Here is a 143732-nt window from a genome sequence, read left to right on the forward strand (position 1 = left end):
AGAGTGTGTGTGTGTGTGTGTGTGTGTGTGTGTGTAAATATGGTGGATGTCTTCAGGGTATGTAGATGGTACAGTGGGATAGAGTGCCAGACCTGGAGTCAGGAAGATGAATTCAAATACTGCTTCAGATTTACTAGCCTGTATGACCTCAGGTAATTCATTTATCCTCTCTCAGCCTCAGTTTCCCCATCTCTAAAATGGGGATAATAAGAGTACTTACTACCTCCCTCATGGCTCTTGTGAGGATCAAATCAAATTCAATAATATATACAGAGCACTTTGCCAACCTTAAAGTAATATATAAATGTTAAATTGCTATTAGGCGGGGCCGGCTAGGTGGCACAGTGGATAAAGCACCAGCCCTGGATTCAGGAGTTCCTGAGTTCAAATCCGGCCTCAGACACTTAACACTTACTGGCTGTGTGACCCTGGGCAAGTCACTTAACCCCCATTGCCCCGCAAAAAAAAAAAAAAAAATTGCTATTAGGCAACTAGGTGTCTCAATGGATAGAGTGTTGGACCTGGAGCCAGGAAAACTTGAATTTAAATCCCACTTTAAACTTTCAGTAACTGTTTGATCCTGGGAAAGTCATGTAACCTCTCTCAACCTCAGTTTCCTCATCTGTAAAATGAGGAGGCCAGGTCTCTATCTGTGATCTCCTAATACATGTTTGAGAGGCTAGAAGAGGAATTAGATTTTCCTATTTATTCCTAGAAGGCCAAGCCAGAAGCAATGGGTAGAAGTGGGGGGGAAAAAAAAGTCAATTTGGGCTTTAACATGAGAAAAGCTTCCCAACAATGGGAGCCCTCCAGCAATGGAATGGGTTGTCTTCATAGCGGTCTCAGCTGAAGTTGAATAGCCATTGATCCGGTGTGATAGCTGGGATTCCTATATGGACACAGGTTAGACCAGATGGTTAGTGAAATCCCCTCCTAAAATCCTGTGATTCTGTTAGTGATTCAGCCCAGGTCATATATAGAGTAAGTAAAAGAGCCTGGATCTGATGCCTCATCCAATGATTTAAGAGCCAGCATTTTTTTTTTCCATTAAGTCACAGGAAACAGGGATCTGGGAGGGCAGAGGGGAGGGGAGGCACTGCATCATTGCAAGGAAGGACAGATTCAGGGGGGTGTGGGAGCCACTCATCCAGGCTCCGGAGAGGCAATTGCTAAATAGTGCAATTTAAAGTGTTGTTAAATTCTCACCTCAGAAATCTGGCAAATGCTATAAATCAGGGCTCCGCTTATTGTTTTGTAAACTCGCTTAAGAAAGTGATGGAGAAAATGTTAATTATGCAGTCTCAATCGGAGAGTCAGTTGTCAAACATTTACTGGCACACCCCGGTAAAAGGCTGGGCTGCAGGCAGGGTGGGAGTTGGGCAGGAATAGGAAGGATGATGAAATGAGGCAGCAGGTAGAGCCTTTAGGGATGGGAAGCACTGAATCATGCAGACCTTTCTATGGAATGGGACAGACAGAAGAGAGAGAGCAGTTTTCTCAGTGGTCTACCAAAGTGGATGGTTTCAGTGAGCCCACAAGGACCTCCCGGCTTGTTGATATAGCAGCCTGGCTAATCGACCAGATCTCCTGGGTCCCCAAGTAAGAGAGCTTTTTATAGCTCAGTCCCCAAAGGGGGTTTGAATAATTAAACGAGAGGGACAGAAATAGCAGCTGGACGGGAGTGGGTGGGTTATTTTGGGGTTTTCTGGAACACAGAGTCCTCGTTTACGTCACCCTACTCCCACCCCTAGAGGGAGCAGGGCCAGTTTTGGGGGTTGATGGGAGATTCCCACGGTGGGAATCTTTATCCCCTCCTTGTGAAAACCCTTAGTACAATTGTCCAGGAACCCAGCCAATCCAATGGGATCTGGGCTAGGTGATCCCAAAGCCCTGATGGACTAAAATTCAACTACATTGCCAATTCTCAGAGGCACAACGGCATAGTGGAAATAGTGCTGACTTTGCAGTCAGGGGACATGGATTCAAATACTGTCTCTGTTAGTGTCCTGACTGTGTGACCTCTCTGTAAAATGAAGTTAGACTTTTTTTTTCTCCTTTGCTGGGCAATGAGGGTTAAGTGACTTGCCCAGGGTAACACAGCTAGTGTGTGTCAAGTGTTTGAGGCTGGATTTGAACTCAGGTCCTCCTGGATTCAGGGCCTGTGCTTTATCCACTGTGCCACCTAGCTGCTCCCAACTAAATGGACTTTAAAGTGCTTTCCAGAGTAAGGGAGCAAGCATTTGGCACTGTACTCAGCACTTTAAACAAATATCTCATTTGATCCTCACAGCTACCAAAAAAACAGGTGAAAGTCATTATTCCCATTTTACAGCTGAGGACACTGAGACAGAGGGACTTTAAGTGATTTGCCCTGGATCACTCAGCTAGTAAGTAGCTCGGGCTGGATTTTATCTCAGGTCTTCTGAAATCCAAGCCTAGCCTTCTAGTTCTGATCCATCACCCTTTGATCCTCCTGAGCTCTTATCTTGTCCACTCCCTTTTTCAGCAGAGACCCCTGTACCTCTTCCAGATCTCTGATGCAGAAGATAGTTCTTTCCTGCTCCCTTTTCTAATAGGAATCCTGCTCTCTAGCTGCAAGGTTGGGGAGAGGGGTGGAAGAGTAACAGAAGAAAAGATAAGCGGCACAAAGGCAGAAATAGGAATCATGAAGAGGTTGTTTGTCCTTCGTTTTTCAAAGAGGACCAACGGCATCCCAGGGTGGCCTTGACTCATGTGTGAATTGGATTTAAGTGAGGCAGGGCTGCACAAAGTCAGCAGCCTCACTCTCTCATCCAGAGTCATCAGAGTCTAGTGGCAGGACAAAAGACAAGGTGACTGGTGATGGCCCAGGATGCAGTAGATGAACTTGGCATCCTGGATGTCTGACCAAGCTCTGAGCACTCCACAGTGCCTGCTTCAGTCACTTTTATGGCCATTGGAACAGACTGTTCTCATCTGCCCATTCCACTGGGGGAGGTCTTCACATGCCTGGGGTAGATACTCCCCCCCCCCCAGACACACACACACAAACAATTTACCTATGGGTTTGAGGCCTACTGGTTACCCTCAACCTGGTTTAGCCCGTCTGCCCAGACCGTTTGTCAGAGTGTGGGCTGTGCACATACTACAGCTTCTCGGAGCCCCAGGTGGACAGCAAAGTTGGATGAGCAGCCCTGCAAAGGGATTAGCCAGCCCTCTCACCAGAGGACCTAGTCCTTCCTGAACACTCCATACAGCCCCAGGAAGAAGTAAGGTTATAATCTCACCTGCCCCACTCCCAGAGGAGGAAATCAAGGCCTTGAGAGGGAAGGTAGCCTGTCCGCAGTCATATACTCCTGTAGTAAGTGGCAGAGGCAAGGGGGTGCTGGTAATACTGGCTCCCTGAAGAAGAAAAAAAAAAAGCATGGAAAACACGCTTTCAAGTTTCATTCATATTATTAACATTTTCTTTATCACTTTTTTCAGTCCAGACAATCAGCAAACACTAAACCAAGCCCTGATGTGTGGCACTTGCCAATTCTTGATGTGTAAATGCTCATACTGAACATTCAGCAATCAGCTGGAAAGTTGGTATGAGCGGGCTCCAGCATGTGCCTGGATGCCGGCGTGGGGGTCCTTGAAGAGATGATAAGGAGCTCAGTGGGAGGTGAAGAGCTGGCAATGGGGAGAGAAGGGAAAAGGAGATGGGACACCAATTCATCAACGCTCATAATAGCTCACTTTTTATAGAGCTTTAAGATTACACAGCTTATTTCTCATAAGAAACCTATGAAGTCTGTAGTACAAGTATTATTAACCCCAGGGTAACTAGCTAGCTTACTGGTGAAGTGGATACAGCACTGGCCCAGAAGTTGGGAAGACCTGAATTCAAATCTCACCTCAGACACTTGCTCCTGTGTGATCCTGGGCAAGTCACAACCCCAGTTGCCTTAAACATCCAGGGTCATCTCCAGTCGCCACTGGACCCAGATGGCTCTGAAAGAGAGAGTGAGGTTGGCGACCTTGTACAGTCCTCCCCCTCACTTAAATCCAATTCGGTGCAAGTCAAGACATCTGCCATGGTCCTCTTTGACAAGTTGTCTTAGGAGAATAGCTGCTTTATCCCCACTTTTGTTTATTTCACAGATGGGAAAACTGAGGCAAAGCACAAAGAAATGACTTACCCAGTGTAACAACACAGCTAGGATGTGTTAAAGCCAAGACTCAAACCTAGGGTCCTGCCTCTTATACTGGGTATCTCTGCACTACATTGTGTCGTCTGGTGGGTACTGGGGAGAAAGGGAGGGAGAAGTTATTTAAGACTGAAACTCGGAAGGTGGAGCCTTAGGAAAGGAGGGCTTGAATGGTACTGTTGCTCCTGACTCCAACTCCACCCTGTCTTCTGGTCTTCTTCCCAACAACCCTTCCTCCCCTGGCAAACTCTGAGGCTTCTGTCTCCAGGGTCAGTAAAGACATCAACAAAGCAGTAGAGCAAAGGGTGGGCAAGGCCTGGAGCAACTCTCAGGTCTTCGGGTCTGGGAGGAGGGCAAACTGACCAATCAGGCCAGAGAGGGTGGCCCCTCACCAACCCCCCCCACCCCACCCCCAGTCCTACCTACTCGGAAAGAAACCTTAGAGATCATCTTCTCCAGCCCCTTTCTATTTCAGAAAAGAAACTGAGTCCCAGAGAGTGACTTGCCCAAAGTTATGCAGAAAATAACGGAGCTGAAGATTCCTTCCCAGGTCTTTTGACTCTTTAAGTTTGGGGTTTTTAAATTTTTTTTCCTTTCCATTAAAATGTTCCCTGTCTTTTCAATGTTCTGATTCTCTTTTCTCACCTTTCATTCTGTGTTCTGGGCCATTCTCCTTCCTGTTGAGCAACTAAAAATCACAGACTAGGGGAACTGAAAGACCCTAAGAAGTCATAATAATACGGGTCTAGTTTTACCACAGTCTTTCCAAACATCGATAGCTCAGAGTCAGGGGGAGGGGAAGGGGGTCTAATCTGGGGGGGGGGGGTAAGGGGGGAGTCTAATCCTGGAAGGGGAGAAAACATTTCCTGTGCCCCAGCAAGGGAGGGGAAGGCACATAGATGCTGAAAAGGGGGGGGGGGAGCTGGGGAACGGTTGGACGGGGACTAAGAATACAATCGTGAGGAAACAAAAGTGCTTTGCAAATCTTAAACACCTATAGAAATGTGAGCTAGGGCGAGTTCTCCAAGGAGATGGTGCCCCAACTCTTCCCTCTTCTTCCAGGTCTTTCTTCATCTATCTCTTCCACCCTTATGGTTCACAACTTCAGTAGCTTCTTCGCTGTTATCCCATTTTCACTATTCCATATCCCCCTGTCCACCCCATCCCCCCACTCCCCTCCCCTTTCGTCCAGGTGTCTTGACAAGGATGGGGGTGGACTGGTGAAATAGTATGCGTTTAGACTCGATCTAGAATAGGCTGTATATAGTGAGCGCCATCCGAGTGGTTCGGCCAAATTGTCGAGGAGCTCAGAGGGAGGGAACGGTCCCTTCTGATTTTGACAGAAAAAGATGGAGCGTAGGTTTTACATTAAGATAGGAACCGGGGGGCAGCTAGATGGCGCAGTGGATAGAGCACCGGCCCTGGAATCAGGAGTACCTGAGTTCAAATCCGGCCTCAGACACTTAACACTTAACTAGCTGTGTGACCCTGGGCAAGTCACTTAACCCCAATTGCCTCCCTAAAAAAAAAAAAAAAAAAGAGATAGGAACTGGAAAGGTCATTTTTTCAGATGAGGAAACGGAGATCCAGACATTTGCCTAAGGACATAGAGGGAGCAGAACATTTTTTTTTTAAGGGTAGCTCTGTGGACCTCAAATTCAGGGCTTTTTACACTGAACAACAAAACCCTCCCTCCTAGGAAATTCACCAGCAGAAGCAACGAGGGTGAGTTAAATACAAGGTATTTAACAGGTAAAGTGGCCAAATCTACCGATGGTCACTATTATTTTTTCTACCCTAGACTCTGTCTGGCCCACTCAGGGCTTACTATATGCTTGGATCTGCAATTTACTTCTAGTTGTTTTTTGTTTTTTGTTTTTTTTATTTAAACACCCCCACCCCGCCCCACCAAATACAGAGAGCCCTAATTTGGCTAGAGTAGGTAGGGGGTGTAGTCGGAGATAAGGCAGACAATATAAGTAGGGACCAAACTGTAGAGGGCTTTGATTGGCACTCTTCTCATTCCCCTCTCCCCTCCCACCACCACACCCCACTTATGCTGGCTCCCTTCCCCAGTCACTCCTTTTGGGAAGTGTACAATCCTAAAAACAGGACCTCCCCACTAGTGCTTCCCACTTCACATCGACCCTCCATACTAATTGCTGGAGCTCCAGTTTCCTCGGGACAATTTTTTTTTCATCCCACAACCATACCCACGCCCCACTTCTTCCTCTTCGCCTTTCTTCTTCTTTCCCTCCCACACTCCCTCTTCCCTAGGTCAGGGACAGAAGCAGCTGTCTTGAAGGCCTTCCTAGCCTGGCCCTTTAAGGCCACCTTCTTCCCCCACGTGCTGTCTGGTTGGGCTGGAGACGGTGACGCACGCGTGACGTCAATGGCAGCTGGCGGAGACTGGGCACGAGGGGGAACGGGGGGGGGGGGGAAAGGAGGGGGAGAAGGTAGTTCATTTGCATTTAAAGGGGTAGTTCCTTCTTCGCGTTAAGAAGTCTAAGAGGGAAGGGATGGGCTTTGGACTTTTCTTCCAGGACAGTGGAGAGAAAAAAGTCTCGTGCGGAGTTGGAAAAGGTCTAGATACAGTCCAGAACAAGTTCGAATGCCTGCGTAGTGTCCCTCCGAGGGAAAAGGAAAATAGTCCCTCGCTGTTGGGGTTGGGACCATGTGACTAGGAGGAGGAGGAGGAGGAGGAGGAGGAGGAGGAGGAGGAGGAGGAGGAGGGAGCGGAGAGAAGGAAAGAGGGAGGAGTCGAGGAGAAGGCTCTTCTTGCAGGCTGTGCTGCAGCTGCCCCCACCCCCACATCCTGCCCACCCTCTGAGCAGCTGCCACCACATCCTGCCCAGGCAGGGGGGGGACAGGGTGTGCTCGGGGGGATGCACTGACCGAGGACCCAGGATTCGCCCCCACCACATATACACCACCCAGCCACCCCACCCCCACCACAGCCTCTGGTCTAGGGCGTGGTACCTGCCCTTTGCCTCCGTGCTCTGGCCTCTGGCACCAGCCTGGGCACCAAGCAGGGATCTTCTACCCGCCCAGTCTTGGACATCGAAATGCCTAACTTGGCCACTCGGGTCAAAGCACCCTTCCAAGTCCTCTCCCCTCCCCTCCCCTTCCCCCCCCCCCCCGCCCAAGGCAAAGGGCAGGAGAAGAGAGAAATGGACACGCCTAGACCGTGCTATACACTTGGGCATATACCAATATCCACACCGGGATATAGGTACATATACATACAGGCAAGTCTACCCGGGGTAGTTACACATGTAATAAGCAGCTGACATTTACATAGCAGTTTAGCGTTTGCAAAGCTCTTAGCCCAGTGCCTGCCACAATGAGTGCTTTATCTAGCTGTGCCTTACCAGTATTATTTCATTTGACGCTCACAAGAAGCTTGGAATGTAGCTGCTGTGGCAGGGGTTAACCTGGTGTACATGGACGTCTCCTCCCCCCCCCTTCCCCCCAATGGAGTCTGGGAACTCGGATAAGAAAAAAAATGCACCTTTATTTTCACTAATCCTTAAAATTTAGCATTTCCTTCCATTATGAGTTTTTAAGAAATATATTCTGAGTAGGGCTCCATAGGCTTCAGAAGACTGCCTAGGGGATCCAGGACACAAAAATAGTTACTGTACACCAAGTACCCTGTATTCCTTAGTACTGTATCCAAGTACCCTTAGAGTTACTGTACTCAAAGTATTATCCTCATCTTACAGATCAGGCAACTGAAGCCCAGAAAGGAGAAGGGTCACAATCCCTTAAGTGGCAGAGTTAGGACTTCAACCCAAGCCTTCTCACTCCTGGTCCAATGTTCTTTCCTCAAAAGGACACTGCCTATGAAGATGCACAGCCATGCATACATATAGACGTATACACAGACAGACACAGGAACACAACACACCTCCTCTTCTTCCAAAGCAGACAGATGGGATGGGGGTGGGGGACTGGAGAGCTGGAGGTGGCCTCTGCTAGGACAATGGGGGAGGGGAGGAGGGAGAAGAGTCTCCTGTATGCAGAGCAGCAAGAGGGAGAGTGCCAGGCAGGGCAGATCCAGGGAGGAAAAAGGATATACAGTATTCTCCAGAAGGTAGTGAGGAAGGAGTAGGAGGCAGAAGGCTAAGTGTGAGCCATTGCCACAGCAAAAGAAAGGGCTTTCCTACAGGCTTGACACCAAGGAAGGGAAAGTAAACTTCTCCTGGACTATGTTGATATAGATGTTAATCTAGCCTGTCAAATTCGAAAGGCAAGTGTATTTTGATGGAAATAATGATGTGTATAAAGTCAGAGGGCTTAGGTGTGAATCCTTGGTCTATCACCTACCAGCTACCTTGGGCAAGTAATAACCTCCCTGGATTTGGTTTTCTCCCCTGTAAAATGGGGGAGGGGGTGTAGTATGGGGAGAAGAGACTACATAGCTTCTACATTTTCTTCCAGCTCTGTCTCTGATCCTATAATCCTAGTTATAGGTCTTTGACTATGCTAGATTTTTTTTTTAAAGCCTTTGCTTTAGTACTGGGGTATTTCTCTCTAATAAGCAGGGTATGCTAGGCAGCTTTTTTGGAAGGAGATATTACCTTGTTTAACCACAATAGAAATTTCTTTTTTTTTTTTAAGTGAGGCAGTTGGGGTTAAGTGACTTGCCCAGGGTCACACAGCTAGTAAACGTTAAGTGTCTGAGGTCGGGTTTGAACTCAGGTACTCCTGAATCCAGGGCCAGTGCTTTATCCACTTTGCCACCTAGCTGCCCCCACAATAGAAATTTCTAAGGATTTAATCTCCCAGGGGCCTTGGAAATATCCTTGAGAGGTTAGGCTGCTCTTTCTCAAAGGTATGGAGGGGAAAACTGAGTACTAAGTCTCCCAGGGTTTCAGCACTAATTTGATAATTAAGTCACACACACACAGACACAAAATCATCTTGTCCAACATCATTTTACAGAAAAAGAAATGGAGGCCCAGAAAAGCACTCCAGTATAGTAGAAAGAGTAATGGATTTGGAATCAGAGAACCTGGATTCAAATATCAGCTCTGTACTTTCTAAAATTTAGGAGATTAAATTACTCTCTCAGGGCCTCAGTTTCTTCATCTGAAAACAAACAAACAAACAAAAAAAAAAACCAAGGGGGTTGAGCTGGGTCTTTAAAATCTCCTTTAGCTTTAAATCCTGTGATCCTTTAAGCTCCATAAGTGAGAGGCAGTGTTAGAGAGTTGGCTTTAGATTCTGGAAAACATGAGTTCAAGTCCCTACTCTGACACACATATATATGTACTATGTAACCCCAGGCAATTGTCCAGGGCCATAAATCACAGAGAAGATGCTGACTTGCATTAGTAGACTAATTTCCTTGTCCTAATCTTATACTAATAAAATCACAGGTCTAGTCCCTATCTCCCTATGGAAACAAGACCCTAGTGTCAGAGTTTCCAGGAATGTTTTGAACTTGAAGAGTGGTAGGGCTGTTGTGAGCCTTTGGGGAGGAAGATGGTTGGAAGTCCAGTCTTGCATTTTGAGTTTAGTGGGGACACTGTCAAGATGTCCTCCCTGCTGCTTAATCTGAATCCTTTCTACTATAATATCACCCCTTACTCTTTTTTTTTTTAAATGGAGATGAAGTCCAGAAGAAGACATATGCTACTACTTGTTCCTCTTCCATAAAGTCTCAGTGCTGTATACCTTTCCTTCCTGCTCCAGTTTTGTCTGCCCCTCCTCAATATGCCCTCCATGGAGCTCAGTGGGGGCCTGAATCTCCCTTCAGAATTTCATCTTCCAAAATCAAGTGCTTTCTCAGCTGTTTCTTCAATTCTGGACCCCAGAGGATTATATCCCTCCCCTCCTGTGACATCATCAGTCATCCTCTGTCCCCTGGCCCTTTAATAGCCAGCCCAGGTGACTCACCTTCCTTCCTCATTCCTTTGTTCTGGGCCCAACATTCCAAACTGGGGAGGACCCAACAGCCAATAACATCCTTGGAGGGGTACCAGCCTGGCTCAGGATTGGTCAGATCTCTAGTTAGCGGGATGCTCACCCAGCAGGTCTTTTAAAGGGCGGGGCTTGGAGTTGGGGGTCGAAGTGAAGATAAGATACCTGGGTCTTTTGGTTTCAAGACTGAATTGGCCTTGTAGGCTATTTCTATACCTTAAGAAGAATCATTCAATTCAGGCTGAGCATGAGGGGAGGCTGCACTGCTTGGAGAGCTTCAAAATAGGATTATAAAGAGAATGGCCAAGAGGGAGGGCATCTATACTTCTAATTCCCTGCTGGGCTTCCCTATCCTCTTTCCTTATTTATTTTCAGCTGCAGTGTCCTGTCCAGGTTAGTTTTCCCAGGCCCCTTCCTGTAGAGCCTTTTCCAGCAACCGCTGATCTCTCCAGTCTCAACATTCTGCTTTCCCGACGGAAACAGCCGGAAAATAAACACCCTGATGACTAAACGGTTTCTCCAACTAGAGCCTAAGGAAGTCCTAAAAATAGAGTCCATCAAATGAGGGGAGGTTTCCCACTGCTGGGTCGGGGGAGAGGGGAGGTCATTTCATCCGTCCTCCTACCTCCACAAAGGGCAGTCCTTCCTAATAGCCAAAGTGAAGCAGTTTGAACTAAACCCTGAGAATCCCCAGGGAAAATGCAGCTTAGACTTCTCCCCTTGCACTGAGGAAGTCTTTCCTGCAGTCTAGCTTCTATTCCTCAAGGCTTTTGCAGGGTGCACTCACAATCTGCTAACTGTGTAGAGCCCAGACCTATTGGGGAGCTGACAAGCTCCCACCATGTGGGACATTGCTTAATCCTGGAGGGTTTCCTAGAGGAGGGCCCAGGAGGGAGGGTTTGGAGAAAGAGGTCAAGGAAATAAGAGCCTGTTGGCTTTGGATTACTTGATATACAGTACTACAAGATGAGCCACCAAACCTAATTTCAAAGCAGTCTTTCTGATGTCTCCTGTTTGGGTTGGGAAAGACCTGGAAAGATTAATCAGTTCCTTTTCCTGCCTCCAGACTCCACAATCTGGTTCAAGTTCTTCTCCAAGAAATGGAGAAATGGACTTTATCTGGGCCCAATCAGGAGAAATCAAGACCCCATCGTTTAATTTCAGTTCTGCCACTTACTAGATGTGTGACCCTGGACAAGTGACTTAAGCTTTTAGTGTCTCAGTTTCCTCATCTGTAAAAAGAGGATAATAATAACCTCTCTTACCTCACCAGGTTTTAGTGAATATCAAATGAGATAGTGAGTGTAAAGTCAAGTTAAAAAGCATTTATTATGAGCCTACAACGTGCCCTATTAAGCCCCACTAAGCGCTTATTGTGTGCCCTATTAATAACCTACTATGTGCCCACAGACACTGTCCTAAGGGTTGGAGATACAAACAAATGGGTAAAAAAAAAAAAAAAGGTGCCTGCCCTCGAGGAGCTCAGAATCTAATGAGGGAGAAGATGCAGACAACTAATAAGATATTGACGGGATAAACCAGAGATAATACACAGAAGCAAGGCATTAAAGGGGGACGGGGAAAGAGCGTTGTAAAGACCTGAACCACTATCAGTTACTCTTTTTCTACAGGATGGTGCTTTGGGATCTGTTCCCGTGAAGTTAGGTCTGATGGACAGCATCCGGGAGGCTGAGGATCCCCGTTGTTTTGGGGGAATTGGGGGAGACTGATGCCTCCTTCGGGAGTCCTCGAAGACTTGACTGGGGCAGCCGGATTTAAAACAAAACAAAACAAAACAAAAAGGGTCAGTCCTCCTTTAATAAGATGTTTTCAAGGGTGTTTCCTGTGCTGGGGGAAATTAGGGTGCCCGCCCCTTTAAATTGCCCCTTTGGCTGCGCTCCGTGGGCTGCAGGCTCCGGGGATGAGGTCACCCAAGAACTATGAGCCTGTAGCTTTAAATTGCTAGGCGTCTACGGAGCCGGGCGGGGGAGGGGCGCTGAGCCGCCTGTCACAGGTAGCCTGGGGAGCCGCTCAGCTCCCTCCCTTCTACAGAAAGCCTGTCCCTTTAAGTCGCGCTGCCTTCTTCCATGCCTTCGCGAGGCAAGGGTTGGGTGGGGGACCCATGCACCCCAGGAAGGAGGCGCCTGGAGCTTTAAATACCGCCCCCTCAAGGCACCCCTCTCCCCAAGTTTCTCTAACTCTCCTCCCGGAGGGAAGGGGATGGCATCGAGACCACCCCACCCCGGGCCGAGTGACCCCAGCCTCCGGGGGCAGCGCGAACAATCAGCTCCGAGTGCCGTTTTCCCCGCAAGGGGCTCGGGGAGGTGGGAGGTGTGTATTAATTTGGGGTGTGGGGAGGGTACTGTCTCTTTAATAGAGCCTCCGCCCGGCTTCATCTCTCCACATCCCTCCCAGCGGCCGCGGCAGTAGCGGCGGAGGGATCCGCGGCTCTTGCTTGCGCTGCAGCCTAGCTTGGGGTGGGGAGGAGGGAGCCGGGAGGGCGGTAGGCGCGCAGGCGGGGAGGGAAGGGAAAGGGAGGGGGGGGGGAAACCGTGCTGGGCCGGAGAGGGGGTGGAGGAGGCGGAGGAGGGAGGAGGCGGGCCCCGGCTCCCGGGCCCACCCCTCCCCTGGCCCCGCCCCACGGCCCCCATGGGGCCTTCCCATTGGCCCCCCCGGCTGCCCGTCACCCCGCCACCTCCTCTCCCTCCCCCCCCCCCAAGCTAGGCTGAGCTGTGCCTACGTTGGCTTCGGCTCCCAGGGACTGGAAGAGTTACCTTTGGAGCCCAAAAGGAGGAAGGAAGAAAATATATCAACAACAGCGGCGGCTCGGGAGCCCCAGCCCCAGATCCTCCCTCCCCTCTACCCCGGCCCCAGGACAGGGGCCCGGGACCTCCTGGCTCCACCCAGGGCCCGGGCAGACGCCTGTCTTGTTAGTTATTTTTCGATATCCCCTCCCCCCTAAAAAGAAAAAACCCATCACCTTCCTGCGCTTGGAGTTCTGAGAGGAGAGAGGACCACCACTCTTCCTCCTACCCCCTTCTGCGACACCCCCTTCCCCCAACAGGGGTTGGTGAGTAGAAAAGAAATAACGCGCCTATCACTTTAAGAGACCCGCCTCCCCCCTCCTTTCCTTGTCTCCCCCCCTCCCCGTTGGGGTGTCCGGGGTGGAGGGGGCGCCCAGGCCATTCCCGCGTCGTGTGGGTTGGGGTTGGCCGGCTGTGTCCCGGAGGGACAGGCGAGCAGTCTGGGGAGGGGGGAGGTGTAGGGAAGGCAGAAGCGGGGTGTCCGTGGGGGTTACAGGCTAACCAGGTGTGTTGGGGGGGGCTATGGGAGCGCCAAGGGGCATATACCCCGGGAGGAAGGGGGTGTCCGGGTGGAGTGTGGTGGGTGCTGGCACCTTGGATTCAGAGAGGGTCAGAGGGCCTGAGGTTGTGGGCCTGGAGGGAGAGCAACCCCCCCTCCAACTCCACTTACACCAAGGGGAGGGGGGGGTACCAGGGTGACAGCCTGGAGCGACTGACATTTTAACAGCCGGCCCTCCCTTCCCTTGCCGCCTGTTCCCTCCTCCTTGGCCCAAAATGGTGCAGAAGGGGGCCTGGGAGGGTGATTGGAGGGTGGGGGTGGGGTGGGGGAGCTGCAGCTGTTTGGGAGGGAAAGGGGGAGGGAGGGGGGAATGTTGTTCAGATGACACCCGGGCTGGGTGGGTGGGTTGCTCTGTCTCTCTGTGTTGGGGCCCAGTTTGGCTTCTGTGACAGCTGAGAGCTGGAGATGACAAACAAGCGGAGGGGAGGAGAGTCGGTCTCTCAGGGCCTGACCTCCCACCCTGGGTCTCTCTCTCCAGACCCGGACCTTATCCCCAATGCCAGCTTCCAGGTTGAAGCCTAGTTAGAGCCCCCCATCCCAGCTGTCCACAGCCCCGCCCTTCGATGGATAACTAACTCCTAGCCAGAGTTTGCATCTGCACAACATCTGGGGAGTGGGGGTGGGGGGCTACAGGAGAGATCTCTCTGCCCCCCCCTTTCTGTCTCTCTCACCCAGCATGATTAGGGCTGGAATAGGGAGGGGCAAAAATAGGTCTTCTTGGGGCTCCTCAGCCTCCTTGCTTTAGGGACTCCAGGGGAAAGAGAAAGGAGGGACCCCCAACTTAACACTTCCTTCTCAATGTCTTTGGGGTCTTTCAGGTCAGGGGGGCAACACATACATACCTGGCCCATTGCCTAAGTTCTCTGCAGGTTCTTCTCATTCCAGAAGTAGGTTCACCTGGATCTTTCTAGCTACAACATGGTGGGGGGGCGGGAGCGGGGTATGTTGAGGGTAGGAGATGAAACTTCTCTAGGGTGGTGGTGGTATCCCTGGGGAAGGGGGTGGAACCTCCTTAGGACTTAGAAGTGATGGGAAGTTCACCGTCTGGGGCAGTGACCTTGGGCCTCTGGAGGCTGGCTATGGGTAGGGTAGATTGGAGAGGAATGAACTTGGAAGTTCAGGAGCAAGGAAACCGGCCACTCCTTCCTTTCCCTTCTCCACCCCCAACTCATGTTCAGAGGTTTTTCTCCCTCTCTCCCCCCTTTTTTTTGGTGGGGGGTAGGGTGGTGCACATGCTACTGTATACAGATTATCCATGTATGTCATGGGCCTTGTTGCTAAGGGGAGCCAGGTTCTAATTGGTAGTTGATGGGCAGATTGTGAGGCTGGGATAGGGGACCCCCCCCCCACACACACACACATACCCTCCTTCCTCCTTTCTCTCTCCTCTCTTCCCCCTCTACCCCTAGAGACAGGCTGCTTTAGGCCCCAGTGATTCCAATCAGGAATGAACTTCCTTCCTGTTTGCCTTCTAAGCCTGGGAAAAAAAATGTTTGGGGGCAGGAAGTGGAGAGGTGGCTTGGGATCTGGGTGTTGGTATCTGAGGGCCCTCTCAGACCTGCTCTGTGTGGGTAGGATCATGTGGGCCTGTTTGTCCTGGACACCCACGATCCCATTTAGGCTATGGTGTGCGTTTGTCCTCCCCAAAGAGAGAGAGAGAGGTCAGGGGAGGGACCACTTCAGACTTTTCTGGGGAAGGGAGGGACCATTAATGGACTCTCCACTTTCCTGGGAGCCCAGAATAGTTTAGTTTTTGACCCAAAGTCCTACTGAAGACCTAGGGACAGAACTGTCATGCAGCTGCTTCTTCCAACAGAGCCTTGTCCTGGATGCTGAGGGCGCTAGAAGGGGGTGGAAATGAGGTCCCTGCCTTTCTGGGGATAGGAAAAGAGGAACCCTCCCCTAGGCAGAGATGCTGAGACAAAGGCAGATGATCCAGGTAGACAACTCCCGACTTAGGGGGAGCAGAGCTGAAGGTAGGTTGGGATGGACCTCATCTAATTTACCTCTAGCTCTATTGTAGCCACAATCCTTGAACAGCAGTTTCTTCCTGAGATCGGTAGCTCTACCCTCTCTTCCCTCTCTTCAGACTGGGGGTTAGAGGCATGATGGGCCAGACTCCCCTGCTCAGCCCCTCTTGCAGCTCATAGGCAGGGAGGTACGGTAGACTCCCCAGCTGCTGTTATATAATCTCTCCTGCAGGGTTTTTTGGTTGGTTTTTTTTTTTTTATCCACCACAAGCTTTGCCTGAGCGTGAGGGGGGAGGAAGAGGAGCAGGATTGACAGAGCCCCCAGGTGTGTTGGCCAGCACCGATACATGGGGACAAGGACAGACTGGCCTCTGGAGCCCTAAGCCCCAGGGGATTTGAGATCAGCCGCCAAGAGAGGGTATGGGACTTCTGAGGTAGCAGGGACTTGGGGCAAGACCGTTGTGTCAATTCCTCCCTCCTCCTGGCTCCTTGAAGGGCAGCCCTTCCTTGGCCTATATTGTTGGGCCATTGCCTTCTTCCTATTCCTGTCCACAAGGAAGTTTGCTTTAAGTCTAACCTCCTTCCCTCCTGCTGCAGGGTCAGTCCTGCTCATTTTACCCTCTGAAGAGGTAGACCTCAGTGGATACCCCAGAGAAATGCTCTTCACAATCTAGAATTTGACTCGTACACACCCTTCTCAGAGCCTCTGGATCTTCTCTTCCCCCTACACATTCAAGACTTCCGGAGCACCTGATTGGACCCTCCTGGTTGCTTTGTTCCAAATCAGGCCTTAGGAGATCAAAGGCCAATCAACTCCTAGGTCTTCTCCCTGGACTCCATAACTACCAAGAGAGACCATACCAATTCATCTCAAATGCTTTAGAGGTTGATGCCCTGCTGCGTTGTTGTGGAGATAGCTAACCATTTTTAGAAGTAAATGTGGTAGGAGGGCATATGCGTGTGGGGCAGTGATGAGGCTTCCTAGAGAGACCTCAATTTCTATTATTCCAGGGTCTTTGAGCACTTCCTGACTTGTCAGTGATCACTAAGCGAATTTTTGTTTTGTTTTGTTTTTGATGGGGCAATGAGGGTTAAGTGACTTGCCCAAGGTCACACAGCTAGTTAAGTGTCAAGTGTCTAAGGCCAGATTTGAACTCAGGTCCTCCTGAATCCAAGGCCGGTGCTTTATCCACTGCACCACCTAGCTGCCCCCTTTTTGTTTTTGTTTTGGTTTGGTTTTGATGGGGCAATGAGGGTTAAGTCACTAAGTGCATTTTTAAGAAGTCCCACAATATCATGGAAAGAACACTGGCTTTAAGAAATCTGGATTTAAATCTTAGTTGTGCCACCTGCTCCCTGTGTGACCTTGGACAAGTCTCTTGCCCTCTTGGAGGCTTTCTGTTTGATCATCTGCAAAATAAGAAGGTTAGGCTAGGTGATCTCTCAGGTTCCCTTCTAGTGCCAGATCCACTGGTCTATGATCTCTCTTGCAGGGGCCACAGCTCCCTCACTACTTCCTGACTGTTGAGAGATCTTGAAGCACTTTATGGCTAGAGAATGGCAAAATGCTTTTTGGCAAAGTGCCCTGGGTTATTATCCCCTTTTATAGGGAAGGGAGGGAGGGGATGGAGATGGCTGTGGGGCTCAGGAGCTGGCTGCCCAGGGCCTGTGGCAGAGCCTCAGCGTCACTGTAATTGCTGGTAGCTTTTACAAGCCCCTGCTTTGCTCAGGGCCAGAGTCAGTCCTCCCATGATTTAGTGGCTTACTCACTAGGCCTGGCTTATGGCAGTTCAGGTTGCCCCCAGTGGCTGAGTTCTGGCCTGGGAGTCCAGAGATTACTGACTGGGTGGAGGTTGATGCTCTTCTCCTGTCTGTGGACCACAGCTGCAGCAGGAGAGATGTAGGTGAGATTGCAGGAAGACTTCCTTTACTTTTTTTTTTTTTCCTGGTGTGATGAGGGACACAGCTCTGACTTGGGAATTGAAGGAGAGGCTGGAGGATTTCAAAGCCCTTTTCTTTTCGAGTTTTCCTAAGGAGGGGAAATGGGAGAGGAAAGCCAGGCAATGTCCCTTGGAAGACCTTGACCTTTGCCCGTGGAGGCGCTGTATTGTTTGATCCTTGATAAATTTATTTTTTTTTTAGTGGATATATTTATTTTTACCACCCCCACCCCACCTCTGTCCAGGGCTAGAAGCTCACTGGGAACTCGGTGGAGATAGGGGTGGGGGAAGGGAGAAGAATACATGCACACAATGCCATCTAACTGGTGGATGCCTGCTGGTCTTCACTGCATGTTGGCAACTCTGTCCCCAAGATCAGGACCTGGTAGAAACGTGTACATGCACAGGCCTGCTTGTTTTCACTTGGGTCCGGAACATGCCATATGCAAGCAGGGGGTTGTAGACAAAGGAATAGTGGCTGACCTCATCTCAGGATGGAGCTGGTTGTTTGCAGGCACAACCGTAAAGATGATTATAGGATTGGAGCTGCTGTGAGGGGGGAGGGCTGGGGTCAGGGAAGACTGGGCTTTCAACAAAGAATCACCAATCACCCTTGGCTAGTGGGTTCCCCCTGTGACAGGATGATGGAAATTAGACAATAGATGGGACTTCCTAGTGGCTAGGGGATGGGCAGTGACCTTTCATTCCCAGAAGCAAGATAGGATTGACCTTGCCCTTCTGGTAGGGCTGAGAGTATGTGTAAGAAAGATCCTTTCTCCACCCTACTAGCCAAGCAGTTACATGGTCTTTGGACAAGTCTGTATCCTCCATTTTCATATATAAAGTGCAGGGGTTGAACTTGACTGATCTCAAAGGTCCCTTCCATACCTATGGCAGTCTGTGGTTCTGTAACAGGTGGGCCAGGTTGGCCTTCCTGCATCCCTTCCACCTCAGGGAAAGGCTTTGTCCCTCCAGCTTCCGTCTGTCCTGGGTCACACTCAGGCAGCCACCATATTTACCAGTTTAGAGTTGCCCTCCTGGGGACCTTGGGTGCCAGATCCTATCACTGGCCTTGGGCCCATTCTTGGCCAGAGGGCTTCCCCTCCTCCCCAAACTGGCACTGTGGAGTGTCTGTTATGCCAGTGAAGAAGATAATAGTCTTCACAAACCCCAACCCCCTAGAGACCTAGGAGTATCTGTGAGGCAGCTCAGACTGAAGCCTGTATACTGGCCCAAGGCTGACCCAGAGAGTTACTGGACATTAGTGCCAGAAGGGACCTTGAAGGGTATTTAGTCGAACCCCTAGATTTCACAGTTGAAGAAACTGAAGACTTTTCCAGACTTAGTAGAATATCACTCCCCTTCATGCACTCAGTGTTCCAGCTAAACTGGTCTGCTAGCTACTACAAGAAATGCCATCTCCAGCCTCCATCCCTTTGCACAGGCTGTCCCCTGTGCCCAGAACGTACTCTCTCATCTCCACCTGTTATCATCTCTTGCTTTCTTCAAGGCTGTGATCCTACCTCCTTAGTGAAGCCTGTCTTGATGTCTTCCCTTCTGCCCTGTTGCACTCTCTTACTATGCTGTTAGTGAAATTATTTTCTATTTACTTCTCTGTATAAATGTTTATCTACTAGCAGAATGTAAGTTCCCTGAAGGCAGGTACGGGTTTGCTTTGGTATTTGCATCTTGCTCTGCCTGGCACAGTGTCTTGGCATAGTAGGCCTTAATCAATGTTTGCTAAATAGGCTTGAGGAGAGAGCCCTTGTCCAAGGTCACACAGTAAATAGCAAAGTCACCATTCAAACCCAGGTCTTCCTCTGTTCTTTCTCTGTGAATCCCACAGATCTAGGTGAATAGAAAGATGTACTTTTGAATTTCCTGGGTGTTAAGGGTCTCTAAGGCCCAATATGACCCTTTGTCCCTTCAGAGCTGGATAGGGTGGGAGTGTACCATTTCCCCTTTGCCCTTGCAGAATGGGAAGGGGATGAGCCCACAGAAGAAGGAATCAAGGGCGTGATGGTAACAGGGGTTTGATTGTGTTCTAAAGGTGATTCTTGGCTCCCCATTTGAGTTTCTCTGAGCGAAAGGGGTGGGGGAGATTGAGAAGGGACCCTTAGGATGAAATATCAGCTCCTCTGTTGGGCGTTTGAAGCTCTGGCTCTGACCTACTTTCCTAGGCTTATTATATGTTATTCCCCTTCACGAACTCCATGGTCTAGCCCAACTGGCCTTCTGGCTGCTTCTCTTCACACATGACATTCCACCTTCTATGTCCATGTCTTTGCACAGGCGGTCCCTCCCCCCTACCCCCATGCCTGGAATGTCCTTCCAGGCACGGCTCAAACACCATCTCTGAAACCTTCCTGATCTCCCCCAGCAAACATGCTTTCTCCCAGAGAGTGTCTTAGATTGACTTGGTGTATGTTTTACATGTGATACAGTGGTGAGAGGGCTGGGTCCTGGGTTCAAGTTCAGCCTCTAACACATGCTGGATGTGGGACCTTAGGCAAATCATTTCACTTCTCAGTTCTCTAGACCAGTGGTTCTCAAAGTGTAGTCTGGGGATCCCTGAATCTCTTTTAGGGGTCCTTCAAAGTTAAAACTTTTTATAATCTGGCAATGTGATTTGCCTATTAAAATGCTCCCTCTTCCAACTACCCAACTGTGTGGGGCCAGATTTTCTTCATGTACTTCAAAATACCATATCACAACAAATCGAATGCAGAAGCAGATAGGAGAATCCAGCTGTCTTCTCTTAAGTCAGACATTTGCAAAAATATGTACAACTGGACCACTTACTTAATTCTTTTGTTTTGGAAAACGAAGGTATTTTTCATTAAAATGTCATTTGTATGAACATGGAATGGGTTTATTGTTATTGCAAATAAGTGAGTTTTTTAGAAATTTGTCAGTTCTAATTTGGAATATGGTCAGTATTGATAGATAATCCCCATGAAGCAGAGCTCTCTGGGGTCTTCAGTAGTGTTGAAGAAAGTAAGGCTTGAGAAGCCCTGTTCTGTGTAACTCTTCAAGCTCACAGATTGCAGAGAAATCGCTGCCTTCATTAAAGGTTCCCTAGACTAATGAAGTCAAAGGTCAGTTCCTATCCTGTGCTATGTTTTGTATGTGCTTATTGTGCCACCCCTTCTGGGAAGGAGGTCAGACTCATTTTTGCATCCCTGGCACGTTGTGAGGTACCTGGCACATTGGAGGCATTTAATGAGTGTTTGTTGATCGGTTGTTTGATTGACACTGTAGTAGTGGGGATTAGCCAGCAGGAGGGAGGATTTGTTTTTGTTTTACGGTGGCCAGAAGGGGCTGCCTTCGAGTCCCAGGGGATGGGAAAGATGGCCAGCTGAACTGTCCAGGTCAGGAAAGGGGTCTGGAGGTAGGGGGAGGACACAGTGACCTCTCAAGGGCTACTGGTCCTTATCCTGCCATAGGCTCAGGAGTAGGACTCTCTAAATTGAATGAGAGAACGGGCTACAGTGGGTTGGGTTGAAGCTAGACTAAAGGAAGGACTTCCCCACAGAGTTTTGACATGGGGGACAGTGACTTCTTTTCATCTAGAAAGGTGAAGTACAGGCATGGAGGATTTGGGCCTTTCTGAACTGAGAATCTAAGGAATATGAGTATTAAGGAGAGCCACCTTCTTCTGAATCTCTCCTGAGCCAGGAATAGGAAGGAACGGGTTTCAAGAACATTGGGAACTGGGAGGAAACAGTGATCATTAAGCCCAGTCTCACTTTCCACCTGAGGAAATTGAGGCCCAGAAAATGGGAATCACTTGCTCATAGTCACCTAGGGATTAAAAGGACTGCTAAGTGTTGAAAACACCGTCGCTGCCAGATGTGTCTAGTTGTACACTGAGAGAGACCAAGTCTAGGCCGAGGTAGGGTGGAAGTATCTGGCGCTTACGGAGGGGACTCAGCCAGACCCCCAGATCAGACACTTGAGAGGGATGGGACATTTGTCCCACCTCTCCATTTGGGCTCCTTCAGGGCCCATAGTTCCCCCTCTTCAGATTCCTGCTGGTAGCCATTCCTTCTGTTCACTGCTTAACAGCTCTTAGACCCATTTTCTTTTTTGTTGTTGTTGTTTTTTTTTTTAGTGAGGCAATTGGGGTTAAGTGACTTGCCCAGGGTCACACAGCTAGTAAGTGTCAAGTGTCTGAGGTCAGATTTGAACTCAGGTACTCCTGAATCCAGGGCCGGTGCTTTAACCACTGCGCCATCTAGCTGCCCCTAGACCCATTTTCATCATCTGTAAATGAACGTGTTGAAGAAGATGACTTCCAAGGTCCATTCTAGCTCCAACATTCTTTGTTGTAGGGCCTCTTCCAGCTCAACAGTTTATAGCTATTGGAAAGTCCTAGATTTCATCTCATATAAAGGACCCAAACCCCACCCCTACCCCGTAATATGCAGTTCAATTTATTAAGCATCTACTATATGCAAGGCATTGACTGTGGGAAGTACTTGGGGTGCAAATATGAATAAAATCTATGCTTTTCCCTGATGAGCTTATGATCTAGGTAGGGGATTGAAGCCTGAACACAAATAACCCATTCCATGGAAAATGAGATAAGCACATAGGAGAGAGGTCAAGCAGAGGGGGAAGAGAGACTGGGGAGATGGGGCTCCCAACATCACGATGGGGCAATGGGACCTGAGTTGAGCTTTGAAGGACAGGAAGCATTTCATCAAGAAACAAACTCACTGCAACCAGAGGGATTTAGGTTAATTGCAGTGTGGACTTCCCAACCTCCAGGTTGTCAGGAGATGTGCTAGAGTGGTAATCAAGGGAGGGGGTGGATTTATCTTCTGGGATGGCCTTTGTAGAAGATAAATCCACCCCCTCCTTTGATCACCTATCAGGCTGGAAAGAATACTGTGAAAGCCTGGGGATGGAGGTAAGGATCTAACCCTTTGGCCGGTGTGGAGAACAACGGCCCTGGACACCTCTAGGATGCTTGAGACCCTTTCAGAGGGTCCATGAGCTCAAAACTTTTCATAATACTACTAAGGCACTTTAATTTCTAATATGTTAAATATCACTGGAAATAATCCATGTAAACAAAAGCTCTTTGGAGGAGCTTCAGTAAATTTTTTTTTTCGTGAGGCAATTGGGGTTAAGTGACTTGCCCAGGGTCACACAGCTAGTAAGTGTCAAGTGTCCGAGGTCGGACTTGAACTCAGGTCCTCCTGACTCCAGGGCCAGTGCTCTGTCCACTGTGCCACCTAGCTGCCTCTCAGTAATTTTTCTTCTTCTTTTTTTTTTTTCTGGAGGGCAATGAGGATTAAGTGACTTGCCCAGGGTCACACAGCTAGTAACTGTCAAGTGTCTGAGGCTGGATTTGAACTCAGGTACTCCTGAATCCAAGGCCAGTGCTTTATCCACTGCGCCACCTAGCTGCTCCCTCAGTAATTTTTAAGAGTAAAAAGGAGACTTTTTTTGAGACCACAAAGTTTGAGAATTGCTCCAGGGTCTGTAGGGGGAAGCAACCAGATCCTAGATTCACAGGATGTCATTTTATAGATGAGGAAACTGAGGCCTCCATAGACCATATGACTTGCCCAAGGCCATATGGATGGGGACATGGCTGGAACTGGATCCCAAGTTTGACAGCGAATGCACGGTTCTTTCCACTCTGCCAAAACAAGAGAGTGTTGGAGAGTTTCCAGTCATCTCTTTTCAAAGAGCTCTAACTCCCCTTCCCTCCTCCCTTTTGGCCCCCAGGCCCTTTATACTTTGGGGGGCAGAGGGACCCATAAAGAGATGATGTGGCTTACAGCTGCCTATGTGATGAGGGAGAGGGTCGGTCTGACCAGTAGAGGACAGGTGTCTGTCCCAGCTGGTAACTCTTGTCTCTTCCACCTGTCAGCTTCAGAGATTGTGGAGGGGGGGAAGGGGGAGGGGGAGGGGGAGAGACCTAGCTACCCTCTGCCCCTTCTCCTTTGGATAGTACTTTGGCAACACTCAGTTCAATGCAAGCACTTAAGGAGTTGTCATCTATGTGCCACACACTCTACTAGATGTTGAGGGTGCAAAGACAAAATGGAGACAGACCTTGTCCCCAAGGAGCTTAGGGGCCGGGTGGGGGTGGGGTGTACAACCCAGACGCAGTTTAGAAAATACAAAATACTGAAAAGAGGCAGCACTAAACACTGGAAGGACTAGGACTGGAGTCGAGGGCTACGTTCCAGATGAAAGGGACCAACTCTGCAAAAGCGTAGAGGCGAGGAGTGCCTCCAAGCTGAAGAAGAGAGGCCATGGGACAGAAGGAACTAGAGAAGGCTTGGGAAGCTAGATGAGGCGACTGGACGGGAGGGGGGGGCGGGGCGGGCAAGAGGAACCTCCTCCTTATCTCAGGGCTGTGTCCCCAAGAAAAAGGGGAGGACTGGATTCCTGTCTGCTGTACCATCCCATCCCCAGCCCTTCCCCAGCCTCCCTCTTCCCCTCCCCCATCCAATGGCACCCTTAGTTTCCCCCAAAGCATCATGCTAATCCTGTACAAACTGGGCTCCCCAACTGACCCTGGCAAGGTCCTGCTGGCTGTATCTCTGATCCCTGCCAGACTTAGTGTGTGGAACTAGACCCAGGGAGCTGTGCGCACAAGAACTGGGTTTGACCAGCAACTGGCCCTTTAAATCCTCCTTGACTCCCCACCAGGTCACCCTGTCTCTGGGAGGATTTGCTTCTTCCTGATTGGATTGGCCTCCTTTGAGCCCTTACCATAATTTCATGTATATAGCCTGCTCCGTATAATCCATGCTCTTCTAAGCCCTCACCACTCTCCAGCCCCTCTCCCCAAACACCATTCGATCTTTCAACCGACAATCATTTATTGTTTACTGTGTGATATGCACTGTGTTAAGTGCAGGGGGTTAAAAAAATGTTTAAATAAACAAACAGCTCCTGCCCTCATTGAGTTTACATTTTATCTAGGAAGGCACCATGTACTGTCTGAGACTGTTTCCATGTCCTCACCATCCAGAGTCACTGTGACCAGCTCTCTGCTTCCTGGCCACCCAGCTCCCAGCCAGGCTTGAATTTCCCCCCAATCTTCCAGGAGAAAAGGCACTTCAGTTGCTACCCAGTCCCCCCTGCTACTGCCTCGTGCTTCCCCATCATCACCTTCTGCCTTGGCTTGACCCTGCTAGCGTTTTGTTTTTTTTGTGGGGCAATGGGGGTTAAGTGACTTGCCCAGGGTCACACAGCTAGTAAATGTCAAGTGTCTGAGGCCGAATTTGAACTCAGGTCCTCCTGAATCCAGGGCCGGTGCTTTATCCACTTCACCACCTAGCTGCCCTTCCCCCCCCCTCCCCAGTGCTTTTGACCCCGTTTGAGCCCTGTATCTGTCCTTCCCTTTTCCCTCCTCCCAAGCCCTCATGGCATCTCCTACTGCTGGGCTAGTGCTTTCCTCCTCCTCAATTCAATAACATTTATTAAATATCTACCATGTGCAAGGTGCTTGGGATACAAAGAAGAGAGACATGCACAACCATTGTTGCTTTTGAGGAGTCTGGAGTATAATTGTGGGGGGATTACATATGCACAGATAACTGGTAAGATAAGGGGAGGGATGAAATACATGTGAGGGGGAGGAGGAGGGGGAGGCAGAATGCTATGAGAAACTCAGGGGAGAGAAATTGCTTTTTGTTTTGTTTTGTTTTGGTTTTTTTCTGCGGGGCAATAGGGGTTAAGTGACTTGCCCAGGATCACACATCTAGTAAGTGTCAAGTGTCTGAGGCCAGATTTGAACTCAGGTACTCCTGAATCCAGGGCTGGTGCTTTATCCACTGCGCCACCTAGTCGCCCCCCAGAAATTGCTTTTGCTCTGGGGGTAGATGGGATGTTGGCACTCTCGCTGGCACTCCTGAAGGCTTCCTGGTGGAAGTGGGCCTTGAAGGGAGGGAAGGACAGACTTGAAGCCAAGGAGAAGGGGCAGAGTTGTTGAGAGTGCCTTTCTAGTTGGAGGGCAGGGTTGAGCCAAGGCACAGAGAGGAAAGAGAACAGAACGATTAGGGGAGATTTGGAATAGTCCAGTCTGGCTGGGATGAAGTATAGCTAAAGAGTAGTGTGAGATCAGAATGGCCAGCTATTACAGGGCTGTGATTGTCACGCCAAGCAGTTTATAGGGGAGACAATAGGGAGCCACTGAATATTTTTGAACAGGTAGTGAAAAGGTCAGAGGCGTGTTAGGAAGGTTATTCTGGAGCTAAATGAAGGATGAACCAAAGAAGAGACTAGAGGTAAGGCAATGTGGAAGGATGTTATCATAGCAGTCCAGAGAAATGATGGTAATAGTGAGATGTAAGGAATGGGTTTGAAAAACTGGAGGTAGAATTGGCAGAACTTGGCCACTGAGTGGATATGAGGAGAAAGGGAGTCTTCTACTTTCCCCTCCCTCCTCCCTTCCCCTCCCTTTATTCCTGGGCTGGGCTGAGCCAAAGCCTGACCCCTTCCCACATCAACGGCTCTTGGGCTCCTTTAGGCCCAGCTGGGACTTTCACTTCTGCCTTGGGACCCTGGAGGGAAGTCGAGCAGGGAGATGAGGGTGATGAGGCTAACTGTCCCAACGGCCCCCACCTTTTTTCTCAGAATGGGAGGAAATAAACTAAGCTTTACAGTTGGAGGGATGGAAGTTAGATGGAAGAAAGGACTTCCCGGGTTCTGGGACTGAGAATGAAGGAGAGAAGAAGGCCCTGCCTTGTCTCTCTAGAGGGCTGAGGCCCTGACACCTCAGTGGGAGAGAAGGAGGGAATAGGGCAGCAGGGAGCAGTGATTAGGGGGAGGGCTGTGAGGTCGGACCCCTATTTCAAAGATCCAGTAAAGGTTCTGTGGAGAGTGGATTTGGAGTCAGTGGCTGGGGATGTGAAGCCCAGCTGTTTCATCCCACCTCTGTGACCTGGGACCAATCATTGAGCCTCTTTGGGCATCAGTTTCTGCATTGGTAAAATGAGGTTTTGGGGGTCCCCAAAGTGTCTGAGTCAGGAGCACCGAACTACTTTCCCACTAGTACTAATACATTTTCATTTCTTTCTTTCTTTCTTCCTTTTTTTTTTTTTGCGGGGCTAATGGGGTTAAGTGACTTGCCCAGGGTCACACAGCTAGCATGTATCAAGTGTCTGAGGTCAGATTTGAACTCAGGTCTCCCTGAATCTGGGGCCAGTGCTTTATCCACTGCACCACCTAGCTGCCCCCTACATTCTCATTTCTAATACAGTCAGCATCGATTGATAGAACTGAGATAAATAAAAGCTTTGGGGCGGCTCCTCAATCATTTTAAAGAACATAATGGTATTCTGAGATCAGAAAGTTTGAGAACTGCTGGGTTAGGTGATCCCTAAGTCTTTTTTTCTAGTCCTAAATCTAATGGTGTCTGATTAGATCCAATAGGGACCATTCCATCTAGTCCAACTCCTTCATTTTAGATTTAAATAAGCTGAGGCAAAGAGAGGGGAAGTGACTTCAGCAAGGTCAGACAGTGGAGACACTTCTAATATCAGATGAGATGACATTCGAAGGGAGAGGACCCAAAATCATTTCTCTGGGAGACCCCAGAGACCCGGGTCCCAGAGGCCCTGACCAGCATGGCAGGAGCCAATAAGACTATGGAAAGAACCAATCAGCTGAGTCGTCAGCAGGGCTTCCTTTAAGCCAAAAGGGAGAGGGGGCCAGAGGGCCACAGACTTGGACTTCCTCTCCTGCCTCTTACTTGCCGTTCTACCTTAGGGAAGTCTGGGGTCAGAGTTTCCTCCTGCATTAAATGAGGGCTTTGGACAAGGTGGTGTCTAAGGGTCCCCCCAGTTCTGATCTTGTGTGAAGCTGAGTTAAGGGCAGTAGGGCAGGCTTGGCAATCCTTGGTGCCGAGGGCTCCCAGCTTTTCTACCTCTGAGACCTTGTGCAAATTGTCCTTTCCCTTGGGGCCTCAGTTCCCTCCTTTGTAAATAAGGGGATTGGACTGTATGACCTCCAAGGTCCCTTCCAGCTCTAAATCTCTGATCCTGTAACACTCTGATCTCCATTCTGCTCCCAGCCTCCAGCCCTCGTGGGAGGCCCTTCTTCACTTCTGTTTCCTTCTGCCTTTCTGCCTTGGGTTGGTGCCTCCCCGGCTAGCTTCTTGGGGGCACCTCTACCTATTGGGTAGAGGGGTTCTCTTTTATATGGGTAATTCCCCTTGCCCACCTTCCCAGCTCCCAGCCCCCCTACAGTAAACATCTCTTCTCTCTACAGGACAGGTCTCCTGCTAAGGAGAGGCCTGCATCTTCTCATCTTTCCACTGTTAAGCTCTCCCTTAGGAAGTTCCTTCTGGAATCTAATCTCCATCCTTCCCACTGCAACATTGGCCCCACCTTATCCTCCAACTGCCTTAGCTTCATGGATACTGCTCCCTAAGCCTACCCCAGCCCTTGGAGACCCTGGAAATCCCCAATCAGATTTCTCTTCTACTAGACTTCATCTTTCCCCCTTTTCCCCTCCCCTTCTCAGAAAGAGAGTCAGTACCCAAACTACACAGAATCTTAGAGACTGGCTGGGCCAGCCCTCTCATTTTCAAGATACAGCAACATGTAGAGTCTCACACACCAGATGGACAATGGTCTCCCAGTGCTGGGGGCCCCTGGGTTCTGTCCCCTGTGGCACCGAGGGCCCAGAAGAGCAGCGGGAGGGGGTGGAGGTTGGAGAGGAAGGGGGATGAGATTGTCCGGCTCCAGACGTGAAGATGTCTGGTTGAGGGAAAGAAAGACTGGCAAGAGTTGGGGGGGGCGGGGGTATGGATCCACCCTGTTTGGTAGAACCCCCAGGAACTCCTGGGCTCAGAGTCTGGGGGATGATTGCAATGACCCTTCTCTCCCTTTTCCCCAGGAATCAGATTTCAAACCAAGTGGGAGAGGAGGTGGGGCTAGCTGATCTGTGGGTGGGAAGGCACCACGAGTGTCTGTCAGTCCAACTTCTCCCTGTGCCCTCCCCCAGCTCCCTGCCCCATCCCTCTCACATCTGTTCCTGTCCCTTAAGCCACAGTCGTGGTGACTCCCCAGAACCCCGTACTCCCTCTGGCTTTGTCCCCCTGACGCCTGGGACCCTCGACTCCGGCCCAGGCCTCCCCTGGAGCTAGCTTCCCTCACCCTGCCCTCCCTCCTGGGGCCTCCTTGGTGAGTTAAAATTAGCCCAGCCTGGGGCATAAAAATAGCCCTGGGCTGCCTGAGAGCGGCCAGGAAGGCCTGGGGGCCCTGGCTGGGGTTGGGGGTGGGAACCTCCAGGTCTTTGAGCCCTTGGAGGCTAGTGGGAAAGTGGTCAGTACCTTCCCGAATCCCTGGGGTTTTTTGGGGAGGGGGATGATAATCAGGGGTGGAGGAGGAATCTGGCCTGGCTAACCCGAAGAGTCCTTGAGAAAAGTGGGGCTGGGAGGGTCAAGGTGTCCTGGCCCCCTGCTCTGAGAAGGACTGGATGAGAGGTTTAACCTAGAACCTTTGCTCGAGAAGCAGCTAGAGCACCCCCCATTCCCCAAATTCAGTGCCTTTCCTCACCTTCTAGCTCTGGGTCTAAATCACTCCCCAAATGTCTACAACACTTCAGCTCTGCTCTCTCGCCTTCTGTTCTGCCCTTCCTGGCCACCATTGTAAGACCTTGGGGGCGAAGGGGGAAGACTTGGGGACCGCTTCCCTGATGGGAGAAGTCTGCTGCCCCTCCCCCTACCCAGTAGTTCTCCTGCTCTCCCTCCAAGACTCTGTAGTGGGGGGTGGGGCGGGGTTGTGACAGGTGTGGGGAGCCAGACGAAGGCATTTAATTCCTTGTGCCTTCCAAGTATCTGTTGGAAGAGGGAGAACCCCTTTGGGGTCCCAGGCGATAGAGGGACAGAGATGAGGTTTACAGGGGAGGGATGGGAGTTGGGAAAAACAAATTACTTTAGTGCTGCGCACGTTTTGAGAAAATAGGAATCTTATAGGGAAAAGACTTAGAGAACTAATTAGCATGCTCATTGCCCAATGCCAGACTTCTTTTAGTCTGTCAATAAATATCTGTTCATCTCTTTGGAGCCATAGGCCCCCTTCAGTCTTTCTGTTCTCCGTTTAATTGCTGGACTTAGGACTGGGAATGAGGCTGGGAGGAGAGGACTCTTGGGCCCCAGAAGAGAAGCTAGGGAGACACCCTGCCCTTTTAGGGAGGGATGGGTTTGTAGTCTCTGGAAGAAGTTGGTGGGGGATGGGAACACTGCCACAAGATCATACATGGAGACCAGGAAGGGTCTTAGAAGGGATCCAGTGACCTGCCAAAGGTCACTCAGATGGTAAATTTGAGAACTGGGATTTGAACCCAGGTCCTCTCCCTCCAAATCCAGGGCTTCTGCACTGCACTACAATGCCATACCAATCGCATCTTGGCAGTCTGTCTAAGTGTGTGGGTCGATCTCTGTCTTTGTCTTTCCCCGTGTGTCTCTGGATTTGCTTCTCTCTTTCATTGTATCTTGCCTTCTTTCTTTTTCTCCATGTCTTACTCTGTTTTTCAGCTCCTTTAAAAAATGAGGGCTCTCCCTAAACTGCTCCCCCCTTCCTCATTAGCTGCTAACAAGGCCCAGCCTGGCAGGGGGTGACAGGTGGATCTGACCGGGATTTTCTCTCCCCTCCCTCCTTACTTCATGCCCTGCAGCCCAGCCAAGGGGAATAGGTAGGCAGGAAAGGGGGTAATAGATTCTGCCTCCCTCTGCAATGGAGCTCAGGCTTGAAGAGAGCAGTCATCCTTTCTCTTCATCCCAAAGGGTTGGGTTTGAATCCCATTGCTGGGGGACTTTGAGTCACTCAGCCTGTGACTCAATTCCACTTCTCCTCCTCCTCCCTTCTGCCCTAGAATTGGGAGGGAGGATGCTCTTCCCTTCCTGAGCCCAGGATGTGTCCTTATCACTTGGCCCCCGGAGCTCCTGAGGCTTGGAGAAAAGCCACCTCCCTATACAACACAACACGAGGTGCTTTGAGATCTCATCACTTAATTCAACAAACATTCATTAACACCTACTATGCACAAGTCAGGGGATGTGGATACACTCTGGGGTGCAGAGATAGCCAATTAATTTCTGCCATCTGCAACTGCAGGAAGAGATGGGAGTTAGCCAGGAGGAAGAACTCCCTAGTTTCCCTAATTTTCTGGAGAGGTGGGGGGTGGGGGAGAAGAAATCCTGCTTGTGGTCTGACTATCCTGTCTCAGCCTTGAGGAGCTCATCCAATGATGGAGGAAGCTTTGGCCAGCAGAGCCGTGTCTCTGTCTACCTCCTTTTCCGCCCCCTCCTCCCCAGGAACCAAGATATCATCAGTGATCATTCTGAAAGTGGAGGTTTGAATATTGCTTAGGTACCAGGAGGTGTTAAACTGGGCTGCGGAGGGGGGGGGGGCTGTTTCTCCTTATCACACCATCTGCCTGGAGCCCCTCCCACCAAGACCCTTTGAACAAAATTTGCACATTCTTCCCATCCCTCAAAAAAAAAAAAAGAAAAGAAAAGAAAATACAAACCCAACCCCCAACACTGGTTGTGTTTTAGTTGAGGAAGAACCAAGGGTCCCCCCTCACCATCTCAGCATCTTCTACCTGTGTCTGTGTTTCTTTGGGTCTTCTAGATTTCAGCTTTAGCTCAGCGACTTGCTGGCTGTGTAATCTTGGGCAAGTCACCTTACTTCTCTGGTCCTTACTTTTACCCAGCTGTAAAGTGTGTGTGTGTGTGTGTGTGTGTGTGAGAGAGAGAGAGAGAGACAGACAGACAGACACACACACACACACACAAGATGATTTCTAAGGTCCCTTTTCACTCTGACATTCCTGTGGATCGTCCACATTTTGAAAGCCCTTCCAGCTTTAACGGTCTATGAATCTCATTGTCTGAGCCCCTTTCCTCCCTCCCTCCCTCCCCAGGTTATATATGATAAACTTGCTGCTGGTGGCCCTCTGGGCTTGCTCTGAGGCTCATCTCCGGGGATTATACCAAGCTTCCCTATTGACCAGTCTCCCTGGGTGGTTTTATAATCTATCCTTGGACCCTCTGCTGATTAACATCAGCCCTATATACAGGTTACACCTTGTGCTTTTGTCCAGTCCCATGTAAAATTCCTTCCAAGCCTTTTTTCTTGCCCCCCCCAAAAAACCCCAAACCCCAACCCCACCGGTGCCCTCCCTCCCCAGGAGTGAATGAATCAGCAGTTGCAACCTCTGAGGCGTGACTCTTAGGTGGCATCGAGAGTCACAGCTGTGGCTGAGGAACCAGGGTCACAGCACTGAGATGGGTGAGAGGAAGGAAGAGAGATCCTGGCAGGAAGGGGGAGGTGAAACTTGGCATGGTCCTCCAGTGGGTTCCTCCATCACCATGTGGGGATGGATCCTCCTTGCAGCCATGGGATGGGTGACTGGGTCAGGGAGAGCTCTAGATAGTATGTCAGGGAGCAGAGAGCCAGGGCTAGAGATGGAAGGTGGGGGGCCTGCTGTCTGGGTGGAAAGGCCAGGGAGGAGGGGACAGAGGGGTTCACATCTGGAGCTCACGTGTCAGCCTCTGGCTTCTGGCACTTGATTAGCTAATTAAACAGAGGGCTAATTAAGCAAGCACAGGTGTTCATTAAGGTCTCTCTCTAATTGGGTGGGAGGGGGCTTTGGAAAGACTGGCCTCTTTACAGAAGGACTATGTTAGGGACCCTCCTCACCTCCTTCCTGGTCTGGTGAGCCCTTCCTCCAACCTCCCCAAGCATCAATAAAATGTCCTGACTCCCACCACTGACATTAAAGATGCAGAAACAAGTAGGATGGGGGGGTGAACTTTCCAGCAAGAAAACAGGAGCCCATGTAGCTGTGCCTGATCTGGGGGTAGGGGGGAGGGCTGACAGAAGAGAACAGGGCACTTCAGATTTTGTTCTGCAACAGGCCAGAGAGGCTAGACAGCAGAAAGGCCCAGGAGGTCCTGAGGGAAGAAGAGCTGGGTCTATACAAGTACTTTGAGATCTAAGGGATGGGGGTGGGAACCAGTCACTTTAACCCTTTCTTTTTAGGTATGTGCAGGTCTCTATTTCCCTATCTGGCCCCCACACCACCCCCGTACTCCCCTTTCCTTTCCCAATACTGATCCCTCACCCATCCCAGCTCCCCCTGACAGGAGGCGGGGGTGGGGGTTGGGGGGGTGGTGTTGTAGGAGACCAGCCAGGGAGCTAGTTGCCAGGCAACTGTTACCACGGCAACCCCATCCTTTCTATCTCCATGTGCCAGGGGCTGCTCCTTAGATGGCTTTAGATCCCTATCCACCCTGGGAGCAGGGAGGAGAGCAGGGCCCTGGGGCCAGAGAAGAGAAGACTAAGAGGGGATTCATTGGCCCACCAAAGGGAAATTCCCTGGGGAAGTGGGGGGGTGGGAAGCACCCACTCTGCAGTGGGAGGAATGAAGGTTAGATTTTAGGAGGGACTCACCTTGAGGAGTACAGGAGGTTGAGGTAAGAGAATTGGGGAAGGGGGAATGGGCTCTCTCCATTGCGGGTAGGGGCATTGTGGATGGAGGTTAGACTACTGGGAACAATTTTTAGGGCAATATGATAGTGGAAGCAAGACAGTGGGATAGTGAAAGGAATACCTAGCCTTGGATTCTGAAGACTGGATTTGAATCTGTAAGTCACTGAGCCTCAGTTTCCCTGTATGTAAAATGAGAGCAGTAATATTTGTACTACCCACCTTATCGGAGCTTTTGTAAACCTTGAAGCGCTTTAGAAATGTAAGTCATTAACACTAGAGTGGGCTGGTGTGTGTGTGTGTGTATCTGTATGATAATTACTTCATTTACTCATCTCATTTTATGCTTCTGGTTGCCTCAGTGAGGGAGTCTCACTTAAAGCAGTTACTCTTGGATCTATCCCATCCTCCACCTAATAAATTCCTTCCTTTATCCCAGTCCTAGCCCTCTGGGCCCTCTATGTACCAGACTGATTATTGCATTAAAAAGTCAGGCATTTCTCTTACCCTCAGTCCAGGCCTACAGGCTTTGGAGCTGACTGGGCCATGGAACCAAGAGACCTGGATTTGAATCCCCCCTCAGACGCATGCTACTTTTGAGACCGTAGGCAAATCACACCTCACAGAACCTCAGTTTCCTCATCTGTAAAATGGGACCCTATGACTTGTACTAGCCATCTCCCCCTGTTGCTGGGAGCACTTTGTCAGTTTTAAATGTCACACAGATGCTAATTGTTTACGATCATTATCCTCATCGTCCTAGCATCCAGCCCTATGGTTAACTCACAGACAGATTTGGAAGGGAGCTCAAAGGCCTTTGAGTTCGACATGTTCCCCCTCACGTTCGCTTAATGCGTGTTCATCTCCTCTTTGCTTAGATGAGTCCCGGGGTGGGAGACTCGCTACTTGTGGGGGCAGTCCACTCCACTTTTGAATAGTTTTCATTTGGGAGATTTTTCCTTCTAGTGAATGAACTCTGCCATTCAGGAACTTCTGCCCATTTCTTTTAATTCTGACCAACTTGGGACCAAGTAGAACAGATTTAATCCTCCTTTTAAAAGACAACCCTTCAGATTTTTGATGACAGCTGTCATGGTGCCCTAAGTCTTCTCTTCTCCGGAATAAACACTCCCCGTGTCTTCAAGAAATCCTCATTTCTATGGCATGGTTGGCGGTCCTGCAGGAACAGGGCTCACCACCACCTTAAATTGGGCTCAGTTGGTCGGGTCTCAGATCCCTGTCTCCCCTTTTGAAAGATCTGGGGCACTCTAACTTGAGCAGATGTTTTCCAGGATAATACTGGAGGTCGTAAAGTTTAGTCAGGAGTGCCCTTAGAGATCATCTGATGAGCCACTTCGTTTTATAGCTAAAAGAAAACTTAGGTCCTAAAAGAGGAATTGACTTGCCCAGGGTCACCCAGGTGATAAGTTCCAGATGTAAGATTCTAGCACAGGTTGTGTGACTCATATTTCAGCACTCTTTTCCTTTTTCCTCTTTTACATGATGGTGATGGAGGAGAGGCTGGGAGAAGAGAGGATAAAACAGTTGTGGTGGCTGGGGTGTGGTTGGGAGATTCCTCTGATTGCTGGAGTTGTTGGGTTATAGCAGAGTGAAGGGAGAGGGGCTGGAAGCTGAGACCAAAGAAGAGTAGGCTGACAAGGGGGATTCTCAAGGGCAGTAGTGGAAGGACCCCCAACCTGTAGGAGTGGTTTCCCTGGGAGTCAAAGCACTGGAATGAGGGAGGAGGGGCCCAGGCTGATTTCAGCTGGGCACTGTGGAGGAGGAGATGGTATCAGTAGCAGATAGGTAGATGGGGCTGAAAGCCAAGACTTACTGGCCCTAATAACAACTCCAGCCACCACCCCCCAGCTCAGCCACCCCTGCTTCTCCTGACTCACTCAGTCTTGAGACACCATCTTATTAGACGGTTTCTCGAGAGCTGAGACTGTCTTTTGCCTTTCTTGGTATCCCCTGTGCTTAGCACTGGCACACGGTAGGCACTTCACAAATGTTTGTGGACTTGGCCCTTCTCTAAACTCAAATTCTGTGCCATGTGTAAAGGTGGGGACCCAGGAGAGCTGACAGCATATCAGGAAGGATGGAGATTAGTCCACAGTAGAGACTTTTAGGGTAGCCGGAGAGGGGCTGTGCTGTAGCCCAAGGAGAAGCTCCTAGTGATGTAGCCTGGGGGATGCTGGGTACTGACCTTAGCCAGACTCCCTCCAGGGCCTCCAGCTCCCTTTAATCCCTCTCTACCCCTAGTGGCCAGGATTCAAATTTTAGCTCTTTGCATCTGTTTGAGGGCTAGGGTAGCTGAGTCAGAAGTGGAGTGAGATGCCGAGCAGAAAGACACATTAACTGTTTGAAGCCTGGAGGCGAGGGAGGTTACCCTATTTACAGGCAGGGATCTGTCCCTGTGCATCAGCGGTTATGGCCTCCTCTCACTTATGGGCAAGTGTGTTCCCCATGACTCTAGGTGTTCAGACAGAGGTTTTTGAAGGACTGTCTTGTGAGAGGGGGTTAGACTCATTTAGCTAGGCCTCAGAGGGCAGAACCAGGAGCAGAAGTGGATGATTGTTGCCAAAAGGTTCCCATCAGAGCTCTTCACCAGTGGAGTGAGCCGTGTAGGTATGGTAGGGAGTTGCCTGTCCCTTGAAGTATGTAGGTGGAGGCTGGGTGGCTTCTTGTCAGGCTTGTAGTAGGGATCATTTCTTCCCACTTAGCAGCTTGGTCTGACCCCTGATGTTCCTTCCAGCTCCAAGTCTGGCATTCCAAGCTTTGGTTCTAGACCTGGGATCCATTCAGCCATCTTCACCTTTGTGTGACTTGGAGCCCATCAATGCCCAAGGCTTGTGGCTCAGTGTCCAAACAAAGTGATTCTGGGCTGCTCTAGTCTGGGCTCTGGAAAAGAGCAGAAGCCTGGCAGTGTTGGAATGTTGCAGATCCCATTCAGGAGCAGGATTCATGGAGCAATCTAGGCTACTGGGAAGAGAGCTCACCATGGGCTTGAGTCTGACCTCGGCTGGACACCAGCCTCTCTGAGCCTCAGTTTCCTCATGGTCAAATGAGGGTATTTGAAGCACCTGCCTCCCTGGGTTCTCATGAGCTTTGTAGAGCTCTTTGTCGACCTTGACTTGCAGTGTAAATGCTGCTGTTGCAGTGGGTTATCTCCGAGGTCCCTTCCAACTCAGATTCTGTGACTATGTAAAACTGTCCAGAGAAACGTAGGTCCAGGAAATTTTTGAGCAAAGCGGAGGAATTTAAGCCTATTTTCCTACAGAACGTTTCCTGCATGTAAGAAGTAGTTTTGTTGCATAATTGCCAGCTAGGCTGGTTGCTTGCTCCCAGCCCTGGTGCCATTGTTCTCTTTTCTATCCTTCTGCCTACCCAGGTGGCCGGTGCTGGAACTGCCCTTGAGGACCATGAACTAATCTCCTTCGAGGACGAGCCTTTTCATGAGCACACTCTAACACACCCGCCGGCCGGTCGAGGACCCCCCTCCCAGCAAGGCCTTCCCCTCCCCACCTCACCCCAGGGCTGAGGATCTCTGGAGAAGATGGGGCGGAAAAAGATCCAGATTCAGCGGATCACAGATGAGCGGAACCGACAGGTGAGGGCCAGGGTGGGGTACAGCTTGGACCAGGCCATTGACTGCAGTGGGGAAAGGTTCAGTGGAAAGGGGGGTTCATCTAGAGAGGGTGCATGTGGTCACTATTTCCCCTCACCCTCAATCCTATGATGCTCTGGGTCTCCATCTTCTCCCCAACTCCCACCCCCAAGCTTTCATGTCAGGGTAGGCCAGAGTCTTATGGCCATGTGGGAAAAAGGCTGGCTTGGGAGGGAATGGGCTATAGGTTGGCCCATTCCTCCCCCCTCTCACTCCAGGAAAGCTACCGAAGAGATCATTGTGAGATTGAGCTGTAATGATGGGGGACAGAAGGGGCCCTTGCTAGGTTCTTTCCCCCCACCCCACATTCTCCACATATTGTTCACAGGGTTCCCCAGGCTTACCTTCTGTTTTAGGCACACATGCCTGTCCTTCCCCCTATTCCCTTGTCACTTAGGTCCTGTCTTTTCCATCTGAACCAGTAGTCACTGGAATCATCCGATTTAGACCTGGGGAGGGATGTTCCAAGTCAGAGCCATCAGCTTTACCGATAGGAAGGTGAGACCATCAAAGGTTAGCTGAGGTTTGACCCTGGTCCTCTGACTCACAGTCTCTCCTTCAGGAAGCCTTCCCAGCCTGATTGCCTGGTAGGAGGGCACAACAGCAAAAGACAAAACAACTTTTAAAAAACACCTTAGGGTTTTAGTGAACTGGAGCTCCCTGTGGGCCTATGGTGTGACATGGTAGCCAGTCACCAATGGCATCGTTGGTCTAGAGCCAGAGGGGAACCGCTAAGATGAGGAAACTGAGTCCTCAGGAGGTTAAGAATCAGAGATAGGCTTTGACCTTGAGTTCTCTGACTCCAGTGTCTCCTTGAGCCAGATGAGTAGAAATCTGGTGTCCCAAGCCAGGAAAGTGACAGTTCCCCCGAGCTTTGCTTCATTCAGACCACATCCAGACTCTTGTGGTCAGTTCTGGTGCCATATTTAAAAAAAAAAAACATGATGAAGGAATGTTTGACCTGGAGAAGAACAGGTTTATTGGGGGAGGGGGGAAATGTGCTGTTGTCTTCAAGTCTTTAGAGGACCATCAAGATTGAAGAGTGAAGCCCATCCACTACCTCAGAAGAATTCCCTTCCTCTGCAGCCGTCCCAAGAAGGAGCCTCCTTTTTCTGGGACTCTGTCCTTCCCAACATCATCCCCATTTTCTCCCTCTCTCCATTTCTGTGACTGTGTCCTCAGGAAAAGACCTGCAGGAGGGGGTTCTCCCTGGGCCAAGACAGTTAAATTAGGAGCAATGGGGTAAAGGTTTTGGAGATGCAGGCAAAGACTTCATGTAAAGAGAAGTTTGGTGTAGCACTGCTCCAAAGTGGGATGGGAGGCAGAGGAGGAGAGTGGGTGACTGCCATTGGGGACACCAAAGGAGTTTCTACTCAGGCTGAACTAACTTCTCTCATTTTATTGTTCTGTGATTCCATAAAAACATCCAGCATTGGGCCTTAAGCCTTGCTGCCCCTGTCATCTTCCTGGGGATTCCAGGCTACCTTTGCCTTTGGCCCCAGAGCTCCCACCTTTATCCTTTTCTTAACCTCCATGGCTCTCTGAACCCTAGCAGAGACTTCAGCTTCTCTCACTTGCTTCTGTGATGGATTGGGTCTTTGTGGCCCAGTGGTAAGAGTAGAGGCTTTGGGGTCAGGAGAGACATGGTGTATGTCAGAGGTAGGTTTCCAGCCAGGTCTCTCTAGCTTTTCTGGACTCCAGAGCTGGCCCTTTGTCCACTATGATACACCGCCTCTCCCTGTGTGCTGATCTAGGCGTTACCACTTTACATGGCTAGACAGAACTGTCCTGTAGAGGGAAACCAAGAAGAGGGACAGGCAGTAAAGGTAAAGTAAGTCAAACAAACGACAGACCACCCCTGCAGCGCACTTCTGCTCTAGGAGCGACCCTTCCTTGGCTCTTCTCCAGGACCTTCGTGGCTTTTCCCATTACTCAGAGTTCCTCTTCCTTTTAGTACCCCATGTGGTATTTCCTTTGAGCCTCCTTATAGCCCCAAGAGGTCAGTAGGACAGTCTTCATATCCCCATTTTATAGATGCAGAAACTTGGAGGCCAGAGAGGTTTGGTGACGTGCCCCAAGGTCAGATAGCGACCAAATGGCTCTGACCGTCTGCTGCTTTTCCTTTCCTCTCTCTCTCCTCCAGGTGACATTCACCAAACGGAAGTTTGGGTTAATGAAGAAAGCCTATGAGCTGAGTGTGTTGTGTGACTGTGAAATTGCCCTCATCATCTTCAACCACTCCAACAAGCTGTTCCAATATGCCAGCACTGACATGGACAAAGTCCTCCTCAAGTACACGGAGTACAATGAGCCCCACGAGAGCCGCACCAATGCAGACATCATTGAGGTGAGCCCAGGACCACACAGCAGTAGCACGGTGGGGCCAGGGGACTTGGGACATGGGGTGTTAGTGTCTCCTCCTTCTGGATCCCTCTGAGCCCCACTTTGAGTGCCCACCCCCTTTCCTCTCTCCTCTCTGTCTCTCCCCTCTCTGTCTCTCTTCTCTCTTTTCTCCTTCTCTCTCTTTCTCCCCTCTGTCTCTGCTCTTTCTCTCTTCTCTTTGTGTCTCTTCTCTTCCTCTCTCTCCTTTCTCTCTCCCCTCTGTCTCTCTTCTCTCTCTCTCCTCTTTTTCTTCTTTTTCCTTTCTGTGTCTCTTTTCTCTCTCTCGCTCTTCTCCCTCTCCTCTCTCTCTCCCCTGTCTCTCTCTCCTCTTTCTCTCCTCTCTGTCTCTTTTCTCTCTCTCTTCTCTCTCCCCCTCTCCCTCTCTTCTCTTTCCTTTCTCTCCTTTTTCTCTCCTCTCTCTCCTCTTTCTTCTCTCTCTTTCCTCTCTCTCTGCTCTTTCTCTCTTCTCTCTTTTCTGTGTCTCTTCTCTCCCTCTCTCTCCTCTCTCCCATGTCTCTCCTCTTTCTCTCTCCTCTCTCCTCTCTCTGTGTCTCTTCTCTCTTTCTCTCTCCCTCTCCCTCTCTCTCCTCTTTCTCTCTTCTCTCTCCTCTCTCTGTGTCTCTTCTCTCTCTCTCTCTCTCTCTCTCTCTCTCTCTCTCTCTCTCTCTCTCTCTCTCTCTCCCTCTCCCTCTCTCTCTCCCTCCCCCCTCTTCCCCCTCTTCCCCCTCTCCCCCTCTCATCTCTATCGCTGCCTTTGTAACCATCTCTCTGCACAGTCATCTTCCACCTTTGTCTTCCCCTTCTTTGTGCCTGTTTCTCCATCTCTCTCTGTCTTTCTCCTTCCTCTGGTTTCTCCAGTAGCCGTCCCTGGGGCTCTTCTGCCTCTCTTTGTCTCTGTCTTTCAGTGACTCAGCGCCTCATGGAGCTGTTTTTCTACCATCTCCCTCTCTGTGACTGTGTCCATTCCTCTGGCTCACAGTGCACAAGTCTCCCTTTCTGTCTTTTTCTCACTGTGCCTCTCTCCAGATTCCCCCTCCCTTTACTGGGCTGGCCCCCAGACCCATATGCCTCAGGGAGGTCCCCAAACTCCTGAGTAGAGCCTCAAAGCCAAGATAAAGAATGTGAACCAATCTCATCCTAATGACCTTCCCCCAGAGATCTCTGGACCTCTTTGGACCCCAGGAGAGATGGGGCCTGGCCCAGGTGTTAGGGCCCCCGGCGTCCCCCTGGCCCCAAGGTGCTTGCCTCCCCTTTGGCCTCTGGAGCCCAGAGCTGTGTGGGCTGAGTGGGTGTGGCTGGGTAGGGTATCCTGTGGCAAGGCCGGAGGCCCATTCTTCACACCTGGGGGGCCCTGGCTGGGCCGGGGAGGGGCGCTGGGGCCTCCCCCTGGGCCTCCCTGAGCACTGCCTGTTGCAGACCCTGAGGAAGAAAGGCTTCAATGGCTGTGACAGCCCCGAGCCCGATGGGGAGGACTCCCTGGAACAGAGCCCCCTGCTGGAGGACAAGTACCGGCCGGCCAGCGAGGAGCTGGACGGGCTCTTCCGGCGCTACGGGGTGAGCCCAGCCCACTCACTGCTCTCTCTCTTTGCTCCCAATCCTCTCCCCTCCTCCCCATCCTTTCCCCCTCTTTGCCCTCTTGTCTGTCCTCTCACTTTCCTCTCCTCCCTCCCTTCTTCCCTCCCTGGCCTCCCCTGTTCTTCCTCCTCAAACCTGGCTCCTCAATCCTTTCCTTTGGTCTGCCTTTCAAACCCTCCCCTTCCCCGAACTTCTCCCTCCTCCCTGTCCTCTCTCTTCCCCCTGCCCTCTCCTCTTTATCCTCACTTCTTCCCTGTCTTCCCTCTTTCTTGGCTTTCTTCTCCTCTTGCCCCTCCTCCCCCACCTCTCCTTCTATTGCCCCCCTCCCCCATCTCTCCTTCTCTTGCCCCCCACCTCTCCTTCTCTTGTCCCCCCTCCCCCTCCTCTCCTTCTCTTGCCCCTCCTCCCCCTCCTCTCCTTCTCTTGCCCTTCCTACCCCTCCTCTCCCCTCCTCTCCTTTCCCTGCCTCCCCTCGCCCCCAGGCGCTGCACAAGAAGCACAGGGAGTGTGAGAGCCCCGAGGTGGACGAGGCGTTTGCCCTGACCCCCCAGACGGAGGAGAAATATAAAAAAATAGACGAGGAGTTTGATAAAATGATGCAGAGTTATAGACTGGCCGTGAGTAGCCGCATGGAGAGCTGGGGGAGCCTTTCCCCCATGCATGGTGTGGCTTCGCAGCCCCCAACCCCTCCCGCAGACAGCCATGAGAAGCAGTCACCCCAGTTCTTAGCATAGCTGGAACAGAGAGGGAAGCTAGACCTGTGGTAGAAAGAGCTTCCTTGGTTCTGGCTCAGAACTCTCCACTAACTCACAGTGTGACCTTGGGCGAGTCACTTGCGCTTTGGGAGTCTCAGTTTCCTCATGTCTGCAATGAAGAGAGTGGGCTGCATACCCCTTGAAGGCCTCTCTCTCCAGCTCACAGGTTCTGTGATTGTACAAAACTGAGGCCCGGAGTGGTCACATGGCTTGGCCAGGGTCACACAGGGAGTTAGCAGAAGAGCCAAGATGGTAACCATCCTCCCCTCTAGCTCCTGCCCTTCTGAGAGGGAGCATTGTCAGAAGCTGTTGTCTCTGCTCTCGAATGATGACTCGTTTTTTACTGGCTGTGACTGATAGCAAGTCACCCACCTTAGGCAGAGTTGGGTGGGAGCAGTTTGTCCCTGTGGCATGAAGGATGGAATTCAGACCCTGAGGAGAGAGAACTCTTTGTCCCCAGCTCCCTGGATAAGGAGATGCTGAACTCTTCCAGTGGGATCCCACAGCTGTAAGCTCAGTGTCTGTGGGGGCCTAGAGTGGGAGCTGGAGGGATGGAGGGAAGTCTGGTGATGAGCTGACTGTGTGGCAGCAGGGAGAAGGCCAGGAGAAATGCTTCCCCTTCCACCGCCCAGCCCCAGTCAGTAACAGCTCTGCGTGTGTGAGTTTGGATCTCGACTTGGGATTCCTAACCAGCTTCCTGTGTGTCCTGCCTGGCTGGGGACCTCAGCCGCCTCAGCTTCTGGGCCCCCTGAGCTCAGGGAGGATCAGAAGACCACCAAGTGACAGTTTCCTGCCCCGTTAGAAGTCCTTTCCCCTGGCTAGGCCCTAGGGCTCAGACACAGGAGTTCTTCCTTATAGCCCTGCTGCTCTGTTGGATTGAGCCAGGGCTACCTTCCGCAGCACCGCTGTCCTGTCGGTCCTCAGAGGGGCGCTCTGAGGAGATGGGGCTGTGAGAAGGGCCACTCTTCCTAACCCCCGCCTCCCCTTCCTCTTTCTGTCCAGTCTGCAGTCCCAGCCCCGAATTTCGCCATGCCGGTCACGGTGCCTGTGTCCAACCAGAACTCACTTCAGTTCAGCAATCCTGGTGGTTCCCTGGTGACCCCATCGCTGGTTACGTCGTCTCTCACAGACCCGAGGCTCCTGTCCCCCCAGCAGCCAGCCCTGCAGAGGAACAGCGTATCACCAGGGCTGCCCCAGCGGCCAGCCAGCGCTGGTGGGTGGAGGAGTGCTTTGGGGTTGGTTTTTCTGCAGCCTGGGCCACTCCTCAGACACAGAGCATCCACTCTGTGCCATTTCATCGGCTCCTGGGCCCCTTTCCCCAGCTCAGATTCATTGCTGGCGAGGGACAAGCATGGCTTCATCCCCCACCTATGCCCCTTTACATGTGTCATTCCTTCTCTCTCCCCCCGCCCCTTCCTGACCCTCCTCCCCTTCTCAGGCCCATTTCATATTTGTGTGCTCTGAGGAGACTTCTTGAGCCAGGGCGTCATTGGTCCTCCAAGCCCCCCAAACCCCATCCCTTCTAGGGTCTCTTCCTTCTCACCTTCCCAGCATTGCTGCTCAGAATCCTGACCAACTGCAGCACCTGCCCAGCTTCTCCGTTGCTGTTCATCCTGGATTTTTGTCTTCTGGCTGGGGTAGGGGGTGGGGAGTGGGAGAAGTCAGTCCCATTAGATAGGGTGGAGTTGAAGTTTCCTAAGAGTTTGTCCCAGCTCCTCCTGCCTCTGGGTCCCTCCCCCAGCCAACCAGCACACACACACACTAGAAAGGCCCACAGGCCCAAGACTTTCCAGTTCCCTTATATTTTGGTTCCTTCCCTAGGGGCCATGCTGGGAGGAGACCTTAATAGTGCTAATGGAGCCTGTCCCAGCCCTGTTGGTGAGTCTCTCTGTCCAGAATTAGGTGTGTGGGGTTCAGAAAGATAGAAATGAAGGGGAGGAACAAGTACCTACAAGATGGGAGAAGGAGCCGAGGGCTGAGCTGGACAGCCGGGATCCTGGGAGTCTGAGGAGCTGGGGGGGGGGGGCTATCCTTAGAGCCTCAGCCATGGTCTCTAGGCAGCTTCTGAGTCTGATCAGCCCTCTCATTTCCTGGAGTCAGGGGAGGCTTGGGTTCAGATCCCACCTCTGACACTTAACGCAGTGTGATTTGGGCAAATCACAACTTGTAACCTTGTTTTCCATATCTGTAAAATGGGCAGATAATCCCAATGGTTCCTCATGGAGTTAATACAGAAGGCAAAAGAGCTAATGTCAGTAAAAGAGCTTTGTGGCTCTAAGGTACTACATAAATGTCCCCTAGCATCAGCATCATCACTACTACTGCCACTACTACTTAGGGGATTGGATTAGATGATGTCTGAGGTCCTGTCCAACTTTAAAATCCTATGTTCTGTGTGCAGAGAATTTGGGGGAAGCAGGTGGGAAAAGGAGTAAAGAGGAAAATAGTATCATCACACACATACCCCAAACACACACACATTTCTCCCCTATTGAGATTAGGGAGGAGGCCTAAGGAAAGCATGGGGTCACTGGAGGGGTTCACTGAAAAAGGATTGGGGGGGCAGGAGGTAGATATGCACAAGTAAACATTCTCTCTTTCTCTCTCACACACACAGATATACACACAGGTCACACTGACAGACACAGGCAAGCAGGTACCTATTAAGACACAAACTCAAGGAAAGAAAGAGAGATGGGGGGGCAGCTAGGTGGCACAATGGATAAAGCACTAGCTCTGGATTCAGGAGGACCTGAGTTCAAATCCAGCCTCACACTTGCCATTTACTAGCTGTATGACCCTGGGCAAGTCATTTAACCTTCACTGCCCCACAAAAAAATGGGGAAAAAAAGAAAGAGAGATGGAAGGATGCACATACCCTCTCCCAGACAGACACATGTACCTTCTCACAAACACAGAGGTGTCTCCAGCTACACTCACAGGTATATCCCAGTGCTCGGCTCTGCTGAACACAAGAATACATGTTGGAAGACACAGAGGGAGGTTTTACCCTCCCCCAACCCCATCTCCATCAGCTGTCAGCCCTGGCTGGGTCCATCCCCTCCTCTGGCTCTGTGACTGTGGCTACGAATGTCACCATTGACGTCACCTCTACATTCCTGTCATTCCCAGAGCCTCTCTGAGAATTGGGCTAGAGGCAGCTGGAGAGACCCAGGGCTTGGCAGGGAGATAGTGTTCCCCAGGGCAGGACTGATGGCTGCCTCTGCTGTTATCCCAGAATCCTCAGTTAGCCATGAGACCCCACCCCCCAGGCCTAGCCTGGGATGCCCTACAGCACCTGGGGGCTGAAGATCATACTCAAGCCCATGGGGACTGTTTGGCTTCCAGCCTGAGCGCAGTCGCCACGCTAAGGGAGGCCTCAGAACAGTGTCTGTCCCCCATATGTTGGTGGCGCTGATCTTCAGTGTCACAAAAACCCAAGCTGCTCTGCTACAAGGCCCATATCCCTGATGAACATGGATGACTGTGGTCTTCCCTGCTCGTAGATAAAGGAAAGGAAGGACCAGTGCTGGTTGGCGATTATCAGGAATGATAAAGAATGACCCCTCAGTGACCAAAGCATAATGATCTCCCTCCTCTGAACCTTAGCTTCCTCTACTGTAAAATGAGAGCATGGGAGAGTAAGGTCCCTTCAAGCACTGACATTGTGTGATCCTCAGTGACACCAGGTAATGCCTGAGGCCTGGCCCTGCCCAGTAACCACCCTCTGCCCGAGCCTGTTCTCCTTCCCCCACCATGATTGGGGGGGGACACTGATGTGGAGGGCAGCTGGCAGGTGGAAGGCTGGGCTCTTGGCTCCATCTGCCTGAGGCCAGGCTATAGCGGGGAAGGGGATGGAGCCTCTCTTATTATGGATGGGCACCAAGGCTGACCTGAGGACTGAGATGGTAGCAGGAAAGAAGCAGTAGCCTCATTCCCTCCCCCCTGCCTTGGCCCAGCAGATTTCATTCTCCCCACCCATTGTGGTGGGGGCATGAATAATCTAATAATAGCTGAGGTTTATACAGCTTTTAAACATATAGCTTTTAAAAACAGTTTACAAAGCCCTTTACATACATTAACTCCTTTGATCCTCATAACATATCTATGAGGTATGTTTTATTATCCCCATTCTACAAATGAAGACACTGAGTTCCAATGAGGTTACTTGCCCAAGGTCATCATACACCTTAATGAGTAGCAGACCAAGCTGATCTGAACCCAGGTCTCCTGGCTCCAAACCCAGGATTCTTTGCACTCCTTCACAGATTTGTCTCATGGGAGGCATGGTGTTAGAGAAATGGAAATGGGCTTGCTCTTCCCCTCTTCCCTCAGCCTTTCTTCCCAAGGCTAAGAAAGTTCCAGGAAAAAGTTCTGAGCCTTTAGGATAGATGCCCTTTCCTGAACCCAGAGGAGCTGGCATTAGTTGGGGGGAGGGAGCAAGTTGGCCAGTGTGTGGACATAAGGGATGCTGTGGGGCTGGTGGCAGAGGGGAGCATCCATACTCCTCTCATCCTTTGAATCTTCCCCTTCTCCAGGGAATGGCTATGTCAGTGCCCGGGCCTCCCCTGGCCTCCTGCCTGTGGCCAATGGCAACAGCCTGAGCAAAGTCATCCCGGCCAAGTCTCCACCCCCACCTACCCACAGTGCCCAGCTTGGGGCCCCCAGCAGAAAGCCGGACCTTCGAGTCATCACGTCCCAGGGTGGGAAGGGGTTAATGCACCACTTGGTGAGTCGGCCCTTGCAGCCTGGGGTGGGGGGTGACAAGGGGATGAGAGGGAGGGTACAGAGGGCAGTGCCACACTTGAGCAGGAGGGAGGAAGGTCAGATGGGAGCAAGGATTTCTGAGGGAGAAGTTAGAGAAGTGGGACTTCCCCTCCCTCCTTCCACCCCAGAGGGGGTGGAGGCAAGGACCTGAGCTAAGGACTGATAGAACAAACGGGGGATGTTACAGGTGGAGGCCAGAGCCTAGACCAGCTTCCTGACAGGCGGGAGTAGAATCAAGAATGATGGTGGGGAAGGCAGGTACCAAAGGGAGGGGGACAGGGAGAAGAGACTGCTTTGCCCTGAGGCAGACCAGTTATCTTATGATCTGAGGAAGAGGGGGTAGGAAAGGGGCCACCATCAGATTCTGAACTAGCCCTGTTGGTTTTATTTCTGCTCCCAGACTGAGGACCATTTAGATCTGGTAAGTGCTGGCCGTGTCTGGGCCCTGGATGGTGCCTGTGACTTTAGGACCCCCCCACCCCCATTCTGACTTGGTGCATACTGACACCTGAATCTCAAGCATGGAGTGTCTGTGCATGTGCACCCTGGGGCGTGTGTGTGTGTGTGTGTGTGTGTGTGTGTGCGCGCGCGCGCGCGCATGTGCATGAGGGGGTGGTAGTGAACTATGCATACATATGGACATTCCTTCATTGGACAGACACTGATTACGCTCTGTGTAGAACTTTGGTGCACCAAACAGAGCTAGTTAAGATATTGGCCTTGCCCTTTGGGAGCACTGTAATCTCATAGCAAGGGCCAGGTGTGCATGCATCTGTGTGCATGTGTGTACATGTGTTTCAGTGGGAGGGAGGGCTGTGTTTGTGTGTCCATGTTTGCCTTTGTGCACATGCTTCTCTAGTGTTAGGACATGTGTCTGTCTCCGTGGATTTCCCTGTGGGTTGTCTGTGGAAGCCCTGCTGCTCAGCAGCCTTGGGCATCCTTGAGTTGTGTCCTGGAGCACCTGTAGTAGACCATAGACTCTATGCCCCACTCACCTTTGACCCTATCTCCAGCAAAAAAGCATGTCCTCATGGGGACCTTGGGGAGGGAGCCAGAGGAAATGGGGACCAAAGCCAGAGGCAGATTCTCCCCTTCCCAGGGGAGCACAGCTGTCTAAGCCCTCATCCCCAGTTTTGGGCACACACACATGCGTACGTGCATACACACAGCCAGTCACATACATGTCCACAGACACACACACAGATTCTGTCACAGCCAGGAGTAGGGCAGGGGCTACTGACTCCTCCCTCCTTTCCTTCCTCCTTCCTCCTTCCTCCTTCCTTCCTCCCTCCCTCCCTCCCTCCCTCCTTCCCTCACTCCCTCCCTCCCTCCCTAGCTCCTGACTCGGGGCCAGAGGAGGCTGGAAAAGGCAGGCAGGCTTTGGCGGCGACACGGCGGCAGTTTCGGCCTCAGCATGGAGTTGGAATAAACAAGTGACTCAGCGGCAGATGGAGCTGACAGCCCCATACTCGGGGACACACATACACACCACACACACACGCGTATGCACACATAACCACACATACCAACAGCATTGTTCTACACCCTCTTCCCTCACAAAACTAGCATCCTTCTGTCAAGGTGTAAGTGGCAGTGTGAAGGATGAAGGATAGATTCAAGGAAGACTGGACAAGACGAAGGGAACAAGATGCTCACTCCTCCAGTCTGATTTACCCCTTCCCTTTGCCTGGGGTGCAGAGGAGAGAGATAGTGTCAGGCTGGTGATCCTCTGGCCAGGAGGCCCACGTTGTAACTTCAAGTCTTTGTCTCTGAGTGTGGATGTGTCTCTGTTTCTGTGTGTGAGACATGCTATGTTTGGCCTTCCCTTTACCCCTGCTGATGCCTCTCCACCACGTGGGCAACCCTGCCCATGTGGACCTGAATGGCTCTGGGCGTTTCAGGCAGAATGGGGCAGTAGAAAGAACCCAAGATTTGGAGTCAGACAAGCTGAATTTGAATCCCTGTAATTCTGACACTTAGCATCTCTGGGACCAGGGCCTTAGTTTTCTTCCTCTGTAAAATGGGGGGGGGGAGGGGGCCTAGAGGATTTCTATGGTTCCTTTCATTACTAAACCTTAAAATAGAGAGCCTGGTCTCCACACACCTCCTGTTACTATGTGGGGGGTATGGCTTGAGTAGGAGACCAGTTCCCATCATCCTATCTTCCTTCTGAAAGTCCTCTTCTGTCCACAGAACAATGCCCAGCGTCTTGGGGTCTCCCAGTCCACCCATTCACTCACCACCCCTGTGGTCTCTGTGGCAACACCCAGTTTACTCAGCCAAGGGCTTCCCTTCTCCTCCATGCCCACCGCCTACAACACAGGTGAGTGTGCATCTAAGCCCTGACCCAGCACAGATACTCCCTCATCTGGCAGGGCCTAGAAGCGGGGGCAGGGCTGGGTGCCGGAAGCCTTGAAGAAAGAGGGGAAAAGGAATTCGGGCCCTGGCCTGTGCTCAGGGAGTTTTTGGCCTCTGGGGGAAAATGAAGCACAAACAAAGATGGACGATCCAAGGGAACAGAGAGCCCTGGCCATGGAGGCTGAGAAGTTGAGGCCAGCATTGAGTGAGCAAAGGAAGACAGTAGACCAAAGGAGCTTCCTGAAGGAGTGTAGAGAAGGGCTGGAGCAGAGCAATGGGGAGGGCTGGGGGCAGGTTTAGCCGGTTTCCTTGGGAAGTGTGGGCCAGGGGGTTAGGGAAGATGATGGGAGTGAGATTGGAAGGGAGGGGTGCCCAGAGGCCCCAAGGATGTTGCTAGAGGCCTCTGCAGGGAATTAGGAATGAGGCAGACCCGCCCTGCCTCCAGGACTGTGCTGGTCCCAGCTGTCCTGGTGCCCACGTTTGAGAGTAGATTATGAAATCCAGCTAGCATCCTCTCACTGAGGGTTTGTTGTTGTTTCTCCCTCTGTTGCATGAGTAAGCGAGGCTTCCTAGTAAGGAAAGGGTCTAGATTTTACTCCAGGGGCCTGAAGGTAGCTAATAAACTTGGGGAAATTAGAAGAGGCCCATACCCACGAGGGGCTGTCCAGGCTCTGCTTGTGATGGAGGTCTGGGCCAGATGGCCCATAACCCTCTCCTCTGGAGTTTACTAATCCCCTCTGTGACACAGCCCGCCAGAGGCCGTTTATCCTCTGCAACAGCACTGAGATGGAGCTGCTCCCTTCTGAGGCAGCCCCTTCCAATGGACTCCAGCCAGAAGGGATCTGCTTTTCCTCCACTTAGCCCCATTGCTGTGCCCTCTGGCACCAATCCCTCCCTCCAGAGCCTTCAGATACTAGAAGACAGTTATCAGGGCCCCTCTAAGTCTTCTCATCTCAAGGCTGCTTCATGTGAGCTTCATTTGGCAGAATCTCAAGGTGCTTAACTTTTCTGGTCGCCTCCTCTAGACACTTGACTTTCTCAGTGTTAGTGAGGCATGGAGGTGCTACAGGGGAGAGGGAGAGCACTGGGCCTGGTGTGAGGAAGACCTGAATTCGGATCTGGCCCAGTGACTGGCCCAAGTTACTTTGCCTCTATCTCAGCTTCCTCATTTGTAAAATGGGATAATAACAGCACCCACCTCATAAGAGTTTTTGTGAGAAATCGAGTGAGATCAGATTTGTAAAGCTCTTGGCACAGGGCCCGGCCCCCAGGAGGCATGATGTCAATCCTCCCCTTTCCTGGAATGTCCTGCCTAGGACTGAGCACTGTATTCCAGAAGTAGTCTTGACCCAGTTAGAGGAAAATGGGACCACTGCTGCTTTCAAGCCAGACATCATCCTTCTTGCAATCAAGCCTCAGGTTCTGTTGGCTTCCTTGCCTACCATAACTGTTGTCTATTCATGCTTCCCTCCTCTTGTACTTCTAGAGTTGATTTTCTTGAATCCAATACTAGATTTGACTTCTATCCCTACTATTTTTATGGGGGTGGGGTTTGCAGGGCAGTGAGGGTTAAGTGACTTGCCCAGGGTCACACAGCTAGTAAGTGCCAAGTGTCTGAAGCTGGATTTGAACTCAGATCCTCCTGAATCCAGAGCTGGTACTTTATCCACTACACCACCTAGCTGTCCCTATTCCTACTATTTTATGAGATTCAGCCCAGTGCTCAAGTTGGGGTGGGGTGTCAACCAACACCAGCCTAGCCCACTGCTTGTTTTTGGTTTTTTATATCTGGGGTCCTTCAAAAACAAAAACAGGGCAGCTAGGTGGTGCAGTGGATAGAGCACCAGCCCTGGAGTCAGGAGGACCTGAGTTCAAATCTTGCCTCAGACACTTAACACTTACTAGCTGTGTGACCCTAGGCAAATCACTTAACCCCAGTTGCCTCACTAAAAACCACACACACACACACACACACACACACACACACACAAACAAAAACAAGAAGTAAATAAAGACTGGTGGCAGGCTGAATTCAGTTTGCTGAGCCTAACTCTAGCCTGTCAGGATCCCAGGAAGCACTAGGTACCCTGTCCAGTTTAAAAAAACAAAAAAGGACTTAATAATAATAATAAAGACCCAGGAAGCATTAAATAACAGTGCCCTTCCTCTAGTGCAAACACTCTGTCTAAGGTTCCTCCACATAAGCCAGTCTGGCCCCATGTCCAGATTCAGACTGAAACCCATGGAAGAGAGAGGGCCCAGAGGCAAAGATTTTAATGAGAGTCTGAGATCAAATCCTCTTATTGTCCTCTAGAGTCTCTTCAGCTCATTGGTGCCCTTCCTAAAATGCGATGTCTGATGCTACCCCAACAGCAAATGTTTATACTTTGAAAGCCCTCCTCATGAAGTGAAGGTGGGCCTTTGTTTTTCCAGTGGGCATATTGCCAAAATCTTAAAAGGACTAGAGGATTGGGCAGAATGAAGGGACCCAAAGAGTCACAGGCAAGGATGCTGGAGCTTGGGGGGAGGGGTCCCTCATTTTGCAGATGAAGCCACTGATGCAGAAAAGCACAGTTTAGTGTAAAAGGCCTGACACCTGAGGTCACTTTCCGGTCTTGGCCTTCACTACCCACTCCCTATATGCCACCACCTCTCTGGGCCTCAGTCTCCTCCTTTGTCAAATGAAGGGAGTGGGTTAGTTGACCTTTAAGGACTCTCGAAGAACTTGTGTTCTTCGATTCACCCCAGCTGGGGAGTGTGAGAGCTGGTTTTGACCTAGTCTGGGACTTTTCTGCACTCTAACAGGCTTGGGAACACTAACGATCGGCCCTTATTTCTTTATTCTGTCATTCTAAATTTTTATCTGTAGGGGTTTTACTTCAGAATAAGGGATGGGGATAGGGACTGGACCTGTGATTGCATCAGTGTAGAAACTCCTCAAGAAGGAAATTCTCTCCACTAATGCAGATCGGGACCTTGTCTGTAACTTACAGTCTTAGAGAGTTGCCTGGACTAGCACTGATCAGTTTTGTGACTTGCCCAAGGTCATATAGGTAGTTTGCTTTGGAGGTAGATCTTGAACCCAGGTCTTCCTGGCTTTCTCCACTGAGACACTGGGCTTATATCTGGACCCTAGATACAAGACCTCTCTTTTTCTCTTAGTCTTAGTCCTATTTTGCTCCATGTAAGATGGGGCTAAATATTAACTAGTATCAACAAACAGGAAAGGTTTTTAGCAAATTCTTCAACTCTTGTCTCTCATTCTATTCTGAAGAAGAATAATGTGTAGACATAAGTAATAAGAGCCCAGGCCCCTGCTAGGAGATGAAAAATTTCACATGTATGTAAATGGGAAAGGAAGTGATTGTGATATAGTTAAGATGACTGCAGTTAAACAATAGGTATAACTAATTGACAGCAGAGTGTAAACAAGACTCCACTGAATTTGTTAATAGTTGTTCCCTGTTTGTAGACATTGGCCCAAATTCAAGTTCTAGCCTCAGGTCATTCCTAAATTCTGGTCTCTATCAATATTAGTCAACAGAACTCAGCATTAGCCAAATAGATCTTCTGGGAGGAACAGACAAAAACTAACTAGAGCATTTTGCTTTCTGGGCCACTTTGAAAGGAGGGCATTGCTCCCAGTTTGCCTATGAAACAAACCATGTGGATGACCCTTTGAAGCCTAGAACTTCCTAGAATGGCTGCCGTCCATTTAGAAGACATTTATTAAGAGTCTTCATTATACCTGACACAGTGCTAAGGATACAAAGGCAATGTGAAAACTGCCCATGCCCTCAGGGATCTTACTTGGGGGCAGGGGGGAAGCAGAGGACAATGGTCCAAAACAAAAACTCAATCAATCTATACATGAGCACCAGTGATCAGGAGGTGTTGGTGAGGAAGCTGAGCATGATGAAGAAGGTGTGTATTGCATGCCAAGTAGGAGGCTTTGGCAGTTGTTCAGGTGAGGTGGTTGTAGTGTTATAGGAGAGAAGGGGGCTGATAGAAGAGGTATTGTGGAGGTAGAATAGAGGAAGTGGCAACTGGCTGGATAATATGAGGTTGGGGAAGAAGAAAGAGTCAAGGATGACTCCAAGATGGTGAATCTAGATGGGAGGGCAATGATGCCCTCAATAGAAATAGTAAAGATTAAATGAGGGATGAGTTTAGGGGGAGAGATAGTGGATTCTGTTTCCCACATGTTGAGTTTGATCTATCTAAAGGACATCCTGGTGGAGATAACATATCTTATTAAGTAATTACTCTGTCTTTTGTTATGTGTAAGAGTGAACAAAGTGGAAACCTTCTGGCTAATGTGAAGATTTGTCTGGACACCAATCATCAATTTAGTATAATGCAAAACTGCGTTTCTCAAACTTGGTGGCCTCAGGATCGCTTTACATTTTTTTTTTTGAGGGGCAATGAGGGTTAAGTGACCTGCCAAGGGTCACACAGCTAGTAAGTGTCAAGTATCTGAGGCTGAATTTGAACTCAAGTCTGACTGAATCCAGGGCTGGTGCTTTACCCACTGTACCACCTAGCTGCCCAGGATCAATTTACATTCTCAAATATTATTAAGGATCTCCACCCCCACCCCTTTCATCAAAGGACTTTTGTTTATATGAGAACAAATTTTGAAAACCCCTGGTGTTTAGAATGCTGCGTTTGGCAATCAGGAGACTTTTTTTTTTTAAGTGAGGCAGTTGGGGTTAAGTGACTTGCCCAGGGTCACACAGCTAGTAAGTGTTAAGTGTCTGAGGCCGGATTTGAACTCAGGTCCTCCTGAATCCAGGGCCGGTGCTCTATCCACTGCACCACCTAGCTTCCCCAATCAGGAGACTTTTGTTGACCCTTCCCATAGCCCTGAGTGTGGGGGCGAGCTCATGCACACACACTGGCTCTCCAACCTTGGACAACATCCTTAGCTCAGACAGGCTTTCATTACCTCATTTGATTCCATTCAATTCAACAAGCATTTACCAAGTACCTCCTGGGCAAAGGCAGGGTGCTCGATGACAGTGAACCTCTCTTGCTTTCACAGAGATCTAGTCTGCTCATCTGTAGGTGAGGGGCTGGGCCCCAGATGATGATGGTGGTAACTCACATTTCCATAGTGTTTTCATAGTTGTAAGTAAGCTTCCTCTAACAGTCCTGTGGGGTGGGTAGAAATGAAATCTTCACTCTTACTAAACCAGCTGTGCGATGATGGTAGTAACCGCTCTGAATCTCGGTTTCTGCGGCTGTAAGATGGGAGAGAACGATATTTGCACTGCCTACTCTTCGGGGTTGTTAGGAGGGAAACAGTGAATCAGAACCACATATTCGTTCCACTTTATAAGCCTTTGAGCGCTATAGAAATGTTAGTCGCTGCTACTACAACCGCTATTGGGATCCCATCCATTTCTTAAGTTGAGTGTGTTTGCACGGACAGGTTGGGGAGAGGGGAGGTGCCCCGCCTTCCTCCTTAGGTGCTGCAGAAGCACCTTTTAGGAGATTTAGGGATGTTGCAACAGGAAGGATGGTGGGCTATGAAGTCCTCATTCAGCCATTATAGCTTTTATTGTGGACACCTTCCTTCTCCTCCAAAGCTCCTGGGAAGATGGCAGCTACCCAAAGGGGAGCTTTTTGTGGGTTTATTGCCTTCTCTTGGCATGGCACTCATTACCCAGGCGGGACCCATCCCCACACTTCCTGCAGGTTCCTCCTCCGGCCCTTTGTCCCCTCGCCTTCTCTTCTCTGGCCGACGGCCCTGCCAGGCTCCCTGCTTGCTTCTTCCCTTTGGCCACCAGGCTTGGCCCTCACTACTCTTTCCTCCTCTACAGATTATCAGTTGACCAGCGCAGAGCTCTCTTCCCTCCCGGCTTTCAGCTCAACTGGGGGACTGTCGCTAGGCAATGTCACTGCCTGGCAACAGCAACAACAGCCACAGCCACCCCAGCAACAGCCCCAGCCACCACAACAGCCACCACCACAACCACAGCCACAGCCCCAGCAGCAACAGCCGCCGCCACAGCAGCAGCAGCAACAATCCCACCTGGTCCCCGTGTCTCTCAGCAACCTAATGTGAGTATCGTTCTTTGTGGATCTTGGTAGGGGAGGGGACAGCCCAGAGGGCCCTGTCCTCAAAGCCAGACCCCCCCAGCTACAAAGAAAGAGACCTGACTGGAAAGAAAACTAATCTTTGTTTACTTTTTCTCCCTACCTGACCCTTCTCCCAACTCTGTCTCTCCCTCCTCTTCCCTCTGTGTCTCATCCTCCTCATGTCTCATTCTTTCCTGACTCTATTCCCTTGACCTCTCCTCTTCATCTTTCTCTGTTCCTCATCCCTCTGTGTCTCTCCCTTCCCTGCCTCCCCCCAACCCCAACCCCCAGCCCGGGCAGTCCCTTGCCTCATGTTGCTGCAGCCCTCACCGTCACCACCCACCCCCACATCAGCATCAAGTCAGAGCCGGTGTCCCCAAGCAGAGAGCGCAGCCCAGCACCACCAGCCCCTGCCCCCTTCCCAGCCCCTGCTCGGCCTGAGCCTGGGGATGGCCTCAGCAGCCCTGCCAGTGCATCCTATGAAGCTGGGGAGCGGGATGACGGGAGGGGTGACTTCGGGCCTACTTTGGGGCTGCTCCGCCCGGCCCCAGAGCCTGACACTGAGAGCTCGGCAGTGAAGCGGATGCGGCTGGACACCTGGGTAACGTGACCTCTTCCCCTTCATCTGGGCAGTCCTCCCAACATTCTAACCTCCCCCCTCCCCCCATTGCAGTGTTAGCCCATTCCCTCCTGTCACACCAGGGACCTCATTGGTTTGGCATCTCTGTCCCTGTCTTACCTCCCTTCCAAAGTTCTTCTTGAGATCTAGCTTCCACCTGTTCCTCTCATTGAAGCATTAGCTCCTTCCCAATCATCTTGCTTGCCCTACCTATCCCCCACGTGTGTTAAATTCATCTCCCTCCCCTCCTCCCCAGAAAGCTCTTGTTGTCTGATCTCCATCCCTTCAGAGCTGACCTCTCCATATGAGGCACAGTCACATCCAGAAGTAAGGGTGGGGACTCGGGAAGGGGCACTCCCAGACCCAGCACTCCCTTATACCTTCCTTCTACATCTCCTCTCTCTACAGACATTAAAGTGATGAATCTCCCCCTCCTCTATCAACCTCCCTCTTGAAGAGTTGACAATCTCACCGCCCCTCCCATCCCGGGCTCCTCCCCGCTCGACCCCTAGTCCCTTTCTCGTGCTCCGTGTCCTGTTGACGGTTACATTTGTGTATAATTATTATTATTATTATTATTATTATATTATTATTATTTTTTTAATTTGAACTCTCGCTTCTGAGAGGGGGAAGCATCCCCTTCTCTTTCTTCTCCCCCCCGTTTTCATGGGGGGGACACTCTTTTTTGGGGGGATAATTTGCACGTTGTACACATATGCTGCAGGGGGGAGGGGGGACCCCAAAAAGACTTTGGGATGGGGCAGAAGCCGAGCCCTGCATGTGGTAACCTCCCTTCACCCCCATCCCCAAGAGAGAGGAAGTAACCAAAAAAACCCATAAAATGGACTTTGAAACCCCAGAATCTAGTTTGGACCTGGGGGGGTGTGGGCTAGATGCCTGGGTCAACACTGTTCTGCTTGTGCTGCAGGGCCTTATGAGGGCCTCTGCCTTTCCAGGGCTGTTCCTAAGTACCTAGGCTGCTTAGGTATGGGGTGAGTGCTCAGGCCTGGAACTCCAAAATAATCCCCATCCTTCACTGATTCACATGTAAACTGCAATCTCCAAAGCCAAGGGGCAGGGGGCAGAGTTGCAATTGTAGTGTGAGGGAAGCAGGCCTTGGGAAGGTGGGGGGCAGGGAGAGACCGCCCTCTTCCCTGGGCCTGGAGGAATGTCGGAGTCTCTCCCTCTCTACAGATGGAAGGAGATGGGGATGGACTAAGGGGCCACCTCACAGCACAGTGTGGGGGGCACCCCCTGCTTAGGCATTAGAGGGGGATCCTGGTGGTGGAGAGAGAAGAGGCCTCCTTTTCCCTCCTCTGGGGTTTTCTTCTAAAATATACAGTGCAATAGCATCCCTTCCCTCACCCACCCCTTTCACTCTGGCTCCCTAATGCCCAGCCCCATCCTGATGCCCTTGGTGCTGGCCTTTCAAAATAAGCCTCGGTGGAGGGAGGGGGCAGAGCCAGTCTTAATTATGCTGGCAGGACCTGGGAAAGGAACTGAGGATGGGGAGCACCTGCTGCGCCTTCTCCTCCACCTGGACCCTCACCCTAGCAGACCTGGACTGGCTTCACAAAAGGCTGCACTAGGATTTGGGGGAGGACCTGGGCACCATTGCCAACAGAAAGCGGTCCACGAGGGTCAGGGAGGATCAGAATATCCTTTTATCAGAGAGGTCATGGAAGGGGGAGGAACAGATGCCCACTCCCTCATTCACATGTGATTGTATACCAGAGGCATGGGCCCCAGGGGAGCCCACAGTTTCCCCGAGCCAGGGCATGGGGTGGGATGGAGTGAAGCTGCCACACCTCACTTCCAGCGCTAGTTGTGTCCTAGGGTGGCCCACTTTTTTAGCTTTGCTCCACCCCGGCCCACCCCTCTCTCCCTAGGCCTGCCTCCCCTTCTCTTGATCCTCCCCATCCCCACCAGCTTGCTACCTCCTGCTCCTCACCACCCTCACCACCATCTCTCCCCTCAATCCCCCACCACCACACCCCATCTTTCCCTCGGCTACTGTAATTGTAAATAGCAACTTTGGAAATGTTGGCTATGTAACAGTCCAGGAAACTGTTTTTTTGTTGTATTGATATGAAATGAAATTCTATTTTTGTCAAAGTATATTGTAATAATAATGACTCTGAAACGGCCCGTAGTGTACAGATGAGATTGTTCTTCTACTGTTGTTCTTGCCCTCCCCTCGCCCCAATTTTGCCCCTTTCATTTTCTCCCCAGATATGTGCAGCTGGGGGGAGGGGGGAAGAGAGGGAGCCAAAGCCTGAGGCCCTTGGATCTTTGGCTGTATCTAAGATGATTAGGGAGCTGGGAGGAGTACCCTAGCATCCCCCACTTCCATACCTACTCACAGAGGTGAGTTGGGGCAGTGGGGAGGGTTGGGTTGTCTTCCCCCATTCTTTCAGACATTGATGCTTGGCTTGGGCCCCCCAGTGCCCAAGGGTTAGGGGCTTTGTCTTAGGTCTCTCATCACAGTTGAAACATAGAGGTAGCAAAGGCCTAGTTCTGTAAGTGACTGTATTTACCCACCTCAGAGACCTAGCCATTTGCAGTATTCTGAAACTTATCATGAGGGAGGAACCTGAAGCAGAGAGAGAAAGAGAGAGGTGTGTGTGGGGGTGTGGGTATGTGTGCACATGTGTATGCATGCTCACACCTGTCTTCGTGTGTTTATAAAGTGACCAGCTGTCCAGCATTTCAGCTTCCTGATCTTCCCAACTGTTCTCCCAAAAGTCCATCATGGACAGATTTTCTCTTGCTGCATCCTACTCCCTTCTTTGTTCACTCATTCATTAATTCAATAAGCATTTATTAAGCACTTACAGTATACCAGATGCTGGGAGAGATACAAAGTTTAGATAAGGCAAGATCCCTGTCTTTATGGACCTCACATTCTCTCTACACTCAGAGAGTCACATTTACTTGCTAAATTAAAACACTGATTATTTTTATATGTCCATTTTTAAGGGGGATTTTGCGGCTGGTCCCGCCTGGCTCTCCCATTTGGTCCTGTCTTTCCAACCTTGCCCCCTAAAGGAATTGTCTTGCTCCAGCTAGACTGGGCTCTTTCTTGTCTCCCAGCATGCCTTGGCCTTTCCTACCTCTCTCCCTGTGTTCATCCTTGGAATGTGCTGTCTTCCCCCTAAGTCCCACCTTTGCTCTGAAGCCCAGATCTTTGCAATCCTACCTCCTGAATAAGCCCCATGCCTCAGTGATTGTTCCTTCTTCATTCCTCTAGAGCAGTGGTTCTCAAACTTTTTGGTCTCAGGACTCTTTAAAATTACTGAGGACTTAAAAGAACTTTTGTTTATGTGGTTTATATCAACCCATATTTACCATATTAGAAATTAACACATCTTAGAATTATGATGAAAATGGCTTTGACCTCCTGATGTCTCATGAGATAGTCTTAGGGGCCCCAGAGGTCCCCAGACCACACTTGGAGAACTGCTAGCCTAGAGCATATTGGCCCTCCAACATGCCCATCCTCCCAACTAAGGGCAGCAACTGTGTCTTTTTCATCTTCATCTCCAACCCTGCCCCTCCCTGCCCCTTACTTATAGCACAGTACCTAGCACACAGTAGTAGGTAGTCAAGAAACACTTGCAGGTGATTGATTCTCCTCTTTCCGGGCCAGACTTACCTCATGCCTGGCTCTATCCAGCTTTCCTCAGCTGAGCTACCCTACCATTTAGTCCCCCAGGGGAATCCTTCCCTTACCCTCCCCTCCATTTTTATGTCTGTGTGCTCCTGAGTGTGGATAGTATCCATCAGGTTTGCCTTCTGTGCTACAGTGGCATTTCTGATGTTGGGTAACTCTGGGTGTGTGTATGAGTACACTCACACATGCCTCAGTGCATTATCTAGGGGTGTGTGTGGGTAAGGCAGTTAACGTGTGTTTGGAGAATTTTTTTCAAGGGGGGCAGGGTAGAATGCTATATGAATGTGTGTCTGTTACATTTCTGCAGTTCAGTATCCCAAGGTTTATCACAGGGCTTTCCAACCAGATAAGCAGTCCTCCTTGGAGCCTGGTCCTTCTTGGTGACCTGGTGACTACCCTTCCTATTTACTAGCCAAATCCACACCTCCTCCCAGCCCCTCCCCGTAGAACTGGGCATTTGCCAAAGCAACCACTGGAGACAGCCAACATCCCTCACCTCCACCCTCCGATTTTTAGACAACTATCAGGGATGATGGGTGAGAGGAACCCCTCCCCCCCCCAAGCAAAACACCACCCCCCCTTACAACAGTGCACTAACTACAGCGGCGAGACCCAGTCCCCAGTCCTAATCCTCCCCACCTTGGACAGAAAGGAAGCAATGCACTTCTCTTACTGTTTATTTATTTGTTTGGAAAGACAGAGATGATGTAAAAGTGTATCTAGAAATATCTATATCACTATATATTTTTAACTGACTCTTCAGGATCCCTTGAGGGAGGTAGGGGGTGAGTTTAGGGTTCCATAAGTGGGGATGGAACCTGGGAACTCCTAGCTTTCCCTTCTGCCCCCCTCCCCTTGAAACATTGGAAGGAGGGATGGGATTGGGTGGGGCTGGATTATTTTTGATGGAGAATCTGGATTCTCTTGTCTCCCCAGCCCAGGTCTGAGGAAGGGGAGTGGAAAACTTAAAGAGGTATTCCATCCTCTCCCCAACCCTACCCCCCCAAACCTGACAATCACCCACTCCCCTATGGCTCTGACTGGGTCCTGGGGGCAGGGGGGAGTCGAAAGTGTGTGGCTGTTGATTTGTTTTCGATATTTCTTTCCGTGCTGTATGGTGATGCTTTCTTGGTATTCTACACAATAAGAAAAGACAAAAAAGTCCTCAAGTTCTTATGAGTTTTGTTTGAAAACTCTTTCACTATATTTGTTGTAAAGAGGTTTACTATTAAAAGAAAAAATACACGTTTCTGATAACTTTGGTTTGGTTCATTGACTTATTTGGTTCCGTCGGATGCTGGTCTTCTCTTCCAAAGCTGCTGAGGGTAACTCCTTCTGGCCTGTTAGACAGGAGGGCCCAAGCCCTCTGGCCTTCACCCTACCATAGAGAGTGGTACAGTTGTAGCAGGAAAGACAGCAGGTAGATAGTAAGAAAACATTCAGGTTGTCCAAAATGGGAGCCCCTGGACCAGAAGACCTGGGTTCAAATCCTGCTGCTGTCACTGTGTGGGTGACCTGCGGTAAGTCATTTCTTCTTTTGGCACCTCAATTATTTCATCTATAAATGACAGGGGAGGGGATAGGATGGTTGGACTTTGAGATCTCTTCTTTTTATCTCTAATATTTTGGGCTTTTCCAGCAGCTACAAGAGGAACTAGATCACACAGGAATATAAGAAATACTTGCTCGGATCAGAGGCCAGCTCAAGATTTTACTTTGGGTTTAGGAAATTACAGTAGGTCCTTCAACTACCTGATGCATCCTGGTGTCCCCTTGGTAGATGGTTCAGCTCTGATGAGTGGCGGGTAGGGCTGTGGGATTCTCTTTACAGGAATACAAAGGAGATTGAGGACGTGGCAATAGCACCTGGCTAGAGCAAAGAATCTTAAGTAGGGTTGTTAAGGGAGACTAGCGTGAGTTTGTGATTTTGAATTGCACCAAAGGGGCAACTGGAGACATTGGTGGAAAGGAGTCAGAAGGAAAGGATAAGGCAGTTACTAGGGAAGGTAGGGGAAGATGGGTAGCTCCCCTGTAATAAGACCTGGTGGTATTAGGATAGACTTAGATCTCAAACCCTACAGTGAGAGAAAACACCTAACAAAACAGGCATCTTCTTTTCTATAGGGACTGAAGATTACCCTGTTGATTCAATCAGAACCCACTCTGGTGGCTCATTGCTTGTGTTCTTTTTTAAATTTTATTTCTGCATTAGTCATGTTATAAGAGAAGAATCAGAGAAAAAAGGAAAAACCTCAAAAAAGAAAAACAACTACACCAAAATCAAAAGAAATAGTATGGTTCAATCTGCATCCATATTCCACAGTTCTCTTTTTTTTCCCTGGATTTGGAGGGCCTTTTTCATCATGAGTCCTTTGGAACTATCTTGTACCGTTGTATTGCTGAGAAGAATCAAGTCTATCACAGTTGACCAACACATAATGTTGATGATACTATGTACAATGTTCTCCTGGTTCTGTTCATCTCACTCATCATCAGTTCATGCAAGTCCTTCCAGGTTTCTCTGAAATCTTCCTGCTCATTGTATCTTACAGAACAATAGAATTCCATTACATTCATATACCACATCTTGTTTAGGCATTCCCCAATTGATGGGCAGCCCCTCAGTTTCTAATTCCTTGCCACCACAAAAATAGCAGCTATAAATATTTTTGTACATGTGGGTTCTTTTCCCTTTTCTATGATCTCTTTGGGGAAAAGACCCAAAAGTGGTATTGCTGGGTCAAAGGGTATGCACAGCTTTATAGCCCTTTGGGCATAATTCCAAATTGCTCTCCAGAATGGTTGGATCAATTCACAGCTCCACCAACAATGCATTAGTGTTCTGGTTTTTCCACAGCTTCTCCTTCAACATCATTGCTTGTGTTCTAAAGAGTGTTAGTTGGTCTCCAGTCTCTGTGGGGGAGTTGCTATCTGTTTTGTTATATACTGATGAAAGAGCCTCCAAAAGATGGAGAAAGGCAATAGAGAGGCTGTTAAAAAAATGAGGAGTTTGTTGAAGATCATGGAATCATAGAATTTAACATCTAGGACCTGAGACAGCATCCAATCTAACTTATACATATGAGCCTTTTTCTTCTCTCTTTCATCTCTTTAAGGAGTAAGCTTAGTAATAGTATCAATGGCTCAAAGCGTACAGTTTAGTAATGGGGGGAAGGGGGCATAGTTCCCAATTACTTTCCAGATTGGCTAGACCAATTCACAGTTCAACTGACAGTGTATTAATGCACTTGGTTTTCCTTACTCCTTCCAACATTTGTCATTTTCCCTGTCATCTTTGCCAATCTGATAGGTGGGAAGTGGAACCTTTGAGTTGTCTTAATTTGTATTTCTCTAATGATTAGTGATTTAAAATATTTTTCATATGGCTATTGATAGGTGGATTTTTTCTTTTGAAAACTACTTATTCATATATATCCATCCTGACCAGACATCTCCCCTACCATATCTCTGGCATTTGGTCATCTAGTCTTTGCTGTAATTAGAGACCCACCACTAGAAATACATGATTATTCTGTTTTTGGACAGATCTGTAAAGAAACGTTTTCTAATATCAAATCAAAATTTGTCTCATTAACTTTTATCCATTGGTCATCTCTCTGGATCCAAGCAAAAACAAGTCTAATTCCTCTTCCATATGGCAGCCCTTCAAAAACTTAAAGACAGCTATTATAATCTCCTCTAGGCATCTCTTCTCCAAGCCAAACATCTCCCAGTTCTTTCAGATGATCCTTGTATGTTGTGGTTTTGAATCCTTTCATCATAGTGGTCACCATCTTGTAGACATAGTCCAGTTTGTCAGTGTCCTGCCTAATAAGCAATACCCAGAATTGAGTACAGTACTCCATTTTTAGTCTGAGTTTGCCAGAACACAATGGGACTATCAATTGCAGATCTCAACCCATCCATGCCTTATCATGCAGTACAATTCACTGTGTTCCTATTAATATGGTCTAAAACCACATTAGCTTTTTTGGAAGGTTCCATATCACAATTTGGACTCATGTTGAAGTGGGGGTTTTTTGGTTGTTGATCAACTCTTATCACCCCCATCCTGGATCTGTGCATAGTGGTGGACTTGACACTTCTATTAAATATCATCTTACTCAGTGTAGCCCGTTGTTTTAGTTTGTCATGATGGTCTTTGTGGATCATAGTTCTGCCATCCAGCATGTTGAGCTATCCTTACTAATGCCTTATCATCTGAAAACTTGAGAAGCATGTTCGGTCTACCTTAAAACACAATAGGCCAAGGGTTAAAGCCCTTTGACAGGCCAGTAGAGATTTCTTCAAGTTTGACAAAGATCAACTAATAGCTACATTCTTTTTTTTTCTGAATCCACCTAACTTAAAATATTTTAAGACTATCATTCAATTACATCTTTCTATCTTTCTCAGAGGATATTCTAAGACTCAAATGCCTTGGTGAAATATGGGATAGGAATAGGACCTGTAGTTTCATTGTTATGGGGGAACTCCTGAGTAAGGGAAATTCTCTATTAATTCCAGTTGGTACCTTCTCAGAAACTTAGTCTTAAAGAATAGCCTGGAGCACTGAGTAGTTAAGTTACTTGCCCAGAGTCAACACAACCAGAGGAAGGACTTGAACAGTCTTCCCACCTGCTACAGAATGCTGAAATATTGTAGTAGTAATTAACAGTAATCATAATTGAAATTTATATTGCATTCTGAGATTTGCAAAGTGCTTTCCATATGTTATCGAATTTGATCATTACAGCAACCCCTTGAAATAGGTGCAGTTATTCCATTTTACAGATGAGGAAACAGCTGTGAGCTAAGTGACTTGCCCACAGTCACACGGCTAGTAAAGTATGTGAGGAAGAATTTAAACCCAGATCCTTCTGACTCCAGGTCCAATACAATACTCTATTTATCCTGTATACTGAAATCCAGGTATACTGTGTCTACAACATTCCTCTGTGATCTATCAGGCTTGAAATTCTATCAAAGAAAGAAATGAAGTTAGTCTGGCATGACCTGTTCTTGATGAGCCAATGCAGCCTTTTGTCATCATTATTTTCTAAATGTTCACAAATCATCTTTTTAATAATGCCAAGAATTAATCAAGCTCAACAGCTCATAGTTTAAAAAAAAATCTACCTTCTGCCACTTTGAAAACTGGGTAACATTTGGCCAACTCCAGTCCCATGGCACCTCTTCCATTATCCCTGATTTTTCAAAGATCTATGACAGTAGCTTAACAATCACATCCAAAATTTTTTTCAGCACCCTGGCCTATAGTTCCTTTTGGCTTAGTGACTTGTATTTGTTGAAGTTAACTAAGTGCTTTTCTTCTCATTTCCTCATTTAGCTTGGCTTTTTAATTCCCTGCTAAACATTTTTGTTCTGTATTTCCTAGTCTTGGCAAAGAAAGCCAAACCAAAGTAAAAAAGGAGTAGAGTTCTGCTTTCTTTCTGTCACTCATTATAATATCATCTAACCCCAAGTAGTGGTTTTATCTTTTTTATCTTCCTTTTGCCCCCAATATATCTTTTTTTTTTTTTTTGCAGGGCAATGGGGGTTAAGTGACTGCCCAGGGTCACAAAGCTAGTAAGTGTCAAGTATCTGAGGCCGGATTTGAACTCAGGTACTCCTGAATCCAGGGCCAATGCTTTATCCACTTCGACACCTAGCTGCCCCCCCAATATATCTTTAAAAGCCCTTTTGTGTTGTCATCAGCATTCATTACAAGGTTCAGTTCTTTTCTGGGCTTTACAAGTTAGTGGTAATATTCTTATAGAATTGGGGCAGCTAGATGGCACAGTGGATAGAGCACCGGCCCTGGAGTCAGGAGGACCTGAGTTCAAATCCGGCCTCAGACACTTAACACTTACTGGCTGTGTGACCCTGGGTAAGTCACTTAACCCCAATTGCCTCACTAAAAAAAAAATTTTTTTTAATAAAAAAATATTCTTATAGAATTGTGCCAGTCATTTGTCTTTATCCTCAATTACCTGCCCTTTTTTCCCCCATCTTCAGAGTACATCTTTTTAAAGTTTGTCAGTCCGGGCAGCTAGGTGGTACAGTGGATAGAGTAATGGCTCTGGATTCAGGAGGACCTGAGTTCAGATCCGACCTCAGACACTTAACACTTACTAGCTGTGTGACCCTGGGCAAGTCACTTAACCCCCATTGCCTTTAAAAAAAACAAAACACAGAAATAAAGTTTGTCAGTGATTTACCAGTGCATTTACACTAGTCTCTTTAGGTTCCTCCTTTTCTTTCTCATCAAATTTATTTTTGTTTCATCAATTTGTTTTTAAGAATATTCTCAGGGAGCAGCTAGGTGGCGCAGTGGATAAAGCACTGGCCCTGGATTCAGGAGTACCTGAGTTCAAATCCGGCCTCAGACACTTAACACTTACTAGCTGTGTGACCCTGGGCAAGTCACTTAACCCCCATTGTCCCCCCAAAAAAAACCAAAAAGAATGTTCTCAACCCTATCAAGCTGACTTCCTCTGTGGAATCTTAGGCCATAGGAATCCTATCTATCCTTTCTCAGAATAACAATCAACTCTTCTTAAATCTAGGGTGTTCATCAGACTAGGTCTGGCTTTTCCCTCCCTAAGATATGCTTGTTTTTTTTGTTTGTTTTTTTGTTTTTAGTGAGGCAATGGGGGTTAAGTGACTTGCCCAGGGTCACACAGCTAGTAAGTGTCAAGTGTCTGAGGCCGGATTTGAACTCAGGTACTCCTGAATCCAGGGCCAGTGCTTTATCCACTGCGCCACCTAGCTGCCCCAAGATGTGCTTGTAAAAGAGTTTCCTTCCTAGGGTTCAAATCACTTCTTCCTTGGCACTCCTGGATCAGAATGAGTTCCCTTTATCACTTCCTCCACCTTTTAATGAATTTAATTATCAAGACAAGTGCAGAATTCATCGAGACTTTAGAAGGAGCTCTAACAGATGCATGTATAGTTGAAGCCCACTATTACCACTCCTGTGCCAGCTTTATAAGCTGCTTCTGGAACTCATCACCCATTCCCTTCTTGTGTCTTATTGGCACCTAATGCATTCCCACCACAAAACAGCTTTTTTTTCTCCCTCACCTAGATGCTTGCAACCACACTTCTTCCCTTTCCCTTTTCCCTAAAATTCATTAATCTCACAAGAGTGTATTTTGATATATAATTCTACTGTACTTCTTTTTGAATAAGAGCTATGCTTTTCTTGCCATTAACATCCATTTTCCACTCATGAGTGACACCACAACCCTCAGTAGTAGAATTTTACCTCCTTGAGTTGACCTCTGGGTCACTTTATTACCTATTATCTGAACATTTGTGTATAGACATCTGAAGCCACGAGTATTGTTATTGTTCCCTCTTTTCAGATATTATTTCCTTGAATTACTGGGCTCTCCTCTGCCCTTCTTCATGTCTCCCATACTATTTTCTGTGCTCTTTCCCCTTCTATCTCTAATATACTGTTTGTAAACTGGAAAGAAACATGGGAGGGACAGAGATGTTCACCACATACTTAGGTTTCCATAGCCATTTAGGCCTATGGTATTTCCCCATTCTTGTGTCCCTGTTTGTCTATACTTTCCCCTCCCTTACTAAACTTAATAAATCCCCACATAAATATCTTGAATTTGCCCACCAGGACTAGACTGAATACTCCATACCAGTGGGAGGAAAGGATTTCATAAAAGGAACATAGCCAGGGGCAGCTAGGTGGTGCAGTGGATAAAGCACCAGCCCTGGATTCAGGTGGACTTGGGTTCAAATCCAGCCTCAGACACTTGACACTTACTAGCTGTGTGACCCTGGACAAGTCACTTAACCCTCATTGCCCTGCCAAAAAAAAAAAAAGGAACAAAACCTGTGGAACACCTCCCATTATCAATCCAGAGGCTAAAGAGGATGCAAGGGTTAGGAGTGGAGCTGGGTCTCTTCTTCCTTCTTTGTCGTTCTTAAATCATAGACTGTTAAGAGTCCCTCCTGGTTATATAGAGTGAAATAGAGTATGCCTTCTTTTAGCCATAAATCTCAACAGTTCCTAGGACTTTAAAAATGAGGTTTGACCATTAAAAAGACTTCAGAGAGGGCAGCTAGGTGGTACAGTGGATAGAGCACTAGCCCTGGAGTCAGGAGTACCTGGGTTCAAATCCGGCCTCAGACACTTAACACTTACTAGCTGTGTGACCCTAGGCAAGTCACTTAACCTCAATTGCCTCACTAAAAAAAAAAAAGACTTCAGAACACATATGAAAGAATCAGTAAGTGAATGAATGAATCACATGTTAAGTGCTTAGTGTATGCTAAACATTAGGGATACAAAGAAAAACAAAACTAGTTCCCCTTAAGGAGCACATTCTAATGGGGGAGACAACACATATACAGAGTTTGAGTTGTAAATCAAATGGAAAAATCCTATGGTCCTTAGAATATAGTGACCAAACAGATAACCAACGCTGCTTCTTTATATAATTTCCATTGATAAAATCATTTTTCATAAATCATTTTCTGATGTTGAAACACTTGATAGTGCCAAAAACTTTCTGGGTCTTAAGTAGCTGTGGCAGAAATACCTGCAGGAGCAATTGCCAGCCTGCCTCTACATAAAGAATTGCTTCCCAGCAATATCCAATGTCTGTGGACATTGGTTTTTAAACATTGCCATTCCCAGGGCTCTTGGGTTCAAGATCCTGGCCTATCTCCATTAGGGACTAAGGGGAAATGATGGTCAAGGTGGTGGTGGTGGTTTCACTTGCCAGACACAGGCTGCCTCCTATGTCCCTTAGGGTACAGTGCTGCTCCAGGTAGGCTAGTGTGAGGCAGCCTTGTGTGAGGCAGGTGATTAGCAGTAGAAATGGCTGTTCCCTTGCCCACTGGAATTGTTTCCATGGATGATGGCCAATAATGCTGGGCTGGAAGCAGGACTGGTGGTCTGGGAAGTGCTGCCAACTCCAATAATCCAGTGCCTAACTCTTGGTGGCAGTTGGTTAGCAATTGTTGCTGGTGTTGATGAGGAAGGTGGGTCCACTCTCCAAAATGATTTTTCCCTTTAATGATAGCTGAGTTCTGGGTTGGAAGTGGATCTGGTGGTTTGTGGGGCAATGTTATTCCTAAGGCTCTTGGGTTGAGGGTCATAAGCTGTCTTCCATCAGTCTGAGGGAAAATTGTGGTCAGAGTGGTAATGGTAATTTCAGTTGCCTGACATATGCTGCCTCCTATTTCCTCCTTAGAGTTCCTAGCTGCTTCATGCAGTGATCAGTGGTGACTTTAGAGGACTGAGTGAAACATATCTCCCTGCCACTTGGCTAGGAGGTGGTAGACTATAGAAGAGAAATGAGGACTATAGTTTCAAATATGACCAATATGTTAAAGTTTATTTTTCTTGACTGTACTTCTTTGTTTAAAGGGATACTTTTTATTTAGTGATGGTAGAGGAGGGAGTCATTGGGAAGTGACAGTGATGTAAAAAGGTGTATGTGTGTGTGTGGGGGGGAGCATTAATAAAGCATTTTAAAAGAAAAAAAAAATCAAGTTTGACATCTGTCTACCAATCCCTCTGTATTTCTTTTACTAGTCCAATCTTCTTCTGACCCAGCCCAGCTCAGAATAGCCATGCTCTTCAAACATGCAGACTATTCTGTGCCACAGACATAATTATCCCTAACCTATTCACTACCATAAGCACTCTTGCTAGGGAGTGCTGAGAGAACAAATCATCTTACTCCACCTTGCACTATCAGCCTCACAGACTGTTGTACTCAACCTTAGGGTTGACAGCAACTCTACATACACTCCTTCACAGCTCTCCAAAAACCTGAGCCTCCTTTATGCCCATTTAACCCCCATTTAAAATTTCTTTTATGGTTAATTACTCTCTTATATATTATTTTTCAGAATAGATTCTTACTGATGCTTTTAAGTTTCCTAGAATTTTCTTCAGAAAGCTGTCCCTTAAAAGTTTTTTTCAACAGAAAAAAATTCAGTAAAACCAGTCAATATTCAGACCTGGTGCTTAATACAATGCTAATGCTCCCCACCAGAAAGACCCCTCTACCTCTGCAAAGGAGGGAGGAGAGATGTCACATATCTTCTTTGGGACCCAGCTTATTATTTATAATGTCTTTATAATTTCAGTGTTTTGTGGCAGTTTTATTTACATTGTTATAGTGATTGTATATATTATTTTTCTTGCTATACTTTCTTTTCAGAGATTCCAACTTCAAGGTCAGATGCTAGTGTTAGGGTACCCTGGAAGCTGTAAGGGTATGAGAGACATGGTATTCTCCAGTCAGAGCTTACCTCACCTACACAGTGACCTGAACACACCCCTGAATATTTCTCTTCAAGTTTTGTCTTTGAGTCTATTGATGCTGGCAGTCTGGTTGGAGGAAGGACATGCAATTAAGGCCTGGGTACCCGGTGGCCCAACAATTTTTCCATGGTGTCTGATGATAGAATCTCAGTTCAGATACAGTACGTGTATAAGCAAAGCCGGGATAAATTGTCCCTCCCGAGTTTTGAAAATTGTTCTCTCCCTGAATCATCCACCTGAGGCTTTTAGCCTTCATTGTGTGATACACATGACTAATCAGAAAATAAATACTGAGAGCCATGGAGATGGGGTTCATGCTGTGTAAAAACATTATTATCCCTATCTCGCATCACTCCCATATGGCACCCTAGGCAGCTGTGTACCATTAATCCCAGTTGTGTGGGAAGGGACGCAGTAACCAGTGCAACTGAGCAGGGAGCCTCTGGGCCTCTAGTTGAAAAGCATTTTTCTTCTGAAGCTGAGGCAGACAGTGCAAGTATCATCATGCCCACTTTACAGATGATCAAATTGAGGCTATAAGTTTGGTAACTTTCCCAGCCTCGCAGCTGTTACTAAGTGCCCTGTTCTCAGAGCCTGGTCCCAGATGTTCCGACTACAAAGCCAAGGTTTTTCTCAAGGCACCCAAGAGGCCTCCATTGTCCGGCTGGCACAGGCCCCACAGCCCCCGCCCGGAGCCTCTGCGTTCAGCTTTGCTCCCGAATTGGCCGGCACTTCGTTGGATGTTTGCTTAGCTTTGTAGTTAGCCCCACTTGTTTAGCACTCGATTAGGGCCGCTCTGACTGTTTACTTTGTGTCTTTTGCACGTCTCACCTCTGCCTCGTAATCTCCCACGGTCGCGGCGGTTAACTGTGTCACGGACAACAACGTTCTCCCCCAGCTTGGGCTAGGCCAAGCTGCCCTCGTCTCACAGGCGCCTTTGTGCTGACGCGCCATGCACGTGCTCCAGACGAGCCCGCCCCGAGGCCACGTGAGCAGGCCACGCCAGCCAGAGGTTCGGGAGGGTGGGGGCTGTGTGGCTCGAGGGTAATTTCTCTCACTTAAAACCGCGCCCAGCTGGAAGCTCCATCGGGCTGCTCCCCTATCATACCGCACCCCAGCCCCAGGGACTAAGAGGGGGCGTTTAGCTCGTGCTGCGCCCCGCCCTCTTCTCGGGGACCGAGGACGGAAGTGACGCAGGACTGGGGGAAGGCCGACAGGTTTTTTTTAAGCTATCGCAGTAGGCAGAGGCGGCAGAGTGACGAGCCTCCTGGCGAAAATGTCCCCGAGCTCCCGTTTCCCCACTAACAAACCCTTTTTCTGGCGTGCCGAGGCCACAAGTTTCCCTGGGTGGGGCCGGGCTTCCGCCAGGGCGCAGCAGAGCACCCAGGAAGTCCAACCAACCACCACAGGTACGGTTTCCGGGCGAGCACGCGGACGCAGGGGCACGTTCGCCTCACTCCATTGGCTTCTCCGGTAAGGGGAGGGGTTCGCCTACCAACCCGTGCCGAATCAAGGCGCATGCGTAATCACGAATCCTCACTTGTAACCACAACGTCGACCTTTTCTAAAGCGTTTTAAGGTTATTAAAACCCCTTTCCCACCCGACCCAGCCTCTTGTGGTCAATAGTCTTATCTTTATCCCAGTTTTAGGGATGAGCGAAGGAAGGCCAAGAGAGGTAAAGTGGTTTCCCCAGCTCACACAGCTGATCAGCAGGGAAGAAGTGATGTGGTGATATGGATGCCGGAGAGGTGATGGAAGATTCAGATGGGCCTTCTTGCTCTCCACACGTGACACTCCCATTTCCTGTCTAGGCACCTTTGCCCGGGCTGTGCCTGTACCCGCCCCAGGTATACAGTCCTGCCTCCCCTCCATCTCTTAGAATTCCTTGTTTCCTTCAGAATTTTGCTCTAGGCACCTTCTTCCCAGCTGCTAATGTGACCTCCTCTACTTTAAAAGGGGGGAGGGGGGAAGGCTAGTGGTACATATTGCAAATATCAAATATATGCACAAAACATCAAATATTTATAACGTATACACACATGTATGCCCGTGTTTTGTGTTGAGATAGAATATAAGATCCTCGAAGGCAGGAACTGTTAAATTTTTTTCCTTTACCTGGCAGATAGTAGGAGACCTCAGGGTTAAAAAATGTTAAATTGATTGGTTAGGAACAAGCTCTAGAAAAACTGAACTTTTCTTACTTACAATTTAGGGAGACCATTAGTAACCATTTGGTTACTACATCCTTTTTTTTTTTTTTTAGTGAGGCAATTGGGGTTAAGTGACTTGCGCAGGGTCATACAACTAGTAAGTGTTAAGTGTCTGAGGCTGGATTTGAACTGAGGTCCTCCTGACTCCAGGGCTGGTGCTCTATCCACTGTGCCACCTAGCTGCCCCACTACATCCTTTTGATGTCACCTTGATGTGGAGGATGGGTTTAATTGATCAGATTGATCGTGAGGTGTCCCAAAGAATTACTGGACTCAGTGACTCAGTTTCCCAAGTTTTATTGCAATACTGTCAGTGACCATAGGAAGACAGCCAGGGAGGTGTCTGCAATAGAAAAGGAAAGACGGTTATATTTATAATCAGAAAATAATTGACCATCTCCTCATTATCCTAATCTCCACTTTAGGGAGGTACAGGGGAAGGCCTATCCTAATTTGGAGTTCCTGGGGGCTTAAGCCAACCCACAAGGTGGGTACTTTTTTCCTTGGAGGTGTGTTTTGGGTGTTTGTTTACATGTCATAAAGTGAATCTAAGGACAAATTTGGCCCTTTCTGCACATGTTCCTAAAGACATACTTAAACTTGTCAGACCCAGAGGGTCTCTCTTTTTATAATATCTCTTAAGATCTGGTTTCTAGGTGTCCTGTCATCTAGGAATTTTAATGGCTATTAATGGTTAATAATGGTCCCTGGTTACTGCCTGTTGATGGTGAGGGTTGATAGGGACAAACTCTCTTGGATACAGTAAGAACACAAACCTTGGTTTCTCTGTTAACCCTTTTAGGTACTATTAATAGCTACTATTGATAGGTTATCTGTTAACCCTTTTAGCTTCCTCCATCAACCTCATTTGAAAATGGAGTCTGACTATATCAAAAAACACAATCACAGAACCTCAGAGTTGGAAGGAACCAAAAAGAACATCTAGTCCACCCCAAACCTAAATAAGAATCCTCTCCATAATATATGTTCAGGAAAGAAGTTCTCAGACCTTTCCTTTTTTAAAAATTATCAACTTACCAATTATCAACAAACATTTCAATATATAAAGAACAAAAATGAGGTTAGTATATTAAATTGTGGACTACTGATATGTGATTTTTTAAATGTGTACATTAATGAATATATTATATGTGTGTTAAAATTTTTTAAAGTAACAACATTGCCCTTATACATTTTTCTGTTTTCTTCTGTATACTTTGAATGTTTTCTTGATACTTTTTTCATTTGTCACTACCCACTAATTCAACCCTCCTTCCCAAATAAAAGTCCTCCCTTGTAACACATATAATCAAGAAAAACAAGGTAACATCTTGGCTTCATCTGAAAACATTTCTCATATTCTTCTAGTCGATGATCTCTATGTCAAGAGGTAAGATGTATGCTTCACTACAGGTCTTTTAAAATCACTCTTGGTTACTTTTAAAAATTAAAGTTCTGAAGTTTTTCAAACTTGTTATCTTTTGAAATATTTTGTAAATTGTTCTAAATTGTTTTACTGGTTCTGGTCATTTTATTCTGCATCAGTTCACATAAGTCTTCCCAAGTTTCTTTAGAGTCCATCATATTTATTCTCTCCTACAGCACTATCATATCCCATTACATTCACATTGAGCACTTCGGAGTGACGTAACTAATAAGAAGTCAGATTAGAAGCCTTCTCCGGACTCCTTTAACGCTCAGCCTGCCAAAAAAGGGTGGTTATGTGCCTGATTTAAGGCAATTATAGCTGAATCCACTGGACAAAAACAGATAAAGCATTTCTTAAGTTCTTAATATGTTCCAGACACTGATAAGTGCTTGGGATACAGTACTTGCAAGCAAGACCATCCTAGCCCTCGAGTAGCTTACATTCCAACTGGGAAGAAAACACATAAAGGGAAGCTGGAGAGAAGGAGGTACAGTATAGGTTTAGAACTAGTGTCCAGGAAGTTGGGTGGGCACCTGTTTCTTGATATGGGAGGAAATTCACCTGTTAGAACCCACAGTAATTTCAGGGTGGGGAAGTGTGAATATCAATATAATAAAGTCCTTATGAATTAATATTGAATTCTAATCCTTGAAAGTACTCAGCACCTTTCTTCTACCAGCTTCCACACTACTGGGTTAGTGATATGAGCTGACTCAAAGGTTTGTGCCTGGGGCCCATCATGTGACATCTCCTTACTGCAGAGACTCAACTAATACATCCCCAACCTCCCCACCACCCTGAAACAAGTGGTAGACAGTGATTCTGCCCAATGGTAGCTGGGCTGGGTTTGAAAACTTGCCACCTTCTGACTGGGGCCATGACCTAGAGTGGGACACTCAAGGTTGCAGGCACTCTGCCAGAAACATCTTGCCTACCCTCACTCTATTTGAGGGGCCAGGGGTGAGTACTGATTCAGCCTAGCCACAAGAAGGAAAAGAGGAGAGGCAAGAGATTAACTGAGTTGTGAGGGACGTCACTGGACCTGAAGGAAAGGGGACTGAAACGTAGCTGGAGTTAGCCCTGTCCTCTCAGAGGGTACTCATGGCAAGAACCCATGTTAGTAAATTTTATATCCCTGAAATTGCAAGGAGTCTGCCTAGCCAAAGGAGTATACCCAGCAGCAAAAGGAGATGAGCTAGAAAGTGAATGATGTACTTTTTAAAAATAAAACATTAAAGACTTCAAAGGAAAAACAGTCCTCTATAAAAAAAACAAAATTCAAATCCATAGCACAAGCAGAATAAAGAAGATCCCAAAATCTAGAAAGAAAGATAAATACTAAATCCTCAAAAAAAATATTACAGAGTTCTCAGAACATATTACAAACTAAAAGTAGGGGCAGCTAGGTGGCACAGTGGATAGAGCACTGGCCCTGGAGTGAGGAGTACCTGAGTTCAAATCCACCCTCAGACACTTAACACTTACTAGCTGTGTGACCCTGGGCAAGTCACTTAACCCCATTGCCTCACTAAAAAAAAAAAAACTAAAAGTAAAGGAATAAATTCTTAATAAAATACAGAAATCCACACACTCCCAAGAGGGCATAGAATGATGTGGAACTCCAGATTGGTACAAAGGGGAAATGAAATCCATAAAAGAAGGAATTGAGAATAAATATGTCAAAATTTAGAATTCCAAATCCAGAATTGAAAAGTTCAATTAGCATCCCTTCTAATTTTGGATGCATTGCTTCTGTTTGTATAAAAACACCCTCTGTGGCAGCCAGGTGGTGAAGTGGATAGAGCACTGGCCCTGGAGTCAGGAGGACCCGAGTTCAAATCTGGTCTCAAGACACTTGACACTTACCAGATGTGTGACCCTGGGCAAGTCACTTAACCCTCATTGCCCCGCAAAAAAAAAAAGAAACCAATTAGAATAAAATAATATTTTATTTAGGCATTAGGGAAAGGAAGCCAAGAGAGAAGTCCTTGGGAGCTGCTAGATGGCGCAGTGGATAGAGCACCGGCCCTGGAGTCAGGAGTACCTGAGTCCAAATCTGGCCTCAGACACTTAACACTTATTAGCTGTGTGACCCCAGGCAAGTCACTTAACCCCAATTGCCTCACTTAATAAATAAATAAATAAGAAGTCCTTGGACTTTTTCTCTTGGGGTGAAGGCATGGCATAGAGGCGTGGCTTTCTGAGATACCTACCTCCCTAAGCAGGAGACAGGCAAATAATTTTTTTTTTTTTGGCAGGGCAATGAAGGTTAAGTGACTTGCCCAGGGTCACACAGTTATCCTCTGTGCCACCTAGCTGCCCCCAGGGCAAATACTTTTATAGAGGACTGATGGTCCGATAGGGTGATCATCTGACTGTGGAAAGTTCACTTGTTGGGAGAGGACCATCCCCCACTGATGGTAGCTGTGGAGGTAGCTCCGATCTCTAGAGCCATCTTTATCCCCCTCATGCCACAAAGGCAGCAGCCACACCCAATAGGCCTGTCTCTTTAGGTGTGTCCTTTGGTTTGGCTTCTCAAGGAGAAGGTTCCTTTATTTTCCCCAGAAAACTTCTGAGGTACCCCAGGTCCATAACAGTAGGTTTACAAGGGGTGAGGCACAGGAAGAGATTGAGATGGATAGGAGATTACAGTCAAAAAAAGGGATTTCAGAATCCAACTGGAATTCTGTGTACGATCATGGCCATACCTATATGTAATTGAGTTGAGTGAAGGTGTGGGCCATAAGAATTAAAGAGGTTAAATAAACTAGGAAGCCTGTGTAATGATAGCAAACAAGTGGCCTCCTCCCTTCTCTGTACATTATCTGTTGGACCTTGGGCTGTTGTTATTCCCAGAGGGCTTCATTTGTTGACCCCCATGATACCAGGGTGTTTGAGGGGACATTGAATATTGAAGTCCTCTAGAACAAGGGTAGATGTACATATTTAACATGATTGCTTACCTATGCATACCTTCTAGGAGTTCATACCACTTTACACCAATTAACCCCTTTATCATTTGGGAAGGTTTTCTAGCTTCTTTGCTAACCTCCATACTTTGTATGCTATGTCAGTCTATTTCCCCACACTCTGCTCTTTTCAGAAAGGGACAGCTCTAGGCTCTCCACTCCTAGCAGAGCCTCTTCAAAGCCTTTCTTTTCCCTTCAGTAGCCTTCCCCAGTCTCTTCCCCTATTCCTTTTCTTCCTTGGTTCTTCTACCCTCTTGTCCTTTCTTCTCCCTCCTGCTGAAAAAGCAAACAAACAAACTCAAAAATCAAAAACTGTACAGCAACTGAATGAGTGAATTGAGACAAAAAAATGTATATGTCCTGACTTTTGGTTCAACGCTATTTCCATTGCCCCACATTGCCATGGTCTTTTTAAAAGGAAAAAAATAAAGATAAAAGAAACAAAAAAGAAAACCTGTACATATTGCCATGGCACCCTGTAGCCACAAGAGGGAGCATGGTTGCCACAGAAGACAGCATTTGATGGTTGGGTTCATAGGACTATGAAAAGCACCATCCAGAAAAAAAACATCTAATCTGATGACTTCGTTTTACCAAAGAGGGAACTGAGACCCAGAGAGGCAACTTGTCAAAGGTCACATGGCTAGTATCAGCACCTTGGGATTTAACCTGCAAACCTTAGAGCCATAGGTGCTTCAGGGTAAAGGTCCTCTCTTTTGTACCACATTTCCATGCAGAATCCCTTCTAACTTAAAACCAGACCTCAGGGGGAGACCCTGAATTTATTTGAGAAGGGACCATGCAACAGTTAGTCTTTGGCTCTACTTTCAAGAAGGAATGACTTTCAAATGAAGTCAGATGAATTAGAATTAGACTGACTTGGAGTTTTGGAAGGTGAGAAGGACCAGGGTAAGGAAAGACCAAGGGATTTAAGATTTGTCTGAAGAGACCTACATGGATGTACAGGGAGCTTACTAACCAACTAAGATTTTTTTTTTTTCAGTGAGGCAATTGGGGTTAAGTGACTTGCCCAGGGTCACACAGCTAGTAAGTGTTAAGTGTCAGAGGCCGGATTTGAACTCAGGTACTCCTGACTCCAGGGCTGGTGCTCTATCCATTGTGCCACCTAGCTGCCCCCAACTAAGATTTAAAAAAAAAAACTCAAAAAATATAGAAGTAAGGCCAAGTAACAGAAGGACAAACATAAGAGAGTGGCACAGCCCTGTAAAAATGGTGTCAGGAATGCTAATGCTCAAAAAAAGGCAAGGCAGGTAAGGGAAACTAAGAACAACAAAAAAGAGTTTGGGTTTTTTTAAAAGCCATATTGGGAGGAAAAGGAGAATCAAAGAAGAAATGGCAATTTTGCTTGGGATAGATGGGATGATGACAACTAACCTCAGAGATAAAACAGAGCTGCTCCAATCTTCTTTTTGTTTTTATTTTCTTTACAAAAGAGAATGAACTTTGTGTTGAGAATAACCATTAGGAGAGCTGATACCCAAAATAAGCAAGGATATAGTAAGAGCACCTAGCAGCCCTTGATAAAGTTAAGTCACTTGGACTAGATGAAACTCATTCTTGACTCCTGAAATGGGCAAGATGTGATTGCTGAGCCTGCTGAGTCAGACATATTTAAAAGGTCTTAGAAAATGAGAGAGGTACTCCAACATAGTATCTGGTGGAGTATGCAACATTCCATACCCATGGTTTCTCCCCTATCTAAGGAAAGGGGAAGGTGTAGTCCAGGTCTTTTAACTCTGAACCCACTGCTCTTTCCACTACTACTTTACTGCCTCTTTTCCTTTGAGACTCTTCTGTTTAAATATGACGGTCTCCAGAGAAGAAGATGGTGGTATAGACAAAAAATATCGAGAAGAGCAAATCTTGTCCTACAAAGTCTACAAACTATAGGCCAGTTGGACTTCAAATCCTGGGAAAATCCTAGGACTAACTTTAAAGAGATGTTTGGAAAAGATTAGAAAGGGAAGTAATGATGACCAAGTGCCAGCATGGCTTCTGCAAGAATAGGTTATACCAGATTAACCCCATTTCTATTTTTGACAAGATGTTGATATAGCTTATCTGGATTTTACCAAACTTTTGATAAAGTTTCTCCTATCAATCTTGTAGAGAAGATGGAGAGATATAAATTAGGTGATAATATAATCAGGGTCAGAACTGGTTGGATAGCCTGACTCAAAGAATAGTTATAATAACTCAATATTAAGATCTCTAAGGAATCAGTGCTTGGGACTGTGTTTTTTAACATTTTGTTAATCAATGACTTGGATAGGGGCATAGATTAAAATGCAGATGGCACAAAGCTGGCAGACATAGTACCCAGTGGATGACAGAGAAAGGATCCAAAACCTAGACAGGTGAGAACCCTGGGCTGCATATAATAAGATGAAATTAAATAGGGATAATTGTAAAGTAGCAATGTATGGCTGTGAGAGTTGGACCATAAGGAAAGCTGAGCACTGCAGAATCTACACTTTTGAATTTTAGTGTAGGAGAAGACTTTTTGAGAGTCCCTTGGACAGCAAGGAGATCAAATCAGTCAATACTTAAATAAATCAATTCAAGCTATTCATTGGAAGGTCAAATACTGAAGCTAGCGCTTAAATATTTTGTTCACATCATGAAAACATGAGATGCACTGAAAAAGACCCCAATGTTAGGAAAGATTGAAGTCAAAAGGAAAAAAAAGGATAGTAGAGGATAAAATGGATAGATTTGCTCTTGTTCAATCATTTCCTACTCCTAACCCCATTTGGGGTTTTCTTGGCAGAGATATGGAGTGATTTGCTATTTTCTTCTCTAGCTCATTTTATATCAGAAACTGAGGCAAACAGGGTTAAGTGACTTGCCCAGGGTCAGACAGCTAATAAGTGTCAGAGATCAGATATGAACTCAGGTCCTCCTGACTCCAGGCTGCCTCTCTATCCACTGTACCACTTAGCTGCCCACAATGGAAAGATACTATAATGGAAACAACTAACATGAACTTAGACATCAAGAGATAGTGAAGGATAGAAAGTGTGCTGTGATCCATGGGGTCACAAAGAATCCTACATGATGGAATTACTGAACAACAAAATGTAAAGTCTTGCATTTAGGTACAAAAAATCAATTTCAAAAGCATAAGATACAGCTTGGATAGACAACAGTTATTCTAAAAAAGGTCTGGATCTTTAGTGGACTGTGAGCTTAATATCATTCAGCAGTGTGATGAGGCAGCCAAAAAAGCTTATGCAATCTGGGTTATGCTAGAAGAGGGTATGGCTTCCAGGAATAGGGAGATGATGCTCCCACTATACTTCATCTGGTATATTGTGCTCAGTTCTGTATACCACCATTAAAAAAAACGATATTGATGGGGCAGCTAGGTGGCACAGTGGACAGAGCACCGGCCCTGGAGTCAGGAGGACCTGAGTTCAAATCCGGCCTCAGACACTTAACACTTACTAGCTATGTGACCCTAGGCAAGTCACTTAACCCCAATTGCCTCACCCCCCAAAAAAAAAAAGATATTGTTAAGTTAGAGAATGTCCATAAATAGGTTACCATGATAGGGAAGGGCCCTGAGACCATAATGTATGAGGATTAGTTGAAAGAAGTCACTTAGCACAGTACTTTGCACATAGTAGGTGCTTAATACACATTTACTGATTGAAGATTCAAGGAAACATTTCTGCTGCTGTCAAGTATTTAGGACTGTCCTGTCAGAGAGTTTAATCCCAGAGAAGGCAGAACCAAGAACAATAGGTAAAAGTTGCAAAGAGGAAAATTCAAGCTTAATACTCAGAAAACTCCCCCACCCCAACAATTACAGATGTCCAAAATTGGAATGGGCAGCCTTAAGAAGTGGTGGGTTTCCCCTCCTTCTAGTTCTTGAGGCAGAGGCTGGATAACCACTTATCAGGTAAGTATGTTATAGTGAGGGATTCCTATTGTGTAAACATTGTATACTAAGTCCTCTCCCAGCTCTCAATTCTCTGATTCTGTGATTTTGGGAGAAGAAACCATACAACCTTTCCCTGGGTCTTGAGGATTCTGGGAGGCATAGTCATTCTCTGTAGGACAGGTCGACAGTAGTCCTGAGACACTAGGGGGCAGTCCAGAGCTGCAAACTACAAAGCATAAGGAGCTGGCTCCCTGAAGAATAAAGCCTTCATCCATCCATCTCCTTGTCTTTGGGAAAAAACTCCCAGACTGATAGTAATCCATTCCAGACAGATGAGAATATTGCCAGAGGGGAAGATAAAAAATAGTGAAATCTCAGAGTTGGAAGGGACCTCAGAGGCCATCTAGATCAACCCATACCCAGAAAGAAATCCTCTCTGTGACATTACAACAAGCACTCATTCGACTACCGATAAAAGACTCTCCTCCAACACCCCATCACCACCAGTAATGGAGAACTCACTACCTTATGAGACAGCTTCCATTTTGGAGCTAGCTCTGATTGTTAGGAACTGTTTTGCTTACATTGAGCAAAGATCTGCCTCTCTGCAGTTTTCTCATAAGCAGGCAAGATAGAGATTAGATTTTCAAAACAAGCTAGGCTAAATCCACTTTAGAACTCAAGAGTTTGGGTGAAAACTGTGGAAATAAAAGGAATTCTCATCTCTCTCCTGTCTCAAGGTAGAGTTATTCCTGCCTCTCAACATAGCTTGCAATCTCTCACATCCTCTCTCCTCAGCAAAGCATGGATTGGGCAAAACAAAACCCAGATAGTTGGGTTAATGATAATCAGTTCATCTCCTCCCCAATATCTGTTAGCTTCATGCTGATAGAGAGGGAGGCCTTTCCAGAAGACTGATTTTTTCCCTACCACTGAGGAAACACTTGGGCTTTGAATGAAGGAGGCATGGAGGGATGTCTCTTTTTCCTTGTTATACCATGTGATTCCAGGTAAGGCCTTATAATACTAATACCAATATTTAATAATAAGAATAAGTTGTTCCTCTCAAAGAATACAGACCTGGAAAGGAGGTTTTCTTTGGGTGAGATGGGAAACCCATCCTGAACCTAGGGTTCATAGAATTTTAGAGTTAGAAGACACTTTTGAGATCATTTTTGAGTCTTTTTAAAAATACTAAAATAACTTTTTATTAATATCTGTTTTTATATCACCATAATTTTCCCTGACATCCCTTTTCACTCCCAAAAAGCCATCCCATATAACAGGTAATATTTTCAAAGAAAAAGGAAAAGAAAAAAATCAGCATAATTGATCAATACATCAAAAAAAAAATCTGCACTTTTGAGCCTCACACTTCTGCAAACAGGTGGGGAGTAGTATCTTTACCTAGCTCTTCTTTTGTACCATGCTTGTTCTTTGTAATTTTGCATCATTCACTTTTGATTTTTTGTTCTTTCCATTTACATTGTTATAGATACTGTGTATATTGTTTTCTTGCTTCTGCTTACTTCACTTTGCATCAATTTATGTAAATCTCCCCACGATTCTCTGTATTTATCATATTCATCACTTTTTACAGCACAGTAATACTGTTACATTCACATACCACAATTTATTTAGTCTTTCCCCAATTTATGAACATCTACTTGGTTTCCACTTTGAGGTCATTTAATCCAACTTTCTCATTTTATAGAGAGAAAACTGAGTCCCAGCGAGGTTACACTTGCCCAAGGTCATCCATGTAATAATAGAAGGGCTTGCACTAAAATTCAGGTCCACTACTTTCCTGAAGAATCTACCAAGTTTCTTGTCCCAGGGTTCTACTCTTCTTCCTACTAGGAGGCAGCATCTACCAAATCCTGCACTCTTTCCACTAAACCAATGCTGCTTCCTACCAAATAATTTCCAAAAAGTTCAAAAGAATAAAGAACAAACTTGGGGGGCTATGTGCTCAGGGAGCTTTCAGTCAAGACTGGGCAGGGTTAATCAGGGAAGACATCCTGAGGTCAGGGGGATTGGCCAGGTTTTAAAGGAGGAAGAGATGAATACGGATGCCATGAGAGAGAAAACAGCCAGTGTTAAAAATGGTTTCTTATTGTACCAACCTCCTAAATTCCTTCTTAACATAGAATTTTAGAACTAGAGGAAATCTTCAAAGTTACCTAATCCAACTGCTCACCTGGTGTTGGAATATTGCCTTTGCATGAATACCTCCAGTGTTGGAGGGGCTCACTCCCTCAGGGGCAGACTATCCTAGTACAGTATCAGATAGCTCTGGCTCATAGAATTTAGAAGTGAACATTATCTTTGAGATAAGCCCACAGAAAGGAAGTGACTTGTTCAAGGTCTTGCAGGGAGCAAGTTCTTAATATTAAGCCTGTCTCCCTTCTTGGTGACTTACCCTTCTTTCACATAGCCACATCAGAGAGGCAGGTCTCTGTTCTGCCTTCCAGAGCAATACAGAATGAATCTAACTTTTCTTTTATAATGCTTCATAAACTCCGAGGCAATTACTGTGTGCCCTCTGAATCTTTTTTCCTTTAGGCTAAAAACACACCTGTCTTCTTCAGCTAATCCTGGGATAAAGGTTGAGATGTCCTCTCTTCATGCTGATCTCCTCCTTCCTCTCAATGCTTTTCTGCTTGTCAGTTTTCCTCTTGTGGGAAGGGAAAGGGAACAAACACTTATTAAGTGCCTACTATATGTCCTCTAGGACACTTGGGTGATGCCATAGTGCACAGAGCTCCAGGCCTGGAGTCAGGAACACTCATCTTCCTGAGTTTAAATCTGGCTTCAGACACTTACTAGCTGTGTGACCTTGGGAAAGTCACTTAACCCTCGGTTTGCCTCAGTTTCCCCAACTGTAAAATGAGCTGGAGAAGGAAATGTCAAACCACTCCAGGATCTTAAAAAAAAACAAAACAAAGTGGGTCACGAAGAGTTGGATGTGAGTAAAAATGACTGAACAAGATGTGCCAGGCCCTGTGCTGTTCTCTCATTGGATCTTAAAGGATAATGTCAAAAGCTAAACATAATCCTGCAGGTGTGGCTTGAGCAGGCAGAGACTGCTGAGTGTCACTTCTCCTGATCTGGATACCATCTTTTTACTACAAGCAATTTAGGATTGAAAAAACATTTTTAGCAGCTTCATCAAAATGATGTCTCACATTAATTTTGAGATCAACTCAAATCCAAGGATCCTATTTTTCAATGCCATTCCTTCATAGTATGAATCAGGAGATTTAGATATTGGTCCAGCTCTGAAACTGTCACCGTGGTGGGCCTCAGTTTTCTCATCCGCAAAATAAAAGAATTGCAGAGGGGCAACTAGGTGGCGCAGTGGATAGAGTACAGGCCCTGAATTCAGGAGAATCTGGCCTCAGACACTTGACACTTACTAGCTATGTGACCCTGGGCAAGTCACTTAACCCCAATTGCCTCACCAAAAAAAAAAATTTTTTTAAATAAAAATAAAGGAATTGAAGAGATCTCTAAGATATATTCTGTGATTCCATTTAGTATCATTCTGTTCTTTTTTTTACAGATGGGACTTTATCTGTGTGAACTTTCTGTGTGGAAATTCTATTTATTAAAGCACTAAGAGGTTAAGTGAGTTCTTCGTGGCTTCATAGCCACAGCAAATGTAGGACTTGAATCTGGATTTTCCTGACTCCAAAATTCACCTTCTCTCCACAATCCTGTAGAACCTATGGAGCCATAGAACAAATTACCTCAAACTGGAACCAAAATGGTGGGCATCAAGTGTGGTGAAAAGGGTCATAGATTCAGAGCCCAAGGACTCAGAGTTGAACCCCAGCTTTTCCACCCACAACCTGGTGTGACCTGGAAAGTAATTTAATCTCTCTGGGCCTTAGCTTCTTTTCTAAAATGAGGGTTAATAAAGTAATAACTAGCTCTGTGACCCAGGGCAAGTCACTTAACCCTCATTGCCCCGCAAAAAAAAAAATTGGAACTCAAAACGTTAAATAAAAATGTTTATTAAAAAAAAAGGCGGGGGAGGTGCAGCTAGGTGGTGCAGTGGATAGAGCACCGGCCCTGGAGTCAGGAGTACCTGAGTTCAAATCCGGCCTCAGACAGTTAACACTTACTAGCTGTGTGACCCTGGGCAAGTCACTTAACCCCAATTGCCTCACCAAAAATAAACAAACGAATGAATGAATAAATAAATAAATAATAAAATAAGGGTTTAGATGATGGCTAAGGACTATTCCAGCTTATATACTATGATCCTTTGGTCTCTGTGTAGATACACATTTTGCTTTCCTTATAAATCCTGTACAATTCTTCATTCACACCCATACTCTTTCTCCTAATGGAGAAATGGAGGTTAGACCAGAAAGAAATTTCCCACATTTAAGGCTGGGAAACACTGAAAAGGTTTGGGAGCAAGGTAGAGAGGACCCAGGATAGGGCTGGGGGGAAAGGGAGCCCCAGATCAGAGGCAGGCGAATGGCAGAACCTTGCTTCATCTCATAAACAGTCCTGCCCTTTGCCTCGGCAGGGGACTGAGCCCTAGAGACCCCCAAAGCCCTTTGGTCTGCCCCTCTCCCCATTCCCATCATCTCTGCTCTGGAGAAGAATGTGGGTCAGGGGCATAAGTGACCTTTCACACCTCCAACTAGCTAAGTGTGTTTTCTCCCTTTCTGTCCAGCCCCCAGCAGGAGGGAGGGGGAAATGGGTAGGGCCTTGTCGAACTTTCTCCCTGACAATACCCCAGAGGAGCTGAAGTGGAGAGAGTAAAGGATCTATTTATTTTGGCTCGGGAGGGACAATGTAAGCAGATGGTCTTTGATGGGATTAGCGGCGTAATCTCTAAGACTCTGGTAAATTGAAAATGATCCATTATATTCCAGGAACCTTTGGACGCTTCAGCTCCTGAGGAAGGAGGGGCAGGGCTGAAGGGGTGGGGGGAGGCACCTTGTTATAAAAGACCCCCCTCTGGGACAGGCCAAATCCAACTTGGAGAATTTGGGAGGAAGTTTGTTAGCTGAGTGATGCTGGCCCCTCTCCCCATGAGAGAGTGAAGAAGTAAAAATGCTCTCCCTGTACCACCTGACCCCCCCTTCCCCCATACTCTCACAAATACGGTGCTATGTGTGCATCATCAAAGCCATCCCTCTGCCTCTGCACTGGGACTATCCCTTTCACCTGTCCCATTCCCTTTCCTGGAAAAGGGAAGAGGGCTGTCCCTGATGCCTTCATTTCCCTGGAGCTGGGACATCTTTTCAATCCATCTCCATCTCACTCTCCCCCAGCCCCACCCCACCCATCTCCCACAAAATGTTCTTGGAGTCTAAATCTCATTTCTCCTGAGGCAATTTCAACCCATTTCTTTCTCATTCTGTGGAGATAGAGAGCACAGTAAGGCCTATCCAAGAGGAAAGAAACTCTCCAGAAACTTGAAGTCCAGATGGATCGGGGAGGGGGCTATTAAAAAGGTAGGTAGAGGGACAGCATATATGTGGGGGCAGGGAGAAAACAGGGAGGCAGAGACCCCAAAGGTGGGCAGTGAGCCTCCCAGATCCTAGTTTCCCAAGCCTGGGATAGCCCCACTTTCTAATGCCGCAGAGGTGCTCCGACTGGGAAATCCAGACTTTGGAATTATGGCAACCCTTTCACAGTAATATGCCTATCCTGAGGGTGGGTATGATGTGGTAAATAAAAGTATCCTGCAGTAGGGGAAGTATCACTAGCCTGACAATCAGAAAGGGGGGGTGGTCCTGCCATTTGGTAGTTATGTCTCTATGGTCCCCACTCTCTTTGCCTCAACTTCTTTGTCTGTTGGGAAAAAAAAGTGTATAATAAACTCAATTTATTTTCAAAGTTGTCCTGCTTGTCTGTTTCCCTCTGAACTTCCTTCTCTTTCTTTTTCTGAATTTTTCAGATTCCTCAATGAATCCCTTTTACTCTTCTTTTTTTTTTTGGTGACGTTATCACTAGCTCTCTTCCATATCAAATCCCCCCATTTATGATTTCTTATCAGTGACTTGGATAATGGCAAAGATGGCATACTTGTTAAATTTGAAGATAACAGAAAGCTAAGAAAAATTACTAACACACTAGATGACATAACCGGGATCCAAAGATATTTTGGCAAACTAGAACATTGGGTTAGATCTAATAAAATGAAATGTAATAAAGATAAATGTAAAGTCATAAGAAAAAATAACTTCACAACTATAAGACTGGGGGTTGTGTGGGGAGGTGGCTTACCAATTTGAAAAAGATCCGGAGGTCTTAGGGACCTGCAAACTCAATGAGTCAAAAGTGTGATATGTTGTTATTTTAGGTTGAATTATGAGACACATAGTGGCCAGGGAGGTAATTCTCTCCTCTGGCATTCTGCCCTTGTCAGAACATATTTGAAATATTAAATTTACTTTTGGTTGCTATATTTTGGAAAGGACATTGATAAGCTAGAAAATGTTCAAAGAAGGGCAACCAGGATACTAAAACACTTCTAGATGGTCCTGTGAGTTTTAACTGAAGGACCTAGGAATGTTTAGCTTGGATAAGAGAAATCTTATAAAGATAGAATATAGCTGTTTTATAGTACTTGAAGGGTCTCAGGAAGCCTGCAGCTTTGACTGACCTTCCTTCCTTTTCCTTCTACACCCAAAACATGAAATTATTTTTTTCATTATCCAGTCTCATCTCCTTCATGAAGCCTTAGTTGATTCCCACAGCTAAAAATAACCTCTCCACCCTCAAATTTTCTGAGTGTGTTGTCTATAGCTTTCTTTTACTGCTTTCAAACTCTTAAGTTATTTCAAAGTTATAGTTTAGATGCATAAATGTTACATGTAAATATTGTGACCTCCTTCCCCTAGTAATGTTGAAACAGTACTTTAAAAAAAATAGTTATTTTACTTTCCCCAATTACATGTAAAGATAGTTGTAAGATTTTGAGTTCCAAATTTTTCTCTCTTCCTCCTTTCCCTCCCCCCTCCACAAGACAGCAAGCAATCTGATATAGGTTATACAATACAATCATATTGAACATATTTACACATTAGTCATGTTGTGAGAGAAGAATCAGAACAAAAGATTTAACACAAGAAAGGGAAAAAAACAACAAAAAAGTTAAAATAGTATGCTTTGATCTGCATTCAGGACAAAACCCTGGATGTGGAGAGTATTTTCAGTCATGCGTCTTTTGGAATTGTCTCAGATCATTGTATTGCAGTCTGTCACAGTTGATTGTCACACAGTGTTTCTGTTACTGTGTACAGTGTTCTCTCGGTTCTGCTCACTTCAGTCAGCATTAGTTCATGTAAGTCTTTCCAGGTTTTTTAAAAAATTTATTTAATTGTCATGACCTATCCCAGCATTCCATTTCAACTAATACACAGATATTATTATTATTATTATTATTTGCGGCAATGAGGGTTAAGTGACTTGCCTGGGGTCACCCAGCTAGTAAGTGTCAAATGTCTGAGGTCAGATTTGAACTCAGGTCCTCCTGAATCCAGGGCTGGTGCTTTATCCACTGCGCCACCTAGCTGCCCCCCAGGTTTTTCTGAAATCTGCCTGCTCATCATTTTTATAGCATAATACTATTCATATATATATGTATGTATGTATATATACACACACTAGCTGTGTATATATACATACACAACTTGTTCATCCATTCGCTAATTGATGGGCATCCCCTCAATTTCCAATTCTTTGCCACCACAAAAAGGGCAACTATAAATATTTTTGTGCATATGGAACCTTTTCCCTTGACAAAATATTAGGAGACCCCTTGTTTTCCAGACCTAAAGCCTGGCAAGCAAGTTGTGCCCTGAGCTTGGCATGACAACAATCTTTTGCGATCACCCTTTGGATGATCTCACCCTCTGGCAAAATCACATAATTTACCAGGCGTTCTATGAGCTATACAAGCACAGGACAAACTCAGAAAGTCCTGCAATAAATCAAACTTGTCATATTCTTGTTATTACCCCTCATTGTCAGGGCTACAGCTCACTGGGCAGCCCCTAGTATAAGAATTGAGATCTCCCCACACTGCCTCAGGCCTCCACACTAAGGGTAGGACCCCAGCATATGTGTCTATAGGTCCTCTTTGCTTGTAAATTGATTCCTCACTCTGAAAGTAAAACTTCTCTTTAATTCCTGACTCACCTGTCTCTAGCCTGTTCCGTTCAGCTCCAGCCATTCACAGGTTAGAGGCCAGTTCTGGTCTTTTATGGTCTCTTTGGGATATGGACCTAGTAGTGGTATTGCTGGGTCAAAGGGTCTATACAGTTTTATAGCCCTTTGGGCATAGAAACTTAGTACTTTTCACATTTGTATTGCTAGTTCCAAACACAATTCCTTGTACACAGTAGACTTTTAATTAATATCAAATTGAATTGCTAAAATTTACATAGTCGTCAAGCATTTGAACCATGACAAAACCCCAGTCTCTTAAATTCCAACCAAGGCCTCCTTCTACCATGCCAGTCTATCATTGTACACACTTTGGGGTTGGTACTGAGGAAAGTGGACGTAAGGAAAATAGAGAGCCTGATAAATGGTGTTCCTTTGTTCCTGCTGTCTGCATCATTCCAGAACTACAGGCCAATTCATCCTGGAACTGTAGAAAACTTTGAACTTCCAGTCAGAAAGCCTAAATTAGTTATGAAAATATGAGTAGGTCACTTTCTTTGCTCAAACCTCAATTTCTGCATCTGTAAAATGGGAATGTTAATCCTCTTATTATACCTACTTCACAGGATTCTTATGAGGAAAACATTTGACCATTTTCAAAGCACTGTAAAAAAAGTATTTTATTTTAAAATAAATTTTAATGAATAATTTCTGTTTCTTGCATCATCATAGTCCCAACTCTTGCTACCCTGTACCTCCCTAAAGAGTCATGCCAGAGGCAGTTAGGTGGCGCAGTGGATAGAGCACTGGCCCTGGATTCAGGAGGACCTGAGTTCGAATCTGGCCTCAGACACTTGACACTTACTAGCTATGTGACCCTGGGCAAGTCACTTAACCCTCATTGATCCACCAAAAAAAAAAAGTCATGCCATAGGACAAATAGTATTTGTTAGAAAGGTAAAGAAGTCAACACAACACAACTAATTAAATTAAAAAGTCTGAAAATATGTACAGTGTATAACTCCTGGGGCCCTCAATGAGGATAAACTAGAAGCCTTCCCAGTAAGGTCAGAGCTGAAACAAGGATATCCATTATTCCTATTATCATTCAAAATTTGCTAGCTGTAGTGATAAGAAAAGAAAGAGAAATTTAAGGAATAAGAATAAACTGTTGTTATTTGTCCTTCAGGGGTGATGTCATGACTTGCAATGAATTGGATTTAAGTGAGGGAGGGCTGTGCAAGGTCACCAACTTCATTCTTTCTTCCAGAGCCATATGGATCCACTGGCAAGATATATATCGGGATGACTGGAGATGGCCCTGCCCCAGATGTTTAAGGCAATTGGGGTAAAGTGACTTGCCAGTGTCACACAGCTAGTAAGTGTGTGAGGTGAGATTTGAACTTAGGTCCTCATGACTCTGGGGCCAGTGGTTTATCCACTGTACCACCTAGCTGCCCTAATAAGAAGAAGCAATGAGGAAACAAAACTATCACTTTTCGAAGATGATATGATGGTATATATTTAGGAAACTCTAAAGAATCAATAACAACAACAAAACAATTAACAATTTTAGCAAAGTTGTAGGATATAAAATAAGTCCATGTAAATCATCAGCATTTCTATATATTATCAACAAAACCCATCAGAAGAGATAAAGAAAAATCCCATTTAAAATAACTGTAGGCAGTATAAAATATTTGGGAGTCTATCTGTCAAAACACAACCAGGAACTCTAAGAACACAATGACAAAACCTTTTCACGGAAATAAAGACAGGTCTAAATAATTGGAGAAATAGTCATTGTTCATGGTTAAGCTGAGTCAATATAATAAAACTGACAATTCTACTGAAATTAATTTACTTATTCAGTGCCATGCCAACGAAACTATTAAAGAATTATTTTATAGAGCTAGAAAAAAAATAAAATTCATCTGGAAGAATAAGAGGTCAAGAATATTAAGGAATCAGCAGATGGGAAAAGTGAAGGAAGGTAGCCTAGCAGTGCCAGATTTCAAACTATATATATTGGGGGGGGGGGGTTAAGTGACTTGCCCAGGATCACACAGCTAGTAAATGTCAAGTGTCTGAGGCTGGATTTGAACTCAGGTCCTCCTGAATCCAGGGCCAGTGCTTTATCTGCCACCTAGCTGCCCCCTCGAACTATATTTTAAAGCAGTAATCATCAAAGTAAACTGGTACTAGCTAAGAAATAGGTTGGTGGATTGGTGGAATAGAATATGTAGATAATATACAGAAGTACATGACCACAGTAATCTAGCATTTGATAAACCCAAAGATCTAACTAAGTTTTCAGGACAAGAACTATTCTATAAAATTCTACAAAAACTGCTGGAAAAGCTAGAAAGCAGTCTGGCAGAAACTAGGCATAGACCAACATTCTATAACCATGTACCAAGACAAGATCAAAATGAGTACATAATTTAGATTAAAAAGATGATATAATAAATTAGAGGAACATGGTAAAAATTACCTGTCAGATCTGTGGATAAGGGAAAAGTTTATAATCAAACAAGTGTTAGAGGGGATCCTGGGTGTAAAATGGATAATTTTGATTCAATGAAATTAAAATGGTTTTGTACAAACAAAACCAATGTGGCCAAAACAGAAGGAAAACATTAAACTGGGGGGAGGGGATTATAGCAAGTTTCTCTAATAAATTTCTCAAATATATAGGCGACTGAGCCAAATTTATAAAAATAAAAGCCATTCCCCAATTGATAACGAGTCAAAAGGTATGAACAGGCAGTTTTCCTTCTTATCGATGGTTTCCTAGTGGTATAATCCCAGTAATAGAGTCTCTAGTTCAAAGGGTATGGACATTTTAGTCATTTTATTTGCATAATTCCAAATTGCTTTCCAAAATGGTTGTACCATTTCATAGCTTCTCCAGCAGTAGTGTGACTGTCCTTTTACAACCCCTCTAACATTGCTATTATAATTTAAAGGGTTTTTTTTTTTGCCAATTTTCAAGGTGTAAGGTCAAATCTCAGTCTTGTTTTTATTTGCATTTCTCTTAGTATTAATTATTTGGAGCATTCTTTCATGTTGTGAATACTTCATAATTCTTTTGAGAACTGTTCATATCCTTTGACCATTTATCTATTAAGAAATGGATATGAGTCTTATGTATAATATACTACATACATATATTATAAATGTATGTGTATACATATAGACTTATATGTATATATCATGTATACAAGCATACATATACACATATCTATACACACATATATACATACATATCTATATCTATATATCTTTCTTTCTTTCTATCTATCTTGGATATCAAATCCTTATCAGAGTACTGTGATACAAAGTGGTCACCCATTTGACCACTTTTCTTCTTTTCCTACTTGCATTGATTTCATCTGTTCAAAAGCTTTTCCGTTTTGGTTTTTTTTTTTTTAGCTTTTCAGTTTTAAGTAATCAAAATTATCTATTTTATCTTTTCTAATTGCTTCTATTTCTTGTTTAGTTAAAATATATCTCCTATCCATTGTTATGAGAGGTATATGATCTGTTTTTCTTCTAATTTTCTTTAGTAGTATGATTTTTTTTTTTAGTGAGGCAATTGGGGTTAAGTGACTTGCCCAGGGTCACACAGCTAGTGTTAAGTGTCTGAGGCCCGATTTGAGCTCAGATACTCCTGATTCCAGGGCCCGTGCTCTATCCACTGCGCCACCTAGCTGCCCCAGTAGTATGATTTTTAATATTAAAATTACATATCCACTTAGAATGTATTGTGTGGGGATAGACTTGGCTCTTCTCAGCAGTGCAAGGATCCAAAACAGTTTCAAAGAACTCATGATAGAAAATGTTCTCAACATCCAGAAAAAAAAAAAGAACTGTTAATTATGAATGCGGATTGAACCATACTGTTTCTACTTTTGGACTGTTTTTTTTCCTCCTTCCTTTTTGAGGTTTTTCCCTTGCACTCAGATTCTTCTTCCATAAGATGACTAATGTAGAAATGTGTTTAATGTGATTGTACATATATAACCTATATCAGACTGCTTTCCATCTTGGGGAGGAGGGAGAGAAGGGAGGGTGGGAGAAAAAAAAATTGGAACTAAAAATCCTGTGAAAACAAATGTTGAAAACTATCCTTATATGTAACTGGAAAATAATAAAATACTTTAAAAAAGAGAATGTATTGTGGAAGGTGGTATAAGTGTTAGTATAAACCTAATTTCTTCAAGAAGGCTTTCCAGTGTTTCTGGCACTTTTTATCAAATAAGGAGATTTTTTTTCCTATGGAATTTATGTTTTTCACTTTATCAGACACTGGGTTATTGAATCCTATTATTTCTGATGCTCTCTTGTCTATTCTGTTCCATTTACCTACCTCTTTATTCTTTAATTAGTATCAGATGGTTTCGATGATTACTGCTTTATAATACAGTTTATGGTCTGAAAGTACTATTCTCCCTTCATCCCTACTTCTTTATATAATTTCCCTTGATATTCTAGATTCTTTGTTTTTCCAAATGAATTTTGTTATCATTTTATTAACTTCTGTAAATATTCCCTTGGTAATTTGATTGTGTGGTGTTGTCATTTTGATTATATTGGCACAGCCTAACCATGATCACTAAATATTTTTCCAGCTATTTAAATTGTTCTTTATTTCTCTAAAGAGAACTTTGTAGTTCAATCTGTATAACTCTTTTGTGTACTTTGACAAATTGATCCCCAGATATTTTATGCATTCTGTAGTTATCTGGAATGGGATTTCCCTTTTTAATTATTGCATCTTGTATTTTGTTATTATATAGAAATATTGTTGATTTTTGAGGATTTATTTTGTAGCTTTTAACTTCACTAAACCATTGTCTTAATTAATGTTGTTGCTGATTCACTAGGATTTTCCAAGTAAATCATCATATCATCAGCAAACTGGTATAGTTTTATCCCTTCTTTGCCTATCCTTATTCCTCTAACTTCTTTCTCTGTCTTATTGCTGTTGCCAGCATTTCCAGGACTATATCAAATAGTGGGGAGAGTGGGCATCCTTGCTTTATTTTCATATTTATTGCTTTCAGTTTTAGATAAATGCTTTTTATTATATTTTTAAAGGTTCCTCTATACCTACACTTCGTAGGGTTCTTAACATAAAAGAGTGTTGTGCTTTGCCAAAGGTTTTTTCTGCATATATTGAGATGATCATATGGTTTGGGGTGTTTTGTTTTTTAATTATTACTAATGTTGAACCATCCTTATATCCTTGGTATAAATTCCACTTGTTCATAAAGAATGATTTATTGGATAAATCACTGTAGCCTGATAGGATTTTGTTTAAAATGTATAAAAAGTATTTTGAATTATTAATCTTATTAATAACACTCTGGCCCTCAGTTCAGCATGGGTTCAAATGAATCATTGTCCCCCCTGGCCTGTCCTCTTCTTTACTTCCTCCTTCATCCCTTTCTCTCTCCCTTGGCAACAGTTTCTCATTCTACCACTTCCCCAAGTACAGACCTACTTTCACTATCCCAAGGCCCAAGGCAGGTGTCACAGGAAAAGAAAAGGGGGTGGGGAGAGAAGTACCTTTGAAAAGACGGGAAACACCTTTAAAGGGAAAAATGCATGCAAAGAAATGGCTTTCCCAATGGTAGTAATGGCCTTATTGCATCACCCTTTGAAGACTAATGTACTCCAGACTTGGCCATTCCCCTCACATTTCCCCCACCCTGTACTTATACTGTCAAGTATAGCTCTCGCCCCTTTCTCTCCTTTTCTGGTGGCTCTAGGTCTCTCAATCTGTGTTTCGTTCCCTCTGTTTGTCTCTCCCTGTCAGAGATTACCCATGTCCTCCTCATTCCCCCAATCTTTCCTGCTAGTCCTCTGAAGCAGAGTATGGTCTGTGGGTAAATGCTGAGGATCCATTCCTTCTGGTGGCCGTGCAGCCGCCCTGCCAGGCGAGGAGTGAAAGAGGAAATAGTCTCAGAGGGAATTGATGCCAGCTGGCCCATCACGTTGTGACTGTTTCTGAATTTTCATGCTTTGGGGGTTTCCTGGGCATTTGGGGTTCTTTACAGTACATCTGAAATCAGCTGGGGGGCACTCAATACAATATCCTCTGATTTCCCTCTCCTCTTTTTCTTTCCAATTTTCTCCACTCTCTGCTAACATTCTTTCTCTTCCCCATTTCAGTGTGTCTCCCTTTTTACCTTTGCCTTTGCTTCAGATTCCTATTTTTTTATTACTCTCTCCCACATCTCTGTCTTTCCATCATGTATTTTATCTCTTCCCCGTTTTTCTTCCACGTTTCTGATTCTCAAAGGAGAATCAAAACTGGAAGGATCTTAGAAACCATCAATTCCAATTCCTTCATTTTACAAATTAGGAAACTGAGGCATAGAGGAGCTAAGTGACTTCGCTAAAATCATCCAGTTAGTAAGCCTCTGAGGCAGAATTTAAATAAACCCAAGCCTAGTACACTAATCTACCAATTCCACACTGACTATATTTGGTCTTTCTCCTCTCTCTGTCAATCTTCTCTCTGCGTCTAGCTTTCCATGCCTCTCTCCTATCTCTTTTCTCGATCTCTCTGCTTTTGTCTTTTCTCCCTCACTGACCTCTCTCTACTCTTCCCTTTCTTCCCTTTCTCCCTCTTTCCTCTCTTTTTTCTCTCACTTTCTCCCTCTCCTCCCCTCTTCCCCCCGCCCCAGGCATAACTCATTATTAACAGTTCCGTACTCTCGCCCTCACGGAGATCGTCATAAAGTTGCACCTCATCTTTGCTGTCCAGGTGGGGGAAGTGGGAACGGGGTTTGTTAGAGGGAGCCAGGCAGCCTCTGGAATTGCGGAACCGCATTCTCCCCTACCAACCTTTGCCTTTCTTTCTGGGGCTAGCCGAAAGTTCACCTGCTGGTGAGATTGTTCCAAACCCGAGCCCTTCAGGCTAGAGCCAGCTCAGTTCGTCCCGAGCTCCAGCTCTAATCTCACAGTATAGAGGAAGTGTCTACACTTACCAATAACCCTGGTAGATAAACCCTCTGGGGAAATTAAGGCCTACAAGAGTCTGGGTTTAGGAGTGCAGCGGTGAGTGTCGGGGTGCCAAAGACACAAGTAGTCTGCAGGGCCACAGCAACTTCTATTCCAACCTCTCTGTCGGGTGTTTTTGTAGATGCTGCCTCATCCCACATAAATCCTCAGAAAATACCCATTAACCCTACTTTTTCTCAGGAGCGGGGGTGGAGGGAGGGGAAGAACAAGTCTAAAAGTGACCAGATTTAAGGGTCACGGCGTAGAGGAAATCTTGTTTCATCACCACTGCTGGATGCAGGTGCAACACCCTGGGACGCTGGGGCTCTCGGGGAATTATCTCTCCCTCCGTCCCGACCCCAACCCCCCTCTACAAAACGATCTACTGCAAGCGGCTGGCGGGTTGGTTGCCTTGGGGTTTGAGTAGACCCTCAGCTCTACCCTAACTCCCTCCGTTTTCCGATTCGCGGGGGTTTCTGGCTTAATTTTGCCGCCCTCATATTGGAGCCTCCAACCCCAGCATGTTTGCCTCCTGCCTTCTCGCCAGCCTTCCCAGTTAGCCCTCAAGCCTTTCGCCCTCTTCAGGTTTATCAGGCGACTCTTCGGTTTTCATCACATTTCATCTGGATTTCGTTTCGCTCTTTTCTTTGCACGCTTATCTCATTCGAGTTTGGGGCGGGGGGGGGGGGTTGCTTTTAAGAGATTCATCCGGTTTCAGTCCATTTCCTCCAGCCTTATCTCTAGTCTTCTTTCCTACTCTGGTCGCTGCAAAACTCCACTGATTTGCTCTCTCTGCTCTAAGCCCCAACAAAGTGTCCACGCTCCCTGCCCCACTCCATCCCCCCGCCCAGCTACTCTGACCAAAGTCCGGGCTGAGCGAATCGCTCTCACTTTGTCCGACGCGGGCAGCCCGGGAGCCGCCGCATGACTCTCTTCCCTGGCACTCGTAGAATCAGGGACAGGGGCAGGGACAGGGATAGGGACAGGGAGAGACAACAGGAGAAAAAGAGAATGAGAAGAGGACCGATGAATAAAGGAAAGCGGGGTGGGGGGGGGAGCAGGGACAGAAACTGAGACAAGGAAAAGAAACTTATTGACAGAACTTGGCCCACGGGTCACTGCAAGAATTGGAGACTGGAAAGTGTTTGGGCACCGAAAAGACATACGCATCCACCTATAGCCACATAAGTATCGCAGGTACACGTTCACCTTCTCCCTCCCCCCCCTTCCACAGAGACGTGTGCGCGTGTGTACTATATATCTCTGTATTTTATATTTATATGTGTGTGTGTGTATGGGACACATACCTAATCACAGACACCTAGACACACATTTACACAAATATAGTCACACAGAACACATACACACAAATCTAATCCCACACATGACCTCAGAAGAGCACACACAGTCATATGTATGGATATATGAATATACAAACCCATTCTTAAAAGCATGTAGTAGACCAGTGATATCTCAGCATGCCCAAACTGGACGAGAGTTACTGTCAAGTAAACCTACACTGCGGGCATATCAACGCACATATTTTTATATACATATACACTTATGTAGATGTATGTGACTATACAGACAGATGGACAGAGAGAGAGAGAGAGAGAGAGAGACTATAATGTGGATTGGCGATAGCAGTTGCTCTAAGCCCCAAATATACAAGATAGCTATAATTTGTCTCTGTGTTTGAATCCCAGAGATCGCATACAGGTGTCTGTACCCAAGAAAACAATAGATTGATGGCTGTTGTCAGATGTGTCCATCTCTGAAAGTCATCTATACTTTAAGGGGAGAATGTGCCAATGGGAAAGAAAAGAGGCATATATAACTATGTCCTGATTTATCTCTAGAGACAATTATGTGAAACTGATGTGGGACTCATATAATCATAAGCATACATTGGAGCTATATTGAGGAAATTATATAATCATTATTACATAATTGTATCATATCTAAGTGTGTTACCACATCATACAGTGTATAGAAGACATTCAAACATCTCTTCAGATATAGCTATAGAGAGACAATTGTGTTTGTGAGAAACAATCGGGAACGTAAGTGGGGTTATAAAGATAGGTGCAGATTTAAGGAGTTGGAGAGGTAAGTGTATATTTCCACATATTATTTCATATAGTATGCAATTTTATATTATATATCAGATCATGTGCGATAAACAGAAAGTCATATATGTGGATTTATTCAGCTTGTGGACATTTTTTTCTGGAGATGGGGGCGTTGGTAGGGTGTATGTGCCACGTATCATTCGGTTCAGACGTGACCAAGTCTAGATGCCAGTCGGATTCGGATTCGAGGGAGGGGCACAGAGCAGGGATTAACCAGTTTCCCTGGTTAGAGAAGAAGGGAATGTTTAGTCTTTACGAAGACTTCACCTCTTTCCTCCATATATACACATATACGCGGAATTCACAGATATCACTGCTGCATCCTAAAATACACGAGGGTGGGGGAGGAAGGGAAGGTAGTATGCGTCTAGCTCACTCACAAGACCGAGTCGGCCTCCCCAGAAATGCACACCGAGGGAAAAAGCGTTTTAGCCTGCCACATGGCTAAGGCAACAGCTCCCCACTGCACCCGCTGTACTGCCGTTGTCTGGAGGAGATTCAGGGGTGGCGAATGCAAACATATACATAACCCACGGACACAGCATGTACAGACGAGGTCCTGATAATTACACGTCATGAAATAATGGAATCTTTAGTTACCAACGCCCAGCTTCGGCTCTATGCAGATGTGTTTTTCTAGGAGAGACTAGCGGAAATAGATCTATTTATATAAATTCAACCCAATCCTTATCTAGAAGATGGGATGTGGGTCTCTAAATAACCACCCAGTCGCATCTATTCAGAGATATAGTTCTGTGGAGGAGTTTGGTTGGGAGGGGGAAGGGGAGGAAATATAGTAAGGATCTCTATATGAATATAGATAGGCACCCAAGCGATTGTCTACTGTGGGAAATGGGATATATGTACAAACACAGACAGTTCACCCATATGGAGGCAAGAGTATTGTGTCTTGGGGGGGCGGTTAGAATACTGTATCGCCTATCTCTATCATTTATCTATCGTTTTATTTCTCTACCTAGTTCTGTCTTACTCTGTTTCCGCCTATGTGTATCTTTCTCGATGTCCTGCTGGATGTATATGTATGTATGTGTTTTTGGAGAGAGAGAATTAATTAATTAATATGAAGAATGAAGAAAGCAGATCTTTTGTATGAAGAAATTCAGATGTCTATATCATTAGGAGCAGTGACCCATATGTCCAGAGTGGCCAATATGTCCCACTTATACTTGTACAGAGATGCTAGTCTGGAGCAGAGAGACAAACTGAGGTTGGATCCAACTCTGAACTGGGAGATGGACACCCAAGGAGAAATTTAAATCTCGAAAGGGTTCAGTAGTACCCGGCACTCGCAAACAAATATAGGTGCCCAGAGCGTTAAATTCTTCCTCATGGATTCCGGTCTAAGTAGTCTAGCCCTAGCCAGAGTTGCGTCTCTGCTATGACAAACATCTGGATATTGAAGAATAACGCTATCAGTTCCCTCCCTTCTTGCCCCCCACCCAAAGTTGTCCTTTTAGCCAAGGTAGTTTGACGCCACGTAGACTCAGCCACTACTTCGGCTTATCCGGGTCCGGACCGGGTCACTGTCTCTTTTTTCAGTCTCTCGGGAGCTGTACTAGTAATCCTCTTGTATATATTGAATATTTAATGTGGTCCTTCTGACCACACGGGCACGAAGTTGCTGCCATGGCGCCTCCTCCCCACCCCCCACCCCCCATCTCTTTCCGCACCATCCTTCGCTTCTCTGGAGTTTGGGTGGAAGGGGTTGGATTTGGGGAGGAGAATGAGGAATCCGATCGATGAGTTCTATCCCAAATTACGTACACACAGATTCAACGGGTTCGAACTGATAGAAGAGGGGAGGGTGTCAACTAGAGAAGCAGGAAATATGTATGTAGGGGGGAAGTTGGGGAGGACGGAGATCCTTCCCCCCTCCTACCTTACTACCTCCCCAATGAGTCCCTACAAGGAAAAGGTCTTGGGGGGGGTAGTAGAAGCCAAATGACTGAGGGGGAAACAGAGGCCACCCATCAGAATACTAGTCACTTATTTCAGAGACTCGGCTAGGGGAGCTGACCAGGGCCCAAGGGTTCAAGCCAGGGGGAAGCGGGATCTGTAGGCACGAAGTGGGGAGCGAGTCTTTTTTCTTGTTATTTAAATTGCATGGTGGTGGGAAGAGTAGCTGACAGTTTAAAGATTCCGTACCCCAACCTAAGAGCGGGGATAAATATCCTTCTGACAAAAAGTGGACAGAGATATATAAAAAGACAATCTAGAGGCCAAAAAAAAAAAAAAACAGAGAAACATTCAGAGGTGCAGAGACGAAGACAGACAGACCGAAAGACATAGCCTGGAAGCTGGTCTTTATGTGGAGAAGGGTCTTGGCGGGGGTGGGGGGAGGAAATGAGGCGAGTACGCAGCGAGTCTAAGCTCCCTAGCTCTGCCATAAGGGAGATAAATAAAGTCCACTTTCACCCCCATTGCTTTGTTGTTGCCCGTGTCGTTTTATAGGTGGGAAGATTGTGAGTAGAGATAAAAGGGGGGGCGAGGTATGGAAAGACAGGAGCCCCAGCCTGGGAGGGAAGATAGAGTGGATGACAATCCTACACACTCCTCTCTGCTTTCAGCCTGAGTTTAATCTGGGAAAGTGGTCTCCAAATCCACAGACTGTGCATTTCCATGTTTCGCTAGATCGCCCATCTTTCTGTCTTCCTAGGGCTCTGTTTCCCCTTTCTGTTCATGTATCTGGGTTCTTCAGTTTCTGTCTCCCTGTCTTCTGTCTCTATCTTCCGTTGTATCTCTCTGACTCCCACCCCACTCCCAAGTCCCCTGACCTTTCTCCCCTTTTGTTAATTCAGAGGCTTCTAACTAAGCCTCTGCCCACCCTTCTGAGAATAACATAAAGTAAAATGAGATAAATCGAGTGTTGGTTTTTTTTTCTTCCCTCCTCCCTCCTCCCGGACTCCAGCCCCTCTTATAATGTCAGATAATTGCTGGTATGAGCTCAGAGGAGCAGGAGCTGTTGCCCGGGAAGGAAGAGGGGGAGAGAAAAGAAAAAGAAATAAATAATAATCTGCTTCCATTCAGTGTATATAGGTTAGCTCATTTGCATATATGCTAATTAGTCCATAATTACCCTGCTGTTCTGGCCTACTATCAAGTTCTATAAATATATAGGGGCAAGCTATCTGGGCCTAGCAACACACCCCATATCCCCCCCCCCAAACTACACCTGCTCTGTCTGTGCACATATAGATATCTTCGAAGTGAGGAGATTGGTCTATGATTTCTAAGTTCTGATGTTCTATGATCTACCATTGCATGCTCTAATGTTCCATCTGGACCCTACTAGCTATTATGTTCTATAATTCTAAGGTTCCATCTAGCTTTAATAGTCTATGGACTAAGCTTTCAATTTTGGCTTGCTATGTCTGTCTCTTGCTTATATTCAAACTGGCCCTTTATTAACACTACCTCCCTCCCCCAATTTTTTATAAAACCTAGACTATGGGCTTCCTGACACTCACTCTTGTGTTTCCATGAAACTTCTAAGGACAGTGATGAGTAAATGGATGGGCACAAGGATGTACAGATGATGCTATAATTAATTCCCAGTATTAAAATGATTATTAATAACCTACTAATACTATTAGGAAAATCAGAGATGCCCAAGAGCTTGATAATTGGCTCTTATCTCTTCTCCAGCCCAGCTGCAGCCCCCACTTTGGGGTACAGGTGGGAGGGATAAGAACAGAAGGTAGAGCTCCAAGAGTTTACTAGAATGGTTAAGACCATGCATCCCAATGGGGAGAAGTAACAGAGGCCCTTCTTGCAAGCCAGGGCCCCTTTCCCTTATACAGTATTTTCAGCCATCCCTTCCAGCACCCTAAGCACCCAATACTTCTACCCATTCCATTTTTCATAGAGGAAGATCTGCAGGGTGTTGTGTGGGGGTGTTGGGGGGATGGGGAGGAGCTATGAAGAACATAAAAGATGCAATCTACAGCTGTCTGCTTTTAATTATAATTATCCCCTTTTCGCTTCCTTTCTGCTAATGAGGGGGGATTTAAAAATTTTTCTTTTCTCCCCCTCCCCCTTCCCCTAGAATTGGGGGTGGAATGGGGGTGAGCACAGGGTCCTCCTCCCCTTTCTCTCCCCCCTCCCATTCCATGGTTGCTGGGAGAAAGACAGACTCCAAAGGGAGGTGACAGTGTGAAGAGATTTGCAGGAACAAAAGAGGGACAGGTTTGGATTGCTGGACACGTCCCAGAGCTGGAGAGACCCCCCCTTCATCTCACTGACACCCCCCTTCACACACCAGCCCCCCAGCTCCCTAGACAAGGAACTCAATGTCTTCCAGTCGGTGAGAAAGGAGCAAATAGGAGCCCTAGTCTGAGGGAAGGGGGGGAAGGGAAGGGGTGGGGAACTGGGGAGGGGGGGGAAATTAGTCTCAAAGGATCTTTATTTCTGAGCTACTGAAGCAGATGTAATCAAGGGGAGAGCAAAAAAATAATCATAATGGAAAGGAACTGGGGGGAGGCTAATGCAGGAGACAGGATAGGACAGAAAATTGGGGGGCAAAGTACCTGGGGTGGTAAGAGTCTGACTTCCTTTCCCTCTCCTTATCCCCCATCTCCCCAAACTCTTCATTTTGTGGTAGGGAGGGGGTGGTTCAGATTTATAGACTCAGGCCTTATTCTGTACGATTCCCTTCAGAATAATTCAATTTAACCTAGTATTAGTGAGGGTGGTGTAAAGGGGACTGAGGTGGAGAGTGGAGAGAGCCCCTGGCGGTGGGGGGGGGGGGGAGTCTGGAGCTGAGGGTCGTGGGGGAGGGTGGGAGAGAGGAGCAGGCAGAGGCTCAAGTGGCCTCCGGGTCTGTGTGACAAAAGTTGGAGGGAGATTTGTGTGTGGGAGAGGAAAGGAGGGGGCCACAAGGAGGGGGCATTACGGGGAGATTGGGGGGGTTGACAATGAACTTGAGACAGACTTCATTAGCATGCAGGCCTGCTGTCTGTCAAGTTGAGCCCCGGCCGAGTTCCCATGCAGGCCAAGGAAGGAGGGAGGGAGGGAGAAAAGGGGAGGGGCTGAGGAGGGAGGGGAGAAAGAGAGAAAAGAGACCGGCCCATTGTACCATTCTGGTCCCCAGCTTCCACCAAGCACTGGGACCCCAGCCCTGGAAACCAACCTCCAAAGCTCCCTCCCTCCTACAAGAGCGAGATAATTTATCTTCCACTTTGAATTTGTGGTCCCACTTCTTGTCTAGACTTTTTCCTTCTAGTCTGTGCACACTGCATTCCCGCCCCCCCACCCTACACAACTCAGAGACAATTTGGATGAAAATTTATTTTCCCCCTTTCTCTGTCCACAGCTTACTTATCTCCTATTCCCTGCCCTCCCCTTCTCAGGTGAGTTCTGAATACCGTGGGGAAGCCCTGAAATCTCCAAAGCACCTCTGTCCCCTTGGCCCTTTCCCCCTCAAAACCACCACAACATTTTCATCTCCTAAATCTGTTGGGGCTAAAAAAAAATTGAAGAGGACCTTGGGGGTGGGAGGTAGAAAAGAATGGGTTCCCCTCATTTGACTACTTTTACATTGGCAGGGAGGTGTTGGGGGAAACAATAGCTGCGTTGTTGTGCCCCCCATCCTCCTGTCTCAGGTTGGAAAGGGCTGTGTTGGGGTGGGGTGGTGGTAAGGGGGAGCAGGGTGGAGGTGACACTGATCTCTTCTTGACCATGCAGCGGAAGGGAGGAGAAAGGGGTCTCAGTGAGGCAGAGTGGGATGGGCTTTTATTTTTAAGGGGGGAGGTCTTCAGGCAGGGGCAGCACCCCCTTTTTTTGCTGTCTGCCAAGGAGAGCTGCAAGAGAAAGAAAGAGAGGGGAGCGAAATTCCTGAATGGATAGACAGATGCTACGTCATCAGGGCTGCAGCCTCTACTCCACAAGAGGCTAGGAGCTGGGGGGGGAAAGAAGCAGACCAGCCGTGGGGGCCTGAGAGACAGACACCTCTTCTTCACAGGAACTGGGTAAGTAACCCTTGCCATACTGGGAAAATTCATCTCTCTCAGGAATTGAGACTGGAAGAGGAGGGGGAATCCTTTAAAATTAATCAGCTCCCATTCCACCCCTCCCCACTTTTCCCAGAGGTCGATGGGGGCTGGGGTGAGAGACAGGAAAGGCTGGTCCATAATTTGAGGGGGGAACCCAAAAGAATTAGGTGAGACGGGCAGCCGATGAACCTATAGAATTTTGTCGCCTGGTTCTTGTTTCCCAGCATTGGGCTAGAGAAAACCACCCTCCTCAGCCGCCTCAGAAAGCCTCTCTAACCCAGCCCTCCCCTCCAACCCCCAACAGTGGGCCGACAGCTTACTAAGTTTGTCAACCGGATTCAGGGGGGCTTTAGGGTCACGGTGCTACTGATCCTATTAATCTGCCCCTCCTTCCCTCACCCTCCACCCCCACCCCAGACCGACAGTGAACATCTTAATGCTCCCACTGAAGGAGGCAAGGAGGGGAGATTGTCAAGGAGCAAGAACAGAGTCCAAATTTGGACTCTTCTCTTCAATTCTCTCTCTCTCTCTCTCTCTCTCTCTCTCTCTCTCTCTCTCTCTCTCTCTCTCTCTCTCTCTCTCTCTCTCTCTCTCTCTCTCTCTCTCTCCCTCCCTCCCACCTTAGGCGATGTCTTGGATTTCGGGCTCTGATGGAATGTGGGGGTGGGGTTTTACAAGAAAGGTAGAACCAGGCATTAGGAAAGAATCCTACAGCACTGGGTTTACCGTTTCCATCCTCCCTTACCTAGAGCTGAGGGGAGCTCGTCAGAGGATAAGGTGGGGGTAAAGAGCTAAGGCTAAGTATAAAGAAATAGAGGCTGATAGGGCTTCTTCAAGGCCCATCCAAAGGTCTTTTCTTAGGGGCTAGGAGATCTGAGAGACATGACCTCCCCCATGCTGGGAGATGAGAATCAGGCCTTTGTGGGGTGGGGGAATATGGAGCTTTTAATAGGATGCTGCATAGAGTGGGGTGGATAAGACAGAGGCACTGGGTGTCAGATACCATATATGTCTATGTATGCTATGTGACTAACTAACCCATGTTTCTCAGCAGCATGCTACCCAGGGGATATTGGGTGTACATGGGCATGTGTGCATGTGGGAAACTGATGACAATAGAGATGCACCTTCTCACCTCAGTTCCTGAAAAACTGGGAGCTGAGGCAAACCTAGTCTCCTTGCCCTTTCCTCACCCTCTCTCTGCCACCCCAATCTCAATCACACATTTGGGATTTGTAAATTAATAAATCACTTTGTTTTGGGGAAGTCAGGGCAGGAGGTGGAGGTTGATGGAATCTGCTTTAGACACTGCATTGGGGTGGAGGAAGGGAGATGACTGTCTCTCCAGCGCTCCCTGTTCCTATTTTCCAATATGTCAGCAGATGGGGATGAGGGGTATTCCCCTTACTTCCTTTGGAGTGAAAAACCTCAATTTCAGATTGAGAAATAAATACCTTTGTGAAATGGATAGATCAGCAAAAGTGAGGGATGGGCTACTGGATAATTCTGGGGAGTGGGAGTTCAGGGCACCCCTACCTACCCACCCTACATCCCGGGCCAAAGGTCCAGAGAAGAAGCAGGCTTGATATTTATTTGAGTATAAACCCCTGTTCCCAGTCCCCTTTCATTCCTTTCACATGCTCATGTAGGGCTAAGAACATCTTCATCCCTTTGCTATATCCTTTTGCTTGCCCTCCACCTCCAGCCTCCTATCCCCCTCCTTCAATAAAATGGTCTCTCATTGGAAAAATCCCAGATGTGGGATTGAGATAGGGGCGATGGGAAGAGCAAAGATATTAATCCAGTCCTATTCTCTCTCTTTTCTATTTTTTTTTCTTTATAAGGGCTGAGTTATCTTTGGAATCCATGTCCTAATCCCAAACCAGCTCTACTCTGGAGACGGCAATGTAGGCGGCATGTCTATAAAGTAATGAGACTGGTTCTCTATCAACCACACGTAGAAATCAGTCTTCTTACTTTATAGTCATGCCTGGGGTGTGTATATGTGAAAGAGAAAATATATACATAAATAAATATTGCTCTATTTTTATGGACTGTATATGTGTTTATAAGGAAACATATAGATAAAAAAAAAGATTAGATATATAGGTAAGAAAATAGGTAGGCAAACAGACAAGGATGCAACCTTAATCCCAGCCTTAGTATTTTACCCTTTCTGGAATCCCTAGTCTAGATGTTCTGGGGGTCCATGATTGCTTTTCTCAGATGCAGAAGCAGAGTCTTATAGGTCTGGGATCAATGCTATAGGGTCAAACCAATAGGTCCAAGGAAGTTCCTTACGTGCTGTATAGGGTGTGTTAGGAAGGATGTGGAAATAAGCTATTATAAAGGGCATGGGATCATTGTTTTGGCTGGGTTGGGTTGGCTTATTGGTCTCCATAGGGTCCTCTTTGGTGTTCTTTAAGTCTGGAATCTGATGAAGAGAGCTGAGATTAGCAAAAATATGGGGGTGGGGTGACCATAGGACATCAGAATGGGGGAAAAGGGAGTGGCTAGAGAAATAGGGAGCCAAAATGGCCATGAGAGTGAGAGTCTCTCCAGAGAGCCTTATTAACCTTTGTATTCTCCTCCTTGACAGGGGACCAACACCCAGATGAAGCAACCACATTTGTTTCTGGTACCATTGTAGGCGGCTCTCCAGCTGGGGTATTTATTGTCTTGTTGTGGGGTTTTAGGGTGGAGGAATGGAGGGAAGTGAGGGGAAGGATGACTAACTCAACATTTCCTGCTTTCACACTCTCCAACCCAACTTTTACCCCTACCCTTGTTTTTCCCATCTTCTGGTCTCTGTTCCTTTGCTAACTTAATTTTCAGTAGGATCTATACAGTAAATAGTATGGGGTAATAGGTGAAAGGCAGTTTGTAAATGAAGCCTAGCTTTCTAGGAAACAGAAGAAATATTGCTGTGGTGAATAAAGCCCTTAGATTTCTTCCCTAGCCACCTCCCCTCCTGAAGGGTTATATCCTTAAAACCAGAGATGGCTGTGTGACTCTGGGCAAGTCACTTAACCCCCATTGCCCCACAAAAAAAAAAAAGACCAGAGATGGAGGCTAAGAAACCCAAACTGGGAGAGAAAGAGAGGGGCAGGGTGGTATGAACAGGAATCTGGTTGTGCAAAGTGGCTGCCATACATGAGTGAGTGTGTTTGTGAGGACATGGTATATCTGGGGTGGATTATCTGTATTTGTATGTTGCATGTGCCTATAAGGGTGTAGTTTATGTGTCTAAGCATGTGTGCCTTGTTTTTCAGTGCCTATGAGTGTGTGTACCTGTTTATCTGAGTGTGGGGTATATGTGGTTGTGTGTGAGGTTCTGAGTATATGTACCCCTCAATGGGATGGTTTTGTTGATTGCCGAGAGTATAGAGGGACTGATACCCAAACCAGCCATCCCTGACTGAGGCAAGGAGATGAAGGTTTGGGTGGGAGAGGTTGAAGTGGGGTGTAATTATAGTGAGGGGGTCCATAGATTATCCTATAGCTGCACACATTGTCCTCTACACTTTGCTGACACCTTCTTATGCTTCAGGTTTGGGTGGATGTTACAATATGGAACTGGGAGAAGGAAGGGAGGATGGGAACACCCAGTCCAAAAAGCTGGAGACCTAGATGCATAGGGAAGAGTCTGCACAAGCAGAGGGAATTCTCAGGATAATTCAGACCCCAAAATTCTGCTGCTGAAGAAAAAATATCCTTGGGGGAGGAAGAGAGGGCAGTTTCTATGGGTGTCAAATTACCCACATTATGTCTCAATTCTTTGCTCCACTCTGCTGTGTAGACGGTTTCAAAAACCTGTCACTCTAGATTTTAGCAATTTTATACGCGACTGGCTAACAGCATTTGGCTCAAGCCTAGATGGTTAATAATATTCCATAGATATTCTATATGCTATATCTTAGCATAGCACATGTTAATACATGTGATGGTTTATGTATAACACAGATAAACACAAATCCTTTCCTGGTGACAGTTTCCTTCTGAATGCAACTACATATGATCAAATTAACCTAATTAATTGAGGCAAAAAATACATCTTTTCTTCAAGTACCCTAATATTTAAGAAAACAGTAGCATGAGTTCAAAGTGTATGTACGTGTATGTGTGTGTTTTGGAGGGAGTAGTATCCGCTCTGCCTCACTGGTTTATGTGTATAGGCCTGGATGAAAGCTGTACCCAGACAGCAATATTATTCTGCAGGAACACAGACAATGGGTGGACATCAGGAATAGCAATGGAAAGAAGGCATGTCAAAAATAATGTTCACTGTTGGGGAAGCCCAAGGATTGAGACTAGGAATCTGTATTAAATTATCTGCCCTGATCTTCAATGTCTCACTTGAATGACCTATCCAACAATCCAATCCAAAGAGCATGTATTGGAAATATAATTTGGTAGTGTGGGATATTTAAAAGTTCATGATCCTAAGTACCAATATGTCAAATATTGTCTCATTAGACAAGGAGATCTATGAAAAGGGGAGATCTCAGACACCCTCCCCCCATTAAAAAATCCACACAAATTCCCAAGTAATGCATTTATATGCAGCAACACAGCAGCCTTGAATTGTATTTACTACACAAAGCAAAGAGGAGCTAGAACAAGGTTCTGGAAAATTTAATTCAAGTACCACCCCTCTTCTCCACCACACAACATAAAATACAAACACACCACATATACACAGAGGCATGCACAATACAGAAACACAATACATAAAACATGGATTCACAATATCACATCACATATACACAAACACATATAAATATACATGGTATTTTAAGACCTAAAGTGATTTTTATTTGGTTATTTTTTTTACACACAAAAAATGGGATTTTTAACTTAATACAATAGCAAATGATAATTTGGTTGGCAAATCTTCCCATTGTTAATTCTGTATAGGCATGACCTGTGACTCAGTAGCCATTATTCTTTTTCTAAAATGAAAGCACATTTTTCTCCTTCATCTTTGAAATAGTGAGTAGCATCTGTCCACACAAGGCCAACTAGAAAGTTGACTTATTCAAGAATGGAAAGTATGATAGGGGCCTGGAGTGAGTATAACATGGCAATTTTTGTATTCCTTTTTTTTTTTTTGGAGGCAGCCCTCAAAAATATGTACCCCAGTTGAAGAGACTTTCTCCACTGGTGGATCCAAAGGGGAGCTCAGATTCTATGGATCTCTCAGCCAAACGTTTCTACCCATTGTAACCTGAACTAGCCTTGACCCTGAGACCATTGTAAAGCTACATTGTAAAGCTACTAAAAGCCTTCAAAAGTGTCAGCTGGTTAGATGAATTATTTGGAGAAAATCTAGGTATTTAGAAAAATCCAGATTGTGGGCAAAATGTGCCCTTTAAAAAATTTCAGAAATGGGACCTCACTGACGTTTGCTTAAGTCAGTACACAGGCCATTGGAAATTGAAATAATTCTGTTCTGAACCTCCTACCCCAGTGCCCCAACACCACCACCACCAACAAAGATGGTGAGAGGATGAGGTAATGGAAAAAATAACTAAAGTAGCAAGATTCATGCCAATCACAGCTTAACTCTCCTCTTGCCCTTGTGGACACTGCTTTAGGGAAGTGGAGGGATTGATAGGAGGATTCTTTGTGAATGGACATGCAGGCTCTGCCCATTCTCCCTCTGAGGATGATGAGCAAGGTTTTGCAATGGAAATACTCTCCCAATGATGGTAGAGGATAGTTTATCAGTGAACTTTTCTTTTAGCCTCCAAAAATGTCTCTCCAAGAATGGGAGAGAGGAAGGGTAGAATGAAGGAGTATCTAAGGAAGTATTGCCAAATTTGGGTGGGGTGTTTCTGGGAGGAAATGAAGGGTGTCGTTACTATGAGGGTGTATAGGTAATATAGAGAGCATATTTGGGTATATTCAGGTGTTCAGAGCATTAACTGACTTTTGGGAGGGGCATCTCTGGCTATTAAAGGTGGTGTTGAGGTGTGTAAAAAGAGATCTCATACTACACACATCTATATGTATATTAAATTTATGTACATTTATGTATGTGTGTGTTACGTGAAGGCAGTTTGTGGACTCTAGGACGGAAGGGAAGAGTATTTTGTAGGCACTCAAAGGCAATAATAGAAGGTATGTATTTACGGAAGCATTTGGATAAAGAAGTTAAGGTTCCGAGGACAGTGCAAAGTCCAGGATTTATCAACTAGGCTACGACGCCAAACCTAACGGGAATGGGACAGGAGGCTGCCCGCCCCCGGCTCCAGGCTTGAGCTGTAGGTTTCAGGGAGTTAGTAGAGAAAGCCAAGAGTAGGGGAAAGAGAAGACCAAGGCCTGGGTGAGTGAGGGTAAGCGAGTGAGGCCCTTAGGTCGTCTCACAGGTTCCCGTATTTTTCTTCGCTCTCACCTCCCCTTCCCTCACGTTTTTGTTTTTGTTCCCACCCCCACCCCTTCTTTCCTCCTCCCTCCACGATGGGAACTCGGCGAGAGCTAAACATGGATGAGATAGAGTCTGGCCCTTCTCATCGGGAAGCTGCCAAAGGACCGAACCTCGTGGAGGGAGGAACAAAGATACCTAGGATATGCGACGGGCTGGAGGGATAGCTCCGCTCCTCTTAGGCTGGGCCGGGGGTTGGAAAAAGGCACTGGGCCTCAGATAGAAACTCGTTAGCCCAGCCTTGTCTTCAACCTGACAAGCGGCCGGTAGCCATGCCGCTAGCTGCTGCTCCTCAGCCCGGACCTCATCATTTACATCCTCCAAAATCTTCAGGGGATGTTGGGTGGGGTGTAAGGACATAAAACGAATTGGACATCTACACCGATCCAAGCAATAGTTTTCTTGCCCAAGCTCCGTTTAGCGGAAAGCTTTGTAAGACAGGGTCCTCGGAGTGGGAAGCAGAATCCGACGAACCTGGTGACATTTTAAAATATAAAACCCGCCGTCTAAGGGGCTGGTAGTGGGGGAAGGATTCACAATTCCTCAACCCCAAATGTCGGAGCCAAAGCTTCAACGATTCTGGCCGACGTTGTTTCCCTCCGGAAAAAAAGGAAAGTCCGTGGGAGCCCTGGTCCTGGAAGAAGGGGCTACGGAGGAGGGAGAACCTCCTAGGGTTTGAGCCAAGGGCTTCGATTTTAGAACTGTGGTCCCCAGTAATGTCTTTTTCTGGGACTAAGGTTGAGGCATGCGGGTGTGGACGAGGCGCATTATTGTACAGGAAATGAATAGTGGGAGGAAAGGGAGCTGAGAATACGGCAAGACACCCCCCCCTCCCCTCCATTCTTCGTCCCCTAAGGAAATCTAGTAAGGGATTTAGATTCCCCCTTCCTTCACCTTGTCCGATCTCCCAGACTTGCATTATGTTATGCGGCGGACAAGACCGGGGAGGATGTTAAGGGATGCTGCGCCCCCCCCCCCTTTTTGTGTGCTTGTGTTTAGAGGGGTGGATTATCCGAAGGGCGGGAAGGACTAGGCCGAAGGAGAGGGGGAGTGGCCCTGTGCCCTCACTGACCCTTGGTGTAGTGCAGAGGGCCCAGGAGCCGTAGGGGAGTGTGTGAAATGAGCCAGTTCTTCCGGAGCTGGAGTCAACCGTCTCTGCATCCTATTTTTGTCTGGAGAGGCCCAGACGGGCCCCGGCTTGGGCACCAACATTTAGGCGTATTATCAGTAGTTTTAACACTTCGGGGTGACAGGAAGAGAGATTTGTGCTGAGGCCAAAGTGACGGTTGAGGTCTTGGCTTCTCTGTACCAGAAAGTGGTTTATAGCCTCTTTCTACTACTACTCTCCCCGTAGGCTTGCCTTATATTTTAACTTGAGAATCCGAAGAAGTGGGAGAGGAAAAACACAACAGAATTTGGCTTTGGAGTTGGGAATTACATTCAGAACCCGTAGAGAAAGGACAGGGGCCAGTAGCCAATTCAAAGTCGACCCGTTTAGCTCTTGAGAACCTCCCCACCCCCAGATCTCCCGACTAGGTCTCTCCCCGCTCTTTATTAAATCCAAATTCCCCATAACCCTCTTTCCCCAGTGCTTGCCATTGAAAACAGATGTTAGAAGCTCAGTCAAGGACCAGAGGATAGGGGGGCTTTTCACTGTTGTGTGGGTGCTCTCTAAACCTGCAGATCCTGATTTCCTTAGTGTGTGTGTGTGGGGGGGTGTTGCGGGGATAGGGTGGAGTGGGGTTTTGGTAGAGTCAACAGGAATTTGGTTCTGTTAGTGGGGAATGAGGGGGGGTGGTGGCTGTGGTATTGGAGGAAAGGTTATCTGAATAAAAATTCATTCTTCCTCATTTCCCTCATTTCCCTCTTTTTACCCAGTCCTGTCAAGATCTTACATCAAATACCGTGAATCCAAATGTAAATTGTAGGACTTACAAGAATACAGGGAGGGTTGGAGGTCCACCGTGCAAACAACTGTCTGATTTGGAAGTGGGAAGTGGGCTTTCTTGGGAGTGAAAGAAGGTAATGAGAGACCGAATCTTCATTCTCCGCCCACCCACCCCCAACCCCTCCGTAAAGCCCAGTTCCCACCCCTCAACTCAATTCTGCACTCCTTGGTCCAGAACGCTGCAGGGGAGAGGGGCGGAGAAGGGAAGAGAGGGAGTGGTGACGTCAGACTGAATGAAGCCAATCCTGGGCCAACCTCGGGAGGGAGTGTGAAAGGATGAATGAAAAGTCGCGAGCCCAGAGCGCGCCGGGCACAGAAGCTGCAAGCAGAGAGGCGAGGCAAGGGGATTGAGGGACGGCAGGGGGTTGGGAACCAACGTTCCCCTTCCTGAATCTCATGCACCTCTCCTAGGCTTCGGACACCCCTCTGCGACCCCCGAGCCTCCGAATTACGTGCGTGGTGTTGGGGGTGGGGCGTAGAAAAGGAGGGTTGGAGAACGGGACGCTGCAGAAGAGAAGCCATCAACAGGAGAGGGAGCACAGAGTAAGTGGTCTTTGAAGGCGCAGGGTGGACTCAGGGGACAGACTGGGGAAGGGCGGCCAGAGGTGAGGAACCTGTGTGGTCCTGGTAGCTTTCTGACCCAGGAGACCATCAATCCTGTCCAACCCCTCTCTATTTAGGTCCTTATGTCCCGCAACTGTCCACACGTGGCTTTGGGGAGGGGTTGCAGTTACACAGATGAAACCCTCTGCCTTTACGATTCTCTTGCTCCGCTCGGGGCGAGGTCTTTATTTATACCCCACGATTTCTGCAGGTGCCTCTCATCCCTTAGGTTAGTGCCGGATCTGTTCGGCCTTTCGCCCATTCCTATCTTCCCCGACCTCATCTCCATCCCCATCATCCCCCATCATCCCCGTTCTGATAATTACTATTTCCTTGTCTTCATCTCCATTCCCCGTCCACTCCCTCTTCCGCACCGTATCCTTATTCCTGCTCTTGCCATTCAAATCAACAAACATTTATTATAGACTTATTATGTGCAAGGCTTAACGTAGACAGCATCCTCACCCTCGTCCCTACTATCCTTATTTCGGTCTCCATCCTATTATTCCCAACCTCAGGATCTCCAATTTCGGCCCTCTCCCCACCATCGAAGGAAGTCATCATATTCATTTCCATTCCCGACTCTTTGACCTCTCGGGCCTGTCTGTCCCTGTCTCGCTAGGATTCAGAATCTCCTGATTCCTCGGCATGTGTGAGGAGCGGGTGTAAGCAATCCCTGGTGTTTTATTCTCTCTCCACCCCCACCCCCTCAGTCGTTACCCGAAGCTGAGCTTCGCTGCTCCTAGGCTTTAGGGCTCAACTCAGAATCTGAATTCCCGCCTCATTGGGCCAGTGATACAACACTGGGTCCTCACTAGGGCTGAGATCTTGGTCTCCGCTCCTGACCCAGGCAAAAGTGCAGGTCTCCAAGGCCACCCCTTTTTTCAGGGGAGAAGGAGAGGAAGGAGCCGGCACAGTGGGGACCTCTGCGTCGTGGGTCCTTCTTCATTCAGCCGGCCTGATAAATCGAAATTGCAAGCCAGCACTCGTGAGCTCCCCGCTTCTTCAAGCCAGGTTCATTCCTGGTTCGGGATTGAGATCACAGAAACATAGAATCAGGAGCTAAAAGGACCCTTTGAGATCCTCTGGTTCAAACCATTATTTTTACAGAAGAGGAAACTGGGATTGGAAATGGGAGAATGGATGGAGGGCTGCGAGATGGACCAGAGGTAGGTAGGGCTTTGTCATACCTCTTGTTCTCCTATCTTTTTTTTTCTCTCTTCCTATTCTCCCCACCCCCCACCCCCCACCCCCCCAGGGCCGGGAACCATCAGAACCGGGAGGCTGCCCGGAAGTAGTGGTGGCGGTGGAGCCCAGGGGGCTGCTCGGAGGTGGCGAGGTGGCGAGGCGAGGTGGCGGTGGCGTTGACAGCGACTGCAGCCGGGAGGCGGGGTTGGTTGTTATCTTTGGTTATCTAGCTGTATGAGTGGTGTCGAGTCTTCATAAAGCTAGATAACCGAAAGTAAAAATAACCCCATACACTGCGGAGCACGAGCCCGAGGGAAGGCGGGCCGGAGCTAGGCGCCCCGGGGGCTGATGCTGAGGGCGGAGAGGGGACGGAGGGGAGAGATACCGAAGGAAGAGCCAAGACACGAAAAAGGAAAATCAGAAGGAAAAGAAGAGGAGGAAAAGACGTCTGGCTTCTAGTGGGACTTCCGAGAGGGCAGCCACTCAGTCCCCCTCCCTCCCCATTTCGAAGGTAGGAGTCACCCCCTCCCCTTGTCACTCTTTTCTCTACAATCTTCCAGAATTTTGGCTATCTCTACATCTTGTGGAAGAGCCATTCTGGTCTACCTCCCTTCTTCCTTTAGTTTGTCCCATTCGACCCTACTGCTACTGCAGCAAGCTCTTTTCACACTGAGATGAGAGAATATCCTCATTGATATTGAAAATAACCCTCTAACACTTACTAGCTGTGTGACCCTGGGCAAGTCACTTAACCCCAATTGCCTCACCAAAAAAAAAACAAACCCAGAAAATAACCCTGGCCTGGGAGTCAGGAGTCCAGGATTTTAGGGCAGACTCTACCAATAGTTGTGTGGGCTCAGGCAAATGATTTCCCCACTGCGGGCCTCAGTATCCTCATCTGTAAAATAAGAGCACTGGACTCTATTCTGTTTCTAGTCCTGCTTTAACATTCTATGTTCCAGGGTATTTCCAATTCTGACATTCTAAATCTCCATTCTGTAATCCCAAGGAAATCTCAGGAAGGGTTTATTCAAACAGTTTTTGGGGTCAACCCTCTTCTTCCTTTTCTCTTCCCTAGCTCTAGTTGCTGTCCCCAAAATAGTGACTTCCCAGAACTGGGGCTCCAAATGATGTCCCCCAAATTTCAAACAACTAGGCTCCTGCAAAGACAGAAATAGGGACCCAGTGAGGTTGGGATGAACTTCAATAGTGTTGGGAGGGAGAGCAGTCTTTGCTTTGTTCCCTAGCTAAGTAGACAGCATTCACTCTTTTGCAGACTGGATGCAAAAATAGAAAATGATTGGTGGATGGTTAATTGAGGGAGGGTCATTGAAGATCTTAAGTTTTTTTTTTTCCTCAGTCTTTCAGCAAGGTGGACGAAGGGTCAAAGAAGATTTATAGGTTTGCGGGGCTGGAAGGGATCTTAGAAATCATCTCATCCAGTCTTTTCATTTTATAAATAAGGAAACTGAGGTCTAGAGAGAAGTGTCTTGCCCAAGGTCACAAAGGTAGTGAGTAGCAGGGCTGAGTCAAACCCAAGACTTCGGATTTCAAGTTCAGGGCTCTTTCCCTTCCATCACATTTCCTTTTGTTTTGTGGTGTCTCCTGAAGTAAAATCTATTCAGGAATGGGAACTGTGTCCTTCTCCATCTCAGATCCCCTGCCTTTTCTCAAAAACACTGTCCTTCCAGATTGTGGCCTGAAATATGCTATAGAAATACTAGGAGTCTGTGGAGCAAACCCACTGATCTAAAATCCTCCTTTACCCATCCACCCATCCCTTCCTTCTTTAAAGTCACTTCCAGATCAAATGGATACACTGGGGGGGAAAGGCTTAAATATGAATTAATTAACCCAAGTGGTATCTATACTTGCCAAGGAAATTTTAGAGACATTAACCAGGTTTCCAGTTGATTCTGTGGCTGACTTGGAACCATAGGGCTCCGATTTATTTCATAACCAACTGACTGACTTTCCATTATAGTGAGAAGTGTGGGAAACAAATTTGGTAGTAGGGGCCCCAGGAAGTGTGAATCGTTGAATCACAAAAAGGTCATTTGGCTTTCTGATATAAAGAATTCCTGTTCTCACCTTCCTGAACTTTTCTGTTCATTTGGGAAGTCTTTTCTGACATCTAATTTCCATTCTGCTACCTGCCACCCAGCCCTTTCTTTCTCCAACCAGATGGAGTTCAGTAGGACCTCCCTTTATTTTATATCATTTACTCCTCTGCTCTAGGGTCTGCTTTTTTGGGGGGAAATTCTTAATATTATCTAACCTTCATCCTACTGCAGAAGAGTCAGGTTTCTTGTAGGAGGGGAGCATGGAACAGGGTTTGGAAGGAGGGAAGGATTGAAACAAGAAGAGATATGAAGGTCAGAGACAGTTACCAGGTTGGAGATCAGGTGTGGGGAGGTCATTGTCGATAAATGGACACTAGGGTTACAGGTTAAAGGAGCATGAGTAGAGCAAATGAAGGTTTGGGCATCAGAAGGGTAAAGGATGCCAGAGGCATAGATTGTGAGGTGAAGGCATCCCAGGAAAGAAGGGTTATTTTTTAATTTCAGATCTTGTGACCTTGTTATGTGTCTGGCTATAAATGTATCTTTAGAAATCTGCTCAGACAGCTCAGCACTGGTAAATTTTTATTACTATGATAGAAAGCATCATAGGATCATGCCTTTAATGCTGGAAGATAGAGAAATAGAGATATCTATTTTCTCAAGGACCAGCCTAGCTAAGTTCTGAGACGTTCATCACCAGGTTAGCCATGGAGTGAAGCATTTTTTTAGTCACAGAAATTCTCTCTCTTTTTTTAATCTCTTTTTTTTCATTTTTTCATTTTTTTTCAGGGCAATGAGGGTTAAGTGACTTGTCCAGTGTCACACAGCTAGTAAGTGTCAAGGGTCTTTGAGGCTGCATTTGAACTCAGGTCCTCCTGAATCCAGGGCCAGTGCTTTATCCACTGCACCACTTAGCTGCCCCCAAGAAATTCCCAAAGACTGTACTATCATAGATTTAGAACTGAGAAGGGATTTCAGGGGCCATCTAGAGTAACCCTCTCATTTTACAGATGAGGAAACTGAGGAGCAGTGAGATGAAGTGACTCACTCTCTGAAAAAGAATCATTTCCTCATGGATGAAATCACAGATACTTAAGTAATGAAGTTTATAGGATTTAGATTATTGTGAATCCTTAGTTCCCTTGTAAGGTCATATATCCTCTGATCTCATGAAGACAACAAAAGTCTGGGACTTTGGAAAGCCCTGAGGCACACTGGGAAAAGGAGTAGGAGGTCTGGAAACTTACCCCTATCTTCGAACAAACACCTATTGAGGATCCCCTTAGATAGGCAGAATAGAAGAGTTGAGGGAGTAGAGTATATGTTTGTCTCTCTCTTGCATGTGTCTGTCTTTAGGGGAGAAGGTAGATGTAACCCTTAATTGCAGGGTCTAGGTGACTGTTACTGCATATTAACTGTGTGAGTGTGATTTGGGCATGAAATTGTGTGTGAGATACACTATGGGGTGTGAAATGGGATGAGAGTGATTATGGGCTGTATGTGATGTGATACAATTATAATAGTCCACTTTTCTGTAGCATTTTGAGGTTTAAAAAGCATCCTCCTCACAACATTGTGAGGTGAGTAGCATAAGCAGTCTTATTACCCCAATTTTATAGATGCTAGAGCTGAAATACAGAGAGGTCAAAAGATGAAGACCCTTAGCCCAAATCATACAACTAGAAACTGTTAGAGTAAAGTCTTGGGCCCTCATCTCTTTAAAACAATTTTCAATGAACAAAAATCCTTCTCTCACACCCCCACCATTGAAAAAGGAAAACAAAACCCTTGTAACAAACATGCAAATTCAAGCAAAGTAAATTGCCCAGTTTAATTGGATTTTTCTGACCTCACATTCAGTGATCTTTTCCATTACAATTTGAGACTTTTCATAGCACAATATTATATAGTGATACTATATATGTGACTGTATAGTATGTAACTATGTGACTGACTGGTTTATGGTGTGCTACCATCGAGGCATATCACAGTGTAATGGAAGGAATACTGCACCTGGAAAGAAATCTTGTCTTTGACACTTAAGTATCTGTGTGACCATGGAAAATCACTGAGTCTCAGTTTCTTTATCCATAAAACAGGATTTTTAATAATACCAATACTACATACTTCATAGGGCTGTTTTAAGAAAATTGTTTTGAAAAGTTCTAAATTATTTAAACCATGTTAGAAATGTGAGTTATTATATTGTGTGTGTGACTCCATCCCTCCCAGGGATTTACTGTTTCCCATCAGGTTCAGATTATACTAAACCAGTTGAGTTGGAGCCAGAGGTCCTTATGGGAAACTTCCCATGAGAGCAAGGATCATAGCAGTGCATAGAGCCAGGTATTCCTCAGATACATCCTTCCTCAGCCCAGTCTGATGAGCAAAGGAGACAGAAGAAGAGCTGAGGAAAGGGTTCTTTTCTTCCAGTTACCACCTGTCCTCACATCCTTTCAAATCAGAAAGTCCTTTGTACGGTTGAATCTCAATTCCTCTTTTTTTTTTTTTTTTGCGGGGCAATGGGGGTTAAGTGACTTGCCCAGGGTCACACAGCTAGTAAGTGTCAAGTGTCTGAGGCCGGATTTGAACTCAGGTACTCCTGAATCCAGGGCCGGTGCTTTATCCACTGCGCCACCTAGCCGCCCCCTCAATTCCTCTTACTACATCTTTTCTCTCTCCTCTTCTGTCCTTCAAGCTCAACAACGACTGGCTGGCTATTATTCCATCCTTCACCAAATACTAGCCTCTCAGTTTCCAATCTCCTGTCAAATTCTGACCAATTCTGGGCCCCCACAGTATGGTACTGATAGACTCTGAAGACCATTTCTTCTACTTAAAACAGATTTGCCAGGCAGCCTCAGGCAAGTATAGGCAGGTGTGTTTTTTTTAGAAAGGTCTTAAATTATTTGCTATTGAACTGTGTTCCTAGGTGTGATGTAAAACAAATATTCAAAAATTCAAGGGGTGGAGGCTTCTCTTTGAGGACAGAAAATCAAGCCTCTAAGATTTGTTAGTGGTATTAAACCCAATTTCTTCATTACCCACAACATTTCGACTTTAGTTTCTTTGAGAAGTTTTTTTCTCCCTCAATTACCTGAATTTCCTATCTAAAATCACCACCTTTGATGGCTGACTCCACTATGGATAATTGGGGGATGGGAGGAAAATCTTTTATGTGTTCTCCCCACACTCAGACTCATACACCAGAAAAGACTTTTTTTTTCTTTTTTTTGGTGAGGCAGTTGGGGTTAAGTGACTTGCCCAGGGTCACACAGCTAGTAAGTGTTAAGTGTCTGAGGCCTGATTTGAACTCAGGTCCTCCTGAAACCAGGGCCAGTGCTTTATCCACTGTGCCACCTAGCTGCCCCCAGAAAAGGCTTTTAAAACAAACACAGAGAGGGAGGTAGACACACAGAGAGGGGATGACTCTTCTTTGGCTGGAAAAAGTGAAAAAGAGGCTGTATTTTGAGTATAGAAGAGGACAGGCTGTGGATGACTAGACACAAAATGTCAGATATTAATCCCCTTGTCTAATGTGAAAATCACATTACCTCCCTGGTGCCTGTCTAAAGATCTCAAAGCACTTAGTAGCATAAACATGCTTTATTGTTCCTTACCAACCCTGAGAGTTCAGTGGAATATTCTTTAGAACACAAGAAGGGAACAGCAGAGGTTAGAGAAGACTAGCATCCTCAGCTGAAAGGGATTAGTCCCTGGGGAGGAGGAAGGAACCTGGAGAAAATGTATTTTAGCTAGGAGAAAAGAATTGGGGGGGGGGGCAGCTAGGTGGTGCAGTGGATAGAGCACTGGCCCTGGAGTCAGGAGTACCTGAGTTCAAATCCAGCCTCAGACACTTAACACTTACTGGCTGTGTGACCCTGGGCAAGTCACTTAACCCCCATTGCCTCACTAAAAAAAAAAGAGAGAGAGAAAAGAAAAGAAGTAGGGGGTGCTTGGAATTTACCATTACTTTCTGGTGTTAATAGCCACTCTTCCCATTTGCTTAGCATTTCAATTTGTGTATAGAAAAATGCAGCATGTAAATTAGGGAAGAGATAAGCAATGAATGGATTGGGTGGATAAATCTCAGGCAGATTTTAGGCTGTGTTAGGAAAAGCTTCCTAGCAATCAGACATGTCTCCAAATCAAATGGCTACCTGAGGAGAGAGTGGGATTCCCACCACTGGAGACCTTCCAGAAGAGACAGTAAGTATTGTCATCAGTCACAGGTATTGTAAAAAATAGTCCTGGTCATGAAGGGTTTGGCCTGGATAACCTTTAGGATCACTTCCAACTCTGAAATTCTGTGAAATATGGATTCGTATGAATGAAAATCCCAGATTTTTGCTTCTAAGGCACTGCATTCTTAGAAACACGGTTCTTTATGTGGGAGAACCAATTTTCTGGTGGATTTAATAAAAGAAATAATTAAGGACCTAACCGCAAGCAATTGGATTGTTCTCCACCACTGAATTCTCTGAGAAGTTATCTTAGCTCTATCCCTACCTAACCATTTCTTCCCACCCCTGGATGAGACTCAGAATCCCAGTGTCAGAGCTAAAAGGTTATCTTGAAGACTAACTAGTACATCTATATCATTTTTTTTTTTGCGGGGCAATGGGGGTTAAGTGACTTGCCCAGGGTCACACAGCTAGTAAGTGTTAAGTGTTTGAGGCTGGATTTGAACTCAGGTACTCCTGAATCCAGGGCCGGTGCTTTATCCACTGAGCCATCTAGCTGCTCCCCATCTATATAATTTTTTTTTTGCAGGGCAATGGGGATTAAGTGACTTGCCCAAGGTCACACAGCTAGTAAGTGTCAAGTGTCTGAGGCCGGATTTGAACTCAGATACTCCTGAATCCAAGGCTGGTGCTTTATCCACTGCACCACCTAGCTGCCCCCCGCCATCTATATCATTTTACAGATGAAAAACTGGGGTCCAGAAAGTTAAAATAACTTGTTCTAAGTCACATTGCTTCTAAGTATCAGAGCTCAGACTCGACCCTCCTCTTTTGATTCTAAGTCCATATTCTTGGTGTTGAAACTCTGTCTTCACCCCATCTCTGTCAAAGCATCCTTCCTGGAGTCTGTCTTGGATCCCTTCCATTTTATTTCCCCTTATTAGTAGACTCTGAGCGCTATAACTCTGGGTATTCATGTTTCTATCTCCATCCCCATAACCATGAGGATGAATTGTTTTTTATTGCATTCCAATACTTTCTGATTCAAAAGCTTTATACCCAGAGGCAGGGGAATGGATAGCATAATTAACTAGCTGTATGACCTTAGGTAGGTCACTTCCTCTCTCAAATTCATTCTCATCTCTCTGTAAAAGGAAAGAATTGGTTTATATGATCCTGTAGGGTTCCCTTTCATATTTAATGTTTTATGATGTTCTGACTTTTGACGTCTACTTCCTGCCAAAGCTAACCACCCCAAGGGATGAATGAATTCAAGTTGGATGAGTACTTTGAGATTGTTGGCTGAAGGGAGATAATACTTTAAAAAATTATCATTCTTCATGCTTCGAGATTAATGGAACAAGGGAAAGCTATGTAAGAAGAGGATATGAAGGAAGAGAGGGGGCCCCCACTCCCTTCTCTCTCCTAGGTCTCAGAATGGCCCCCTCCTCTCCTCCCCCAGTCCTAATCCCCCCTATTAAGGCGGCTTTGGGTTTGTTATGACAGCAGCTGAAGGCAGCTGAATCGATGTGTTTGCTGTGTTTGCTAATTGGGCTGAAGGACTCCAGTCTGGACACTCTGAAAGGGATCATTGTCACTACTGTATTTACCTTCCTTTGGGAACCTCTAGGGGTGAAGGCTGTTGCTGAGACCCAGCAGGGTCATTGCACCCATTCCCTTGCCTTCCTGCTAGAAACCTACATGGGAAGATGGCCCAACTTCATTGCTGCTGGTGGGGCAAGTGCTCACAACCTACTAGTTATGACCCATAGAAAATGCTGTCCTTCACCTTGGATGATCCTCCAATTTGGATCAGGCTATTTGAACAGATTCTGTTTAGGGAGAAGTTTAGAAGTGAAGGAGAAACAGAGCTTGGATGCCTCAGTTTTATTTCCTCACTTCCTTACTATCTATACTCTTACATGTCTCTGCCCCCCCCCCCCGACTCTGCTATAGGATGACAAATCTGTTGTTACACTCTATCCACTCTCATATTTTCTTATTTTCAAATCTTCATCAAGGAAGATTACTTTGCTAGATATACCCTTCAATACCTACTCTCCCTTCAAAAGCCTGATCCATAATATCTCCCAATTCCTCCAGGAAGGATTCATAGCCCCAGTCACCCTAGTACTTGATGGCTGTAGTTCCATCAGGGTGAATTTTCTCTATTCTTTTTCCCCTTTCTTTGTGTCTGTCTAGTTGTCTCTATCTTGTGTCCATTACTCAATTTTGTTTATATTCATAAAATTTAGAACTAGAAGGGACCTTAGAGATCTATTTACTGGAAGTAGTGGTAGTGGTTGTATGTCCTGTTTCCCTCACCAGACTGGAGAGGGAAAGTACTGTTTCCCTCATCAAACTTGGAGCTTCCTGAAAGAAGGAGCTGTCTTTCTAATCAATCAAGGAGATTCTCTTCTCTCTTCATCTTAAAACAGAGCCAAGAATAAAGCCCTACCAATAGGGAGTGAACAGGGACCTGTGGGCAAATTGGAATGGGGATTATTTATATTGGGAAGGGAAGCTTGTGGGCCTGTCTCCCTACTGACTAGGTCAATGTTAGAGAGAAAACTCGGAGAATTGCTTGTATCCCTTCCCTCAGCCTTTGCCTGTTACAAATACCTTTGTTCTTTCCCTACCTCTAGCTTCCTACTTGATTTGGCTATGGAGTGCCTCTTCCTTCTCTTCATTATGCAGCAGAAATTCTGTATCAGGATTCAGCACATTGGACAGCACTAGGGCGGTGAGTCCATGCACCATGGGTTGATGGGGAGAGCTAGGATGGGAGGATAATGCCTCTATTTAATCAAAGGCCAAGGCCTTAAATTTCTGAATCTGAGAAAGGCATTTTGTAGCCACTTCTGGTTTCTCTTGGAATTTTTAGAGTTGGAAGGGACCTAAAAGATCTTAAAGATCTTGAGAAGGGGTTACAAACAGGATATCTTATCTCCCCTTCCAGGATAAGAAATTCCTGCTCAAGTACTTAGGTGTTCAGCTTGATGATCTCTAAAATCATGCCAGTTCTGGGGTTTTGTTATTCTACAGTTTTATACAAATAAGGTTTAGGGAGTGTTGCCATTCTTAGTGGTAGAAAACCAGGTTCCATGCAAGGGAAGTGTACTAAGTGGGACTGACAATGAAAAAAATGAGTTAATGACATTATGTTGAAGAAACTTTTTTCTGGGAGTATAAGGTCCTGGGATCATAGATTTTAGGGCTATAAGTAACTTTAGATATCATTTAGTCTACTCCCTCATTCTAGAAATAAGATAACTGATGACCAGAGAATGGGCATGATTTGCTAAAAGCCACACAGTAGATTAGTATTATATCCACTACTAGAAACCAGGACTCCTAACCTAGTGCCGAGATTTTCCTCTGCTCTATACTGTAGATGCCTTTGGGGTGATCTTCTTCCTTGGGAACCAATCAATTCAGAAGTTCCCTTTGGCAATGGAATGTAGGAAGGCAGTCTTGCCCCAGACAATAAGACCTTTCAAAAGGCCCACACACAGACACACACACACACACACACACACACACACCTTTTCAAAGGGGATAGCTTATGTGAGAGAGAGAGAGTGAATGAGAGAGAGAGAGAGAGAGAGAATATTTTAATTCAATTCACAAACATGTAGTAAGTGGTAGTTAGTCAAGGAGTAAGGCACTAAGTATGCAAAAATGGATATGACATAGACCTTGCTCCCACTGAGCTTACAATCTCAATATCTAAAGCTATTTTATTTTCCATGAGAGAAGTAGAAAATCAGAGTTTGGTGATCATTACAATGGGAGGGATGGAGATGAAACTTTCTAAGCATGTAGAACGTGGCAGGGGAACTGCAGAACCTCTTTCCCATTGAATATCTAAGAGTTTCCTCCTCCCAAGGAGAATAATATTATGACATGGGAGAGCTTGGAGGCAGGGGGACTGCCAGGGAGGTTCCAAAGGATTTTCTGATGAGCAAAAGGATGCCAGGGTGGGGGTGGTGGGGGTCACCCAGGCTGGAATGGAGCCGAGGGGAGGCCTCTGTGTGTGCCTGGGCCTGCCTGACCTCCCTCCCCCTTCCACCTCAAGCCAAGAAACAAAGGACCATTCTCTCTAGGATTTGACACAGCCGTCTCCGGCTGGCAGTGCCAGGTGGTGGGGTGGCATTCCCTCCTCCCCGGAACTCCATGCCCATGTCCTCTGGGGGAATAAGGAGCTGGGCATTCCATGCCCTGTTGCCATGGCAGCCCTCCCATACACAAAGAGAGAAAACTCACACACCCTCCCATCCCATGGGAGAATTGGGCTTGAATGGAATCCTATAATGGAAATTAAGAGTTTCCAGTTACCATATTTTCTGATATATAAGATATGATCATATATACACTGCACTCTCCAATAAAATCAAGGAGTTGTATGCCTCCCAGACCACATCCCCTTGTTCAGTTCTCTATTCACACAGATGCTTAACCTTACAGGAAAGGACTTATGCCATTCCAAAACCCTTGTCTGTGTAAATGGCTCCCCATCCTCAGCACTTAGTTCCAACTGCAGACCCATGAGGTCTTCTCCACTGAGGGGCTGAGGCCTAAGCTTCACATTCCCCAGACATGGTGGACACCTTATTTTTTTAAGAAAAGGGGGGCTGTGGGAAAGGAAAAGAGGAGGCCATTTCTCCGCCCTCCATCTGCACCCACTGCCATCACTCATTAGGCATTCTGCCCCCTCCTTCCGCTCGTTAAGCCTGATTTGCATGTATTTGCATAATGAAGCTCATTTGCATTCCAGGAGGCTCATAGTGGGAGCCAGAAAAAAAGGGGGGGGGTTGTCGCAAAGAGAAAAAAGGGGAGAGATTTTGTTTTATAAAAGCTGAGGGGGGAGCAGGCAGGGAGAACAACTCACACTACTGTCTTTCTTCCCTCCCTCCCTCTGATGGACACAAACACCAAATAGCAATGCCAAGGGACCGACTTTGTTCTCCCTTTTTGTTTTCCCCCCTGTGGCCCTGGCTTCACTACCGCCCTCCCACCCTGATGGGTGCAGAGTTGGGGAAGAACTGGGCAGGAATAGGAGGCTAGAGGTCTTTTGGGAGGGCAAGGAGATAGGAGAGAAGACGTAGGCAGAAGGCCACCATCTTAGACAGCTGGTGCCTGTAAAATGGCCGACTGTGAGTGGGTGTGGGTCTCCAAGGGGGCTCTGGTTTCCAACCTAATGGATGCAGGTAGGATAATTAGAAGGACCTTCTGGAAGGTTGGGGAGTTTTTGACAATCCTGAATGAAGAATTATGAAAAGAAAATGGGGACAAAAAGGAGAAAGGATCCAGGAGCAAGGAGGGAGGTAAGAAAGGGGCTAGGGAGCTAGGACTTAGAGAAGAGAAACTGAGTGGATTCTCCATCTAGGTGAAGCAAGGGATAGACAAACCTATTGTTTCACACTCTGTATTTGGCTGCCAAGACCATTGAATGTCCACTCTCAGAAAAGTTAATGAGGCATTTGGGTCATTTAATACCATCACTTCTTAGCTGAGAGAACTGCAGACACCCTAGGGGCTGGTGGTTTGACCACAGCATGTGATCAGGGTGTAGTTTTCAAAGTGCTCTTTTATACTGGGGAGAGAACCACAGAAGAGGACCAAGGGGAGTTTCCAGTCTGATAGGGAAATCAGGACACCTTCTCCTTTTTACCCAATTCAAGATCACAGTAAGAAAGACACAAATATAACAATATTCCACTTGGCTAGCCAGAGCTCTAGACATTAGTGTTGCAGATGTAGATGATTGAGGAGGGATTTGGAAAAATTGACAATGAGAAAGACTTTCTGGAAGAGAGGAGTATCTTTGGAAGGATGGGGAGAGTTAAGTGAGGGAAAAGGAAGATGGGTGGTCCAGACCATGTGAAGCTAGGATACAGGAATGGTTAGAATGGTGTGGGCAAGAGTGATCCTGTATCTTGTAAGTAAGAGCTTAACATATGTGGAATTCAATTGAATTGAATTTGCCCAACAGGAGAGAAGCTGGTATTGGATGCCCATTTTGTGAACTGAAGATGGGCTAGGAAGTATAGTGAGGAGTATGGAATGAGCAGAAATCAGAACAAAGATTACTCTGAAGTCTCAAGTTGAGGTGACTGCCAAAATTCAAAAGTCAGTCTACTCACCATTGACTCCATTTCTTCACTACTCCCTCTCCCCAAATCTCCTACTGCTGTGCTGAACCTACTCTTTCTAAAGCCACCGCTAACCGCTAACCTCCTGGTTGCCAAACATAGGTGCCTTTACTCCGTCTTCAATCCTGATTTGCAGCCTTTAATCCTATTCACCATTCCCTCCTTTCGGAAAGTTTTCCTTCTTTATGACCTCAGTGATGTACTATTCCTCCTCCATCTCTGGCTGATTCTCTGGCTCCTCTGTGGTTTCTCTTCTCCTGCCACCCCCTAAATGTCTCTATCCCTTGAAGCTTCTCTGTTCCCTGTACTCATCTCTTGTCTCTCTACACTCTCCTTTGGCAATCTTAATAACTCTAATGGTTTCAACAACCACCTTTATGTTAATGGCTTTCTCTCTAGGTCTGACCTCTCCTGAGCACCAGATTTACATCTCCACCTGTCATCTCCACAGAGATAACTATTTAGAACTTGCAGCTCAATATGTTCATAACACAGCATACTAGCCTTTCTTCCAAACCAGATTTCCCTCCTAATATCCCCTACCCTATCAATACCACAACTGTTTGATGTGTTATCCAGGTGCAAAACCTCAGATAGCTTGACTTCTTCTCTCTTCCTTGGACTCTAAGCAACTGCCAGGCCCCTTGAACAATTAACTCCTTTTGCATCCCATTTCCTCTTTTCTTTTCTTTCTTTCTTTCTTTTTTTTTGCAGGGCAATGAGGGTTAAGTGACTTGCACAGGGTCACACAGCTAGGAAGTGTCAAGTGTCTGAGGCTGGATTTGAACTCAGTTCCTCCTGAATCCAGGACCACTGCTTTATCCACTGTGACATCTAGCTGCCCCATCCTTTTTTCTTTAAAAAAAATTCATGGGGGCAGCTAGGTGGTGCAGTGGATAGAGCACCACCCTTGGATTCAGGAGGACCTGAGTTCAAATCCGGTCTCAGACACTTGACACTTACTAGCTGTGTGACCCTGGGCAAGTCACTTAACCCCAATTGCCTCACCAAAAAAAACAAAATTCATGGATGCATTTTGTCTTTATATCATATTTAATTCCAAATATATCCCTTTTCCATCTCCCATCCAGAGCACTATCCCTGTAACAAAGATTTTAAAAGGGGGGGGGGACAGTTAAGAAAAGCCAACCTTCACATCAGGTCTGACATTATGTGCAATATTCCACATCCATGGTCCTCTACCTCCGCAAAAAAAAAAGGAGCAGGTACATTTTCTCAACCTTTCTCTGGGGCCAACCTTTGTCACTATAATTATATAAGGTACCATTTTGCTTTTCTTTTGTTTATTCCATTTACATGATTAGGGTCACTCATATATTGTTTTTCTGGTTCTGCTGACGAAAAGCTGCTTCAATTTTGTCTTCCCATGCTTCTCTGAGTTTTTCTATTATATTCCTAGAACCACAGTTTGTTTGGCTAGGCTACAATTGATGAGCAGCTACTTAGTTTCCAGTTCTTTGCTACCTCAAAAAGTACTGTCATGAATATTTTGGTGTACATCCCTTCTTTTCTATCCTTACTTTCATCACGCCAACCTTTCTTATCATCATTCCCCTCAACTGTTATAATGACTTCCTAACCTGTCTCCTTGCCCCTAGTCTCTTCTCGTACCACTCATCTCACAGAGGCTATCAAAGTTCTCTTCCCCAAATATCACCTTCACCAGTTCATTCTTCTGCTCAGGATCACAGATTTAAGTTCAAATTTCTAGGTCCTCCATAGTCTGGCCCCAATCTATATTTCCAGTTTTCTTTCTTATGAAGCCTAGATTCCAGAAAGACTAGTCTACCCTATCTAATTCAGTTCAACCACCATTTATTAAGTACTTACTGAGTATAAGTCTCTGGCCTCAAAGAACTTATAGTCTACTGGGGAAATATAATACATATACAAATCAGTAGAAAGAGAATCAGAGTGGGGGGCAGCTAGGTGGTGCAGTGGATAAAGCACTGGCCCTGGATTCAGGAAGACCTGAGTTCAAATCCAGCCTCAGACACTTGACACTAGCTGTGTGACCTTGGGCAAGTCACTTAACCCTCATTGCCCCACCCAAAGAGAGAGAGAGAGAATCACAGTGAGAATACTAACTCCTGGTGGGGATCATCTCAACTTCCCACTTAACTCACCCAAAATGTCCTACCCCTTTCCCACAGATTTGCTTACACAGTGTCCCCCTACCTAAAATGCCCTTCCCATCCCACTTACCTAGCTGAGTCCTACCCTTCCTTCAAGTTTAAGCTCAAGCCCCACCTTGAGAAACAGACCTGAAGTCAAGAGATCTGGCTTCAAATTCTGGCTTTGCTACTTATTCATTATGTGATCTTGGTCAAGTCGTTTTATCTGAGCCCTACCTATATAATGAGTGCACAGGATTAAATTACTTCTGTCATCTCTTTCTAATCTCAGCCTATGATCTCTCAGGTCCCTTATGGATCTACTGCTCCATGAAGCCTTCCTTGGTTCTCCCAGATGGAGAAACTCCTGAGCTTAGAGCATTTTTTTCTGTCTCTCATTTGAAATTCATTCTAATGTTGTCTTTTATTATTATTGAACTTTTGGCAGATATCTAGTTTTGTCACCCCAACTAATCAATCACCTGTAGGGGCTGGGTCTCTCAAGGTCACCTCCAGCTTTAAAATCCATTAAGATTCATTCAAAAAACACATACACCGATTAAGTGTCCATTATAAATGTGAGCTATGTGTTCAAGGTCCTATGAGTGGTACTGATACAAAGATCAATGAGGCAGCTTTGGTTCTTTGATTCCTAGTAGGGAAAAGTATTCTGTTCACCCAAACAAATAGCTAGCATACAAGGCAGATTGTAACAAGAAACACAATGGAGTTAGAAGCATAATGCTAAAGGAATTTAGATGAAGGAAAAATCATTTCAGGGTGATTGGATCAGGGAAGGCTTTTTAGAGAGGGTGACCTGGGAACTGAGCCTTGAGGGATGTCTAGGATCTCACCAGGCAAAGATGTTCACAGAGGACTTTCCAGATGTAGATTATGACTGAACAAAAGATCAAAGTCAGAAAAACATAAGGTATTTTCAGTAAAAAAGTGTTTAGCTTCACTAGGAGGGGAACCTGTGTCTCCTCACAGTGTCTAGCACTATCCTTAGTTTTTCATTGAATGAATAAAGGAAGGAAGGAAAAAAAAAGAAGGGAAGGAGGGAGAGCAGGAAGGAAGGAACTGATAGGTTCTTCTTACACACGCACACACACGCACACACACACGCCCCACACTTTCTTCTCTTACATTTGGGGTCCTCATGAAAGCGGACTGTTATCCGCAAGAGACTGAAGCCACTCTGGGTTAAGAACAGGAATCAATTCCTGACTCCAGGTGAGTGTTCCTTTTCTTCAGATATGCAGAAGGAATGCAGAGAATAGGAGAGGATAGTTAAATAATAGGAGAATAATTAGAGATGGAAGACAGCTGGGTGGTGCAGTGGATAGAGCCCTGGGCTTGAAGTAAGGAAAACATGGGTTCAAATTCAGCCTCAGACACTTCCAAACTATGTGACCCTGGGCAAGTCATTTAACCCTGTTAGCCTCAGTTTCCTCATCTGTCAAATGAGCTGGAGAAGGAAATGGAAACCACTCCAGTATCTCTGCCAAGAAAATCTCAAATGAGGTCACAAAGAGTCAGACACGATTGAAAAAATGACTGAATAACAATTCCTGGCTATATGCCCTTTGGGCCTCAGTTTCCTTACCAGTAAAATGAGGGGGGTGGACTTGATGGTCTCTGAGGCCTCTTCCAGCTCTAAAGACTGTCATCCTATGGTCTATCTGCTTCCAGCTGATAGAGGCTGCCTGGTGCCAACTCTGCTGCCTCCTCATTTCTTCCTTTGTCCTTTGTGACACCCTGACTTTAACCATCAGTTGACTTCATGCTCCCCCTGCCCTAGAATCCTGCCATAGGCAAGGAATGCCAGGGCTGCCAGAAAACTTTGAGATACTCTGGCTATAGAGGCAGTTTGTGGATCCATGAATAGAATGACCCTGGGCAAGTCACTTTACTTCTGCCTGCCTCAGTTTCCTCAATTGTAAAACATGGATCATAACCCCACCTACCTTGCTTAGTTATAGTGAAGATCAAATGAGATAATAATTGTAAGGCACTTAGCAAAGTCCATAGCACATAGTAAGTGCTCTATAAATGCTTATTCCCTTCTCATCTCATCTCCAAATGAGGGAACCAGGGCTCAGAAAGGAAAGGGCTAGTGATCTGGTGAAGTTTGCCAAACCACCGCCCTTCTCCCTGTCTTTGCGTCTATATCCTCCCAAGAACTGAGCATCTGGTACCCTCTACAATATGCTGTGACACGTACTGGTGGGTTACACAGGTTCACAGAAACTAAACTGGGACCAGGTATACTCCTTCAAGGAGGACCACATGGAACAAGGTCACATGAGGGCTATGGTTTGGTGGAGAAGAGAAAAAAGGGGGACCCAGGTGGGAGTAGTGTGTATAAAGAATCATGAGTGATCAAATCCGGCCTCAGACACTTGACACTTACTAGCTATGTGACTCTGGGCAAGTCACTTAACTCTCATTGTGGGGGGGGGGGGAAGAATCATGAGTGAAAAAAAGAACAATGATCATGCAGACCAGAGAAAAGGAGGTGTTGACTAAGACAAGGTATTTGTGAAGGGAAAGTTAGTCCATTGGTTTACTATTTGTTCTAAGTAACTTCTATGCACAGGATGCTATCCTATGTAATGGAAAGGGATGGGACTCTGGAAGGGAAAGAAGGGATCCCTACCTTTTGGGAATTCTTGGTGAGATGATTGAGACTCAGTTGTTGCCCTCAGGGAGCTTTAAGGCTGGTAGAAGGACAGGGTGGTAAATGGGTTGGTTACAGCTATTGGGAAGGGAGTTGTTGAGTAGTCGAGCAACAGGATAAAAATGGTGTCTGAGAGGTTTGCTTCCAGCAGCTAGAGGGATGAAGACCATTGAAGAGACAGGCTTCCAGTTGTTCATGGAAAAGAAATTAAGAAGTTATTCACCAGCTCTTTATCCTTTCTGGTCCTTCCTATTCTACTTCCTCTTCTCCCTGCCCTACCCCCAATCTTCTCCAGAGTTTATTACTCTAACTCTTTTCATCTTTCTTTGTATTAAAAGGGATCATGATTAGTAGTGGTGATGGTTGGGAAGTTGGCCAGGAATTTTAGAATCTGGCAGTGGGGTATTCCTTTCCTTTCTTTTTACACAAGTCCCATCTGGGCCGATTTTTTCCTTTCCTGCAAGTCCTTCATTTCAGTACTCTCAGAGGAATCTAAAGCCTATTGGGGTAGGGAGAGGGAAGGGGAAGGGGAAGCAATGGAAGAAAGGAAACAGATTAAGCCTCCATCTTGAAGAGATCCAAGATGGCACCTCAGAATCATGTTTTGTAGGCCCAGGAGGCCATTTTGTGACTCTGAGGAATTGAGTGTGTGGCTCATTTAGGATTTGAACTGAAGTCAAATCTATTCATATCCCTTCTGCACCCTGGGCCAAGGGAATTGGATATGGATGGTCTTTTGTCTCTAAGCAGGAACCCCATGTCACGTGGTTTCAAGAGCCAGGATTGGGAGGGGGGAAGTGTTTGGCATCGCACCATATAGATAGCAATGGGGCATCTGAGCCTAATGGGGGAGGGCTAGGCTAGGACTGGCATATGGAAGGAGAGATGTGGGCACAGGGGGCATGGGATTCACCCGGGCGGGGCTGCCATCTGCTTGGCTTTGTCCATCTGGGACCAGCTGGCTCCCCTGTGCCGCCCCCCACTCTCTTTAACCAACCAGTCCCCTTCTTGAACTGTTGCTATGGTGACTGGCCGCCATCTTGTATTTGGACCTTCCCATGGGGTTCCTGGAGGCTGGGAGACAAGACACCTGGGAATCCACCTTCTGTGCCATTCTTGTGTAATATCAATAATATCAATATTACACAACATTTATGTATATCTGTGTAACATTTATGTATTATAAATATTTAACAGCTGTCACCATTGCTGCTTATTGTACTGTTTAGTAGTCACTGAATACATTACTATTAAATATACATGCATTCATATGTATAGTCAGTTCTAATGAAGTCACGATCAACCATTATGCTTTAGAAATTTGAGGAATCATCCTGTCCCTCTACCTGCATCCATGTAAAATTCACCTTCCATGAGCCAGGTGATTTTATGTCATTACTCAATGCCACAATAAGAATACAGCCCAAATCCCTTCTATTGCACCGAGTTCTTTGTATCTTGGTTTTACCAAGCAAGAGAAAGAAGTGAAGTGGATCACATGCCCCATCCACCCAGCCTCCATCCTTGAAGCTGGCTTCCTTTGCTCTGTTGTAGAAATCTGGAGCCTGGGCTTTAGGGCATATGGGTATTGAGTCAAGTTCACCTACATAATTTAGGGCAATCCACTTCTCTCTGCCTCAGGTTCTCCTTAGGAGCTGTTGGAAGGAGAAGTTTAAAGTTCTCCCAAGTCAAGACTCTAGTCAGAGAACAGGACCATCCAGTGACTTTGTCTGGGAAAGGAAGAAGGTCCTGAGAAAATAGGAGATAGCCACTTTCCATCTTAATAAACAGAGGGTAGATGTCAGCAAAGATTTCTCCATTTCCCACAGAAAGACCTTATGAAAAGTCATCAGATCAGAAGTATTTTGAAGTTGAAAGATGCTTTTGAGATTATTTAGGCTTTGAGATTATCTCATCTATAATTTGAGCCCCCCCTCAATTTACAGAGGAGGGATCAGAGGCATGGGGAGAGAAAGGGATTTGTCCAAGATCGCACAGCTAGAAAGCAGAAGAATCAAGATTCAAATCTCTTTCCACTCTACCTGACTATGTCTCCAGGACATGGAGAGGTTACCTCTCTGTAGCATGGCAGGTAGACTAAGGGATGGCTGCAGTGACCTCAGCAGGCTCTCACAAGTGGTAGGTGGGAAGAGTGATTTTCCTCAAGCCCTCTCAGAACCAGGACTGAATGAAAGCTGGGAGGAGGGAAGAGAGAAAAAAACTTGCTCCTCAGCCCTCCCCTGCTGCCCACAGGGGGATAATTTATGATATCATTGTTCCTCTTTCCCCATATTCCTGACTCCCTTTCCCCTTCCCAGCCCCCTGCTACTGTATGGTTGCTAGGAGATCCTCTCCATGTATAGCTGGGGTTGGGGGAAGGGAGGGAGTGGTAACAAGCAGAAACAACTCCATCTGGACTTGTCCCTTCTCACCCCATCCCAGCCATGGGAGAGGGGATTGGAGAGGGGCCTCCAACTCTAAACTCATTCAGATATATTCCTACTGGGGAGGGAGAGGAGACAAGGGAGGGATTTAAGGACATGTGAGGTTTGTACAAATATCAAAACTCCCCAGTTTACTTCTTGGACTTAGAGAAGGGGGAATTAGGGAACCGGTCACCTCAGGGTCTGAAACTGTTTAATGTCAGCCATCCTTTACCTTCACTTCCCCTTACTCTACTGGCCCAGAGGGAGGGACAAAGTGGAAACAGGGAAGGCTTGGATGGGAACACAGAATGGATGTTGTGCAGGGGGAGGAGAAGCTGGACAGAGGCAGTGTGATGGTACAGAAAGAACACAGGATCTGAAGTCCAAAGACTGGGTTTGGATACAGACGGAACCACTTAGGATCTATAATTTGAAGGATCTGACTAAGCCCTTTGCTTTACAGATGAGGAAATTGGGCACCTGAATGATCCTGGACAAATTACCTAACGGTTCTGGACCAGTTTCCCCAAATGTAAAACATTTCTATAGCACTTTAAGGTCATAAAGAATCAATAAATGGGGGGGCAGCTAGGTGGTGGGGTGGATAGACCACCAACCCTTGATTCAGGAGGACCTCAGTTCAAATCTGGCCTCAGACACTTGACACTTACTAGCTGTGTGACCCTGGGAAAGTCACTTAACCCCAATTGCCTCACAAAACAAAACAAAAAAAAAGAAACAATCCAATAATAAGTGTGCGGTCACTGTTCTAGGCAATGGGGAAACAAAGACAACGAAATAATAAGAATAAATAACATTTATATAGTACTTACTCTGGGCCAGGCACTGTGCTAAGTACTTAAAAATTTTTTTGTTGTTGTTGTTGTTTGTTTTTGGTTTTTGTTTTTGGTGCTAAATACTTTTTTTTTTTTAAGTGAGGCAGTTGGGGTTAAGTGACTTGCCCAGGGTCACACAGCTAGTGTTAAGTGTCTGAGGCTGGATTTGAACTCAGGTACTAATCCAGGGCCGGTGCTCTATTCACTTCGCCACCTAGCTGCCCCTATGCTAAGTACTTTTTAACAAATATTATCTCGGTTGATTCTTACAACAGTCCTGGGAGGCAGGTACTATTATTATTTCTATTTTACAGTTGAGGAAACTGAAGCAAACAGAAGTTAAATCATTTGCCTAAGGACATATAACTAGTGTCTGAGGCTGGATCTGAACTCAGGTCTCCCTAACTGCAAACCTAGCTTTCTACCCACTGTACCTTCAGCTCCCTCAAAAATGAAACAGTCTCTGTCCTCAAAAAGCCTGCATTTGGGGGCAGCTAGGTGGTACAATGGATAAAACACCAGGCCTGGATTCAGGAGGACCTGAGTTCAAGTCTGACATCAGACACTTGACACTTACTAGCTGTGTGACCCTGGGCAAGTCACTTAACCCTCACTGCCCTGCAAAAAAAGAAAAAAAATTTAAAACCTGCATTTTACTGAGGGGGAACAGGAATATAATACACACACATACACACACATACACACACACACACACACACATATATATATATATATATATATATATATCTACACAGTTAACTCTGGGGTAGGGATAGGCATCTAGAAGACATCAAGAAAGGGTTTATGTAGGAGGTACCATTTGAACTGAGTCTTGAAGGAAGTCAGAGATCCTCAGAAGCAGAGAGGTTTTAGCTGTTAAATCCTACAATTCTTATGGGACAAAGATTTCCGACTTTATCAAGAAGGACTAAGGTTAGACGATAGGAAAGCTTGACCACCAACAAGGGAAACCTTGGGATCTCTTGCCAAGAGATGAGGAAGTTACTCCCCTTGAGGAATTAATAATGTAGCAAAGAGAGAGAGAGCCCTGGACTTCCCTAAAAATGGGGGTACCCATACATGTGCTACATATACTATCTACCTCTTTAGGTTGCAAAAGCTCTTTGCAAGCCTTAATGGGTCACATTCATATACACATATACATACATACATCATCAACAACACTGTGTTATTTATTGGTGGAAAGGCTTGGCAAATTGTCAGAGTCCCTGGGCAGGTCCAGGACAGAAAATGGGGCAAAGGGCAGCAATTGGAGCTGTTTAAATTCCCTAAAATCCCATCCAGTTACTGGCTCTTCCTGCTCAGAGTTTAAGCCAGCCTCGTTAGGGGAACTGTAAAGGAAGGGAATTAAGCTTCTGCTGCCTCATTAGAGTTGTTTCCTTAGATCTAATCCCCTCATATGCTTGAGATCGAAGGTTGCCACCCCCAAGGCGTTCCTCATAACCTGGGAGGCTCCTTCTATGCAGTAGGGGTTCCCATCCAATCCACACACACACACACACACACACACATACCCTCACTGGGGTGGGGAGACCACGGAGATTGTTCCCACTACACTCTCTCTAAGGTCTCTTCCTACTCTGAAGCTCAATGATTCTATGATACGTCTTTAGTCTTTTTCCTCTTTTTGTAACCCCAGTACTTGGTGAGGTGCCTAGCACAGATTTGGTACTTAATAAATGTTTACCGATCAATTGATTGACAGTCAAGGAGAAAGTGGGCCAGGGGCCTCAGGCATAGGAAGTAGGTCCCTCCCAAATTGCCAGGAAGTTCTCCCTATTTTCTGCTCTTGTCTCCCTTGCTGAATTCTCTCTGTAAACAGTGCTTTTCTCAACTGTCTCTTTTCTCCCTTCCAGGCCAAAAAGAGGACTTGAGGGGCAAGTGGCCTGTGGAATACATAGGGAGAAGCCTTGACTCAATTGGCCTCCATGTCCTGTAAGCAGCCTTCCAGGATCGACAGGAGGACAGGTAACACCAGCCACTCAACTCCAGAGAGAGAGAAAGAAAAGAGATCTTCCTCACCCTATCAGCTGACATCTGCCCTCCTCCAGGAAGCTTTTCAAGATTTCTAGAACAACAGCCTTTGAACTGCCCAGCTCCTGTCTGAGATAGAAGTACCTGAACTTTACACATTGCCCATCTCTGTGTATTCTTACTAGTCTGGGAGCCCTATGGGGCCAGGAACTGTGTTGAATAAAAGCTCTTAGATCCTGATGACTGATGATGAAGTTTGTATCGGGAACAGGGTCGGGGTAGAGTGCCCTCGGGAAGAAGGCTTTCTAGGCCAGAGACTCCCGAGCTGGGGATAGGGAGAGAAGGAAGGAGGAAGGAGGGGCTAAGGACCTCTCCTGAAGAAGAAAAGTCTTGGGGGAATGGGCAACATCCCTGATTCTAAAGAGGAATGTGCAGGGGATGCATGTTGAGGTACCTTTCTGACCCTATTGTAGGAGGGGTGGATATCAAACATTACAAAGATTTACTCATAACAGTGCACAATGATTAAAAAAAAATTAACATCATCCTCCCTCCTCAGGTCCCTCATATCCCGGTTGCCAAGAAAATCCCTTCTCCTTTTCCGGAAGAATGCAAGTCTTGAGAATCCAAAATGCATTAGACACTATTCCTAGGGACCAAAAGGATGGGAAAGAAGGCATGGACATAGGCCTCCTGTTTGGAAGGTCATCAATACCAGCCCTTTGCCTCCTTATGGTAATACCTCGTATCCACACAGGGAAAACTCTTCTGGGGTGAAAGATCATACAGAAAAAGGAAAAAAAGAAAGGAAGGAAGGAAGGAAGAAAGAAAGAAAAACCATTCAGAGAGGGTGGTCACACATGCACTGTCATCTCATCCCTCATGGCCAGGAAATCCTTTCTTCAATTTAACCTCTATCTCTCCTAAAGAATCAACATGCTTCCCTCTCTTCTGCCACCTCCATGAAGTCAGAGAGGGTGTTGTCTGACTCTGCAGCAAGAGGGATGGGGGTTAGACTGCAAGTCTGACTTACCCCCATTAGGGAAATGTGAGAAATCTCACCTGGACACTTTGAAAGAGGACACTGGCATGAAAAGGAGAAAGGGGTAACAGAGAGTCATGGCAATGAGAGAAGGGTTTCTGAAACCTTTCATGTATTGGTGGAGTTCAAAGAAAACGGAAGAGCTGCCTCAGTCCCTAGATGTTCAACCCTAAACAAGTCCTTTGACCTCCTTTATTCTGTTTCTTCCTTGATAAAATGGGGATAGTAATAGCATCTACTTCACAAGGTTGTTGTGAGGATCAAATGAGATACTATATGTAGAGACTTTTGCAAATCTTAAAAGGGCTATGTAAATATTAGCTACTATTTAACCCCTGGGAAGGAGAATTTCCTTAAAATGAACATAATACTCACATTGACTACCTCATAATAATACATACCACATATCTCCAGTTACTTACCCCCCCACCCCCCCACCCCCCCACCCCCGCTTCCAAAAAAAGCCTCTGAAATCCTCCCATGCCAAGGAAGAGGTGCTCGGAGATCCTATGATAATAATAATAACAACAACAACAACAACAACAATAATAATAATTCCTAAACGGCTTTATTTCCTAGGAACCTCCTTCTACCCTTTAAGAAGTCCTTCATCCTATCTACCCATAAAAGGGTGGGGAGGAATGGAAATGGAGGTGCACCAGATCACCAAATTCTACCTAAGAGGGGGACCCTCAGCTGTTCCCTTCCCTCTGCCACTCTTTTTGGGGTGGGTTTGGAGACTGAATTTACAACACAATCCAAGTTCTCCTAGGCAGGGGCTAATTTTCAGCCCCACAACTCCAGATTTGTACTTGAGATGTGTGGGGAGGGGCAATAGGTACAAAGCCCCAGGGAGCCAAGGAGTTTTGACTTCGGAGAGTCAGGCAGGGCCAGGGGGCTGCTAATTAAGGAGGGAGGGCGGGCAGGCTGGGCAGTGTCTGGCCAGAGTGTAAATGTGCCGGAATCCTGACTCGGCAGGCTGGCCCGGCCGTCTGTCATCAGCAGCACACAGCCTTTGTTCACGCAAGCATCAATCTTCAGCCAGTGTGTGTGGTGTGGTAGGGGTCTAGCAGATAGAAGGAGCTCCAAATATTGGGAAGGGACCATAGAGAACATCTGACCCAACCCCATATCTTTTACAGAAGATAAAACAGGGGCACAGAGAGGCTAACAGACTTTTCTAAAGGCACAACAAAGCCTGGGTGATTGGAATCCAGGGCTTCTGACAGGCTGCAGTGGAATAGGGCAAGTGTTCACTCTTACATTTAAAAAAAAAATCTAGGTTCAAATCCAAACTATTTTTATGACCCTGATAAATTATCTCATTTCTTGGGGTCTCATCCCAGTCCTAAATCCAGAATACCCAGGATGCATCGACTGTCACAAAAGGGGGGGGTGCTGTTCTCAGAGGTGGTTAGAACCAATTACCATCCCCATCCCAGGACCCACTGAGGCCCACTTTCTCATCCCCAGGACCCAACCTTCAACCTCAGCTCACTTTTTTCCAGAAGGCCTTTGGGAAATTTGTGAGGGACTCCCTCTAGGTCCCCCCCCCCCCGCCGCCCCCGCCACTGAGAACCTTGTTCTACTGGTGGGGAGATCTCAATGACCTCATCTGGTGTCCTGACCTAAATCCTCAAAACTCCCACAGGGAGTTTATGACACCCATTTGAGGGCCCTTTCTAGTACAACCTCCCTTCCCACAAAATGCAGGGCTCTCAAGGACTGGATAGGAGGGTAAAGGGTCAGGACTACGGAGTAAATCTTGTATCTACTCCACTAATAGGAATCTGGATGACAACTTTGAGGAGAGAGTTAGGCCTAAAGATTACAAGAATTAGTTGTGTGAGATGCTTCGGTCTTGGGCTAGTCCTGGCATTCTTTCCTCATCTACTCCCCCTCCCCCCATCTCTGGTCCTAACTTTAATTCTGATGACTGAAATACTGAATCTTTAGGTGAAATTAGGAGAATTTACCAGGGGGATTGGGGCCCTGCCCCACCCCCTCTCATTTAGCTTCAATTCCAGAAGGGACAGGGGGAGAAGTCTGGGACATGTTGGAATGCAGATCCCAGATTCCCACCATGTGTATGCAAATGAGGCCCGTCTGTATGCAAATTAGACCTGTCTGTATGCAAATGAGACCAAGGGGCATTCTCTTCTCAGGGTTACCATAGAGCTCACCGATCTAGGACCCCTTCTTCACCCCCCACCCCATTCTTTGGAGGGCCCCAGAGCCAGGCAGGGAGGGGAGAGAGCTCTGAAGGGACTCCACTTCCAAAGAGGGCAGAGCGAGGGCTCCGTAGCAGGAAGGATGCTAGTTAGATTGGAGGAGAGACATCGCAGATTGATATACTGGCCCTAGGGGAATGAGGGAGATAGGAAAGGGAGGGGAAGGGAGAGCGCTGATGGAGGCTGGAGTTAGAGAGGGTAGCCCACAGCAAAGGCTTCTCAGTGGTAGGTGTCAGGGTATAACTGATCTGAACCAGGAAGACAGAAGATGCCCTTGAGGGGTATGTGTATGGGGATGGGAGAGAGAGGCTGAGGAAGGAGTTTAGCAGATTATCGCATCTGAATTTGGAGAGGGGCTTAGAGGTCATCAAGTAATGGGATCCTAGTTCTAGAGCTATCTCGGGGACCATGGAGTCCAACCCCCCATGTCTTACAGATGAGAAACCTGAGTAAAATGACTTGACTCTGGGTCACAGTGGTTCAAGGCAATAAGTGTCAGAGTCGGAATTTGAACTCAAGGTTCTCTGACTCACAAGTCAGCACTCACTCTCTCCACCTGGGCGGTGACTTGGCCAAGGTGACACAGTGAATACAAGAACTTGACTCAAGTCTCCTGACTCCACGTGCACTGTCTTTTCCGTTGTGCCCTAAGCCAGAACTTCCCAAGATGGAAAAGAGGAATAATCTGCCCTTCCTGTTTGGGGGTTGCTGTGGGGGCTGGAGAATGGAAGAGGAGGCTAGATACAAGCTTTCCTCCCCTTGTTCCTATGCTGCCCCTCAGGGTGCCTGTGTGTATTGGCTTAAGGTCATGCAGTAAACCATACTGTTTCTACTTTTGTTTTTGGAAGTTTTTCCCTTTTGTTCTGATTCTTCTTTCACTACATGACTAATGCAGAAATATGTTTAATGTGATTGTACATATATAACCTATGTCAGATTGCGTTCTTTTTCTTTTTTTTTAGTGAAGCAATTGGGGTTAAGTGACTTGCCCAGGGTCACACAGCTAGTAAGTGTTAAGTGTCTGAGGTCGGATTTGAACTCAGGTACTCCTGACTCCAGGGCCGGTGCTCTATCCACTGCGCCACCTAGCTGCCCCGTCAGATTACTTTCTGTCTTGGGAAGGGGGGTGGAAAGGGAGGGAGGGAGAAAAATTGGGAACTAAAAATTTTATGAAAAGAAATGTTGAAAATTATCTTTACATGTAACTGGAAAATAATAAAATACTTTTATGATTTAATTTTTTTTAATTGCTGTGCACTATACTGTGTTGGGAGTGGAAGGAGGGTAGATTGGGTGGGGTCTACCGCACCTGGCTTGTTGGAGTCCTCGATTGGTCACTCGCTGGACATGTGACCTTGTCCAATTCGGTCTCCTCTGTGGGACTTTTTCTTCATTTGTAACATGAGGAGATTGCATGAAATGGTTTCTCCTATCCTTTCTAGCTTTGAGATTCAGAGATTCCTCCCGCTCTAGGCGAGATAGAGAGAGGAAGAAGGAAACGTTCTTTACCTTCCAAGACAAAGGGAATAACCACAGGGGCACAGAGACAAGGCGACTGATCTATCTGTTCAGCCAGCGCTTTGGACACCAGTGTTTTGAGTGTAGCAGGATTTGAATGAACAGTGTGACCAGGTGGGGAAAAAGTCCAGGATCACTCCTCAGTCCGGGAGTATGAAACAGGAGGATTGGGAAGTAGGCAATGAACAGTGCTGAACTTGCCCAGAATTGTAGACTCTTGGGGGGTGGGGAGTTGAAGGGAGCCGGAAGCAGCCTCAGCTAATGCAGGGCAATGGGGAGCGTTGACATTGTGAGTTGCAGGGGGAAAGGGAATGTGCTTCTTCTCTGCTTATCAGAAAAGGAGCGAGGCACATTCAGTCCCAGAATAAGGAGCAGGCAGGAATGGGTCTGCTGGAAACATGTCTAGACCAGAAATGGTCCTGGGCAGAAGGATATCACAGGTCACTTCAGGTACAAGGTTGGGGAGGTGCCCATACCATGGTTTCTCAGTCTGGAGAGAGGGGAAGCATGGCCAGCAACCTGTCCTAGAGTCAACGGTGGACTAGTAAACTGGATTACAGTTGAATCTGTCCTAAAAACAAGAATTCCTAGTCATGGATGCCTTAGAGGCAAGAGAAATGATTTGCCCAAGGTCATCCAGAAAGTAAACGGGAAAATCCAGATTAGGGAGTTTACTATGGTGTAATGCAGAGCAAAAGACTGAGAATCAGGAGACCCGGACTGGAGTCCCATCTCTGCCATTTACTAGTTTATGCCTTTGACCAAGTCACTCTAGGTCTCAGTTTCCTCATTTTTTTTTTTTTTAGTGAGGCAATTGGGGTTAAGTGACTTGCCCAGGGTTACACAGCTAGTAAGTGTTAAATGTCTGAGGTCGGATTTGAACTCAGGTACTCCTGACTCCAGGGCCGGTGCTCTATCCACTGCGCCACCTAGCCGCCCCGGTTTCCTCATTTTTAAAATAAAGTTCGGATTAACAGACTAGATCAGGGTTTCTTAATCAGGGCTCCATAGTACCCTTGGAGACCTAAAGGTAGATTTCAGGACACCCTGAACTTGTTTGGGGGGAAAAATTACATCTTGATTTTCACTAAGCTTTGCTTTCCTTTATAATCTTGTGTATTTTACTTTATGCGTTTAAAAACATTACTCTGAGGAGTCCACTGGTCTCACCCAGTTACCAAAGGAATCCATGCTTTAAGAAGGGTTAAAAAAAAAAAACACCCAAACTAGAAGAGCTCTAAAGTCTCCTCGGGAGATCTGTGAATCTGCAAAACCCAGGTCTCCTGATTGTTAAGACTCGTCTTTGCCCTATACTGCCTCTTGTGGGCAAGTCTGAGCTTAGGAAGGACCAGGGAAGGGGTCAGTATTGTCAGTGTGCGGAGGGGAGAGCCAGAGAGAATAAAGAAGCTGAGAAATACATTCCCTCCAGCCTCAGACCCTCTCTCCCCAAGAGCCAAGCACGGTGACTGAGCTGTCCTCCGGTTGGCATCGGCACCGTCCCCAGGATGGGGGGGGATGAGTTTTGATTCGGGAATTGGGGGGGGTGGCACAGACACATGGCTTTCAAGGCCTCCCTGGTGCCTCCACACCACCCCCCCACATCCGATCAGTCCCGGTGCCTTTGTGCTGAAGGGATTGTAGGCAAAGAGAGACCTTCTTGTTAGAGACTTGGGGGTGGGGGCTGGGGGGAGTGAGGAGCTCCATTCATAATGCCCAGTGTCTCTTGTGTTGCCAGCTCACCCCCCACCCCCTGGCCCCAGCCCTCCTTCCTGAGCTGATGGCAGTGCCCCCCCCCTCCCTGTCTCCCCAGTTCCCTGCCGTTTCCTGGTGTCTCCTTGGCTCTGGCCCGTGAGAAGGGACCAAGGCTGCTTGTGTGGGGAAGGTCTGAGGAGTGAAGGGACCCCCAACCCCACCCCCACCCGGGCCCCTTGCCTTTCACACTGTTGGCCCTGGAGCCGTGGGAACCTGTGTCGCCAGCTGGGCATCAGTGCCCAGCTCTGCCTACCCCCCCCTCCCTGGCCAGCTTGCCGACCCCAGCAGGGAAGGAGGAGGAACAGGATAACCCAGAAACCAATGGAACCTCCCACAACCCTTTACCAAATCCTTCATCTTCCCCCCAAAAAGACCCCACTGTATGATGGGACTGGGTAAGAGAAATTCTTAGCACTAGTTATGAATCTCCCAGACAAATGAATCATTTGCAAGTCAATTAGAAATTGAGGCTTCTTATTTTTTGTGTTGGGGATCAACACACTGAGGTTTCCTTCTCAGACACTGGAGAGTTTTTGAGAATCGCTGGGTCCCTACCCCTGTTTCCACCTGAGAAGTTTTCACAGATCTAGAACTTAGAAGGGACCTTGAAGGTCATCTACTCTTTTGGGGGGGGGTGTCATCTACTCTTAACACCCTTATTTTAACTGATGAAGAAACTAAAGGAGGTTGGGATTATAAATGACTGGTTCAAGGTCATGCAATAAATTTCGGGAGCATAATTTGAACCCTGGTCCTCTGATTAAACCACCAGGTCACTTTCCTCTATACCATATGACCCATCCACCTGCCTACCATTAGTCAAGCGAATGTGGTTGACCTCACTTAACGAAGCACTGCAGGGATGGACACAGGGTTCCCCACTTCCTTCCTGACTGTTGTGGTGCAGCATTGTTCTGGGTGGGGGTAGGGGGATTGTCTAGATACAGAGTGTCAATCCCTCCCTTGATATTTCCATCAGTTTACCTGAAAAAGAAACAAAAAATATAGACCAAACCTATCAAACCCCATCCCTCGCACACATGCTCCTCCTGAAAATTCTGCTTAAAGGCTTCCCTAACCGCTTCCTGTTGTAGGGTGGGCCAATTTCCGACTAGATTAGATCACTCGTTAGGGCTCTTCCAACTATGAGATTCTAGGATTCCAGGAGCCAGTCCACCATAACCCAGTAGGAACCGGAGAAGGGCATGGAGAGGGGATCACAAAGAAATCTGGATAGGAGTAAATTAACAGGGAGCTGTTAAATCCTTTCCATTTCAAAATCCTATGATCCTATAAGAAAAGAGTATAGCTCAGTCTCTGAGTATCACAACCCCTGTCTGGTTCCAGATTCAATGCCACAAAAGTAATTTCAGGTAGTCATGTAGAGATGATTACGTCCATATCAAGAGACCTCCCAACACCTAGCTAGAGACCATCCCTCAGAGAGGCAGGGGACTGGACCAAATGACTTGGTCCCTAGCCTGAGGGGCCTTTAGATGAGAAATGGGGATCCCAGCATGAAGAGGACCAGATTCTTAATTGGGGGAGGAGCTGAAGGGGGAAGGTTGGGAGGGGAATGAAGCCCTGGAGCCAGACCAGCCATCTGAGAAAGATTAAGGGATTATAATTAAAACACATTGGAGGAACAGGGGCCTCTGAGCAGGTGGGTTGGGGTTGGCGTTAATGATCTAATTGCTGCCTT

The 143732-nt window shown here is 46.6% G+C and overlaps 1 protein-coding gene across 6 annotated transcripts; it reads left to right on the forward strand.

Moving 5' to 3' along the window:
• Positions 1–12158: 12158 nt before the first annotated feature.
• MEF2D (myocyte enhancer factor 2D) lies at positions 12159–59977 on the forward strand. 6 transcript variants are annotated; one of them, XM_043964367.1, is made up of 12 exons: positions 12159–12431; positions 36238–36456; positions 38657–38860; positions 40312–40449; positions 42228–42438; positions 43047–43103; positions 45764–45954; positions 46393–46413; positions 48186–48315; positions 54176–54416; positions 54726–55035; positions 55462–59977. In XM_043964367.1, exons 2-12 carry the CDS (start codon positions 36403–36405, stop codon positions 55471–55473), a joined length of 1569 nt encoding a protein of 522 aa, XP_043820302.1. In that variant the 5' UTR covers positions 12159–12431; positions 36238–36402; the 3' UTR covers positions 55474–59977. The 6 variants fall into 6 exon arrangements, with proteins under 6 accessions (XP_043820302.1, XP_043820306.1, XP_043820301.1 ...); XM_043964366.1 differs by lacking the exon at positions 12159–12431 and adding an exon at positions 12797–13170; XM_043964369.1 differs by lacking the exons at positions 12159–12431; positions 40312–40449 and adding exons at positions 12797–13170; positions 40953–41087.
• The last annotated feature ends 83755 nt before the right edge of the window (positions 59978–143732 follow it).

The sequence above is a fragment of the Dromiciops gliroides genome, chromosome 4 (assembly GCF_019393635.1).
Source record: "Dromiciops gliroides isolate mDroGli1 chromosome 4, mDroGli1.pri, whole genome shotgun sequence".
Taxonomy (NCBI): Eukaryota; Metazoa; Chordata; class Mammalia; order Microbiotheria; family Microbiotheriidae; genus Dromiciops; species Dromiciops gliroides.

Excerpts from the sequence above, each read along its gene's own strand:
- MEF2D (XM_043964367.1), top strand. The coding sequence starts at position 36,403 with ATGGGGCGGAAAAAGATCCAGATTCAGCGGATCACAGATGAGCGGAAC. Across the intron at positions 45,955-46,392 it reads AGGGGTTAATGCACCACTTG|ACTGAGGACCATTTAGATCT; the intron begins GTGAGTCGGCCC and ends TTCTGCTCCCAG. Across the intron at positions 48,316-54,175 it reads GCCCACCGCCTACAACACAG|ATTATCAGTTGACCAGCGCA; the intron begins GTGAGTGTGCAT and ends CCTCCTCTACAG.